Source organism: Indicator indicator, chromosome 7, assembly GCF_027791375.1.
Source record: "Indicator indicator isolate 239-I01 chromosome 7, UM_Iind_1.1, whole genome shotgun sequence".
NCBI lineage: Eukaryota > Metazoa > Chordata > Aves > Piciformes > Indicatoridae > Indicator > Indicator indicator.
In genome coordinates, this window is record NC_072016.1 from 34,773,666 (window position 1) to 34,917,047 (window position 143,382).

The window sequence follows — 143,382 nt, forward strand, 5'->3', positions numbered from 1 at the left end:
ATGGTCCCTCCTGCAGCATCTGGATGCTGAGGCAGAGCATGGTCCCTCCTGCAGCATCTGGATGCTGAGGCAGAGCATGGTTCCTCCTGCAGCATATGGGTACTGAGGCAGAGCATGGTCCCTCCTGCAACATCTGGATGCTGATGCAGAGCATGGTCCCTCCTGCAACATCTGGATGCTGAGGCAGAGCATGGTTCCTCCTGCAGCATCTGGATGCTGAGGCAGAGCATGGTTCCTCCTGCAGCATCTGGATGCTGAGGCAGAGCATGGTCCCTCCTGCAACATCTGGATGCTGATGCAGAGCATGGTCCCTCCTGCAGCATCTGGATGCTGATGCAGAGCCTGGTCCCTCCTGCAGCATCTGGATGCTGAGGCAGAGCATGGTCCCTCCTGCAACATCTGGATGCTGAGGCAGAGCATGGTTCCTCCTGCAGCATCTGGATGCTGATGCAGAGCATGGTCCCTCCTGCAGCATCTGGATGCTGAGGCAGAGCATGGTTCCTCCTGCAGCATCTTGGTACTGAGGCAGAGCATGGTCCCTCCTGCAGCATCTGGATGCTGAGGCAGAGCATGGTTCCTCCTGCAGCATCTTGGTACTGAGGCAGAGCATGGTCCCTCCTGCAGCATCTGGATGCTGAGGCAGAGCATGGTCCCTCCTGCAGCATCTGGATGCTGAGGCAGAGCATGGTCCCTCCTGCAACATCTGGATGCTGAGGCAGAGCATGGTCCCTCCTGCAGCATCTGGATGCTGATGCAGAGCATGGTCCCTCCTGCAGCATCTGGATGCTGAGGCAGAGCATGGTCCCTCCTGCAACATCTGGATGCTGAGGCAGAGCATGGTCCCTCCTGCAACATCTGGATGCTGAGGCAGAGCATGGTCCCTCCTGCAACATCTGGATGCTGAGGCAGAGCATGGTCCCTCCTGCAACATCTGGATGCTGAGACAGAGCATGGTCCCTCCTGCAACATCTGGATGCTGAGGCAGAGCATGGTCCCTCCTGCAGCATCTGGATGCTGAGGCAGAGCATGGTCCCTCCTGCAACATCTGGATGCTGATGCAGAGCATGGTTCCTCCTGCAGCATCTTGGTACTGAGGCAGAGCATGGTCCCTCCTGCAACATCTGGATGCTGAGGCAGAGCATGGTCCCTCCTGCAACATCTGGATGCTGAGGCAGAGCATGGTCCCTCCTGCAGCATCTGGATGCTGAGGCAGAGCATGGTTCCTCCTGCAACATCTGGATGCTGAGGCAGAGCATGGTTCCTCCTGCAGCATCTTGGTACTGATGCAGAGCATGGTCCCTCCTGCAGCATCTGGATGCTGAGGCAGAGCATGGTCCCTCCTGCAACATCTTGGTACTGAGGCAGAGCATGGTCCCTCCTGCAGCATCTTGGTACTGAGGCAGAGCATGGTCCCTCCTGCAACATCTGGATGCTGAGGCAGAGCATGGTCCCTCCTGCAACATCTGGATGCTGATGCAGAGCATGGTTCCTCCTGCAGCATCTTGGTACTGAGGCAGAGCATGGTTCCTCCTGCAGCATCTGGATGCTGAGGCAGAGCATGGTCCCTTCTGCAACATCTGGATGCTGAGGCAGAGCATGGTCCCTCCTGCAACATCTGGATGCTGAGGCAGAGCATGGTCCCTCCTGCAACATCTGGATGCTGATGCAGAGCATGGTCCCTCCTGCAGCATCTTGGTACTGAGGCAGAGCGTGGTCCCTCCTGCAACATCTGGATGCTGATGCAGAGCATGGTCCCTTCTGCAGCATCTGGATACTGAGGCAGAGCAATGTCCCTCCTGCAACATCTGGATGCTGAGGCAGAACTAGAGCCCTCCTGTAGCATTCTCAGTGCCCCAGCAGACCATGGCCCCTCCTGCTCTGTACAGGGACACCTGAGCCTAGACAGATGAGAGGTGCTCACACAGCTGCTCCACAGCTCTCTCACTGAAGATTCTTTGAGAGATAATTAATTTATAATTAGCAGTTTGCAGAGATGCTGTGAGGCTGGAGGAAACCAAACAGCTTAAGTTTTCATCCAGCTCTTTGTTTTGCCTTACGTCTCAGCACAGCTTTTGACCCTCCTTGTACAAACCCTGAGTTCTACCAGCAGGTTTTTGTCATTGGAGGACTTTGGTGGAGCTACTGATATTCATGAACACTTGCAAGCCTGAAGCTTCACCTTCAAACCTCTTTAGTGCAGTTTGGAAGATCAAGACACTAAAATACTTTGATTGAAAACTGTTAATATTTTAAGGACTGACATTAAAATAGATGAACTTTGCACTTGTCTGACTTTCATTCCAAGAGTTATTTTGCCTAGAGTGGTCTCCAATGTATAGAGCTTCTGAGAATTACCCAACATTCCTACCTGCTTTTCTTCTTTGGTCAGTTTTATTGATGTTATGTATGATGCTGCTTCTAATGAATTCATTCATTGGTGATGTTGGAACAAACCCAACCATGAAACAGAAGATAGAGGTTAATTCCCCACTGTGAGGGTGCTGAGACACTGGAACAGGCTGCCCAGGGATGTTGTGGATGTCCCCTCCCTGGAAGTGTTCCAGGCCAGGTTGGATGAGGCTTTGAGCAACCTGGGCTAGTGGGAGGTGTCCCTGCCCATGGCAGGGGGGTTGGAACTGGATGATCTTGAAGGCCCCTTCCAAGCCAAACCATTCTGTGATTCTATGAATACAAGAATTTCAACAAGGAATAGCAGCAGTTCTCCAAACTTCTCATCAAATGAACAGCTTCAGAGTGCTTTGAGGTGGAAAGAGTTTATGTATCAGATATGTGTTGAAAGCCCTTAATTAAACATGAGAAGATGAGCTGATGACTGCCACAAGCAGCCTGACTGTGCAAGAGAACCATCACAAGTCTTCCCTCAAACTACATGAGATGGGATCATAGCTGATGGGAGTTTCATGCATTACCCACAGAGAAGAAAAGCATTTTCCTTCTGAATTAAACCCCAAACTGAACCACAACACCTCAGGGAGCTATTTTTCAATCACCTGGTCTCCCAGCTTCCAACGCAGGAGTAACTCAGCAGCCAACAAACCAACCAATTAATTCTGGCTGTTCAGCAAAAAACACAACCATCAGCCAAGAACCTCGTCCTGGTGACAGCTTTCTGCCATCTCAGTGGTATACAAAAAGGACAGCAGTGCCTATCTTTGCTCTCCAAAGGAACAGGAGGGGCCAACTCATTAAACATCTCCATCTTCATCCAAAGAGCAGCTGCTTGTCCTGCCCGCCCCACTTTCCACCATGGCTAGCACATAAAGCTGGAGCCAATTTGGAACAGATTCTGCTATCTGGTGCCCAAAGGCACATGCAGAACTTGGACTGCCCTTGGAACAAAAGAGCCTGTTGGCACAGGAAGGATGGAAAGGAAAAAAAACCCACATTTGTTACTTTTGCATGGAAGGATTCTGAAAACTTCCCAGCAGCATGGATTAGTCTTCAGAACTTTAAAGTTCAACTCATTATTCATTTTCTTTTATACATTTTGGTGAGGCTCATACATTACTTTTTTCTTCTTCTTCTTCTTCTTTTTTTTTTTTTCAAAGCAGATGAATCTCTGCTCAAGATTTACCCAGAGGCACAATGATCTCTGCCAGCCAGATACAGATGACTGCTCCCAGCATCAATAACACTTAGACGTCAGCGATGCCTACCGAAGACAAAGTGCTGCTTCCAACGTGGAGCACAATAAAAAAAGCAGAGATCATAGAACTTGGTCAAGAAATTTGATCACTGAATAAGGCAATAGCTTTGAAATACATCTGCTCTGCACAGGGCCTGAAAAATCACTCCCAAGACAGTTCAGGTTGCTAAAGTCACTGGAGACACCATAAAGATGGATGTGGTAGAGGATGTTAAATACTACTCTTAAATCATAGAGTCATAGCATTGTTTCATCTGGAAAAGACCTCTAAGACCATCAAGTCCAAATATTGCCCTAAGACCACCATGGCCATTAAACCATGTCCCAGAGTGCTGTGTCCACATATTTCTTTAAATGCCACTCCTAAATGCCATTACAGGTCATGGGTCCTGGTCTGCATCAGAAGAAGCGTGGCCAGCAAATGGAGAAAGGTGATCCTACCACTCTGCTCTGCTCTGGTGAAACCTCACCTGGAGTAGTGTGTTCAGCTCTGGAGCCCTCAATACAAGAGACACATGGACCTGCTGGAGTGGGTCCAGAGGAGGCCACAAAGATGATAAGAGGGCTGGAGCACCTTTCTTAAGAGGACAAGATGGGACAGCTGGGGTTGATCAGCCTGGAGAAGAGAAGGCTCCAGGGAGACCTTATAGCTGCTTTTCAATATCTGAAGAGAAGGCTGGGGATAGAGTGTTTAGAAGGGCTTGTAGTGATAAGATGAGGGGCAATGGTTTGAAACTGGAGCAAGGGAGATTTAGGCTGCACATTAGGAGGAAGTTCTGTACAATGAGAGTGGTAAAATACTGGAACAGGTTGCCCAGAGAGGTGGTGGAGTCCCTGTCTCTGGAGAAATTAAAAACCCACCTGGACACTGTGATCCTGTGTGGCCTTCTCTAGGTGAACCTTCCATGGCTAGGGAGTTGGACTCCATCTCCAGAGGTCCCTCCCAACTCCATCCATTCTGTGGTAGAGACAACTGGTGGAAAAAAAGGCTTTTGAACTCTGAGCAAAGAAAGTCCAACCACTTGAGCCTGGCTGTGTGGTGGGAACCAACTCCTCATGCAATCCCTGTGTGCAGACCTCCAGCACAAACTCCAGCTCCAAATCTCCTTTCCTTAGAAACCTAATTCTGGCTCAGTGCTGGAGTGACAAGTGTAATAAAAATACCACTCTAACTTGCATGAGGAATTTCCTTCCCTAAATATCAGATTTTAAAAGCAAAGTAAACATGAATTCTCCACTGTCCTGCCAGTGACACTGATGTGATTCATGGCTCTTCGGCAGCACAAGGCTGTATTCTTCTCTTGGAGAAGAAGAATATCAATCATCAGATCAGCTATCAAACAGCTCTATGATTAATTCTGTCTTATCCTTGGATTTAATGCCAATGGGTAGGAGGAAAAAGAGGAATATCCCACAGAAGTGGAGTGGAGCATCAAACAAACACAGAAGCTCCCCAAGGTTAGTGTCTTTCTCATTCCTCCCACCACAGATGGTGCTTAAGGGCTGATGTTGGTGGTTCCTCCTCAAGTGCCCCCAGGAACTGAGTCCTGCAGAGGAGGTGGGAAGCCTAGCCCTGAAGAAAAAGACTTGGGTGTGTTGATTGGTAAGAAGCTCACCATGAGCCAGCTGTACACTCATGAAGCCCAGAAGGCAAATTGTGTCCTGGGCTGCATCAAGAGTATGGCCAGCAGGGCAAGAGAGGGGATTCTGCCCCTTTACACTGCTCTTTTGAGTCTCCACCTTGAATACTGCCTCCAGCTCTGGTGTCCCCATGGTAGGAAGGACACAGAGCTGTTGGAGCGAGTCCAGAGGAGGGCCACAAAGATGATCCAAGGGCTGGAGCACCTCTCCTGTGAAGATAGACTGAAGAAACTGGGGTTGCTCAGCCTGGAAGAGACTCTGGGAGGACCTTAGAGCTGCCTTCCAATAACTGAAGGAATCCTACAGGAAGGCTGGAGAGGGACTTTTCATAAGGGTGTCTAGCAATAGGACAAGGGGGAATGGTTTGAAGCTGAGGGAGAGCAGGTTTAGACTGGATCATAGGATAAAGTTCTTCAATATGAAGGTGTTGAGACTCTGGAATAGGTTGCCCAGGGAGATTGTAGATGCCTCCTCCCTAGGGGTGTTCAAGGCTAGGCTGGATGAGACCTTGAGCTGCTGAGTCTGGTTGAGAGATGTCCATGCCCATGGCAGGGAGGTTGGAGTAGATAATCTCTAAGGTCCCTTCCAACTTAAGCCATTCTACAGGGAAAACGCTGGGCTGGTGGCTGCTCCCTTTTTACCTGCTATGCCCAAACACTCAAGAAATGCCCCATTTTGAAAGGCACACCTCTGCTGACACATCCTGCAGGAAGAGTTGTGTGACAGTTGAAGATCTGCTGAGGATCCCTTCAGGTGTTTCACCAAAAAAAAAAAAAAAAAAGAAAGAAAAAAAAAGCTGAACAATTCCCTCTTTCATCCTCTGTGGAAATCTAGTAGGATTTTCCTCATTTCAATTTCAATAGGCGTGGAAAATTCATTTCACTGGAGATGAGTTTAAAATTAAACAAAAGAAATGAAGACATGCCTGAAACAAGCATGGAATTGAACTGGAGGTGGTAACAGGTTTTATATCAGCTCTAACATGCAGAGACCACAAATCAGGCACTGTCTGCTCTGCTCTCAGGAGGTTCCTATTGCTCTGATCACCAGGTTGTACAATGCTAATGAGCACCATGTTAAGCAAGATGGATCAATAGCATGGACAATCTGTGGCTCCCTGCTAACAGCCACCCACAAGTGCTTGTCCTAGCAAAATAAAAAAGAGCCCCAACTAGTGTGGACAGTCATGATTGCAGGAAAAACAGGGCAAAGAGAGACAAAGAACTACTGGGAAAGAGTCCTGTGAAGGCCACTAAGGTGGTGAGGGGCCTGGAGCATCTCTGTGAGGAGGAAAGGCTGAGAGACCTAGAGAAGAGCAGCCTAAGAGGGGATCTGATCAATGCTCAGCAAGAGCTAAAGAACCAGTGGGGGGCAAGAAAATGGGGCCAGACTCTTGTCAGTGGTACTCAGTGACACAACAAGGGGCAGCGGGCACAAAGTGGAACCCAGGAGATTCCATCTGAACAGGAGAAGAAATTTCTTTGGTGTGAGGGTGCTGGAGCCCTGGAGCAGGCTGCCCAGAGCAGATGTGGAGTCTCCTTCTCTGGAAAGATTCCAAACCCAAATCCACCTGGACATTGTGATCCTGGGCAACCTGCTGTTAGTGACCTCCCTTTATCCAGCACCTCTTCTCCTTTTTGCCAGCATCTTTTCAGAATATCCAAACCTATTTTAAAGTTTTTTTTTTTAAAGCTAATTTTATTATTTTCTACCCTGTCTCAAAACAGTTAACTTCAGCTGCTGTGGGAGCCCCTGCTTTTGCAGGGGAGTTTGACTGGATGATCTCCAGAGGTTCCCTGCAACCCCCATCATGCTTGGGATTCTTTAAAGAGCAGCCCTGTCACCCATCCTGCACCCAAGGGGTCTCAAGGTAGGGATCTTCCAGCCATGGATGGGAGATGTTTCTCCTCTGAGCAGCCTGCTGTGGGTTATGACTGCCCCTGGAGGTGTTCAAGGCCAGGCTGGATGGGGCTTTGAGCATCCTGGTCTAGTGGAAGGTGTCCCTGTCCATGGCAGGGGGGTTGGAACTAGATGATCTCTAAGTTGCTTTCCAACCCAAGCCATGAGGATGGGGATTTTGTTTTTTCCATGTTGTCACCTGTGTGTTAGCAGCTGGAGAGCAGCTGCCAACCCCTCCAGCGAGCCAAGAAGCTGTCGGATCCCGTTAAGGAGCTCTGAATGCCACTGACAGGTAGTGAATGAATATTCATGGCCATGATCCAGCAGCTTCTGCACCCCATATAGCCATTATCTGCTAAAAATAATAAATAAACCTGAACTGATCTCTCAAGATCCAGTCACAAAATTCTGTCCAAACAAAATGTGGATAAAAATGCCTGAGGTGGCAGCCTGTGGTGTCCTCGGCACAGGTTGCTGCTTCCTTGGCTGTCTGTGGTCCTCAGCAGTATAAAACACCCAAGCTCCCCAGTGAGAAGCAGTACATGAGTGTTGCAGAGAGAGCTGCTGCTCTAAAAGAAATAATCCCACATTCCTGGATATTCAGAGAAAAGAAGAATGGTGCTCAGGGCTCCTTCTGCTCAGTGTCACAGAAGGAGGAGCAGCCACCCCCACCAGGAGCTACCACCGCAGTTACAGACCTATGACCCCAATGAGTTTTTTAAAGAGGTTCTGGGAATTTCCTCTGAAAGTTCAGGGGGTTCATTGTCATGAGCCAGAAACTACAAACACCAAGGTCAAAGCACTAAGGTCCAAGGCTTTTCCACGGTTTAAATTGGTCTCTTTTACTGTCTGGGCAAAAGAGACAAAGTAATGTACTGGGAAAATTGCTGATGCCACAAGTCCCTTGAAGCTAGTCAAAGGTCAAAAAAGCCCAAGCAACCAAAAAAATCCAGCCCAAACAACTACCAAAACCCAACACAACAACCACCAACCAAAAACCTCCAACCCCAACAACCATCAACCAGAAAAACCCAACCCAAACAACCACTAACCAAAAAAACCCAACCCAAACAACCACCAACCAAAAGCCCCAACCCTAACATCACCTACCACTGGAGTCTCCAAAGGTGCTGAAGGGCCTGGAGCATCTCTGTGAGGAGCAAAGGCTGAGAGCTCTGGGGCTGTTGAGCCTGGAGAAGAGCAGCCTGAGAGGGGATTTGATCAATGCTCAACAAGAGCTAAAGGACCTGTGTGAGGCCAGACTCTTTTCAGTGGTGCCAGTGACAGGACTAGAGGCAGTGGGCACAAACTGGAACGCAGGAGGTTCCATCTGAACAGGAGAAAAATCTTCTTTGGTGTGAGGGTTCTTGGAGGGCATGGCCAGAGACCAGGCATCTCCTTGTGTGCTGGTTTGGGGCCAGACAGATCCTCTCTTGCCCCGAAAGGGACAAAAGAATGAGACTCACACAAACGGATTGGAGAGTGATGGAAAGTTTAAATGGAAAAGCAATTGGTGAAGCTACAGAGAACTACAAGCTACAAAGCATAGTGACAAAGAGTATCCCAAAGCGTACAGAACCCCTCACAGAATTCCCAAAGCTTCCCAATCCTTCCCTTCTTCCCACCTGAGGGTAAACCCAAACCCCCCAGGGCTCTTTCTTCCCCCTCCCGCTGCTAGGCAAGTCTCAGGCTGGCCAGGTCTGAGACTGCCCCCCCCTCCATTCTCCTCCTGGCATTAGGCCTAGACAGGCCTAAGAGGCCTTGAGGATACTCCCCCGGCATTACCCGATAAGAGAGGACATCTCCCGTGGGAGCAGAGAGGGAAGAAAGAGGAAGAGAATGACTTTGCAGATGGCCTTATAGGGTGCAGGACTTATGGGTAGAAATACGTCGTTTCCTGTGTCCACCCCTGTGGGTGGGCACCCAGGACACCAGAGGTGTATCTCATGCGGCAGTGGCAGGGGGCACCCAGCCTAAACTGCCACATTCCACCCCTTATTTCATACCCATAATTCCTGCACCCAAAACATATCATCAAATTAGAAACAACTTTCAGATGACATGTCTGGCAAAGTCCAAGTCTCCATCTGGGCGTCCTTCCAAAGAGTCTCTCCCTCGGGCTCAGGTAACAGTTCAGTCCAGCTCTTCTCCCTCATCCTATGGAACCTCCCAGCGACGCAGAGTTCATTCTTCTGCACGGTGAACTCTTCATGGATCCGATGGAGCATCCTGGCCACCTGGAAACAACCTCATAACTTCTCAACCAAACATTTCTCCATCCACTCAAGCGGCATGTTTCCACCCCTCGGGGCAATCGAGTCTGAGCAATCAGGCTCCTCAACTCGACTCCTTCCACCCCTTGCAGGCAACAGCACGCTGAGACTTTCCAAAGCTGCACGGACCTTTCCCAAGCCCAGTGCTGACCGCTTCCAGCCGCGGCCCGAGGCTAATACGGATGCACACCACGCACAGGCACACCGCTCCCCCTGAGCGTAAGCATGCTGAGGCGTGGAGGCATCCGGCTACACAGCCCTCCCCCGGAGAGGGAGTGGCTGCACTGCAACCCACCGAGAAGAGAGGCGGAGCCAGGTGCTAGGCGCCATTTTCGGAGCGCGTCCGAAAATCAGGGGAGAGATAACAGCGAGAGCCGCCGTCACCTCTGCAGCCGCGGTACAGATCAAAACCGCCGCCACCCCTCGGGCCACAAGAGCGGCTTTTCCAGCCAAAGCTATACTCGCTCCCTGGGTCCTCGGAAGCAGCTTTTGAACTGGAGCCACCGCCCGCCTTCTTGAGTTGCGGGAGCCACCGCTCACCGCCCCGCTGCGGCTAGCCCCCACCGCCGCGGGACAAGCCGACCCTGGTCTGCTTCCGACTGTCCCTCCCCCTTCCTCGGCTCCGCGCCGCTCTGCTCGCCGCTGGCGCCGCGGGGAACAAAAGGGAAAGGGGCAGGCACCGCATTCTTAAGCTTTCCCCCAGTGCCTGAAGCTATAGAATCGCCGCTGCCGCTTCGGAACAGCAGGAGGGATTCCACGCCACGGCTACGCACCAGGGTGTCCCCTCGGAACCCATAAAACGCCCACACGGTCGCCCCAGCACAAAACCTTGAGCCCAGCCACCAAAAACCAACAACGCCCAGATACCATTTTAACTTTTCCACCCCTGCTCTTCTCCAATCCAATTTGCAGAGTTCAGCACAGGAACCATCCTCTGCTACCAAAAATCTGTGCTGGTTTGGGGCCAGACAGATCCTCTCTTGCCCCGAAAGGGACAAAAGAATGAGACTCACACAAACGGATTGGAGAGTGATGGAAAGTTTAAATGGAAAAGCAATTGGTGAAGCTACAGAGAACTACAAGCTACAAAGCATAGTGACAAAGAGTATCCCAAAGCGTACAGAACCCCTCACAGAATTCCCAAAGCTTCCCAATCCTTCCCTTCTTCCCACCTGAGGGTAAACCCAAACCCCCCAGGGCTCTTTCTTCCCCCTCCCGCTGCTAGGCAAGTCTCAGGCTGGCCAGGTCTGAGACTGCCCCCCCCTCCATTCTCCTCCTGGCATTAGGCCTAGACAGGCCTAAGAGGCCTTGAGGATACTCCCCCGGCATTACCCGATAAGAGAGGACATCTCCCGTGGGAGCAGAGAGGGAAGAAAGAGGAAGAGAATGACTTTGCAGATGGCCTTATAGGGTGCAGGATTTATGGGTAGAAATACGTCGTTTCCTGTGTCCACCCCTGTGGGTGGGCACCCAGGACACCAGAGGTGTATCTCATGTGGCAGTGGCAGGGGGCACCCAGCCTAAACTGCCACACCTTGTCTGGAGAGATTCCAGCCCTACCTGAGCATTGATCCTGGACAAGCTGCTGTGGGTGCCCCTGCTTTAGGAGAAGGCTTGGACTAGATCCCCAAAGGTCCCTTCCAACCCTATCATGTTGAGATTTTGTGACCAGCCAGCAGCTGGAAGATCAGTGTGCAGAAGGCACACACATGAGATAGCTGCACTGAGGTGTGAAATCCACACACACTCTTCATTCCCTGGAGGTGTTCAAGATAAACATGTGGATACAGCACTTTGGGACATGGTTTAACAGCCATGGTGGTGCTGGGTTGATGGTTTGACCTCATGATCTTGGAGACCTTTTCCAAACCAACAATTGTAGGATTCTGTTTTCTGTAACTCTTCACTTTTGGAAAGCCTTTAAGAGATTCCAAGGAGAGGTTGGTACAGCTTTGAGAAGCAGGTAAAGAAGCATGAAGGGAAGAGTAAATGACATTCAGCACCAGTGCTGCCTGAAACAGCAAACTGAGGAATTTCACAATTTGTTTGTTTGTTTGTTTGTTTGTTGTGTCTCCTAATCTTTTGAAAAGAATCAAGAATCAAGAATCAAGAATCAAGAATCAAGAATCAAGAATCAAGAATCAAGAATCAAGAATCAAGAAGGTTGGAAGAGACCTCAAGGATCATCGAGTCCAACCTGTCACCCTACACCTCATGCCTATCTAAACCATGGCACCAAGTGCCACGTCCAATCCCCTCCTGAACACCTCCAGGGATGGTGACTCCACCACCTCCCTGGGCAGCACATTCCAATGGCCAACCACTCTCTCTGTGAAGAACTTTCTCCTCACCTCCAGCCTAAACCTCCCCTGGTGCAGCTTGAGACTGTGTCCTCTTGTTCTGGTGCTGGTTGCCTGGCAGAAGAGACCAACCCCCTCCTGGCTACAACCTCCCTTCAGGTAGCTGTAGACAGCAATGAGGTCACCTCTGAGCCTTCTCTTCTCCAGGCTAAACAGTCCCAGCTCCCTCAGCCTCTCCTCATAGGGCTTGTGCTCAAGGCCTCTCACCAGCCTCGTTGCCCTTCTCTGGACATGCTCCAGCAATTCAACATCTTTCCTAAACTGAGGGGCCCAGAACTGGACACAGTACTCAAGGTGTGGCCTAACCAGTGCTGTGTACAGGGGTACAATGACCTCCCTGCTCCTGCTGGCCACACTATTCCTGATGCAGGCCAGGATGCCATTGGCTCTCTTGGCCACCTGGGCACACTGCTGGCTCATGTTCAGGTGGCTGTCAACCAGTACCCCCAGGTCCCTTTCTGTCTGGCTGCTCTCCAGCCACTCTGACCCCAGCCTGTAGCTCTGCATGGGGTTGTTGTGGCCCAAGTGCAGCACCTGGCACTTGGACTTGTTGAATGCCATCCTGTTGGACTCTGCCCATCTATCCAGTCTGTCAAGGTCCCTCTGCAGAGCCCTTCTACCTTCTAACAGATCAACACCTGCTCCCAGCTTGGTGTCATCTGCAAATTTACTGATGATGGACTCAATCCCCTCATCCAGATCATCAATAAAGATATTGAACAGGATGGGGCCCAGCACTGATCCCTGGGGGACACCACTAGTGACAGGCTGCCAGCTGGATGTGGCACCATTCACCACCACTCTCTGGGCTCTGCCCTCCAGCCAGTTCCTAACCCAGCGCAGAGTGCTGCTGTCCAAGCCACAGGCTGCCAGTTTGGCCAAGAGTTTGCTGTGGGGGACAGTGTCAAAGGCCTTGCTGAAGTCCAGGTAGACCACATCCACAGCCTGCCCCACACCCACCAGGTGGGTCACCTGATCATAGAAGGAGATCAGGTTGGTGAGGCAGGAAGGGGAAAAGGGAAGGGGAAAGGGAAGGGGAAAGGGAAGGGGATGGGAAAGGGGAAGAGGAAGGGAAATGGAAAGGGAAAAGGGGAAAGGGAAAGGAAAGGGAAGGGGAAGGAAGGGGAAGGAAGGGGAAGGAAAGGGAAGGAAAGGGAAGGGGAAGGAAGAGGAAGGAAGGGGAAGTGCAAGGGCAAGGGCAAGGGCAAGGGCAAGGGAAAGGGAAAGGGCAAGGGCAAGGGCAAGGGCAAGGGAAAGGGCAAGGGCAAGGGCAAGGGCAAGGGCAAGGGCAAGGGCAAGGGAAAGGGAAAGGGAAAGGGAAAGGGAAAGGGAAAGGGAAAGGGAAAGGGAAAGGGAAAGGGAAAGGGAAAGAGATCTTGAGCAATGTCTTTGTACCACCAGCTTTTTCCTGCTGCTTTGTTCTGGGCTGTTTGTTTGGGTTGGCTCTTTGCTTTGCTATTGATTTTTTTATCTGGGAGGGAAGGGGAGAGTGGTGTGGTGTTTTAAAGCCATCCTGAGCAAATTGTCCTCCTGAGTGAGGCTCTTACTACAGATCTACACTGTACTCTGTGAGCATGGGAGGTTCACACAGACAAATCAACATCACTGCTGAAACAGCTGTGCCTTCCTGGGCCTGTTTTCCCCCACCAGAACTACAGAAGATGATATATTGACTGTAACATCAATGAGTTACAGGCACATGCTCATGGACTATTCACAGCACATCTCATGAAGCTGCTGCCTTTGAAAGACAGCAATTGGGGACTTTTGATCATGTTCACCCTGCTAAATTTCTCCAAGTTCTCTAACTCACAAGAAAAGTCATAGAATCACACAATTCCTTTGGTTGGAAAAGGTCTTCAAGTTCAACAATCACTGCCTCACCACCACATCTATCTGGCTCTAAAACCTTTCCAGGGATGGGGACTTCACCACTGCCCTGGGTAAAGTCAGAGAGCAACCCTCCCCATCTAACATTTATGGCTTAAATTCCACCAGAAAACCAATGATTAATAGCAACATGGAACGCTTTGGGTTGGAAGAGACATTAAAGATCGCCCTGGTCCAGCTGTCCCTGTCATGGGCAGGGATACCTCCTACTAGACCAGCTTGCTTAAGGCCCCACCCAGCTTAGCTTTGAACACATCCAGGCTTGGAGCCTCCACAACATCTCTGGGCAACCTGTTCCAGTGCTTCACCACCCTCATGGGGAAGAATTGCTTCCCATGTCTCATTTCAATCCAGCTCCTTCCAGTTTGAAGCCATCACCCCTTGTCCTGTCTTTGTCAGAAGTCCCTCCCCAGCTCTCCTCTGGCCCCCTTCAATTACCGAAAGGCTGCTCTAAGGTCTCCCTCTGAAGCCTTCTCCAGGCTGATCAACCACAAGGATGGTGACTCTACCATCTCCGTGAGCAGCCTGTTCCAATACCAGACCAAAACCCCCTCCCCTGATCCTCCAGTGCTTGGCTTGCAAATGCCCAGTGTTGTATGTAGGAGGAACATTGTCATGGTCCAGGAACAGGCTTTGTATGGCCTTTAATATTTTCCAAAGACAATGTTAATTATTAATATCTGATTGATTTAGTTAACAATCTAAACACAGGCTCAGGTTGCCTGGAGAGGTGATAGGTGCCCCATCCCTGGAACCATTCCAGGTCAGGTTGTTAAGGGCTCTGATCAACCTGCTCTAGCTGCAGATGTCCCTCCTGCAGGAGAGCTGGAGTAGATGATCTTTAAAGGTCCACTCCAAGCCCAGACCTTCTGTGATTCTATACATTTCTCATCCCTTTTCACCCTTGTAGGTCATTCTCTCAGATGACCCAGATTTGGTTTGGGTTGGAATCACAGAATGCCAGGTAGGAAGGTAGGAACCTTAAAGACCATTTAGAAAATTTAATGGCCTAGCAACTTCATCTGCCCATCCCCTCAGGACCCAGGAGTGCAACTCACCAGATCCTATGGACTTGGGCACCTTCAGGTTCCTTAAATGGTCTCAAACCTGATCTTCTCATCCTGTGGCAGATACTGAGAGATACTTGCAGGTGCTTCTTCTTTCCATGATCCATATTGGCCTCTTCTGGTTTTTCTGTTTCACTGTGCTTCAAGTTTTTAATTCTTCTTGTTCTGAGAAAGCCTCTCAGAGTGGTGCCAGAGCTTCAGGATCTGCCCTGGCATGGGGACATCAAAGCAGCTCTGGGCATCACCTTGCTGCCAGGGGCTGTGGGAGAGTGGGCATCTCACTGTGCCCATGCTCAGCTTTGCTGGATATGGGGTGGCTGTGGAAGGGCTGGCTGGAGGGCACAGAGCTCCTCAAGAGCTGCTGCTTGCAGGAAAACCTTGCATAAAGATCTTAGGAGCAGTTAAACGCTCAATTTGTCAGTGAGGAGACCTCTCCTAACGAGATTTGGATTTACATCAATTTAATCATCTGAGCTTGGCATGCATCATTAGTGACTGGGGGTGAAGTCTGTGTCCATAGAGCCACATTTCATCCTCTGACTGCTTTTAACAACTGGAGATTTTCATAGACTCACAGAACTGTTTTGGTTGGAAGAGACTTTTAAGATCATCCATTCTAACCAACCATTACCTCAGCACTTCCAGATCACCACTCACTTAACCATGTCCCTCAGCAGCACATTTCACAGAATGTTAGGGGCTGGAAGAGACCTCCAGGAATTATCCAGTCCAAACCTGCTGCCAGAGCAGGATCACCTGTACCAAGTCACACAGGAACACATCCAGGCAGGTTTTGAATATCTCCAGAGAGGGAGACTCCACAACTGGCTGGGCAGCCAGTTCCAGTGTTCTGTCATCCTCACTGACCCCTGAGCATCCTGTTCCAGTGTTCTGTCATCCTCACAGTGAAATAATTCTTCCTCCTGTTTCCATGGAACTTTCTATGCCTCAACTTCCACCCACTGCCCCTTGCCCTGTCATTGGGCATCACTGAGCAGAGCCTGACTCCATCCTCCTGGCACTCACCCTGCACATATTTATAAACATTAAGCTCCAGGGGTCCAGGGCTTTGAAACCCCTCCAGGGATGGGGACTCTGCCACTGCCCTGGGCAGCCTGGGCCAGGCATTGACAACCCTTTTGGGGAAGAAAATGTTCCTCATGTGCAACCTAACTTCCACTGGGGCAACTTGATGCCATTTCCTCTTGTCCTATCACTTGTTCCTTGGGAGAAGAGACCGATCCCGACCCAGCTCCAGCCTCCTTTCAGGGAGCTGTAGAGAGCCAGAAGGTCTCCCCTCAGCCTCCTCTTCTCCAGGCTGAACAAGCCCAGGTCTCTCTCAGCTGCTCCTCACCAGACCTGTTCTCCAGACCCTTCTCCAGTTTCATTGCCCTTCTCTGGACACATTCCAGCAAGTTCAGGCTGCTTTCCATACGTTTCCAGGCAGTGTGCTACCAACTTCTCGTAAGAGCTTATGGTTCATGGGCAGATGCCAGAACATGCTGTAAAATGCTTCTGATAGGTCCAAGGATACTTCTAGAAGCGTGGTCTACAGTGAACCTGTATCTGGTGGGTTCTTTACAGCCCTGCTACAATGGAACAGCCTCACCAGAATCTGGCTGTGGTCCACATAGATTGGAATAACTTCACTGCAGCCAGGCTGTGGTCCATATTTCTAATAGCTGACCTCTAATGAAACAGCTCTAGCCCTGAAGATACTTGTTGCAACCAGCAGCAAAGGTAGTGAAGGGTCTGCAGAACAGGTCTGATGAGTAGCAGCTGAGGGACCTGGAGTTGTTTAGCCTGGAGAAGAGGAGGCTGAGGGGAGACCTCATGGCTCTCTACAACTCCCTGGAAGGAGGTTGGAACCAGGTGGGGGTTGGTCTCTTTACCCAAGGAACAAGTGATAAGACGGGAGGGAACGGCCTGAAATTGTGCCAGGGGAGCTTTAGTTTGGACATAGGGAAAAATTTCCTTCCTGCAAGAGTGGTCAGGCATTGGGACAGGCTGCCCAGGGAGGTTGTAGAGTCACTATCCCTGGAGGTGTTCAAGAAATGTGTGGACATAGCACCTGGGGACATGGTCTACTGTCCATGGTGGTGTTGGGCTGATGGTTCCACTTGATGATCTTGGAGGTCTTTTCCAACCCAAACAACCCCATGGTTCTACATCCTGTAAGTGCCGTGCACAGCCACAGGTATCGACAAAGAAGAGCCTCTTCAACATTCTCCTTATAATCTTTCCACAGTCCTTCAGTTATCCAAATCCTTCTCTGATCTCTCTCAATTTCCTTCTTCCCCCCTCCCACTCCAGTAGAATCATAGAATAGAATCATAGAATCAGTCAGGGTTGGAAGGGATCACAAGGATCATCTAGTTTCAGCCCCCCTGCCATGGGCAGGGACACCTCACACCAGATCAGGCTGGCCAGAGCCTCATCCAGCCTGGCCTTAAACACCTCCAAGGATGGGGCCTCAACTACCTCCCTGGGCAGCCCATTCCAGGCTCTCACCACTCTCATGGTGAAGAACTTCTTCCTCACGTCCAGCCTGAATCTCCCCACTTCCAGCTTTGTACTTGCAGGCAATGTCATTGCATGCCAGCTTCTATGGCAGGAGAAATGAAATCCTGACTCTGGATATTGTCAGGGAGCTTTTTTCAGGTTGGATGTAAGCAGATTTGGTACAGAGAAGCTAATCCCTTCAAGACATATTTAGCTGTGTCCAGGAGGAGAGGATCAAGTGGTGCCTGTTTCAGAGCTCACCAATCACATTAAAAACCATTTCACTTCACTGGGGATATCCCTAATGCCTCCCTGCATGACAGGGGAGCCTACTTGGGAATTTTGGGCACCTTCCTCCTCATCACCCATGTCACAGAACTCCAGAGTAGTGGGGGCTGGAAGGAATCTCTGGAGATCATGGAATTGCTTTGGTTGGAAAAGGCTTCTAAGATCATCAAGTACAACCTTCAACCCAACACCACCGTGGCCACTAAACCATGTGCCATGTCAAGTGCCATTTCCACACATTTCTTGAACATCTCCAGGGATGGTGACTCCACCACCTCCCCAGGCAGCCTGTTCCAATGCCTGACCACTCTTGCAGCAAAGACATTTTTCCCACTATCCAACCTAAACCTCCCCTGGCATAGTTTCAGGCCATTTTCTCTTGTTCTATCACCTGATACTGGGGAGAAGAGACCTCCCCCACCTTTCAGGGAGCTGTAGAGAGCAATGAGGTCTCCCCTGAGCCTCCTCTTCTCCAGAGTAAAGAATCCTCATCTCTTCCTCACCAGACCTGTTCTCCAGACCTTTCACCAGCTTCACTGCCCTTCTCTGCTCCAGCACCTCGATGTCCTTCTTGAAGAGAGGTGCCCAAACTGAACCCAGCCCTCAAGGTGTGGCCTCAGCAGTGCAGAGTACAAGGGCATGATCATCCAGTCCAACCACACTGCTAAAGCAGGGGCAACCACAGCAGCTTGCCCAGCGTCACCACATCTAGGTGGGTTTGGAGACTCCACAACCTCTCTGGGCAGCCTGCTCCAGGTATCCAGAACCCTCAAAGTGAAGATGTTCCAATCTGAGATCAATTTTAGGAGGCAAGTGTGTTGAAATACCAAGTGTCTGTATCACAGAATCATAGAATGGTTTGTGTCGGAAGGGAATCTGCCACCATGGGCAGAGACACCTCCCACAACAGCAGATTTGCAGAAAGCAGAAAGGATGAGTTGCTATCCATGAGCCTTGATCTTCATAGTGTGCTCCTCTAGCATACCCCTGGCTTTGGCCTTGTGGGGGAAAAGCTCTCTGTTTCCTGGAAGCCCTTCACCTCTCTATTGCCTTCTCATAGAATCATCTTGGTTGGAAGAGAGCTTTAAGCTTTAAGATCATCAAGCCCATTGTGAGTACACCTAGGCTTGGATGGGAAGATTTTTGTCCAGGAGGAAGGGTTGTGGTCTCATTCTCCTCTTCCCACATGAACTGGAAAGAGATTGAAGTTGTTTTCATGAACTTTCACTTTCACTGAAGCAAAATATCCAACACCATGATCCAAACCTGTGCTTCTTTGCAGGCTTTCACTGCTGCCTGGGCCACCACTGCATAGCATCAAGCACCACTGCTGCTCCTGGAGGTGAAACCAGGCTGAAGAGGTAACCCTCCAGCGCTGCTAGGAAATGAAACTGGATTTTTGGCATAACTAAATGTCCTGGAAAACTTGACAGGGCTCCATGGGTGTTGAGGAACAACAGACAGATTGAGGAGCTCAGGTACATTTGCCTGCACTCAGACAATGATCTACAGGGCTTTGCTGGACAAGACCTCAGAGTCCTTGGTGGACAGAGTTACCCATGGGACAGCAGTGTGCCCTCATGGCCAAGAAGGCCACTGGTCTCCTGGGGTGCATTAAGATGAACATCAAGGGAGGTTCTCCTCCCCCTCTATTCTGCCCTCCTGAGGCCACATCTGGAGTGCTGTGCCCAGTTCTGAGCTTCCCAGTTCAAGAGGGCCTGGGAACTACTGGAGAGAGTCCAGTAGAGGCTCCAAAGATGCTGAGTGGCCTGGAACATCTCTGTGAGGAGGAAAGGTTGAGAGACTTGAGCCTGCAGAAGAGCAGCCTGAGAGGGGATCTGATCAATGATCAGCAAGAGCTAAAGGAGCTGTGGGGGGCAAGAAGGTGTGGCCAGACTCTTGTCAGTGGTGCCCAGTGACAGGAAAAGGGGCAACAGACACAAACTACAACTCAGGAGGTTCCACCTGGAGATGAGGAGAAACTTGTTTGGTGTGAGGGTGCTGGATCCCTGGATCAAGCTGCCCAGAGAGGTTGTGGATTCTCCTTCTCTGAGATGACTCCCAAATGCTCTTCAGTATTCTGGTGCAAAAGAAGTCAGGTCTTGAACTCTGTTCTCATTGAACCACTTTAAAAGAGGACTAAGGAAGATGTGATCTTCAGGAGAAACTCATACAGGATTTCTGCTAAGAATTCTAGAAGCCAGATCAGCAACACCAGTGGTAATAAAGCATCTTTCTGTGATCCTCACAACCTCAACCTTCAATCAGCCCCCAGGATTAAGGAAATTATTCCATAAAGCATAATCTGCTACCCTTCCTGGACTTGTGTTAGCCACACAGTCAATCAGGAGGAATATTTTCTCCTACTAAGCAAAAAAAAATATTCTTACAGTGACACTTCTTTGCAAAACCGAGAGCTTCCAGAGATAACAAAACCCAATTTTCTTTGACCTGGCTACTGGAGGACAGCAACTACCAGCTGGATGTTGTAAACCACTTCTTAACTCTCCCAAGTGCAGGGCTAGCTCAACCCCTGCCTTCTGGTTCCTGTTGCAGGGTGGGGAAGTGAAATCTTCTCCTGATGTCTGTATATCGATGTCCTGCTTGTTCCACTCACATCACATTAGATTGCACCACACTGAGTGTGTGTGAGATCACAAACCCTACACTTTTCATCCAGCTACAGAGAAAAAAAATGGCTTTTCTGGCAAAAAAGCCAACTCCATTTCAATTTAACTGAAAGAGCAAGAAATCTACCCAGAGATTCTTTCAGGAGACATCAGATCAGATCACACTTTCCACCTCTAGCCATGTGTGTTCAAAGTGTCAAAGAGCCTTCTCCAAACCACTATTTTTCACCCAGATGTACCTCTGGGTACAACATGAGTTGAGTGGCCACCACTACCAGAGAACCATGACAGAATAGCCTAGGTTGGAAGGGACCTTAATGATCAGCTACTCCAACCTCCCCACCAAGGGCAGGGACACCTCTCAACTAGACTTGGGTGCTCAAGGCCTCATCCAACCTAGCCTTGAACACTTCCAGGGAGGAGGTATCCACGGCCTTCTTGGGCAACTTATTGCAGAGTCTCACCACCCTCATATGGAAGAACTTCTTTGTAAGATCCAATCTAAATCTACTCTCCCTCAGCTTCAAACCATTCCCCCTTGTCCTGTTGCTAGACACCCTTATAAAAAGTCCCTCCCCAGCCTTCCTGTAGGATTCCTTCAGGTATTGGAAGGCAGCTTTAAAGTCCCCTCAGGGTCTTCTCCAGGCTGAACAACCCCAGTTTCCTCAGCCTATCCTCACAGCAGAGGTGCTCCAGCCCTTGGGTCATCCTTGTGGCCCTCCTCTGGAGTCACTCTAACTGCTCTGTGTCCTTCTTATGATAAGGACACCAGAACTGGAGGCAGTATTCAAGGTGGAGTCTCAGAAGAGCAGAGTAAAGGGGCAGAACCTTTCCAGGGTGTGGGGCAGAAGTGTAGAAAGACAACAAACCAGAAGAGCTCACTCCAACCAAAGATTCACTATGTCTTCTGAAGGTTATTAGAAAGATTAATGTCTGTGCACAACCTGCTGTAATTAGTGCCTGGGTCCGTTAAGAACTGGATAATTGTACAATTTCTATACACACAGGTATAAATCTTCTGGAAATGAACAGTAAGAGAAGAGTATTTCTTCTGTTCCTCAACAGGAAACTCACTCTTAATGCAGTCTGTAAAACACAATTAAACTGCCTTCCTGTCCTCACCAGTCCCCACCAGGAGACCAAGCTGCGCTGGCCTGACCACAGTAGCTCAATCTGCTATGTCCTCAGAATGGTTGTGGTGGGTGAGATACAGAAAGGCAAGAGGAGAGCTTGAGGAGAGCTTAAGGAGAAGAGATTCTGGGGCTGCCACTGGTCAAAATGTAGATATTAAATGGTATTTTCATCCACATCTGGAAATGATTGACTTTAGTCTTGGATTTGGTAGGGCTCCAAAGTTTCCATAGAATTTGGTGGCACAGAGGAGGATTTTCATAGAATCATCAGATGGTTTGGGTTGGAAGGGACCTTAAGGATCATCCAGTTCCACCTCCCCCACCATGGGCAGGAACACCTTCCATTAGACCAGGTTGCTGAAGGCCTCATCCAACCTGGCCTTGCACACTTCCAGGGATGGGGCATCTCCCACCTCTCTGGGCAGCCTGGGACAGGCACTCACCACCCACTGGCACAAACATTTCTTCCTCTCTTCTCTCCACTCTGAATCTCCTTCTTTCGGTTCAAGTCATCAAAAGCCTGTCCCCAGCTTTCTGATTTGCCCCTATAAGCACTGAAAGGCCACCAGAAGGACACCCTGGAGCCTTCTCTTCTCCAGACTGAACAACCCAAACTCTTTCACAGCAGAGATGTTCCAGCCCCCTAATTGTCATCAGAACTGCCATCAGCAGGGTACAGGTACAGGGTCCAGTGTCATCTTGGCTGTGGTTGAAGGAAGGCTCAGGTCAGCCATGGAGACAGGTAGCCATGAGGACCAGGACCCCATTTCCTGCAGAGGAAGTCACAAAGAGCCCTTCATGTGTCATGATGGGGCGATGTCACAATATCAGACAGTGTTTAAGAGACAATGCTTGGGGGTCAAGGTCCAATACACAGTGAGCACCTCTGGAGAGGTTCTGGTTTCAGCATGGGCCACAGCTTGGCACCCAACAAATAGTCTTCTGCAACCATGGAGGGGAGCAAGAGCCCTGCAATTTGCACTACCTTCAGTGAGATTCTTCAGGAAGGGGAGCACTGCGATGTGACCCTCAGAGTGGATGGGGTTGAATTCAATGTTCACAAGGTCGTCCTCTCTAGATGCAGCGACTACTTCAGGTCAGTGGTTGAAACAAGAGGGGATGGAGACAGGACTCACCTGGAGGATTTGGTCTAGATTTGGGACCCTCACACAAGAAGAGGACATGGACCTGATGTCTAGAGAAGGGCCACAAAGATAATCAGAGGGTTGGAGCACCTCTTCTATAGGGACAGGCTGAGAGAGTTGGGATTGTTCAGCCTGGAGAAGGCCCCAGGGAGACCTTAGAGCTGCAGTTCGATATCTGAAGGGGACCTACAGGAAAGCTGGGGAGGGACTGTTCAGAAGGGTCTGTAGTGATAGGATAAGGGGCAATGGTCTGAAACTGGAGCAGGGGAGATTTAGGTTGGACATGAGGATGAAGTTCTTCACAATGAAGGTGGTAGAATAACGGAACAGGTTGCCCAGGGTATCCCTGCTGACTGCAGGGGGGTTGGACAAGATGACCTTTGAGAGTCTCTTCCAACTGAATGTATCCTGTGAATCTGTAAACAGCATGTCCTGGTCTGGCTCACACTCCTGGAGTGGATCTCCAGTGCTCCCATCACTAACACTTTCATCCAGCAGTTCTCCATAGTCCTGGTACCTCCCTGCACACCAGAATCAATCCACAACCTGGTATCATGCTGGAAAACGCCTCACAAACTCAGTAAGCTATGTGGACCCTCTGGCCACCTGGGATTTGCTGTCTCTCTCCAGATCAGGTACTTCTCACCTATTCAAAGCCGCATCTTCTTTCTTCAGTGAAGAAGATCACGTAAGACTTTCTGAAAAGGTCAATGTGGTGCTGAGGGGCATGGTTCAGAACCAGACTTGGTAGAGTTAGAAGTGTTTGAGGCCAGGCTGGACAGGGCCCTGAGCAACCTGATCTAGTGGAAAGTGTCCCTTGCCATGGCAGGGGGATCAGAACTAGATGATCTTTAAGGTCCCTTCCAACCCAAATTATTTGATAATTCTATGAAAATGCCCCTCTATGCCACTAGATTTTATGGAGGCTTTGGGACCTTCATAGACTTTGGAACCCCATCAAATCCAAGCCTATAGTCAAGATAGACTTGGTTGGACTTGATGATCTTGAAGATCTTTTCCAACAAAAAAAAAAAAAAAAAATTATGGTTATATGATGATACATCAGCTCTGGAGGTAGTGTCTGGCAACCAGCCAGATGTGGTGCAGGGCTGGCAACATGGTCAGCCTGGCTGACCCACCTTTGACTGGGAAGGTATCCCTGCTAAGTGGCCAAACCGGTGCCTGGAGAGGAAATCATAGGGGATAGCAGGGTCTGGGATTAACGCACACAAACACCCCCCCCTCCAAAACAAAGGGTTTTCACACAATCCTCCTTTGGTTTATCCAGGACTTTGTTCAGCAGCAGGTGGAATGAGACAAAGAAGAAAGTCTATGAAATCCATGGCTTTTCAGCAGAAATGATGAGGCAAATCATTGAGTACATCTACACCGGGACGATAGCAGTCGCATGGCACAACGTGAAGGACTTGCTCGTCACAGCAGACTACCTCAAAGTCACTGGGCTCCTCAAGCTGTGTGGTGAGTTCCTCAAGTCCCAGCTAAGCTTGGAAAACTGCCTCGACATCTGGAGACTCACAGATACCTACTGCTGCCCTGACCTGCGAGAAGCAGCCTTCGTCTTCATCCTCCACCACTTCAAGCAGATGGCTGAGGTCTCCGCGGGATTTGCAGACCTCTCGGTTAATGACCTCAAAGCCATCATAGAGAAGGATGAACTCAATGTGGGACATGAAGGGATTGTGTTTGAGACTGTTCTGAAATGGGTAGATCATGACCCACAGAACAGGAGGCAGCACCTTGCTGTCCTGCTGAGCCAGGTGAGTGATGTCACAATGTGGACCTGGGTGGTTCTGCACTGTTTGGCATGGAGAAGGCCTTTGCAGTGCTTTTTCTTCATGTTTAGAGTTTAACTGTTCCTCACAGCTAGGGCACGGTGTGGGTTTGACTGGAGCACCTCTTTTACAAAGACGTGCTGGGAGAGTTGGGATTGTTCAGCCTGGAGAAGAGAAGGCTTCAGGGAGACCTTAGAGCAGCCTTCCAGTACCTGAGGGGGGCTACAAGAAAGCCAGGGAGGGACTTTTGACAAGGGCTAATAGACTGGACATCAGGAAGAAGTTCTTTACTGTGAGGGTGGTGGAACAATGAAACAGGTTACCCAGGAAGGTGGTGGAGGTCCCATCCCTAGAGACATTCAAGGTCAGTCTTGATGGGGCCCCAAGCAATCTGCTTTCACTGCAAATTTCTCTGCTGACTGCAAGGTGGTTGGACCAGATGACCTCTAGAGGTCCTTTCCCACCCATTGCATTCTATGATTCTATGATTCTGTGACATTATCTCTCCATACACAATGCTGATGAGCATTTCAGGGTGGTGAGAGCCTGGCCTAGGTTATTCAAAGAGGTGGTAGACCTCCCATCTCTGGAACCACTGCAGATCAGATTGTTTGGGGCTCTGAGCTACAGATGTCCTTGCTGATCACAGTGGGGTTGGACTGGATGAGCTTTAAAAGTCTTTTCCAACCCAAACCAGTCTGTGGCTGTACGATTTGCCCAGATAAGCTGTTCTGTGCCCAGATAAGCTGTTCTGTGCCCACCAGCAGGAGTTAGGGCAGCTTCAGTCTACATGCAGGAAAACATCCACCATTGGAGCCATCCAGAATGAGATGCCTTCCAGCACTGAAGGCGTCCACAGAATCACAGAATCATTCAGGTTGGAAAACACCCTCAGGATCACCAAGTCCAACCAATAGCCTTACTCTACAAAGTTCACCCTAAGCCATATCCCAAAGCACCACATACAAATGACCTTTAAACACATCCAGGGTTGGTGACTCAACCACTTCCCTGGGCAGCACATTCCAATGCCTGACGACTCTTGCTGTGAAAAATTATTTCCTAATGTCCAGTCTAAACCTACCCAGTCATAGCTTGAGTCCATTCCTTCTTGTTCTATCACTAATTATCTGAGAGAAGAGACCAGCACCAGCCTCTCTACAAAGTCCTTTCAGGTAGTTGTAGAGAGCAATGAGGTCTCCCCTCAGCCTCCTCTTTTCCAAACTAACCATCCACAGCTCCCTCAGTTGCTCCTCATAAGATTTATTCTCCAGGCCCTTCACCCAGAACTGGAGCCATCCAGCACTGGAAACATCCAGAACTAGGAGACATCCAGCACTGGAGCCATCCACAACTAGAAGCCATCCAGCACTAGGTGACATCCAGCAGTGGAACCATTCAGAACTAGGGGACATCCAGCACTGGAACCATTCAGAACTAGGGGACATCCAGCACTGGAGGCATCATGCACCAAGGATACCAAGGTGAAAACCATCTACCTGAACATTCTAACCTCCTGTTTGCCCTTTCCAGGTACGCCTGGCACTGATGCCAGCAGAATACTTCCTGGCCAATGTCCAAACTCACCATTACGTGAGGGACAGTGAGGACTGCAAACTTCTCATCATAAATGCCCTGACAGAAATGTACCAGCTCAGCATGAATGGCCCAGCCTCTGACGTGGTCACCCCCCTCAGTCGGCCTCGCCTCCCATACTCCATCCTCTTTGCCATCGGAGGCTGGAGCGGGGAGAGCCCAACCAATGCCATCGAGGTCTATGACCCCCGCGTGGACCAGTGGGTGGACATTACCTGTAAAGACGAAGGTCCCCTTGCCTACCACAATGCTGCCTATTTGAAAGGCTTCATCTACATCATCGGGGGCTTTGACAGCGTGGATTGTTCCAGCAGCGTCAAGAGGTTCGACCTGCTTCAGAAGACGTGGCAGGAGGTGGCCCCCATGCACTTCAAGCGGTGCTACGTCAGCGTGGCCGTCCTCAACAACGTCATCTACGCCATGGGAGGGTTTGATGGGCACGTTCGCCTCAACACGGCGGAGCGCTACGAGGCAGAGACCAACCAGTGGACAATGATCGCCCCCATGCACGAGCAGAGAAGTGACGCCAGCGCAGCCTCGCTGCAGGACAAGGTAAACGGACCATCGGATGCTTGAGGGGGGTCCAGGGTGAAATGCAGTGAGCTGGAGGAGGCAGCACACCGGTGCAGAGAGTGGTCAGGCGTTGAACAGGCTGCCCAGGAAGCTGGTGGAGTCACCGTCCCTGGAGGTGCTCAAGAAACACGTGGACATGGCACTTGGGGGAATGGTTTAATGGCCATGGTGGTGGTGGTGGACTCATGATCTTAGAGATCTTTTCCAACCAAAACAATTCTATAATTCTACAACAAGAAAGTGATTCTGTGAAGAAAGTGCCTGTCCTCTCCTACAGCATGCATTGAGGTGGGCTCTTTCTAGGCTACTTACCCCATAAACACAGCTACCACTCTGAGGTCATCATCTAGGTAGAAAAGAGGAGCTGTGGGACCAGGAAAGCTGTGGAGCATCTGTCTGATGAGGAAAGGCTGAGAGACCTGGGGCTGTTTATTCTGGAAAAGAGCAGCCTGAGAGGGGACCTTATACATGTTTATAAATATCTGATGGGTAGGAGCCAAGAAGAAAGGGCCAGGCTCTTTTCAGTGGTGTCCTGTGATAGGACAAGTTGCTGCTCACCACCAATGGCCCACTTGCTGCTAGCCAGCACTTTTCCTGGCCACAAGCGAAGTACCATGTAGGGCTATCTGCTTCATGCAGTTCTGGAAATAACAGGTCCAAACCCTGCTGCCCTCAACATCTCCCTGCACTTTCACTCCTTCAAACCCAGGATGACAGAATTATTCCCAGCAAAAGCAAACCAAACCTCCCTCAAAAACCCAGCCACACCATTCATGTTGTCTCCAACGCGTCCTCCCGCCATGAGTATAACAGTTGGGTTTTCTCCTGCAACCAGGTGTACATCTGCGGTGGTTTCAATGGGACTGAATGCTTGATCACTGCTGAAGTGTACAACGTTGCCACCAATCAGTGGACCTTCATAGCCCCGATGAGCAGAAGAAGAAGTGGAGTGGGTGTGATCGCTTATGACAACGAAGTGTACGCGGTAAGGGAGAAGTGGCACCTAGGCCACACCACCACCCACCTCTTGGAGCACACACTTAGGCTATAGGCTTGGGGCAGTGTGGCTGGAAAGCTGTCTGGCAGAAAGGGACCTGGGGGTTCTAATGGACAAGCAGCTGAATATGAGCAAGCAGTGTGCCCAGGAGGCCAAGAAAGCCAATGGCATCCTGGCTTGTATCAGAAATGCTGTGTCCAGCAGGAGTAGGGAGGGGATTGTCCCCTTGTACTCAGCTCTGGTGAGGCCACACCTTGAGTATTGTGGACAGTTTTGGGCACCTCAATACAGGAAAGATGTGGAGGTGCTGGAGCCAGCACAGAGGAGGGTAACAAAGCTGGGGAAGGGCCTGGAGAATAAATCTTATGAGGAGCAACTGAAGGAGCTGGGGATGGTTAGTTTGGAAAAGAGGAGGCTGAGGGGAGACCTCATTGCTGTCTACAACTACCTGAAAGGACATTGTAGAGAGGCTGGTGCTGGTCTCTTCTTCCAGGTAATTAGTGATAGAACAAGAGGGAACAGCCTCAGGCTGCAACTGGGAAGATTTAGAGTGGACATTAGGAACAATTTTTTCATTACAAAGGTGGTCAGGCATTGGAATGTGCTGCCCAGGGAGGTGGTGGATCACCAAACCCCGGATGTTTGAAGGTAGTTTGGATGTGGTGCTTGGGGATATGGTTTAGGGGTGAACCTTGCAGAGTAGGGTTCTGGGTTGGACTTGGTGATCCTGAGGGTCTTCTCCAATCTGAATATTTCTGTGTGTCTCTGTGATACTTTTGGTGTTCTGCAGTTCCTAGGCTTTCAGTCTGGCCGTTTCAAAAACTCATAGAATGGTTTGGGTTGGAAACGGTTTTCATCTAGTTCCCTCATCTCACCTGTGTCCCTTTGGCATCCCCCAGGTCGGAGGCTTTAACGGCTTCAGGCGGCTCCACAGCGCGGAGGCGTACAGCCCCGAGGCCAACGCCTGGCGCCCGGTGGCCAGCATGCTCTGCCCTCGCAGCAACTTCGGCATCGAGGTGGTGGACGACCACCTGTTTGCGGTGGGAGGCTTCAACGGCTTCACCACCACTTTCAACGCGGAGTATTACGACAAGGCCACCAACGAGTGGTACGACATCCGCGACATGGGCACGCACCGCAGCGCCCTGAGCTGCACCGTCGTCTCAGGCCTTCCCAACGTCCGCGACTACGTGGCCAGATGAGGGTGCTGCGGGGTCAGCTCTTCTCCAAGCAGCAGCTCAAGCCGTTTGAAAGAGCTCTGCTGAGCTGAGAATGCCTTCTCGATGCCTTCATGTAGGTGAAAATAAGAATGATCAATAAAGGTTGAAGGAATCATTGGTTTGTAAATCGTTGGTTTGTTCACGCTCTGGTATCGTGAAATGTGGTGTTAGCCGTGACCCACACAACAGCTTCCAAAAGAAAAGGTACCACGGAATGCTGGAGAAAGTCAGGAGGTTTCTGGGCTGCCCAGGGAGGTGGTGGGGTCGATGTCCCTGGAAGTGTTTAAGAAAAGCCTGGATGAGGCACTTAGTGCCATGGTCTAGTTGATTAGATAGGGTTGGGTTGTCAGTTGAACTTGATGATCTTGGAGGTCTCTTCCAACCTGGCTGATTCTGTGATTCAGCCTCCTTTTCTCCAGGCTAAACACCTCCAGGTTCCTCAGCTGCTCCTCACCAGATCTGTTCTCCAGACCCTTCACCAGCTTTGCTGCCCTTCTCTGAACACGTTCCAGCCCCTCAGTGTCAGCAACAATGAAACTGAAGTTTCCACCTGGAAAACATAGCCCAACTGAAATAAGAAGCAGCATCTTAAAACCAAAGTGTTTGGTTGTTTGTTTGTTTTTTTTTTTTTTTCCCTGGAAGTTGGCATTTTCCCACCCTGAGTAGCATGGAGAAGAGCATGGGCAGCAGCTGCAGGGAGCCACACGTCCCCATCTCTCCTCACCTCACCTCCTCACTTAATTGGCTGTAACAGCAGCTATTTCGTGTCTGGAATAAATGAGGTGTCACTTTTCTGGGACAGGGCTGTGGCAGCAGCTGTGTGCTCACCCTGCCTCAGCATCAGCCAGAAAATAAACAGCTCTGAAAGTGCTGGGGGAAAGGAGGCTGAAAATGGAATTGAATTTGCCTTGTACCTTCATGGTCAGACATCGGAACAGGATGTTCAGGGAGGTGGTGGAGTCACCATCCCTGGAAGTGTTCAAGAAATGTGTGGACATGGTACTTCAGGACATGGTTTAATGGCCACAGTGGTGCTGGATGGAAGGTTGGGCTTGATGATCTTAGAGGGTTTTTCCAACTGAAACAATTCTATGCTTCCAGTGTCCTCCTCCAAGAGCTGGAAACTTCTACCCCAGCACCCTTTGGTTTGACATTTGACTATTTCCAAGCCCAAGATCCTAGGATCAGGATAAGTGTCTGCAAATATTCCAGAGGCTTTGAGAGAGAGCGTCCTCAGGTTTTGTTGCTGAGTGGAGTTCCTTGGAGCATCCACACACAAATCACAGAATACATCAGGTTTGAAGGAACCCTCAATGGTCATCTTGCCCAACCCCCAAGCAGTGAGCAGGGACACCTGAAACTAGATCAAGGCCACATCAAAGGACAGGCAAAGCCTAACGCCACAGTTTGTCCATGTCTTCTGAAAACCAATTCTCCTTTGCTCACCAGAGAAGTGAAATCTACACCAGTTATGTTTGCAAATGAAATCAATCACTCAGCATGCCATTTCCAAGGCTCTTCAAGCACATGTTAACTATGGCAATGTGAGAGACGTGCTCAGACCTGAACACAGGAGATGGCAGATCCCTGCCCTACATGGTAGGTCCTGGTAAAACATCCTCAGCATCACAGCTGTCTTGCTGTGTAAGAAGGAGCAGAGCTGGCTCTGGTCAGGGCCGGGACTTCCCAGCTCAGGCTCTGCTCAGGGAGCCACTTGATGAAGCTCAGCTGCACAGCCAAGAGGTGCTTCTAGCAGGGAGAAGCTGATGGGGAGAGTTCTGCCAAGGGCTGAGCTGCACAAATGCACAAATGCTCCTGGCCACACCAAGGGCACTGCCACAGCTTGTGCCACACCTTGGGCTGCATCTGTGGGGAGGAGCAGCCAGGACAGGGGATACTCAACTGCCCAATGAGGGATTGCAGCCCATGGATGGCATCTGCAGGAGAAAGCAGGATCACCAAGATCAAGCCTCTTCTCCACTGTCCATTGTCCCAGGAGGACTCTTTCCCTTCTGTCTTCCATTCCCACCCTGTGTTCCTCAATCCAGCTCCAGAATCCAGCTTCTGAATCTGGTTCCCCTCTGCTTCTGAGTCCAGTCTGGGACTTGCCCAGTGCCTGCCTGCAGCATCAGTGGTGCCAACGGTGCCCCCATTGCCATCAGGACTTGGGTTCCATATTGGTTTGTGTTTCTTTGTCTTTGTTCTTCGGGGTTGTTCTTTCAATCCCAGCTGGTTGAGCTTTTCTCCCACCCCATCAGTCTCTTTCCTTTCTTCCCTTTGGGAATGCAGGGGGGTTCATGGCAAGCACCTAGTGCTTGTCTGGCAGCCAACCCATCTCTGACCTGTGACAGTGGCAAAGAGGATGCTGCCCTGCAGTGGGTCTCCCAAGGCATTGGCACATTCCTAGGGGCAACGAAATTGTGCTGGGAGACCAAAACTCAGAAGGACACCACAAGGGCTGCTGATCTGCACATGGGCAAAGCAGACCTGACTAGGTCACAGAGCAGTGAGAAGTTTCTTGGCTGAAGCTCCTGCTCTCTTTACAAAAGTAGCTTTAATGGCAAGTCTAGAAAGACCTTCCTCATTAACTGGGGTTATTATTTCCTGAGCTCTGTTTAATCACCCTTTTAAAGCCTCTGTTTGCTAATTGAATGCTTCCCCTTTTATCAGGAGATAAAAGGAACGAGGAGTTGTTGGAAATGGTTGATTATACAAATGTCTAACTTTGCTGGGGTGATTAATGAGTTCTGTAGAGGAGAGGTTTTTATCTCCCATGAACCAATCAGCTGTTGTTATTCCTGTTTTCTGAGTACTTCACAGAATCCCAGCATGGTGGGGATGGAAGAGACCTCTGGAGATCATCCACTCCAACCCCACCTGCTAAAGCAAGGGCACCCACAGCAGCTTGCCCAGGATCATAATGGCCAGGTGGGGTTGGAATCTCTCCAGAGAAGGAGACTCCATAACCTCTCTGGGCAGTCTGCTCCAGGGCTCCAGCACCCTCACACCAAACAAATTTCTCCTCCTGTTCAGGTGGAACCTCCTAATTTGTGCCTGTTGCCCCTTTGTCCTGTCACTGGGTGCCACTGACAAGAGTCCAGCCCCATGGCCTTTAAAATCATGGAATCATTAAGACTTTAAAAGATCTTTAAGATCACCAAACCCAACAGTGGCCCAACACCACTATGGCCATTAGACCATGTCCCCAAGTGCCATGTCAACATGTTTTCTGACCACCTCCAGGGATGGTGAATCCACCACCTCCCTGGGCAGCCTGTTCTAATGCCTGACAACACTAACAGGTAATTTTTTAATTCCTGATACCCAACCTAACCCTAATATCCAATGTTATTAACTAACTCCCTCAGCACACAAGCCCCTGTGATACCCCAGGCCCATCCTCCTTGAACAGATCTTGCCTTGAACAGGAATCTTGCCTTGAACATCACCAAAGGTATATTAACTAAAGCATATCTCAAACCTTCACCCTATAGCAGTTTCCCATTCAAGCCCAGAGAGAATTAAACAGTATGGACATGGCACTTTGGGACATGGTTTAATGGCCATGGTGGTCTTAGGTTGACAGCTGGACTGGATGATTTGTAGAGCCATAGATGGTTTGGGTTGGAAGGGACCTTTAAGATCATCCAGTTCCAAACAACCTGCCCATGGGCAGGGACACCTGCCACTAGCCCAGGTTGCTCAAGGCCTCATCCAACCTGGCCTTGAACACCTCCAGGGAGGGGGCAACCACAACCTCCCTGAGCAACCTGTTCCAGTGTATTATCTCCCTCACTATAAAGAATGATCTTAGAGTTTTTTTTTTTTTAAAAAAAACAAAACAAAACAAAACAAAAAAAAACCAAACAACAAAACCAAACAATTCTATGATTCTATAAAAAACATTATTTCTTTAATGAGAAAGGATGCTCCAGATCTGGGCTGCAGATGCCAACCCAACCCAGGGACATCTGAAGGATTTTTAGTGGTGGAGAAGGCTTTGCAAAGAACAGGCTTTGCTAAAGAGCCCAGCAGTTTAGGAACAAAAATATCCTTTTCTCTATTCCCCAAGCATAAATTATCAGTTATAACACCAAGCTGTGGCCAGAGAGAGGAGAACACAACAGTGCAATGAGCTGAAGTGTAAAGACAGCGAATTTCTGAAGAAGATAAGTGTGAAGTAAGTGAAGCAAAACTGGCTTAAACACAGGGGAGAGCAGATAATGGAGTCCAGGAATTAAAGTGAAAAACCAGGAGATGGAGTTGAGAAGGATGTCCATGGAGCAGCATACCAAAGGATCAGGAAAGTCAAGTCAAGGATAATCTGATCCCAGCAGGATTTGTGCAAACTGCTGTTCTCTGACTGCAAACACTCTGCTCCAGCCTATGCATGCCTCAGACTGCGGTTTTGGCTTGCTGATAAATGCTGTCACAACTTTCCTGCCTGGTGATGGCTTTCAGGTGAGCTGTGGAACAATAGCAACTTCTGATGGATTTTGATGGACCAGCCTGACACTTTTCATAGAACTGTTTTGGTTGGAAAGGGCCTTTGAGATCACCAAGTCCAACCATTCACCCAGCACTGCCAGGTCACACCAAACCATGTCCCTCAGCACCACATCTCCACGGCTTTGAAACCCCTCCAGAGATGGGGATTTCACCACTGCCCTGGGCAGCCTCTTTCAGGCCTTGACAAGCATTTCTGGGAAGAAATTGTTCCTCATGTCCAATTTAAACTTCCCCTGGGGCAACTTGGGGCCAATTCCTCTTGCCTTATCACTTGTTCCTTGGGAGAAGAGACTGACCCTCACCTGGCTCCAACCTCCTTTCTGTGAGTTGTAGAGAGCCAGAAAGTCTCCCTTCAGCCTCCTTTTTTTCTAGGATGAACATCCCCAGTTCCCTCAGCTGCTCCTCACAGGACTTGCTCTCCCTCTCAATCAAGGTTCCCTTCCAACCCAACACATTTTATGGTTAGCTAATTTTCTGTGGCTGGATGGAAGGGAAGAGCATCTCATTTAAATAAAACCCTCAGCTGCTAGGAAGAGGCAGGGCTGAGGTCTGAAGTTCTGGTCTGCATTTTCTTATTACAAGCATCATGTCAGAGAGGAGAACAGAACCAGAGCTGCTGCATGTCTCATATCAGAATACCCTTAACAGCTCACAAGACAGCCACGAAGATTGCTTCAGAAATTATTCTGGCTGTGGAGCATCAACTAAAGGTAGCTCAGGTTGTTTTTTATTTATTTTTAATTTGGAATGCTGTCACTACAGTCATCTATAAAGATGAAATATCTCTCCTCTATTCACTGGGAGTAAAGTAGGTGTCAGATTTGACCTATAAACCCAACACATGGGTTGGGTAATCACCATGACTCACAGGAGCAGCCAGAACCATCTCATCCAGTCCATACATCTAACACAGCAGTCAGAAGAAAGGTTTGTTTATAGAAACAGAAATAAAACCCATGTGCAAACCCATCTGCTCCTCTCATTACTGTCAGAAGGAAGTGAGTTACTACCAGCCACCCAACCATCCACTTCACCATGGGTTTGCATCACTGGGATTGAAACTATCAGGGGCATCAGCACCAGTAGGTTCCCCAGCTCCACAGAGAAGGACCTGGGAATGCTGGTGGACAAGGAGCTCCCCATGAGCCAGCAATGTGCTTTCATGGACAAGAAGGTCAATTGTCTCCTTGAGGTGCATGAAGAAGAGTGTGGGCAGCACATCAAGGGAGATTCTCCTCTCTGCTCTGCATTGGTGAGGCCACATTCAGAATCCTGGATCTAGTTCTGGGCTTGCCAGTTCAAGAGAGATAGAGAAATACTGGAGAGAGTCCAGCAGAGGCTACAAAGATGCTGAGGGGACTGGAACATCTCTGTGAGGAGGAAAGGCTGAGAGACCTGGGGATGCTGAGTCTGGAGAAGAGCAGCCTGGGAGGGGATCTGATCAATGCTCAGCAGGACAAGAGGCAACAGGCATAAATTGGAACCCAGGAGGTTCCACCTGAACAGAAGTAGAAAGTTCTTTGCTGTGAAGGTGCTGGAGCCTTGGAGCAGGCTGCCCAGAGGTTGTGGGGTTTCCTTCTCTGGAGAGATTCCAAACCCACCTGGACATTGTGATGCTGGGCAAGCTGCTGTGGGTGCCCCTGCTTTAGCTCAGGGGTTGGACTGGATGATGCCCAGAGGTCCCATCCAATACCACCAAGCTGGGATTCTGTGATATTATTTGTTTCCTGCTTTGAAGAGGAAAGCTTCTCCCTGGCATCAGAAAGAAGCCGTGCCTCTGCTTGGAACAAGCACTGCATGAAAACCAAGAAAATACCTCATTTTAAAGAGCATTTTAAATAAAGACCTTCTAGATCTGAGAGGCTGTGTTTGCAGGCAGGGCAGGCTGAGACTTTCAATGCCTGGTTTGTTTGTATTAAAAATAATTTTGCAGAAGATGTGATTATCTCTCCCCCCAAAGGAATAAATTCTTGATTTAATAATTCAAACATAGTCAACTGTAGGCTGATACATCTGCCCTGCCCAGATCTTCTTACAAGCTGCAACAGCATGGTTTGGTTTTGTTTTGAAAACAAAAGATGCTGATATTTCCTCAGAGAGGCTTTAATGTCCCAAAGTGGGGGAAATCCTCTTCCCTGCAGCACCTGATGGTGCTTCTTGGAATGAAGAGCATGGTTAGTGCTGGGTGATAGAGCACAAGAAATTGGTCTCAGGTTGCACCAGGGAAGGTTTAAGCTGGACAAGAGGAACAATTTCTTCCCCAAAAGGGTTGTCAAGGCCTGACCCAGGCTGCTCAGGGCAGTGGTGGAGTCCCTATCCCTAGAGGGGTTTCAGGTCTATGTGGATGTGGTGATGAGGAACATGGTTTAGGAGGGAGTTGTGCCAAAGCAGAAAAGCCATCAGGTTGCATATTTTCTGTGCTGGGAACTGCAACACAAACCATGCAGAACACCAAGAGTAAGCTGGAGTGTGTTGAGAAGGAACATCCAAGTGCTGGCTTATTCATCCCAGCACCAGTGATTGCTGTTCCCATCAGTCAGTTCAAACCCAGGCTCTGCTGAGGAAGGATCCCATCACTCCTCCTGACCCTGACATGGGTCTGGAATCTCTCCAAAGAGACTCCATAACCTCTTTGGGCAGCCTGCTCTGGGGCTCCAGCACCCACACACCAAGTAAGTTTCTCCTTATCTTCAGACTGAACCTCATGGCTTCAATTTTGTGCCCATTGCCCCTCCTGTCACTGGGCACCACTGACTCACTCTCCTCTGCCCCCTCACAGGTCCTTCAGCTCTTGCTGAGCATCGATCAGATCCCCTCTCAGGCTACTGTATTGCAGGCTCAACACCCCCAGGTCTCTCAGCCTTTCCTCCTCCCATTGTTGCTCAATTCCACTATAAAATACCTTTTTCACTTGATCACCTAAAACCTGATGTTAGAAGATAGCAGTGCAATGACTGCAGGCTGACTTCCAGACCAGTCTTCCCCACAGCTGCAGCCCAAGGTGGGGCAAAAGCTGTGGCAGTGTCCTTGGTGTGGCCAGGAGCAAGTCTCAGGCAGAGCCTTTGTGCAGCTCAGCCCTTGGCAGGAACTCTCCTCAGCAGCTTCTCCCTGCTTGAAGCAGCCCTGCCCTGAACTTCATCAAGTGGCTCCCTGAGCAGAGTCTGAGCTGGGAAGTCCCAGCCCTGACCAGAGGCAGCCCTGCTCCAGCTCACACCAGAGCAATTTGCTTGTAGGTGACCATGCTGCAGAGGCAGATACCTGTTGATCCATGCCAACAGAAGAACAGATTGCTCTTTATTGCTGCACAGCTGGCTCAAGGGACACCACAGCAGAGAGTATCTGCATACGACCTCACAAATTTGCACACTTCCTTTCTACACTGTTTACAAGGGCTTGTAGTGATAGGATGAGGGAGGATGGATTTAAGCTTGAGGAGGGGAGATTTAGAATGGAGATTAGCAAGAATTTTTTTACAGTAATGGTGGTGAGACACTGGAATAGGTTGCCCAGGGAGGTTGTGGATGTCTCCTTCCTGGAGGTGTTCAAGGCCAGACTGGATGAGGTGTTGAGCAACCTGGGCTAGTGGAAGGTGTCTGAGCCCATGGCAAGGGGGTTGGAACTGGATAATCTTCAAGGTCCCCTCCAACCCAAACCATTCTTGCTTCCTTGCAGCAGGACCTCAGCTGAAGTTCTGCCTTATCTCAGCTCCATCTTCACCAGTTGTGGTCTAGCTCAGAGCAGGACAGATGGAAGCCCCAGGTGAGATGATTTCAGAAGTGAGCTGCTGTAGCTGAACATGTCATATCAATGTTCCTCACACAGAAGAGGTCACATGTGATAAACTCTTTAAAACTGCATTTTAAAAAAATGTTTATGTAAAAATAATTAAAAAATATTTTTTGTTGATGAATCCTGAAGTGGTTTGATTCACAGAATGCCAGGTTGGAAGGGACCCAAAGGATCATCTGCTCCAACCTTGATCCAATGTCAACAATGGGTAAAAAAAAAAAAAAAAAAAAAAATCAGATTCCAACAGGTGAATGGGGACCAGTGCTCAGAGCACAGCAAATTGTATGTAGGGAAAACTTCAGCTCTTGAAGAGCATCCAACTGTTCAGTTCAGTTCAAAAGCTGCCTGGAATTTGCATTTCAAGGCAGAACAAGAACTTACAAGGACAGAAGCTCACAAAAAAAGAGCATTGTTTAGAGCCTGCAAACAACAAAAAAAGAGGCTGACTTGGCAAAGCAAGCTGTGCCTTTATTGTCAAGCAGAAGTCAACTGAAAATGCATCAGCTACAGAAGATTTTGTGAGATGTAACTTGGAAGTTGTCTTCAGAGGTGAATACTTAACAAATTATTCAGTTATATCAACAGAAGGGGAAGGAGGGGCTGTGCTGTGGACTTTAGTGAAGATCAGAGGACAGGAACAGTCATCAAAACTAAATTTAAACTCAAAGAGGGAGATTGAGAGTGAAGAGAAGGGAGAAATGTTTGATACTGAGGGTGGTGAGAACCTGGCCTAGGTTGCCCAGGGAGGTGGGAGATGTTCCATCCCTGGAACCATTGCAGGTTCTTTGGGGCTTTGAGGAACCTGGTGTAATTGCAGATGTCCCTGCTGACTGCAGGGGTCTTGGACTGGATGACCTTGAATTTTCCCTTCCCACCCAAACCAGTCTGGTATTCTATGATAAGAAGAAGAAAACCTTTGCTATGTGTTAAAGTACCAAAAAATGGAGTGCAGCCAGCAGTCCCTTCCCAAAAACCACTCTGTGACTCTATGGAACACACCAGGCACGAGAAGCAAGAGGAGCAGCTCCCAGCCCCATGACTGGAGCAGAGCAAATAGTAGGCAAATAGTCCATGTGATGCATCAGGAGTTCAGAAGAGCTTTTGAGAATCACAGAATTGTTTGGGTTGGAGAAGACCTCTAAGATCATCAAGTCCAACCTTCAACCAACACCACCACAGCCAAAGTGCCATGTCCACTCATTTCTTGAACACCTCCAGGGATGGTGACTCCACCACCTCCCTGGGCAGCCTGTTCCAGTGCCTGACCACTCTTGCAGGAAAGAAATAGATCCTATTCTCACACCTAAACCTCCTCTATTGCAATTTCAGGCTATGGGAGGAGGAGCATGAGAGGAAGTTGTTGGGGGTTAGTGCATGAGTGGTGGGAAGGGATGAGGAGAAGCTTTACAGGACAGAAGCACCATGATGAGCTGCAGGAGAAACTGGAAGGCTGCATGGCATCAGGGTCAAGGCTTTGAATGTTCTCCATCACTGCTGATGTTCTAAAGAACCTGACACTGACTTTGGAGGCTTGGATGGTAGCAGCTGATACATGGCAGGTAGTATGAAGAGTAATGGGAAATGTTTAACAACAAAAAATGTGAGAGCAGGCACCTGGGGCTTAATTCCTGCTAAACCAAAGGCGACCAGCAAGCAGAAACATGAAATATTTACATTTCCCTCAGACCTCTGTGGTAGCTGCATCTAATTTATCCTGCTCTGCTGTGATCACTGAGAAAGCCTCCTCAGACAGGAACTGTGGTGAGTAAAATGAAAACACAACAGACAACTACACAGAAGTGTCTAAGCAGAGAGGTTGGAAGAAGTCTGCCTTGCCCAAGGTGACTGATGACCTTCTACCAACACCTCACCAGTAAAGGAGGGAAAGGACAATTGTTGTCTGTTTTCTGTGGTTGTATGAGAGCTGGAAATGAGATAGAAATAAATATTGTTATCAAGAAAGCATCAAAATCCACAAAGGCCTCAAACATCTGATAACTCTTGAGAGCAGGAAAGAGCTGAGAAGTGAAGATGAGGAGCAGCTGAGGGAACTGGGGTTGTTCAGGCTGGAGAAAAGGAGGCTAAAGGAAGACCTCATTGCTCTTTACAACTCCCTGAAAGGAGGTTGGAGCCAGGTGGGGGTTGGTCTCTTCTCCCAAGAAACAAGTGAACAGATCAGAGGAAATGGCCCCAGGTTGCCCCACAGGACGTTGAGGGTGGGCACGAGGAACACTTTCTTCCCCACAACTGTTGTCAAGCCCTCGAACAGGCTGTTTAGCCTGGAGAGAAGCAGCCTGAGAGGGGATCTTCTCAATGCTCAGCAAGAGATAAAGGACCTGTGGGGGGTAACAGGATGGGGCCAGACTCTTGTCAGTGCTGCCCAGTGACAGGACAAAAGTCAACAGGCACAAACTGGAACCCAGGAGGTTCCACCTGAACAGGAGGAGAATCTTGTTTGGTGTGAGGGTGCTGGAGCCCTGGAGCAGGCTGCCCAGAGAGGTTCATAGAATGGTCTGGGTTGGAAGGGACCTCCAAAGGCCATCCAGTCCAACCCCTTCTGCAGTAATGTTGTGGAGCCTCCTTTTCTGGAGAGATTTCAAAACCACCTGGACATTGTGATCCTGGGTAAGCTGCTGTGGGCGACCCTCCTTTAGCAGGGAGGTTGGACTGGATGTTCTCCAGAGGTTCCCTTCCAACGCCCACCATTCCATGACTCTTTCTTTCAGGGGGAGAGTATCCAGTTTATTATCTAAGATAACTTTTCCAAACTCTGTAGAAGGTACATGCTGAACATCAGCCTCAATTCTCCTCCCAAAGCAGGGTGCAAAACTGGGACCATTTTGAGAAGAAGCATTTTTGACGTGTTTCTAGTTGTTGCTTTGTTTTCCTTCCCCATGAAGGAAATAGACATGAAATGAAGACATGAAATAAAAAAAAACCTCAGGACAAATAAATGGAAGAAAGCCCCCACACAAAAAAAAAAAACAAAACAACAACAAAACCAAACCAAAAAAACAAACAACCCCAACCCTGTCTGGACACAAAACTGCTCTGACAGAAGCAAACTTGCCAGGAGTGTGCTCAGTATGAGAAGCATGCAGAGAGGCAACGATTCTGGATGTCAGAGCCACTGGTGAGGAACTACAGCAGACAGAGATTTCATTGATGGTTGCAAGGATAAATCAAGTGAAATTGCTAGCAGAAGCAAACCCAAAAGCATCTCACTGTGAATCTAGAGAAGTAAATTCCTGGTCCCTTGGGACCATCACCATCATTTGCTTTCATTTCAGTGACTTCTCCTCATTTATGCTAGAGATGAGCTCTCCCAACAATGATCACAGCAATATAAAGATGTTATCCCAGAGGAACAGGATGAAAGCCAGATGTACTCAAGGAAACCCAAGTGGAGAAGGCAGAATGGGAAGACCTAAGTTTAATAATAATAAAATAAAACCAGCAAAAAAACCAAAAAACACCAAACAAAACAAAACAAACAAAAACCAAAACAAAACCCCTAAACTAGTTAGGAAAAGGGAAACAAAATTACTTTAACTGTTGATGAGACATTAAATGTCTACCCAAAAATCTGTGGCCTTCTTAGGAGGACAAAAGGTAGAGTCAAACCCCAAGGCAAACCCACAAACCCCTGCCATGACAGAATGGTGACATCCTCACAAGGGAGCAAATCCTTCACCTACCTTCTCTCCAACAAGAAACATTGAGTAGCTTCAAACTGAACATCCTTCTTGCTTCCTTCCACCAAGATCACAGAATGCTAGGGGTTGGAAGGAACCTCTGGAGATCATCCAGTCCACCTTCCATGCCAAGGCAGTTTGGCTGGAATCTTTCCAGGGATGAAGACTCCACCACCTCTCCGGGCAGTCTGCTCCAGGGCTCCACCACCCTTAGACTAAAGTAGTTCCTCCTCAAGTTTAGATAGACCTTCTTTATGTTCAAGCCATTACCAGACCTTAGTGTTTTCACACATTGGTCAGAATGCATTCACTAAGTATTTTTCATTTCTCCTAAATTAAAAAAACCAAAGCAGATAACAAACAAACAAAACCCAAACATAACCTGCTCTAATTGGAGATGTCCCTGATCACTGCAGGGAGGTTGGACAAGATGACCTTTAGGGGTTCCTTACAACCTGATTCATTCTATGATTCTATCAGTTTGAGGGGTTTGGGGTGTTGGTTTGTTTTCTTATTTATTTCATTTTTAGACAAATCTAATCTTGCTAAGGACGTAAACAAATCACTCATGAAACAGCACCACTCAGCCTAATGATTGGAACAGGCTGCCCAGGGAGCAGGTGGAGTTACCATCCCTCGAAGTGTTCAAAACGTGAGTAGATTGTGGCACTTCCAAACATAGTCTAATAGTCAGGAAGGTAGACTTGATTATAGAACTGTTTGGATTGGAAAAGACCTCTAAAATCATAGAGTCCACCCACCAACCCAACACCACCATGGCCGTTAAAAAACAGGTCCCCAAGTGCCATGCCCACAGGCTTCTTGAACACCTCTAGGGATGGTGACTCCACCACCTCCCTGGGCAGCCTGTTCCATTGCCTGACCACTCTTGCAGGAAAGAAACTTTTCCTAATCTCCAACCTAACCCTCCTCTGGCACAATTTCAGGCCATTGCTTCTCAATCCATCACCTTCCAACCTGAACAATTCATCACCATGTGAAGCTGATAGTCAACAAGCTCAAGCCCCTGCTGAGCTCAACTCAGCTTTAGATTACAACTTTTTTTGGTGGAGGCACAATTAGATCTCCACCTGGATATAGTCACCTCAAATTCCTTCTCCTCCCTCGAGTGGTTTCCCAAGGACCAAACCAACCTACAAATTTGTCTCTCTGCCATACACAGCCCAGTTTGGGTGGAGTTTTAGAGATTTCAGGGCTGTTCTCTCTACACTGTTGGTTAAACTGGGAGCCATTTGATGCTCTCTAATGGGCTTGGGATTTTGGGTGGGGTTTTTTTTTGGGTTTCTTTTTTTTTTTTGCAGCTTGAAAATTGAGAAAGAGCAGGTACCCAAAACCCCCAAAGGACTTACCTCAGCAAAGGAGCACCAAGTCCAGCAGAGATGTGAAACCCTGTAGCAGCTGAAGACAGGCACAGATGAATGTGAGACTCCAGTGTGGAAACTGGGATGTAGGAAACCAGTCTGTGGATCAATGTGGCCATGTGAGCACACAGCAGGCACTGTCTGTGCTCAGCACATGTGGCTGAGCAGCTCCAAGCCATGATGAAGTCCACTTCCTTGTCTCATGCCAAGACTGAGTGTTGCTAGTACCCAGAACCAACTAGTTCAAATACGTGATGGAATCATAGAAGGGTTGTGGTTGGAAGAGACAAAGCTTTAAGATCAGCAAGTCCAACCATTCACCCAGCACTGCCAGATCACACCAAACCATGTCCCTCAGCACCACATCCCCATGGCTTTGAAACCCCTCCAGAGATGGGGACTCCACCACTGTCCTGGACAGCCTCTTCCAGGCCTTGACAACCCTTTCCATGAAGAAACTGTTCCTCATGTCCAACCTAAACCTCCCCTGGAGCAACTTGAGGCCATTTCCTCCTGTCCTGTGACTTGTTCCTGGGGAAAAGGGACCAAGTCCCACCTGGCTCCAACCTCCTTTCAGGGTGTTATAGAAAGCCAGAAGGTCTCCCCCTCAGCCTCCTTTTCTCCAGACCAACCAACCCCAGTTACCTCAGCTGCTCCCTGCCAGACCTGTGCTCCAGAGCCTTCATCAGCTTCATTGCCCTTCTCTACTCTGGCGTCTCAATGTCCTTCTTGGAGTGAGGTTCCCAAACTGAACCCACTCCTCAAGTTGTGGCCTCAGATGTGCCTAGTACAGGTGGACAATCCATGCCCTGGTCCTGCTGGTCCCACATTATTTCCCTAAATATTCCATAAAGTTTAGAAACTTCAAAGCTCCCCAAAAATTGGCTTAAAATATTTATTGATTAAAAAAGTTAAATATTTATTTGTACAAATATGATGAGAAAAAAAATCTCATGCAGACTTTCCACACACAGCAACAGAACTCAGATCATACTGGGATTTTTTTTTTTTTTCCACCAAGTAGCTGGGGTTTTTGGGGATGTTGAGGGAGAAGTGCTGCTGGCAGCTGTGTATGCTCCCCCCTACCAAAGAACCACTCATGGCAAGAAGGAGAGGACTCCTGAAAGGTTGGGTTTTCCTGTGGAAAATATGGCAAGATTTTCACACTCTGCACTAAGATTAACAATTAATACCTTGTTACTACTACTGAGAACTGGACAGAGACATATGGACACCAGGTGATGGATTCCTACCACCTTACCTCATAGATTCATAGAACGGGGTTGGGTTGGAAGGGATCTTCAAGATCATCTTGTTCCAAACCCCCCTGCCATGGGCAGGGACACCTCCCACGAGCCCAGGTTGCTCAAGGCCTTATCCAATCTGGCCTTGAACACCTCCAGGGAGGGGGCATCCACAACCTCTCTGGGCAACTGGGTGTTAACGCCGAGAGGTGCCAAAAAAAAGATTGCTTTAGGTAATTCCCCTAAACGAAGAGAAGATCTTGAGATGGTTATGGATGGCATCTGCCTCTGCTTAATTACAAACCTGCACTGGATTCATCATCTGTGTACATTATAAGTCATTTGCATAATTAAAACAATTAAGGGATTGACACATGATGGCAATTAGAAATGCATCAAACTCTGGATGTTGTACAAAAAAGAGCTTCAATATGAAACATTAATTCTTGGAGAACAAAATATCCTTCAGCTTCCTGCAGAACAACCTTCACCAGCTGCGTTTAGGGAAAGCTCTCCTCAGGGATGTCCGCTTCCTCCTCAAGCTGTTGCAAGTTCAAGCCCCGACTCTTCAGCCTTCATTGGAATTTCTTGGTCACAGCATGGATTCTAACGCCAGTTCCAGGAGTTTTTATCTCATTTTCCGTAGCCTTATCCTGTTTTCTTTGTCCCTCTTTTTAAGAATAAGGATGAACTGATTGAAAAAATGCTCCTGGTCCTTCTTCTTCTGGACCAGGCGGAACCGCTGATCCCTTCCGTACTTCTCTGCAAATTCCTTGAAGGTTGTCCTGCAGAAATACAGAAACATCTGAAAGCTGTGACATCACCAATGCCTTCTGAGGCCTTCAGCAACATGGGTATCAGGAAGAAATTCTTTACAGTGAGGGTGGGGAGACACTGGATCAGATTGCCCAGGGAGGTTGTGGATGCCCCCTCCCTGGAAGTGTTCGAGGCCAGGTAGGATGAGGCCTTGATCAACATGGGCTAGTGGGAGCTGTCCCTGCCCATGGCAGGGGGGTTGGAACTGAATGATCTTTAAAGTCCTTTCCAACCCAAACCACTCTCTGATTCTATGTTTTTCAGACACTTTGAGCTAGATCTCAGTGATCTTTTCATGCAGAGACTAAAAATGAGGAGTTGTCCTGGGGAATGCTGGACAGGAACATGATGCTAAACCTGTGGTAAAGGAGGTGGTCCCCAGTGACAAGAGGTAAGGGGCACAAACTTGAACATAAGAGGTTCCATCTCTACATGACAAGGACCTTCTTTATTCTGAGGGTGGGAGAGCCCTGGCACTGGCTGCCAGTGGATTCTCCATTTACAGAGGCATTCAAAACCTGCCTGGACACTCTCCTGTGCAACCTGATCTAGGAGAACCTGCTCTGGCAGGTGCTTGGACTCAATGATCTCTAGAGGCCCTTTCCAACCCTTACCATTCTATGTGAGGTGAGACTGTGCCAGACCTGGATTCACACATCAGCCTGCAATTGTTCAGGTCTATGTTTAGATTTAGAACAACTTAGTTGATTGTTGACAGGACAATTTTCAACCAGTTTGCTGCAGGACAGGTCACTGTGGCTTTCATCCATGCCCAAATCATGGCCAGGACTTCAATAATTAGCCCATAACAGAGCAGTTCATCTGGTTACCACTAAACAACATTCCTCAGCACCACATCCACGTGTCTCTTAAATACTTCCAGAGATGGTGACTCCACCACCTCCTTGGGCAGCCTGTCCAAATGCCTGAGAACCCTCTGGACATCAGATCCAGAATTTTCCAGTGCAAACACTGGAGCACAGAAATGTTCACTGGTATTCTTGGCTTGATTGCTGTTGCTCTTTCCAGTACAGGTCCATAGGTCCTATGGACCTAGTTCTAATAAGGGCATTTAAGGGGCTGGATTATGCCCAGAGAAGGACAATAAAGCTGGTGAAGGGTCTAGAGAACAGGAGCAGCTGAGAAGCCTGGGGCTGTTCAGCCTGAAGAAAAGGAGGCTGAGAGGAGACCTTCCAGCTCTCTGCAACTCCCTGACAGGAGGCTGTATTGAGGTGTGGGCCCAACAAGTGACAGGACAAGAGGAAACAAATTTGAGTTGCCCCAGGGGAGATTTAGGTTGGGCATGAGGAACAATTTCTTCCCCAAAAGGGTTGTCAAGGCCTGTTCCAGGCTGCCCAGGGTAGTGGTCAAGTCCCCATCTCTGGAGGGATGGAAAAGCCATGGTTATGTAGTAATTTAACAGGGAGGTTGGAGTAGATGATCCCCAGAGGTCCCTTCCAATTCCCAAAACATGGCACATTCTGAATGTGAGAGAGAGAGAAAAATGAGAAAAAGAGAGAGATGGAATCTCCCCTTTCCCAGTAATACAACAAAATACTGGAAAATATGAGAGCAGAAATGTCCCAGCATCCTCACACTGGGTGTGGAACTCACTCTGCAGAGCACACTCAGTGTACACAGCAATTTGGAACAGGGTATAATGGCCATGGTGGTGCTGGGTTGATGGTTGGACTTGGTGATCTTAGAGGTCTTTTCCAACCAAAACAATTCTATGATTCTATGTTCTGAGGCTGATAAGCACAGGGGAAATGAGGAAGTTGATCTTACCAGGCCTTCCTCAGGTAATGCCATACCTTGGTGATAACTTGGATTCTTCAAGGAGCTTTTTGAACTCTTCTTTGGCTAGCAACAATTTATTCTTCCTCTCTTTGTACTCTTCTCTGATCCTGGTCTTGACAAACTGCTCGAATATCTTTGCCAGCAAAGGAGACAAGAAATATTTATTAGCAAAGCCTATGTGGTCTTTAAGGTCCATCAGTGGGCTGTGAATCCCAAAAGTGCAGTCCTTATTTCCCCTCACCATGGGCTTGATTTGCCTGTGGCTGAACCTGCTTGGTGCAGCACTTGTTTTGTGTCCTCCAAAATAAATAGCTAGAAAAAAGGTATAATATAGACAGAAAATATCTTCATTTCCAGGGAAGTGGTGAAGTCACCACCCCAGGAGGTGTTAAAAAAAAAAAGAGTAGATATCTCTCTTCAGGGCATGGTTGGTGTAGTGGTCATAGAGGCACTGGGTAGAATGTTGGAATTAATGATCATAGAATTCTTTGGGTTAGAAAAGACCTCTAAGATCATTGGGTCCAGCCATCAACCTAAGACCACCATGGCCATTAAACCCTATCACAAATCACAGAATGTTAGGGGTTGGAAGGGACCTCCAGTGATCATCAAATCCAACCTCACTGCCAGAGCAGGATCAAGAAATGTGTGGACATGTCCCTTTGGGACATGGTTTAATGGTCTTGGTGGTGTTGGGTTGATGGTTGGCCTCGACGATCTCAGAGACCTTTTCCAACCCAAACAATTCTACAAGTCTATGATTCTATCTTCCTCAACTTCCTGGTATTCCTCAAACTGTCTATAGTGCTAAACAGCAATATTCTGCATTTTATCCATAAAAAAGCCTGAAGACCTTTCAAATCAGCTGTCAAAATCCAGGAGCTCACATATTGGCCTCAGCACACATATACCCAAAAGCCTTAATGTGTTTGGAAAGGTCAAAACTCTTCCTCTAACAACATTTGGCAGCTCAATATGCACCAGTGAGCCCAGCATCATCATTTTGGATGCCTCCAAGACAACTTTAGGAGTTCACTATGTCACAAAACTCTGCTTTAAATCATGTTTTTACCACCCCCCAAAATTGGCCCTGCTTGGCTTCCAGCTCTAAAAAGTCTGGGAGACAAAGGAGCTGCACCTCAAAATTCTCCTGGTTTTCCACATTCATAGATTCACATCTATGGGTTTGGGTTGGAAGGGACCTTGAAGATCATCTACTTCCAACCCACTCTCCTTGGGCCACTAGAGCAGGTTGCTCAAGGCCGCATCCAGCCTGGCCTTGAACACCTCCAAGGGATGGGGCATCCATGACCTCCCTGGGCAACCTGTTCCAGTGTCTCCCCACCCTCACTGTAAAGAATTTATGGATGCTACCACAGATGCCTTCCCAGCAGCCATGAGGATGCAAATCCAAATTTCCCAAGTGCTAAAGGAACCCAGTTGCAACTGGTAGTTAGTCTGGGATGTGGAGGAGGGAAGAAATAGCACTGGAATAGCATCAAAAAGTGACTATGGAAGAAGCATCATGGAAAAAAAAATTAAGGAAGATAAATAGATTAGACTGCAAGAAATAAGTTGAGTGCAAGAGGAGATGGAAAAATATGGAACAAAATCAAGAAGGTGACACTGTGATATCCACAGTTCCTGAAAGGGGCCTACAAGAAAGCTGGGGAGCTACTTTTGACAAGGGCAAAGGATGAGGGGCAATGGCTTTGAGCTGGAAGAGGGCAGATTCAGACTGGAGATTAGGAAGAAATTCCTTACAGTGAGGGTGGGGAGACACTGGAACAGGTATCCCAGGGAGGTTGTGGAGGTGTTAAAGGCCAGGCTGAGCAACCTGATCTAGTGAAAGGTGTCCCTGCCCATGTCAGGGGTTGGAACTAGATGATCTTTAAGGTCCCTTACAAGCCAAACCGTTCTGTGATTCTACGATGATTGCTTGCCTGTGATGATTCCATTCCTTCCAGAAGCTCTTCTGAAGGTAATATATCCAAATTAACAGCTCATTATTTTAATGCAGCTGTTCTTTTACCCTTCACTGTTGCTTGCTCAAACAAAAGAGCATCTTTCAGTTGTTAACAACCCCTTGGAAAATATTGGTCAGCAAGCAGAGCCAGTGGCAGATGTTCAATAACAGATCGTTACGGTCCTCAGTCAAACCCACTCAAGTTGGAGACAAGAAGGAGTTCCCTCAGACCCCTGCAGATCACAAGCAAAACATTTTCAGCGTCTTTACCATCCTATGTGCCTGGCCATGGCAAGAAGAAAGCTGCATAACAGCCAATCAATCACCATGAGCCAGCAATGTGCCCTCATGACCAAAAAGGCCAATAGGTTCATGGGGTGCATTAGAGTGTGACCAGCAGGTCCAGGGAGGTTCTCCTCCCCCTCTACTCCACCCTAGTGAGGGTATATCTGGAGTGCTGGGTCCAGTTCTGGGCTCCACTGCTCAAGGGGGGACAGGAAACTACTGGACAGAGTCCAGTGAAGGCTCTGAAGATGATGAGGGGCCCTGGAGAATCTCTGTGAGGAAGAAAGGGTGAGGAAGAAAGACCTGGGGCTGTTGAGCCTGGAGAAGAGCAGCCTGAGAGGGAATCTGATCAACGCTCAGACAGACCTAAAGGACCTGTGTGGAACATTGATCAGATCTCCTCTCAGGATGCTATCTTCCAGGCTCAACACCCCCAGGTCTCTCAGCCTTTCCTCCTCACAGAGATGCTCCAGGCCCCTAGGCATCTTCAGAGCCTTCACTGGACTCTCTCCAGTAGTTCCCTGCCTTGGTTGGTGTTCCCTTCCTGCCACAATTTGGACACTTTTGAACTGGGGAGCCCAGCACAGGACACAGAGCAGTAAAAGCTGCCAAACTCCTAGAAAATATTCTAAGCAATACAATTGAAACAGTTTCTCTACAACATTTAAATAATTTAGAGTAGAAAATTTGCCTTAAGGCCAGGCCCCTGTCTACAGCCAAGCTCCCCAAATTCACTGGAAGTTGTTCTCCCTACCCAGGAGCCTCATCTCCCTGTGCAAACCACTTGAAGGAGACAGCTCTGAGCAGAGCCTAAATCTGAGCCTGACAGAAAAAAAACCAAACCAAACCAAACAAAAAAATACACAAAAAAGAAACTTTCATCTTCTGCCATTCTTTTTCATGCTGCCAAGACAATGACTCTGTGCTGAGGGTGGATCTGGGAGATGTTTGCTGGAGGTCACACTCACCTGCTTACGTTCTTCTGAGTTGAGCAGAAGGTAGCGTGGATCAAAGACTATTTTGTGCAGCTCTTTCTCCCACGTAGAAAATGCTGAAACCTGGGTAGAAGACAAACAGAGCTGCATGAAGGAATGTTAATAAGGAGGTGAAGGAAGAAACTGTTCCAAGGTGAAGCAAAAGCTCAGCACAGCAAGCTAATGAACCCTCTGAAAGATGCCCTGGAGCACCCAGGAGCTGAATTTTAATCTCTTTCTGGTGGTGCTCTGGTCACCCCCACACCATTAGTATTGATGTGCTCTAGGACATCTCAGTGAGGATCTGGGAGATGTGTACTCCATGCTTTTGATGAAAACACTCCAGAGCAGGAAGGAAAATGCCCATTTTATTATTCCCTTTGTGTAGCACAAGCATCAATTTCCATTTAAGCCATTATCTCAGCCTGAGCTCCCTTCCTCTCTCAAACCTAAATTGCCCTGAAGAACTGGTGGTGAACATCTTGTCCTGGTGTGAGCTGGAGCAGGGCTGCCTCTGGTCAGGGCTGGGACTTCCCAGCTCAGACTCTGCTCAGGGAGCCACTTGTTGAAGTTCAGGGCAGGGCTGCACAGCCAGGGGCTGCTTCTAGCAGGGAGAAGCTGATGGGGAGAGTTCCTGCCAAGGGCTGAGCTGCACAAAGGCTCTGCCTGAGACTTGCTCCTGGCCACACCAAGGACACTTCCACAGCTTGTGCCACACCTTGGGCTGCAGCTGTGGGGAAGACTGGTCTGGAAGTCAACCTGCAGTCATTGCACTGCTATCTTCTAACATCAGGTTTTAGGTGATCAAGTGAAAAAAAGTTATAGTGGACTTTTAGTGGATTTTAGAGGAGGAAAGGCTGAGAGACCTGGGGGTGTTGAGCCTGGAGTAGAGCAGCCTGAGAGGAGATCTGCTCGATGCTCAGCCTGAGACTTGCTCCTGAGCACACCAAGGACACTGCTACAGCTTGTGCCCCATCCTACAGATGTTCTTCCATCTTCTCTGACAGCTCTGTGTGGGCTGTAAGGACCACCACAAGTCAGATCAGGTCCCTCACTAGCCAAGTCTCCTTTGCCTAGGGCTTTATGTAGGTGTTCAAGGCCAGGCTGGATGAGGCCTTGAGCAACCTGGTCTAGTGGAAGGTGTCCCTGCCCATGGTAGGGGGGTTGGAACTGGATGATCTTTAGGGTCCCTTCCAACCCAAACCATTCTGTGATTCTATGAAACGTTCTGGAAGAATAGGACTGAATTCTCCAGCTTGATTTCAGTGCCTCACACACCATCACTGTTAATTGGTTCATTACAGCAAACTCTGGAGTAACATAAAATATTCTAATCACTCCATCTAATTACAAAGAAGAGTAAATTCACTACAAAAATTAAGTATGTGAAGTATCATTAAAACAGAGCAATTAGCACTCAGGCAGGGAAGCTCTGCTGAAGCCAAGCGGTTTAAGTGGATTGGTTTTCCTCTTAGTGTTGCTAGAAATGGGGAAATTTGACACCCAGGCTAAATTTTTCAGATGCACAGTGATTTCTGGGCTGCCTCCTCCCAAAGTCATCTCCTCTCATCTTGCAGCTCACCCACACAGAATCATAGAATTGCTCTGGTTGGAAAATGCCTCCAAGATCATCCAGTCCAACCATCAACCCACCACCACCAGGGCCATTAAACTACATACCCAGGTGCCATGGCCACACATTTCTTGAGCACCTCCAGGGATGGTGACTCCACCACCTCCCTGGGCAGCCTGTTCCACTGCCTGACCACTCTTGCAGGAAAGAAATTGTTTCTAATGTCCAACCTCAGCCTCTCAGCACAATTTCAGGCCGTTTTCTCTCATTCTTACACCTGGAACTAGGGAGAAGAGACCAAGCCCTACCTCATTCCAGCCTCCTTTCAGGAAGTTCTAGACAGCAATGAGGTCTCCCCTCAGCCTCCCTTTCTCCAGGCTAGACAACCCCAGATCCCTCAGCTGCTCCTCACCAGACCTGTTCTCCAAACCCTTCTCCAGCTTTGTTGCCCTTCCTTAGACCTGCTCCAGCTCCTCGATGTCCTTTTTGCAGTGAGGGTCCCAAAACTGAACCCAGAATCTGAAGTGTGGCCTCACCAGTGCCCAGTACAGAGGGGCAATTCCTGCCCTGGTCCTGCTGGCCACACCATTGCTGATCCAAGCCAGGCTGCTGTTGACCTTCTTGGCCACCTGAGCACACTGCTGGCTCATCTTCAGCTGTTGCCAACCAGCATCCCCTGGTCCTTTTCTGCCAGGCAGTTTCCAGCCACTCCACTGCCTGGAGCATTCCTGGGGTTGCTGTGACCCACATGCAGCACCCTGCACTTGGCCTTCTTGATCCTCATCCTGCTGAGCTTGGTCCATCAATCCAGCCTGGCCAGATCCCTCTGCAGAGCTTTCCTACCCTCCAGCAGATCAACATTCCCTCCAATTTAGTATCATCTGCAAACTGACAGAGGGTGCCCTCAATTCCCTTGTCCAGACCACACCCCTAATGCCTTCAAATTTTGACTTATTGCCCCCCTCTGACTTAAAAGAGAGCAGCAGAAGGCTTCCCAACAGGTTTCATTTACAGCCCTTCTGCATTTCTTAAGCACAAATAACAAATATATATTAATGGAGCAGCTCTGGCGTGGAGATAATTTACTGTTGAGCTTCTGAAGCTCTAATTATCTACCTTTAGAGTCTGCTGATTACCAGTGATGAATTTTACAGGCATTACTGCCTAACAGCAGACACCTTGGATGGTTTTTTTATTTTTTTTTCCTCCCTCCCAGAAATTGCAGGAACCTCTCCAGAATATATATTTGCAGAGACATGGAGAGAGGGAGACAATCTGCATACATTGCTCCATTATCCACCTATTTACATTCACAGCATTGAGGACCTCACCCTGGAAGGCTTCTCAATTCCAGTCACGCTCACAATGATCAGTTCTCTGGAAAAAGGGACCCTCTGAGATGAACTTTTGAGGAGGTGGCTTTATGTTTATAAATAAGAGGATCCAAAATTCCTCATACTGATGGTCATATTTATGTGGTTGCTTCAAAGCAGGTGTCTTAAGTGCAACCACAGACAACAAAACAAAACCAGGCTGAAGCTCACTACAAAATCAGTCACCAGATGTTATTAAATCATCTGTAGCTTACAGAATCATAGAATGGCTTGGGTTGGAAGGGACCTTAAAGATCATTCAGTCCAACCCCCTACCGTGGGCAGAGACACCTTCAACTATACCAGGTTGCTCAAACCTCCATTCAACTTGACTTTGAACACTTCCAGGGATGGGGCTTCCACAGCTTCTCTGAGCCACAAGAAGTGACTTTGGCTTCCCACTGCTGGAATCATTGGAGCTTGCAGTGATGAAATCTCCCCCATGTCAAGGAAAAACAAAAAAAAAAATCAAACAAAGAACATGCCAGGAACATTTCGTGCCTTGGTGCTTTCAGGTGATAAACACAACACTTCTTCCATCCTCTGTTCATCATGTGATGAACACCTCTGGGGTCCATGCAGGACCCCCATGATGATGTGTAGTGATGGTTCCCCTGCCCTGCTGAGCTTATGTCAAAGGAATTCAGCCCATTCCTTACCCCTCTCTCCAGAAGCATGTCTCGGAAGTGAGTGATGCGCTCTTCTAGGGGAGGTGTGACCTGAGGTGCTGATGTTTCCTCAGTTTTCTCCTCCATTTCAGCCTCCCCCTGGTCAGCAGCTTGGGAATCTTCTGTTCTTTAACAAGTTAAGACAGAAAACAATTCAGTAACTGTCAATTCACAGCATCCCAGCATGGTGGGACTCGGAACGGACCTCTGGAGCTCATCCAGTCCAACCCCCTTGCTACACCAGAGTCACCCCCAGCAGGTTGTCCAGGATCATGCTTGGGTGGGTTTTGAAAGTCTCCACAGAAGGAGATTCTACAACCTGGGGTTTGATTTTTAACCCTCTCCAGAAATCCACCCCACCTAGGCCAGCAGGACATCCTTTTGTGCATGGAATGGAGTCTGGCAGCCGAGAAGTGCCCCATATCTGCAGTTCATTGGTAAACTGCAGGGCTTGAGGGCCCTACCAAGGGATCTCTGACATCTCCTTTTGTGGAAGGATGGGCTGGAGGTGAGACTAAAGCAAGGAAGCACAATGCTGTATTTCAAGCTACAGTAAAAGTGACAGCTTCATATAAAATTTGTTCGAGAGGAGACTTTACAGCAGTGACTGAAGAGAATCATCTGGTTTTATTTTCCCTTCCTCTGTTTCAGTGCCCTCTGACTGAAAAGCCAACCTGAAGTGGGGTTTTTGTCCCCACGGACACCAAGAGCTCGCTCCTAAGGGCCGCCATCTGGCAACACATCGCATGGACAGCCTTGCGGTAAGGCATGGGTGAGGACTCTGCCCTCTGCCAAGTGCCAGAAGGTCTGGTTTTATCTGACAGCCTGCTCCCAAGAGTGCACCTGATCAGAATAAATTGGTGCTCCTGAGAAAACACCACATACCTCCTGGCTCTCTCTGCCTGCAAGACCCCTAGAACTTTAGGAAAGGACACTTCAGTGCAAGCGGCCACCATGAAGGGGCAGCAGCACAGGCTTGGGGCAGAGTGGCTGGAAATTTGCCTGGTGGAAAAGGGCCTGAGGATGTTGTTTGACAGCAGCTGAAGATGAGCCAGTGTGTGCTCAGGTGGCCAAGAATGTCACCAGCATCCTGGCCTGGATCAGCAATAGTGTGGCCAGCAGGACCAGGGCAGGGATTGTCCCCCTGTACTGGGCACTGGTGAGGCCACACCTCAGATTCTGGGTTCAGGTTTGGTGTCCCTCACTCCAAGACACCAAACTCCTGACTTCAGAAAGGCTGGCCAACTCACACCTCAAAACCAGGCTTCAGTTTAAGACTGAACTTGACTAAGGCTCACTTTGATTTTTCCCTTGTGCTAGTATCTTTCAAAAACAGTGTACAGAAGGGAAAAGTCAGGAAGTGATTAGCATGGAGAAACAGGCAAGAGAGAAGTACTGACAGTGATTGAATTACGTTGATCCTATCAGGCCCAGGGTCCATCCTTAATGCTTTGAGTAACAACAGGTCCATCTTAACATGAGGTCTATCTTAGTGCTCTGAGTAATGAGTAAGGTCAGCACAAACTGTGGCTTTTTTTTTTTCTGGAAAGATCAGGAGCCTTTAAATGCTGACAAGGTTGAAGTGAGGAAAATGAAAGCAGGGCTGTTGGATTTTTAGCCTTCAAGCAGGCACGACCATGTTTTCTCCTGATGGAATATTCACCAATGTGGAATAAAACTCAGTTTGAAATTTCCAGAGGAAAACACATTAACATTTCCAAGCCAATGGATGAGATGAGTAGGCAATGTGAGCTCTAGCAGATCATCTTCCTTCTACAAATAATTACATTACTCTTACATTTATCCTCCAACGAGGCTGCATTACTGCTGATTTGAGAGGTATCAAACTGGTGTTCCTCACAGAATGACAATGACTTTCAGATTGCAAGAGCAAATTTTTGTGCTGTGACATGATCCATGAAAGGCCCAATCCAATTTCCTACTGCACACAAAGAGCTTTTTGAAGCCAACACTGAAAGAAAAACAGCACACGACTCCACCAGCCAAGCACCAGAAGGGTTCCTCTTCCCTTCAGACCTCCTGAAGCCACCAAAATTGATGCTGGAATCACATGGATTGCTTTTTCTCTCGTGCCATGAAACAACAAAGAACACGATTTTCTGTGGCAAATAATCACACAATCATTAAGGTTGGAACAGCCCTCTAAGATCATCCAGTCCAGCCATCAACCCAACACCACCACAGCCATTAAGCCATGTCCCCAAGTGCCATGGCCACACTTTTCTCGAACACCTCCAGGGGTGGTGATTTCACCAGCTCCCTGGGCAGCCTGTTCCAGCATTTCAACAGCCTCATTGTGAAGAGCTTCCTCCCAATGTCCAGCCTGCTCTAGTTTCAAACCATTGTCCCTCATCCTATCACCACTAGCCCTTATAAAAAGTCCCTCCCCAGTTCTCCTGTAGCTCCCTTCAGAACAGTGAGGCTGTTCTAAGGTCTCCCCAGAGCCTTCTTTTCCCCAGGCTGAACAAGCTCTCCCTGCCTGTGTCTCACAGGGCAGGTGCTCAAGCCCTGTGATCATCTTCATGGCCCTCCTCTGGACCCTCTCCAACAGATCCATGTTCTTCTTGTGCTGGGGGAAGCAAGCATGGAATAGGATACCTTTAGATCTAAAGAAAATGGAATGAAATACCTTTAAGCTAATCCTTCAACTAGGACCACAGAATGGTTTAGGTTGGAAGGGACCTTAAAGATCACCTAGTTCCAAACCCCGTGCCATGGGCAGGGACACCTTCTACTAGATGACATTTCTTGAGGTTTTATCCAACCTGGCCTTGAACACTTTCAAGGATGGGGCTTCCACAACTTCCCTGGGCAACCTGTTCAAGTGTCTCACCACCCTTATAGCAAAGAACTTCTTCTTAATGTCATTTCTGGGCCATGAGAAGTAAATCTGGCTTCTCACTGGTGGGATCATTGGAGTTTGCAGTGACGAAACCCAATGGTTTGACTTAATTTCTGGCTGTTTTGGGAAAGGCTGAGGGAGCTGCTTCTTTGGAACTTGGTTTTGGTTTTGTTGGGGTTTTTTTTTGCCTGTTATTTCAGGAGAGTTTGACAGACACATGGTGATAAAGGTCAAAGAAAAGCACAATAACAGAACAACCACTGGATATTTCTGAGCTCGTAGCCTGGCTGCAGCATCCCACAAGTTGACTGAAACCTTGGAAACCGTGATGGAAAATAATTCCCCTCCTGCTTCACTTCAATGGAGATGAATCTTTCATCCACTGCCTTTGAAACAACTGCACATCCTTGGATACTTTTCTCTTTTAATCATTTCAAAGAAGGGGGGAGTTGCTCAGACAAAAAGTGGATGATGTTTGAGGGAAACAGAGATGCACAGATTGCATTGGGTTGGAAGGGGTCCTCAAAGGTCATCTTGTCCAACCCTCCTGAGGTCTGCAGGGACACCTCCAACTAGATCAGGCTGCCCAGGGCCACATCCAGTCCGATTTTGAATGTTTCCAGGGCTAGGGCCTCAACCACATCCCTGGACAACCTACCTTATTTCACTGCCCTAGTTGTAAAGAACTTCCTCCTCATGTCCAACCTAACATCCACCCTGCTCCAGTTTCAAAGCATTGCCTCTTGTCCTATCACAGGCCCTTCTAAACAGTCCCTCTGCAGTTTTCCTGTATGTTCCCTTCAGATATTGAAATTCTGCTCTAAGGTATCCCCCAGAGTCTTCTCTTCTCCAGGCTGAACACCCCCAACTCTCTCAAGTCTGTCCCTACAGAAGAGGTGCCCCAGCCCTCTGATCATCTTTGTGGCCTCCTCTGGACCCACTTCAGCAGGTCCATGTCCTTCTTGTGTTGAGGGCTCCAGAGCTAGATGCAGTACTCCAGGTGAGGTCTCACCAGAGCAGAGCAGAGCGGCAGAATCCCCTCTCTCTATCTGCTGGCCAGGCTGCTTTTGGTGCAGCCCAGGATGCCACTGGCCTTCTGGGCTGCAGGTGCCCATTGCTGGCTCATGTCCTGCTTCTCATCCACCAGCACCCCCAAGTCCTTTTCTGCAGGGCTGCTCTCAATCTCATCATTCCCCTAAGCCTGTACTGATACTGAGGATTGCCCTGACCTAGGTGCAGAACCTTGCACTTTGCCTCATGGGATTCTCCTCAGCCCAGCTCTCCAGGTCCCACTGGATGGCACACATCCCAGCTTTCAGTCTTATCAACCACACCACTCAAACCTGCTGACAGTGCCCTCATTCTCACTGTCTATAGCACTGATGAGGGTATTGACCAGTACTGGTCCCAGCACAGATCCTTGAGAAGCTTGGTGAAGGTGGAACACTTTGGGAATGACTCATTATTTATCCCCACCCCGGGCAGAAGAAAAAAAAAATTGTATTTAATTGCACCAGACATTAGCTTCCCAACATAAATAATAAATATACTCCACAACTTACTTATTTCTCTTAGTTTTGATGCTCAGATCATCACCTTCATCCCCTGGACCAGAACTAAGACATTTATCTGCTAAAAAACAAACAAACAAACAAAATAAATGGAAAGGAGTCATTAGATTGGAACTAGAGAAATGAGAACACAAATTCCTCAGCCTAACCTTGTATTTCTCAACTTTCAGATGACAGTTTTCATTCCTCCTCTATTTTTCACAGAGTGTTTTAAGTCTAACACATATTTCACCAGATCCTCACTACCACCTTCAGCGAAATGACAGAGTGAGCAACAATTCCCAACCATTTTCCTCCTTCTTATTCATCTGGAGAAGAAAACTGCTCATGGTTCATTTGTGCCATCATTTTAAGCCTTGTTATCATTTCCATCCTTCCTCCCCTCAAAAACACAACTACAAAGACATTCCTGGAGGTGTTCAAGGCCAGGTTGGACAAAGACTTGAGCAACCTGGTCCAACCCATAGCAGGGGGTTGGAACTGGGTAATCTTTAAGGTCCCTTCCAACCCAAACCATTCTCTGATGCTATGCACTGGCAGCCTGAAGGACTCAATAATGTCAACTCACACCAGAACTTCCCTGCTTCAGCCATTTCTCTCTCTTTTATAGAATTATAGAATTGTTTCAGTTGGAAAAGACTTCCAGGACCATCAAGTTCAACCATGAACCCAACACCACCATGGCCATTAAAAACCATGTGCCCAAGTGCCATGTCCACAGGCTTCTTGAACACCTCCAGGGATGGTGACTTTACCACCTCCCTGGGCAGCCTGTTCCAATGCCTGACCACTCCTGCAGGAAAGAAATGCTTCCTAATCTCCAACCTAAACCTCCCCTGGCACAATTTCAGGACATGTTATGAAGCTTGGCCATATGTGGCCATGTAAGTCTATTTAACACTACTTTTCCAGACATTCAACCACCAGTAGAGCAAAGCTGTGGAGATACAACCACCTCTTCACTCCTGATGTTGCAGAGTAACTCCAAGGCAAGGTTACACTCTGAGTCTGGCCACAAAACTCATCCTGGAAGGACTCTAAGGCTGCTTCATCAGGCATAACAAACACCAGGCAGATATTTATTTCTGGAATGTAAAGTTCTTTTTCCATGTGTAGGAACTACAGTTTCCATCACCATGCAAATGGACAGACCATCAGAAGTCATGTCCAGTGCTTGGAAGACCATAGTGTCCAACCATTAACCCAGCACTGCCAGGTCACCATTAACCATGTCCATCAGCACCACCTTTGTAAATCTTTGGAACCCCTCCAGGGATGGGAACTCCACCACTGTCCTGAGCAGCCTGGGCCAAGCCTGGACAACTCTTTTGAGGAAGACATTTTTCCTCATGTCCAAACTAAACATCCCCTGGTGCAACTTGAGGCCATTTCCTCTTGTCCTATCACTTGTTCCTTGGGAGAAGAGACCAACCTGTTGTATGTGGAGATGTCCCTGCTCTCTGCATGGGGGTTAGAAAGGATTTCTAAGATCACTGAGTCCAGCCATCAACCTAAGACAAGCATGGCCATGAAACCATGTCTCAAAGTGCCATGTCCACATTTCTAGAAGACCTCCAGGGTCTTCAAAATCAATAACCAAAACATTCTATCCTCCAGCCCAATATTTGAGTGGAAATCAGGATTTTGCACTAAATATCAACTTTAATGTAATGCTTGATTTAAAACCGAAAGGAAAACCCACTCTGGTGACACTGATCAGACTTCTCCTGAAGGGATGAAACCTCCAAGGGAAGCCCACTCTGGGGACACTGATCAGACTTCTCCTGAAGGGGTGAAACCTCCAAGGGAAGCCCACTCTGGGGACACTGATCAGACTTCTCCTGAAGGGATGAAACCTCCAAGGGAAGCCCACTCTGGTGACACTGATCAGACTTCTCCTGAAGGGATGAAACCTCCAAGGGAAGCCCACTCTGGGGACACTGATCAGACTTCTCCTGAAGGGATGAAACCTCCAAGGGAAGCCCACTCTGGGGACACTGATCAGACTTCTCCTGAAGGGATGAAACCTCCAAGGGAAGCCCACTCTGGGGACACTGATCAGACTTCTCCTGAAGGCATGAAACCTCCAAGGGAAGCCCACTCTGGGGACACTGATCAGACTTCTCCTGAAGGCATGAAACCTCCAAGGGAAGCCCACTCTGGGGACACTGATCAGACTTCTCCTGAAGGCATGAAACCTCCAAGGGAAGCCCACTCTGGGGACACTGATCAGACTTCTGCTGCAGGTTTGCAGTGACCAGATGTGCTTTGCAGTTTGGAGTTTGAGGAGAGGCCAGCACTCCCAGGGCTGCTCCCAGGTACCTGCTGCCGGCTCCAGCTTGCGCTTGTGCGGGGGGTCCTCGATGATGCGGTTGATGTCCCCGCGGTGCCTCAGGTCCGTCGGCTTCTCCCAGACCGACAGCTGCATTGTAGGGTTGAAGAAGAAGACCCGGTCATCTCCAGTCCAGACTACACACCTATGCCAAGTGATAAACTAGGCTTAGAGAATGTCAGGTACACCCAGGAACAAGACATTCACCTCCCCTGGCACGATTTCAGGACACGGTATGAAGCTTGCCCATACCTGGCCATGTAAGTCTATTTAACACTACTTTTCCAGACATTCAACCACCAGTAGAGCAAAGCTGTGGAGGTACAACCACCTCCCCACTCCTGATGTTGCAGAGTAACTCCAAGGCAAGGTTACACTCTGAGTCTGGCCACAAAACTCATCCTTGAAGGACTCTAAGGTTGCATCATCAGGCATAGCAAACACCAGGCAGGTATTTGTTTTGGGTGAGACTCCTCTGCCCCAGGCCCTGTCAAGTCCACACCAGTCACCTCAGGTAGGGAAACTCTCTCCATATCAACAAAATGTCAGGGAAGTGGTCTAAACACCCCCCTCCCCCCAAAAAAAAAGGCAGTAGATGAAATGTTCTGTCACTGAAGGGATAAAGAACAAGGTGAGGAAGAGCGTTGTAGTGCTCACAGCAAGAGAAGCCACAGGAAAATACATTTACCATTGGAATCACAGAATGGCTTAGGTTGGAAGAGATCTCCAAGAATATCAGTTCAACCATTAACCCAGCACTGACAGATCACCACTAATCTATGCCCCTCAGCACTGCATCTACATGGCTTTGAAACCCTTCCAGGGATGGGCACTCCAACACTGCCCTAGGCAACCTGGGCTAGACCTTGACAACATTTTTGAGGAAGAAATTGTTCCTCATGTCCAACCTGAACCTCACCTGGAGCAACTTTAGGCCATTTTCCCCTGCCTTATCACTTGTTCCTTGGGAGAAGAGACCAACCTGGCTGGAACCTCCTTTCAGGGAGCTGTAGAGAGCCAGAAGGTCTCCCCTCAGGCTCCTTTTCTCCAGACTGAACAACCCCAGGTACCTCAGCTGCTCCTCACCAGACCTGTACTTATGCTTTCGTCTTTTGAAGTCATGGATCAGAGCAGCAAGTGGCAGAAGCCTCAGCAGTGGGGCTTGGTGGCCATGGCCTCAGTGCCCACTGGCTGCTGCTGGGCAGCCATGGTCTTGATGTCCATGAATCAGAGCTGTGTCTGGTGCTGGCAGGTAGCCTCCAGAGCCCACTTATCCAGCTGAACTGGAAGCATGGCATCCCCACAGCACCCTAGCCTGCTCCCACTACACTCTGCACTGGACAGGTACAACATAGAGGTTGTGGATGCTCCCTCCCTGGAGGTGTTTGAGGCCAGGTTGGATGAGGCCTTGAGCAATCTTCTCTAGTGGGAGGTGTCCCTGCTCATGGCAGGGGGTTTGGATCCACATGACCTTTAAGGTCCCCTCCAACCCAAACCATTCTATAAGCATCTATCAATCTATGAATCACCAACCTCATAAGTCTCTCACAAAGGTTTTGGTTGATCTGTATGGGCTCTGCTTGCCATTTGACAAATATGACCAAGTTGTAGCTGCAGAAACCACACTTTCTTGACTTGCTCAGTTAAAATATGCATGAGAGCAGCTCAGAGTTTTGTCCTGACATTCATTTCAAATCAGCTAAAATCACATGAAAATGAGCATGGCACCATCCAGGAGAGACATTCAAAGCTTCAAGTTGTGCTTCACTAGGTCTGTGTGTAATAAACAAACAGAGCATCAATCTCAGACCTGCACCTCCTGAATCATAATAAAAACCAACAAACACCACATCCCAGAATCCCAGCATGGTGGGGGTTGGAAGGGACCTCTGGAGATCATCCAGTCCATACCTCCTGCTAAAGCAGGGCACCCACAGCAGCTTGCCCAGGATCACAATGGCCGGGCAGGGTTGGAATCTTTCCAGAAATGGAGACTCCACAACCTCTCTGGGCAGCCTGCACCAGGGCTCCAGCACCCTACCACCAAGCAAGTTTCTCCTCATCCTCAGCTGGAATCTCCTGGGTTCCAGTTTGTATCTATTGCACCTTGTCCTTTCATATCCAGACCAAGCCCTCTGCAGTCAGCAGGGACATCTACAACCAGATTAGGTTGCTGAGAGTCCCAACCAACCTGACCTGCAATGGTTTCAGGGAGGGGGCATCTCCTACCTCTCTGGACAAACTGGCACAGGTCCTCACCACCCTCAGGGTCAAACATTTTTTCCTTCTCTCCAGTCTGAATCTCCCTCTTTGAGTTCAAAACATCATCCCTTGTCCTATCACAACAGGCCCTGCTCAAAAGTCTGTCCCCAGCTTTCTGATCTGCCCCTTGAAGTCCTGAAAGGCCACCCAAAGGTCTCTGTAATGCTACAGCTGGGAAAGAAAAAGGATCTGGCCCTAAAATACAGGAACATTTCTGATAGATCTCACATTTCCTCTTGGATCCATCCAAGCATGATCCAAGCTGGGTCCTCCAGCCATGTAAGACAGAGCCCAAACATCACAGTTGCCTGCTGCCAGACCTGGTCTTAGTTCAGCTGGAGCTCAGCACCACACTGTCCTTATCTCATAGATTGTTCATGGCTGGATTGGGCCTTGAGCAACCTGGGTTAGTGGGAGGTGACCCTGCCCATGGCCCAGGGCTGGACCTAGATGACCATTAAGGTCCCTTCCAACCTAAATCATTCTGTGATTCTGTGATCTCAGGGAGCTGGCTTACATCACATTTGTGGCCACCTCCTACAGACATGATTAATGAGGAAAAGCTCCAGCAGAAGCTGGAATGGGAAACCACCACTGATACTTAACTCCCAGGGCAGGGCATTTTTCCCATGCAGCAGACCACTAATGGATGGTTGGCAAGAGAAATGGCACTGATGGATAGCTTCTAGAAGGAATGATGGCATTGGCTTACCATGGTGATCCTGGCACTGGGGTGGATGCCACGGGCTTGTTGACATTTGACATGCTGTCATCTTCAGTTACCAGCTTAAAAGAGTGCTCCTGGAAAGAGATTAGCCAACAAACAAGGTGCAGAAGGCTGCTACTGTCATACAAACTAATGTGAAGTGAACCATCCTTCTTCTGCTCTTCTGGAGGTGCCTTTAGAAACCACCAGAGACCTTCAGAGAAGCCCAGAGAAATGGGAAACAATGAAACCTCCACCCCACTTTCAGCAATACAAATGTAAACCCAGCAGACCAGCTGCTGTCCATGCCAATAGTTCACTAGGGACACTGGAGATCTACCTCAGCACAAATGAAGGGTTGGGAGGGACATCCATCCTAAGGAGGGGCAGGGGCAGGTGAGAGGATGCTCCCAACATCACTACACCTGAGCCTGCACAGAAAGCATCAGGGACACTGGGGAAATGATCAAGGAAGCCTTGTGGATGGCACAGGTGGCAAGAAAGCACTTCATGGAATCCCAGCATCCCAGCATTGTCAGGGTTGGAAGGGACCTCTGGAGATCATCCACTCCAACCCCCCTGCTAAAGCAGGAGCACCCACAGCAGCTTGCCCAGGATCACAATGGTCAGGTGGGGTTGGAATCTCTCCAGAAAAGGAGACTCCACAACCTCTCTGGGCAGCCTGCTCCAGGGCTCCAGCACCCTCACACCAAACAAGTTTCTCCTCCTGGTCAGATGGAACCTCCTGGGTTCCAGCTTGTGCCCATTGCCCCTTGTCCTGTCACTGAGCACCACTGCCAAGAGTCTGGCCCCATCTTCTTGCCCCCCAGAGGTCCCTTAGCTCTTGCTGAGCATTGGTCAGATCTCCTCTCAGGCTGCTCTTTTCCAGGCTCAAAAGCCCCAGGTCTCTCAGTTGTTCTTCCCCACAGAGATGCTCCAGGCCCCTCAGCATCTTCAGAGCCTCCACTGGACTCTCTGCAGTCATTCTCTGTCTCTCTTGAGCTGGAGAGCATGTACATGGAGCATAAGTGGGGGATACAGGCCATAGCTGCTCCAAGATGGCTTCAAGCATCTCCTTTACTGCTGCTTTCCAAGCCTGAGATGTTCCTCCACATCTCTAGACTTAGATGAAAGCTTACTCCCTTGAGAAGGGGATAAAAATTCCCTGTTTTAGCTTTAGCCATTTTCACACTGTCTGCATGAGTGGAGCTGGAAGCAAAATATCTCCATTTAGTCCACAGAAGCTGGAGGTACCATTTAGGTTGTTCTCCTTCACACAACAATGAAGGCTTTTTGGTAAAAGCTAATGAAGTTACTCAGAATATTGCTCTATGTGTAGGTTGCACCTACTCTTTCCTGTCCATTGATGTGTACCTGTCAGTTTTAGTCAAGGGTTGTACAACCACCTGTAGAGGAGGGCAACAGAAGTTTCCAGGAACACTGAAATGCCAGGGCCATGAAAACCTTCTCCTTGAACATGGGACTGAGGCTGTGGTAAGTGGCAGGAGCTGACCCTGCTAGGAGCAGGGGCTGACCCAGCTCCAGAGAGAAGTGGAAGAGTTCAGAGATACCCTGGGACACATACTTCAGCTTCTCAATGGGTTCATCTCATCACTTGTGGTGTCACAGGCACCTCACAACCTTGCTTCTCCTCCAGCAGGAGGAGAAACCCACATGGGACCATCCCTCCTTTGCTGCTCTGGTGCTACAGAGATAAAACTCCTGCAAAGCTCTGAAATTAATTCATAGAATGGTTTGAGTTGGAAGTGACCTTAAAGATCATCCATTTCCAAACCCCCTGCCATGGGCAGGGACACCAGATTGCTCAAGGCCTCATCCAATCTGGCCTTGAACATCTCCAGGGATGGGGCATTCACAACCTCCCTGGGCAACCTGTTCCAGTGTCTCATCACCCTCACTGTAAAATTCAGTAGCTCTTCAAAACAGACTGTGGGAACCAACCCTGTGTGGCCAGCACAGCTCCAGCCAGAGGCCAGCTCTTTATCCTGCCTCCAATTTGAGCAGTTTCAAGAGGTTTATAAAAGAAGAAACTCCACCACAGACCTTCTCTCCATTGCTCTCCATGGGGGTGCTCTTCCTCTCCCTGTGTAAAATCAAGGTGGGTGGGCAGGAGGATCTACTGGGTTCTTTGCTGGCATCTAGGAAGGGAAAGGATTTAATTTTAATATCCAGTAAATACATTCATAGAATCATGGAATGGTTTGGGATGGAAGGGACCTTGAGGATCATCTAGTTCCAACCCCCCGCCATGAGCAGGGATACCTTCCACTACACCAGCTGGCTCAAGGCCTCTAGTCTAGTGGAATGAGAAGAAAAACTAGTGAAGAAAAACCAAACCACTCCTTGTGGGTCCCAATTTCCTCTCCTCACTCAAACCTTAGTTCAGCTGCTGCTGGAAGATCCACAGATAAATTGCTGCTCAGCTTCTGTCACTTGGGCATGGAGCAGCTCGGGAAGTGGTGCTCAAGGGACCTGGGATTTATTTTCACTTTCAATAAAAAAAAAAAACAACAACCAAACACAGCAGCCCCTTTGCCTGCTCTGAAATACACCCACAGCAGCCCCTTGCCCTGCTCTGAAATAAACCCACAGCAGCCCCTTTGCCTGCTCTGAAATAAACCCACAGCAGCCCTGTTCCCTGCTCTGACATAAACCCACAGCAGCCCCTTTGCCTGCTCTGACATAAACCCACAGCAGCCCTGTTCCCTGCTCTGAAATAAACCCACAGCAGCCCCTTGCCTGCTCTGAAATAAACCCACAGCAGCCCCTTTGCCTGCTCTGAAATAAACCCACAGCAGCCCTGTTCCCTGCTCTGAAATAAACCCACAGCAGCCCCTTGCCTGCTCTGAAATAAACCCACAGCAGCCCCTTGCCCTGCTCTGACATAAACCCACAGCAGCCCCTTTGCCTGCTCTGACATAAACCCACAGCAGCCCTGTTCCCTGCTCTGAAATAAACCCACAGCAGCCCCTTTGCCTGCTCTGAAATAAACCCACAGCAGCCCCTTTGCCTGCTCTGAAATAAACCCACAGCAGCCCCTTTGCCTGCTCTGACATAAACCCACAGCAGCCCCTTTGCCTGCTCTGACATAAACCCACAGCAGCCCTGTTCCCTGCTCTGAAATAAACCCACAGCAGCCCTGTTCCCTGCTCTGACATAAACCCACAGCAGCCCCTTGCCTGCTCTGAAATAAACCCACAGCAGCCCTGTTCCCTGCTCTGAAATAAACCCACAGCAGCCCCTTTGCCTGCTCTGACATAAACCCACAGCAGCCCTGTTCCCTGCTCTGAAATAAACCCACAGCAGCCCTTTTGCCTGCTCTGACATAAACCCACAGCAGCTCCTTTGCCTGCTCTGCTTTATCTTCTTTTTAATTTATTTAATCCTAGGGAAAAAAAAAAAAAGCTTTTTGTATTATTATTAGGAATTTGGTTCTTTTAGAGTCTTCATTATCAGGTTGGCTTAAGAAGGAGTCTTCACTGGGTTCCTCCTGGGTTCAGAAGGAGACAAGTTCTTTCACTCATCAATATGCCTATGCATGAAGAACAAGCAAACACCTTAACCTTGCTGGTGTCAATGTTCAGTTAATCATTAAAGCATTAACAAAAATACAGAACTGGCAGCTGGCAGATGTAAACAAACCATTGCACAGGAGAATTTCAGTGAGGAGTTGCCCACAGCTGGTGATAAAGAAATTAAACAGGAGACAAAACCTGGGAACATCAAGAGAGAACCCAAACCACACTTGCAGAGCTCCAGGAGCTCTGACTGGATGCCAAGGATGGTACAACATGCCCCAGAATGCCAGCATGGTGTAACAGTGTGAGGGCTGAAATCCCCCTCCCACACTGACAATGACCAGGTTAGCTCAGTCTGGAAGCAAATGAAAGCTGTATTGACAAGCAAAACTATAACCTATGATGAAATGCAATGAATCTGTGCAAATAGACACTATTTACAGCATTTACAAACAGATACCATCAACAGAAAAGCACAACCCAGCTCCCTTTGCTTCCCCCAAGGGGCCTTCCCCAAGGAGCCTCCCCCCCAGACCCCCTGGCAGAAGGCAGATAGTCAAGAAGCAGAGAGGCTGTTAGACTTAGCTTGTCAAGGTCAGTGTGCTATCTTCAGCCAGAAAAGAGGCAGCAGACAGACAGAAGCCCAGCAAGCAAGCTGAGAACCAGACTGCCCAACTCCCCAACCTTGAGTAGAGATTCTTCAACATTTCTATCTCCCCAAGGGAAGTGTTTAGAATAATCATTATTTTGCCTTCTTACACCCAATAGTGATTTGTTTACATTCTTTCACTTTCTCTGCTTGAACTTTGTGAAGAAAAATTAAAAAGACAGTCTTAAAACCATCACACATGGTGGCATTAGAAGGGACCCCTGGAGATCATTTAGTCTAAGCCCCCTGCTAAAGCAGGGTCACCCACAGCATGTCACCCAGATCCATGTCTCCTGTGTTGAGGGCTCCAGAGATGGACACCACACTCCAAACAAATCAAACCACTGTCAGGGCTTTTTAGATAATTAAAGATTTCTCATTTTTGGGTTGGACTAGAGGACCTTTAAAGGACTCTTCTAACCCAAACCATTCAATGATTGATCCTCCTCTGCCCACACAGGCAAAGGTCAACCAGCCAGACCTTATCACATCATATGGTTTGGGTTGGAAGGGACCTTAAAGATCATCCCATTCCAACACCCCTGCCACAGGCAGTGAAACCTTCCAGCAGATCAGGTTGCTCAAGGCCCCATCCAAACTGGCCTTGAACACCTCCAGGGAGGGGGAATCCATGTCCCTCCTTGGGCAACCTGCTCCAGTGCCTCCACCTCTACCTCCACCATGAGCAGGCACAGGTCTTTGCTCAGGTTTAGTCTTTCCTCATTCCTTTTTGTTCTTTCCTCCTCTTTAACTTAAATGCATTAAATAAACTGCAGCCTGATAATCAAAGCACCATGAGATATCTCCAGCACCATCAGACACCTTTTTTTCCCCTCTCTAAACTTAGCAGAGTGATTCCAAGGCCGTGCTCCTGCGTGGGCTGCTCCGCTGCCGAGGATGCGCTGGGCTGGGAGGATGAAGGCACCTGATCAAAGAGGCTTCTTGGAGGCTCCACAGCAGGTGGAGGGACATGAATAATTCACGGGATGAAAGGGAAAGGGGAAGCAGCAAAACTGGCTGGGGGGGGTCTCAGAGGATGTTCTGTGTGATCACCAATGGCTTAGTAAGTGCTGGATTAGAGAGGGAGAGAGAGGAGAGAGGGATGAAGGAGGAGGGAGAAGGGATGAGAGAAGAGAAAGAGGAGAGAGGGAGGGGGGAGGAGGGGAGGGGGGAGGAGGGGAGGGGGGAGGAGGGGAGGGGGGAGGAGGGGAGGGGGGAGGAGGGGAGGGGGGAGGAGGGGAGGGGGGAGGAGGGGAGGGGGGAGGAGGGGAGGGGGGAGGAGGGGAGGGGGGAGGAGGGGAGGGGGGAGGAGGGGAGGGGGGAGGAGGGGAGGGGGAGCTCCATGCCCATCAGCTGGATATTTCCACCTGCTTTTGTGTTTCCTCATTGTTCAAGTCACTCAACTGTTTCTCAGCTTCTCTCTCCATTTTCTTCTGCACCTCTGGGAGGCTGGTCCAGACTAATCTGGGCTCTGAGTCCAAGCCCTTTGCTGACTTGCTGACCTTCCTTCTTCTGCTCTTTACTTGTGATTCTTTTTAAATATCAAATTCCAGATCTCAACCCTGACCTTGACAGCACTTAATGGGCTGAGCTCTGCATATCTATGAAGTGATGGAGAGCTTTGTGAGGGTGACAGCCACAGCTCCACCTCACTTGTATCTATGCAAAAAAAAAAAATGGATTTGAAATCAAGACTGGACTTTTCCAGCTTCCAACACAAAAATCAATGCCTGCTAGAAGGCAGGACCATTACAAAATTTACTCCTTCTGCTCCACAAGTACAGAAAATTTTGATTTGCCTTCAGAGAGAGACAGATCTTGTGTTGTCATCAGCAGAATCCAACTGTGCCAAGCCTCACTGAACACCCAATTCTCTTTTTAGGAAGAAAGTCAAAGAAAAGCTAATCTGTGTTGAAAAATGAAAGCCATCAAATGCCTTACAAAGCCTGCACCATGGCTTAATGCTGCTGCTGCTACTGCTACAGGCACTGCCAGCAAGATGTGGTGGCACAGGTCCACATGGGTATGTTCAAGTGCTCCATATACCAGATGTAGGATTCATGGCTTCATGTCTTGGTGTTCCAGTTGTCTGTCTGAGAATCCCAGCGTGGTGGGGGTTGGAAGCAACCCTTGGACATCATCCAGTCCAACACACCTGATAAAGAAGGGGCAGCCACAGCACCTTGTCCAGGATCACAATGGCCAGGTGGGGTTGGAATCTCTCCAGAGAAGGAGACTCCACAACCTCTCTGGGCAGCTTGCTCCAGGGCTCCAGCACCCTCACACCAAACAAGTTTATCCTCCTCTTAAGATGGAACTTCCTGGTTTCCAGTTTGTGCCCATCACCCCTTGTCCTGTCACTGAGCACCACTGCCAAGAGTCTGGCCACATCCTCTTGCCCCCCACAGGTCCCTTAGCTCTTGCTGAGCATTGGTCAGATGCCCTCTCAGGCTGCTCTTCTCCAGGCTCAACAGCCCCAGGTCTCTCAGCCTTCCTTTTTCCATGGAACATGGCTGGGAATGTGTGTTCAGGACCCCGTGATGCCATGAAGCTGGCAACAGCTGGCTGGTACCTCCTCGGTGGCTGCAGGACCAGCTCCATCACAGCATCTCACCTTCATGAAGAGAGCTGCTGGCTTACCAATGACACTATTGCACAAAGAATTTCATGGTCATGTGAAAGCTCTTCCCAATTTCTTGCCCAAATCTGACCATTTTTTGATCATGATTTGAAACATTTAGATGTGAATCTGAGGGTCGCAGGGCTACAAAGATGAAGGGACTGTAACGTCTCTCCGATGAGGAAAGGCTGAGAGAATTGGGGCTTTTTAGTCTGGAAAAGAGCAGCCTGAGGGGGGAGCTCATCAATCCTGATCAATATTGAAAGGGTGGGTGTCAGGAGGATGGGATCAGGCTGTGTTCAGTGGTGCCCAGTGACAGAACAAGGGGCAATGGCACAAACCTGAACATACAAAGTTCCACCTAAACATGAGGAGGAACTTCTTTAATTTAAGGGTGGTGGAGTACTAAAGCAGACTGCCCAGGGAGATTCTGAAGTCTCCATCTCTGGAGAGATTCCAAACCCATCTGGTTGCATTCCTATGTGACCTTCTCTAGGTGAACCTGCCTTGGCAGAGGGGTTGGACTGGATAACCTCCAGAGGTCCCTTCCAACCCCTAGCATTCTGTGACTCTGTGATGTCCTTTTGGAAGAGTGTCCTCTCCCCACAACAGAGAGCCATTTACAGGACAATGAATGAAGCAGTTTTATCACACAGTACAGCAGGAAGCTTCCTGGGAGGCTTCAGCCAACGAGGCTGCATGGAGCAACTATCCAAAAGACAACCACATTATCTCTGTCATGCTGCTGAATACCACTGCCATGGGACACAGACAGCCCAAGGACATTGCAGCAACTTGCCTTTTCTGTCATCAAATGCAAAGCTGCTGCCAACTGCCAGAGTAAACAGGATCCAAACCACTCCAAACACACTAAAGGAAAAGTCCTAAAATCCCAGCCTGTGCTGTAAGGGTCTCCCATTGTGTGGGAAGTGTTTTTTGGTTGGAAGAATGGAAACACATGAGGTGTGCTTCAGAAATATGAGGAGTTTAGGAAACATCAACTTGCCTGTTAATGCCTGGTCCATCAGATTGGTTGCCATGAAGGTCACAGCTGGTGCAGACACAGCAGTCACCCTGGTGACTTGTGTTGGCATCAAGGGACCCATATGAGTGTCCAGCCTGGAGGCAGAACCTGTAGTCAGACCAGAAGGAAAACTTTTATTTTGTCACCAGTTAAAACAAAAATGCCTTTAAAAACCTCACAGAATGGTAGTGGTTGGAAGGGACTTGTGGAGATCCAACCTGGCTTTCAACACTTTCAGTGTTGGAGCCTCTACAATTTCCCTGGGCAACTTCTTCTAGTGCCTCACCACTCTCCTGGGAAAGAACTTAGGGTAGATTTAGACAGGAGATCAGGAAGACATTCTTTACAGTGAGGGTGGTAAGACACTGGAACAGGTTGTCCAGGAAGGTTGTGGATGCCTCCTCCCTGAGGGTGTTCAAGGCCAGGCTGGATGAGTCCTCGGACAGCCTGGTCTAGTGGGAGGTGTCCTTGCCCTGGCAGGGGGTTGGAGCTGGATGATCTTTGAGGTGCCTCCCAACCAAACCATTCTATGAATCTATGACTCATCTCAATCCAGGCTGAAGCCATCCCCTCTCATTCTGTCTCTGCATGTCTTTCTAAGAGATGAATCAGAAGCAGCTGCAGGACAAACACCAGAATATTAAAAGTTTTATTATTTGTCTTTTTCTTTTTTCTTTTTTTTTTGGGGGGGGGGCCATGAAGCCAGGATAAGAGAAATTCCTGCAAGACACAATCAGCAGCCTGATAAAGAAACCACCCTGCAAGGGACTCTGATCAATGTTAGCCATCCTTGCTCTGAAGAGAGGATGATGAATAAAGCATTCCTGAGGAGGAACAGGTCAGCCTGATGTTTGTTGTGCTACCTGCAGCAAAATCATCTGACTGGAGGCACTTGTACCTTGGCCACCTCTAACAAGACACTGAACCATTTTCCATCTCCCAGACGATGCTGGGACCTCAGGCAATGAGTTTCCTTTTCATGCTTCTGTCAAAGCCCCTGGCAAAACTATTAACTTTGATGAGCTCTCTGGATATAAAGAGACACTGAGGAACCATCAGTTCCAACGCTGGAGTCAAAGGTGTCTCTGATCATAGAGCCATCCATGGAACAGCACACTCACAGCAGCCCAACAGAGATGCCAGCAGGAGTAGGGCAGTGACTGTCCCACTGTACTCAGCACTGGTGAGGCCACACCTCAAATCCTGGGTTCAGCTCTGGGCCCCTCACCCCAAGAAGGACATTGAGTTGCTGGAGCGTGTCCAGAGAAGGGCAACAAAGCTGGTGAAGGGCCTGAGGACCAGGTCTGGTGAGGAGCAGCTGAGGGAACTGGGGGTGTTAAGACTGGAGAAGAGGAAGCTGAGGGAAGATCTTCTGGGTCTCTACATCTCCCAGACAGGAGGCTGGAGTGAGGTGGGGTTGGTCTCTTTTCCCTAGTATCAGGTGATAGGATGAGAACAAATGGCCTGAAACTGAGATCACTAGGGCCAAGCCTCTCCTCCACTGGCTGCTGTCACAGGAGGACTCTGTCCCATCTGCCTTCCATCCCCATCCCTGTGTTCCTCAACCCATCTCCAGAATCCAGCTCCTGAATCTGTTTCCCATCTGCTGCTGAGTCCAGGCTGGGACTTGCCCAGTGCCTGCCCCCAGCACCAGTGGTGCCAACGGTGCCATCACTGCCATCAGGGCTTGGGTTCCATGTTGCTTTGTGTCTCTGTGTCTCTATTCCATGACATTATTGTTCTTTCCATCCCAGCTGGCTGAATTTCTTTCCCACCCCATCGGTCTCCCTTGCTCCCTTCTTCTCTTTGGGAAGGAGAGGGGTTGCTGGAGAGCCTCTGGCACTCCTCTGGTGGCCAGCAAGAACAGGATCTCTTCTCATTTTGGTAAGGGATGTGCAGATGGCTGCCTTGCTATCTGGGTTCCATTTATCTACATCACAGTCAGAGAAGCCCACACAGCTATTTTGAATGCATCCCAAATGTCCACCTTTGATGCTAACAACATCTCAGAAACCCCAGAGAAGAGTATGACTGCCTTGTCCTCTTCCACCTTTCAATTTGCAAGGGATGGGGGAAATGTTTCCCTCCACAGCCTGTACCACAAAATGGGCTCAGCCCAGGACCTCTTCTGCTGCTGAAGTTCTCCCTGGGGAACAGTCTTGTCTCAGGTAACTTCAAACTTTCTGGACAATCTCTTTGAGAAACACTGAGCTGATCCATAACTGCTCCTCACACATGGCCATTCATCACAGCTCACACCACCACCATTTACCAGGAGCTGCAATAGATAGAATCACATCCAGCTCCAGAAATGCCACCAGTCCCTTCCTACTGCTGCCTCCCAAGTGTTAGGACTGTGGCCATGCAGCATGTGGACCACATGTTAGCTCCATCTGGAGACTCCTGAAGGTTCACATGCAAGTTCTGAGGCTTATAGGGGCTCCAGGGAGATGTAAGTTCAGACTGAGCACATGAATTTCAGTAGGCAAGCAATCCTCTGCACCCCAAATTGGAGTCATTTTCACACCATGCTTAATTATCTCCCTCTAGTTAGACATGGAGATGAGCTCTGCTCATTTTGCCACCACGTGTGACTTGCCACCACATCGTTTCAGCTGCTCCTTTATGCTGATTGAGGATCATATCCAGGAGCAAGAAAATTATCACTCTCTCTTTTAAAATCATAGAAACATTAAAATCAGAGAAGACAGCCCAAGATCATCAAGTCCTGCCATTGACCTAACACTGCCAGGTCACCACCAAACCACAGAATCACAGAATCGCTTGGGTTGGAAGAAGGCTTTCAGATCATCAATTCCAACTTAAAAGCCAAAGCCACCATGGCCACTAAAACACCTCCTGAAGTGCCATGTCCAGACAATTCTCCAGGGACAGTGACTCCATCACACCCTCGGGCAACTTATTCCAGTGCCTGACTGTGTCCCTCAGCATCACATCTACATTTTTTTAGAACACTTTCAGGGATGGGGACACCACCACCTCCTTTGGCAACCTGTTCCAAGGCTTAACCAATTTTTCAGTGAAGAAATTCTTCAGGTCCCACCTAAACCTTCTCTGGTGCAACTTGAGGCCATTTCCTCTTATCCTTTTGATGCCATAGAAGCAATTAACCCATAGAACTGAAAGGAAATGGGAGTGAGGAGGAGTTTGGTCTCTTCTCCCTAGTATCAGGTGATAGAATTGAGAGGAAATGGCCTGAAATTGTGCCGGGGAAGGTTTAGGTGGGAAATTAGGAACAATTTCTTGGCTGCAAGAGTGGACAGGCACTGGAAAAGGCTGCCCAGGGAGGTGGTGGAGTCACCATCCCTGGAGGTGTTCAAGATACATGTGGACATGGCACTTGGGGACATGGATTAATGGCCATGGTGGTGTTGGGTTGATGCTTGGACTCAAGGATCTTGGAGGTCTTTTCCAACTGAAACAATTCTCTGACTCTAACCGTTGGAGGAGATCTTTGAGCTCATCAAGTGCAACTGTTCACTTAGCACTCACAATCCCACCACTGCTGCTGAGCCACTGCCGCGTCCCTCACACCCTCCCTCAGCACCATGTCCACACAGCTTTTAAATCCCTCCAGGGATGGTGACTCCACCACCTCCCTGGGCAAGGGAGAATTCAAAGCTTCCACTCCTGCTGGAGTCAAGCAGACAGATAGACACATGGAGATATAATTTCTTACACGCAGATGGAGCTCAACTGCTCAGCTTAATTATAGCTGCGACTCAGCAAGGAAACTGAGATGATTTAAGGCAATCACAACCTTGAAGGAATAAATATTGATGCTTTCCAGCTCTTTGTGCTCTCAGGCTTTGCAAGAGATGGATCTGGAATGCAAATAACCTCCAGAGACTGAGTGTCCTGTCACAATGCAAGATGAGCTTTTGGTGTGTACTGAGCATAACCTGGGCTGGAACAAGTCCTAGAATCATAAATTCACACAATGGTTTGGGTTGGAAGGGACCTTAAGGATCATCTAGTTCCAACCCCCCTGCCATGGGCAGGGACAACTTCCACTAGACCAGGTTGCTTGAAGTCTCATCCAGCCTTGCCTTGAACGACTCCAGGGAAGGGGTGAATAAGAAAATTAAAGAACCTCACCTTCACCCACCCAGAGTCTCTGCTATTTATGATTAGGTTTAGGCAAATTTTCAAGCAATTGTAGAATTATGGAATGGTTTAGGTTGGAAGAGACCTCTAAAGACCATTTAGTCCAACCCCACTGCGGTCAGCAGGGATATCTGCAACTGCAGCAGGTTGCTCAGAGCCCCAGGCTGGAAACCAGGAGGTTCCATCTGAAGATGAGGAAAACCTCCTTCAGTGTTAGGGTGCTGGAGCCCTGGAACAGGCTGCCCAGAGATCTTGTGGAGCCTCCTTCTCTAGAGACTTTCGAGACACATCTGGATGTGTTCCTATGTGACCCACCCTAGGTGACCCTGCTTTGGCAGGGGGGTTGGATTCAATAATCTTCAGAGGTCCATTCCAACCCCTACTATTTTATGATTCTACATAACTGACTGATGGTGCCTCACCTCCAGTAGAAGCCACCATCTTCAGGTGTGCACCAGGAGCCAAACGAAATGGGACAGCAGGTATTTCCTGAGAGAGCCAGCTAACTTCTGCACCTTTGTTATTTCTAGCAGACATCACTGAAAGGCTGTTTCTGTACCACACAGACACATCACTGTTGGTAGTTCCTTCCTCTACTTGCTCGTGGCCAAAACAGACCTCCAGAGAGGGAGCAGGGAGGTTCCTGATGCTCCTGACCCCGTTGAGAGAGACGTGACAGATGTTCAGGAGAAAGCTGTTCTAGACAAGTGCTTCCTCTCTGCCTCAGCAGAGCCAAGGGCTCTCATCACTCCATTACACAGCACAGAGATGTTAACAACCTGGTAAGAGGAGTCACACTGCCCATGGCAAAATGAGGTGACATCAGTCCTGGACCTTAGCCCAGCTGTTATGGCAGCAGAGGTCTCCTGTTCCCACTGTTGAGGGTCAATTCTCACCTTTTCCAATTAAACCATGACACTTCCAACTGTACCTTCAAGCTGGGTTAGCAATTTGAAAAGGGTTTAAGCCTAGTTTTCTTCAGAGTGATTCAAAGAGCCTTTAACAGCTCTGCAACCAAAAAAGCAAGGGACATGGAGTTGATTTTCATAGAGCCAGGTAATCATAGAAAAGTTTTGGTTGGAAGAGACCTTTAAGATCACCAAGTCCAACCATGAAGCCAGCACTGCCAGCTCACCACTAAACCATGTCCCCCAGAAGCAGATCTCCATACCTTCAAAGCCCCTCCAGGGATGAGGACTCCACCACTGCACTAGGCACCAGGGGCCAGGCCTTTAAAAACCTTTTGAGGAAGAAATTGTTCCTCATGTCCAAGCTAAACCTCCCCTGGTGCAACTTGAGTCCATTTCCTTGTCAAATGGACGTCTCCAGCACAACTGACACTGCCCAGCTGTGAAGAGGCTTAGCAAAGCCTGCCCTGTCCTCCCCCCTCCCAAACTTAAACCAGCAAAATGCCACCTGTGTGGGCTCCCAGTTCAAGAGAGACAAGGAACTACTGAAGACAGTCCAGAGGAGGCTCCAAAGATGCTGAGGGGCCTGGAACATCTCTGTGAGGAGGAAAGGCTGAGAGACCTGGAGAAGAGCAGCCTAAGAGGGGATCTGATCAATGCTCAGCAAGAGCTAAAGAACCAGTGGAGGGCAAGAAAATGGGGCAAGTGGTACTCAGTGACACAACAAGGGGCAGCGGGCACAAAGTGGAACCCAGGAGATTCCATCTGAACAGGAGAAGAAATTTCTTTGGTGTGAGGGTGCTGGAGCCCTGGAGCAGGCTGCCCAGAGAGGTTGTGGAGTCTCCTCCTCTGGAATCTCTGGAAAGATTCCAAACCCACCTGGACATTGTGATCCTGGTTGAGCTGCTGTGTGTGCCCCTTCTTTAGCAGGAGATTTGGGCTGGATGATCTCCAGAGGTCCCTTGCAGCCCCCACTGTGCAGGGATTCTGTGGTTGCAGTATGCTGGCCATGCACAGCAGGAGGGGAGTCTCCTCCTGAGCTCAGCACAGACATGGAGATTATCCTGTTTATTCTTCAGGGCTCAGGAGGTTAGATCTTTGCTCTCCATGAAAGCTTTGGGGTCTCCACTCCTGCTGTTTCCCAGCTTAACCTTTTGACTGATGGCCAAGACCAAGAGGATTTCTATCACTTACCCATTTCTAGCCTGCTGCTCCTGTGCTGACCCCACCAGAGGCCAAAATCCCTGCAAATACAAGTTTCATCTGGATGGAGGTTTCCTGCCAGTGCAGCTGCTCTCAGCCAGGAGAAAATGGGAATTTTGCTCCCTTCCTGCAATGTCTGAGTTTATTCCAGGACCTTGTTTTTTCCTAGAACCCAAAAATGGTGTTTTAACTCCTCTGCTCTGTCAGATGTTGTATTGTTTGGTTTTATGTCTGTTCCTCAATCCTCATTGAATTGTTTGGGTTGGAAAAGGCCTCTAAGGTCATTGACTCCGACCTTCTACCCAACACCACCATGGCCACACATTTCTTGGACATCTGCAGGGATGGTCACTCCACCATCTCCCTGAGCAGCCTGTTCCAACGCCTGACCACTCTTGCAGCAAAGAAGTTGTTCCTGATATCCAACCTAGCCCTCCCCTAGCACAATTTCAGGCCACTTCCTCTGTTTTTATCATCAGATATGAGGGAGAAGAAATCAACCCCCACCTGGCTCCAACATCCTTTCAGAGAGTTGCAGAGAGCCAGAAGATCTCCCCTCAGCCTCCTTTTCTTCAGGCTCAACAATCCCATTTCCCTTCAGCTGCTCCTCAACAGATTTTGTTGCCCTTCTCTGGACCTACTCCAGCCCCTCAAAATCCTTCTTGGAGGACCCCAAAACTGAACCCAGGATTCAAGGTGTGGCCTCACCAGTGCCAAGTCCAGGGGCAGTGTTTATAACTCTTTATAATTTCCCCTGTTAGCTGTCAAGAAAGGAGCTCCACAGGGTAATGATTATTTATGGTGTGGAGCTCTGCAGGACTGCTGCATGCTCCCTCACCTGGAGCATGGTCATGGCCCCTTGAGTTTTCAGGTAGAAACAAGAAACTGGAGGAAATGGAACAGTGAGGTGTTAATAGGAGTTTTGTGGTTGCTGACAGAGAAGGACAGACCAGACAGGAACAGATTCAGAGCAGGAGTGTCCCAGCACATTGTCCCCAGAGCCTCTGGATGTCACAGCCAGAGTTACTGGGTGAAATGGTGCAGGATTCACCTTCTTCCTCATGCAGTGCAAGTCTAAGGGGGCTGATCTCCAAGGAGACTTTCCTTGTTCCAGCCCACTGGGACTGAACTGGCAGCCAAAGCACAGCCAGACATGCACTGCTTCCTACCAACCAACCTAGACCTCCCCTGACACAACCTGAAGCCATTTCTTGTTGTCCTGTTCCTTGGGAGAAGACACTGACCCCCACCTTACTCCAACCTCCTTTCAGGGAGTTGTAGAGAGCCAGAAGGTCTTCACTCAGCCTCCTTTCTTCCAGGCTGACTGACCTCAGTTCCCCAAGGGCAGAGCAGAGGTGGAAAGGAACCTCCCTTGACCTTCTTAATGCAGCCCAGGAGACTGTTTGCCTTCTTAGCCATGAGGGGATATTGAAGGCTCATGGGAGGTCAGTAATGAGCTGTTCAGTGATGAGTTCTCCTCTGTGGGGAGCTGCCCCAGCACAGATCCAGGCTTCCACAGAAGCCAGGTTGTTTCTTCATAGCTTCTTTTTTGTTAGGGATATTTTCCCAAGGGTATCTGTGTTCCTCCATAAACACAGTTCTGGTGCCCCCAAAACAAGGAGGACATGGAACTGTTGGAGAGCGTCCACAGGAGGCCATGAAGATGATCAGAGGGCTGGAGCAACTGCCCTGTGGAGACAGGCTGAGGGTGCTGGGGCTGTTCATCCTGGAGAAGAGAAGGCTCCAGGGAGACTTCAGAGCAGCCTTTCAGTACCTGAATGAGCCTACAGGAAAGCTAGGGGAGGACTTTTGACAAAGGGACTTGTGGTGACAGGACAAGGGGAAAGGACTGAAGCTTGAGGAGGGGAGACTTAGACTGGAGATTAAGAAGAAATTCTTTCCTGTGAGGGTGGTGAGACACTGGAACAGGTTGCCCAGGGAGGTCATGAATGTCCCCTCTCTGGAGGTGTTCAAGGCCAGGTTGGATGAGGGCTTGAGCAACCTGGGCTAGTGGAAGATGTTCCTACATATGGTAGGGGGTTGGAACGAGGTCATCTTTAGGGCCCTCTCCAACCCAAATCATTCTGTAATTCTGTGATTTAAAAGCACACAGGCAGGTTTTGTACAGATGTGAGAAGAAAGGTTGACCTTTCAAAGACTGGAGAAATACCTCAGTACTGATGAACAGCAGAACAGGGAGGAGGAGAGCAATGCTCTAAGTGATTGGATTGAAAGAAGGAGACAGTAAAGCTTCATCTTCCCAGAAGTGCCTGAGCAACCAGAAGGAAGGGAAGTGCTCTGACTGCCAAAAGAGCTTCAGCTGAAGTCTGCAATTATTTAAATACCAGGGGGCATAAATCCAGAGGAAATCATCCCTCGTTAGGTCAGAGAATTACTTAAGGAAGGTAATTGCCCATCTCCTTGAAGGCTTAAAGGCCAGCAGGCAAGGCTGCTTCAGCAATCAAGTGCAAGTCATCTCCTCCAACTGCTACTGAGCTACCAGGCTTTCAAAGCCTGGTTTTATCATCCTTCATCATCAAGGAATTAAGGGCTGGTTGAGTTCCAACTGGGACGACTTTGCTGAGATTTCTCTCATAGCATCACAGAGTGGGTTTGGGTTGAAAGGGGCCTTTAAAGCTCACCCAGCTGAGAACAAATCAGAACTTCCGGGCTGCAAGTCAAAACTTTTTAGGTGTCAGAAGCCAAAGGAGGACGGAAAAGTCTGGATGAGTTGTCTGGGCTGAGTAGCTGTGTAGGGGAATGAGATCTTAATAGAATCATGGAAGGGACCTTTAAAGGTCCTTCAGTCCAACCCCCTGCAGGCAGCAGGGACATCTGCAACTAGAGCAGGTTGCTTACAGCCCCAAACAACCTGACCTGCAGTGGTTCCAGGGATGGGACATCTCCCAGGTCCCTCTCCACAGAGCTGTGTTCCAGCAGGTCAGCTCCTCACCTGTAGTGGTACTGAGGGTTGCTGGCCCTGCTCCCCCTGTGCATTTGCCCTTGTCAACCTTCACGAGGTTCACCTCTGCCCAACTCTCCAGCCTGTCCAGGTCTCACTGAATGGCAGCACAGCCTGAAGGCCTGTCAGCCACTCCTCCCACTTTGCTATCATCAGCAAACTGATTGCAGGGCTAGTCTGACCATTCAACCAGGTCATTGATTAGGATCACAGAACCATAGAATTTCATTTGGAAGAGACCTCCAAGATCCTCAAGTCCAACTGTCAACCTAAGACCACCATGGCCTAATTGCCAGGTGACCAGATACTGAATAAGACTGGACTCACTTGTGATCCCTGCTGAACTCCACAATCAACAGGCTACATCCCCTTTCATCACTGCTGCGGGTTCAGGAGTGGCTGCAGATGGAGCCTCCTGAGGGTTTGCAGCTCAGAAGTCCTTTGCTCAATTCCACAAATTTGGTCACCTGCACAGGGCAAGGGTCAGCGTGGTGCCAGCCCCAGCCCCTCCTCAGGGGCTGCCAGACCTCCTGACTGGGCTGCAGAAACATCATCATCACACCTAGCATGTGGTAAAGAAAAGTAAATTTGCACTGAAATCGATGAAATTCTCTTTAGCTACTCTAGGGAGGCAACCATGGAATGCTTCAAAATGTGGAATTTAATTAATTTGCCTTGTTTACATTCTGGCCAACCAGCCAAGACTCATTTTACATCCTTAAATGTATTTACTCTTCTGGAGTGGGACCTGACTGATAAACACAGAATCACAGAACTGTTTGGCTTGGAAAAGGCCTCTAAGATCATTGAGGCCAAACATCGACCTAAGACCATCATGGTCATTAAACCATGTCCCCAACTGCCATGTCCCCACATTTCTTGAACACCTCCAGGGATGGTGACTCCACCACCTCCCCAGGCAGCCTGTTCCAATGCCTCACTGAATGTCAATCAGACATGGGAAGTCAACCACAAAAAATTCTAATTGTAACAGTCTAAAAACACCATGAAAACTGCAGTAAGTTTGTTCTCCACCACTTCAGACATTGAACAGGCAACACTGTTTTACTGCCCCTTGTTCTGTCACTGGGCACCACTGACAAGAGTCTGGCCCCATCCTCTTGTCCCCCACAGCCCTTTAGCTCTTGCTGAGCACTGAGACCACCCCCTCTAAGGCTGCTCTTCTCCAGGCTCAACAGTCTCAGCATTTTTGGAGCCTCCATTGGGCTCCCTCCAGATTCTCCTGCTTCATGATTTTTCTGCTTCAGACTCAAATCCCACCGGGCTGAGATTCTGTAATCCCTCATAGAAAACTCTTCCAAGGGGGATATGATGCCTCTGGTAGCTAATGAGGAGGAGCTAAACCAATCTGAAATGAAATGGTTGAGCAAGGGTTTCAAACACACAGACTGGCACATGAAAGGAGGGTCATGGATGCCCTCTCCCTGGAGGTGTTCACAGCCAGGTCAGAAGAGATCTTGGACAGCCTGGTCTAGTAGAAGTCACCATTGCCCATACAAGGGGAGTTGAAACTAGATGATCTTTAAGGTCCCTTCCAACCCAAATCATTCTGTCATTCTATGGAAGAGCCTCCAGCCTAGGGATCAATCCTCAGGAACATTGGTGAGCAGGTTAGCATCTGAGAAGCCACATGGAAAAAGAGACCCTATGGATCCCCAGAGATTCAGTTTGCCACAGGAATTCAGCTCACAAAGCAGAGAGGAAGATTTTCAGAGAACCCCTCAGTCCTGCCCCCATTGCAACACCTCATCAAGGCATGAGATCAAGAGAGAGTCAAGGGCACCCGCATGCCTCCCAGGCAGCTCCCAAGGTTTCGGGTGGAGATCAGGAACAATTTCTTTCCTGCAAGAGTGGTCAGGCATTGGAACAGGCTGCCCAGGGAGGTGGTGGAGTCACTGTTCCTGGAAGCTTTCAAGAAATGTGTGGACGCAGCACCGTGGGACACGGTTTAAAGGTTATGGTGGTGTTGGGTTGAAGCTTGGACTTGATGATCTTGAAGGGCTTTTCCAACCCAAACAATTCTATGATTCTAAGACAAAGACTAAAACATTCTGAAACTGGCCAAATAATCATGAAGCAGAAAAGAGGAAGAAAAGTGCTACCTCGTGTGCTTGTGTGCTTTAGGTGACTTGCCACGTGCTGTGGCAAGCGGTTGTGGCAGTACAGTGACCCACCAGAGCCCAGCACCAACTGAGCTGGCAGGAAAGAGCACAACATGAGCAAATCAGACCAAGTTCCTCAAAGTGCCTCTGCTTTCCAGAGGGTAAATTGCTAAGTGCTGTCTTAGTATTAATCTTGCAAGCATCAGCAGCAGGAGCTGCTTGGATCTGCACCACTTGCTAGTCTCCTGGACAGAGAAAAGCCACTCCACAGGTATTTGATCAGTGTAACTGCTGCTGCTAACCTGTGAAACCTGATTTAAACTCTCTCTACAGCACTGCACTGTAGAGGGAAAGAAAAAAAAAAAAAAAGAGAGAGAGAGAGGAAAAAAAAGGAACAGCAAAACCCTTACTCCTTGTTTTACCAAGCAGTTAAACACAGAGTAAATTAAGCCTGACTTCCATGACATTTACCAAGCAAACAGTTGGGCATGAATGAGAAGGCTTTGGGTTGTTTGTCTTCTTTAACTGCTACGTGAAATATTTAATTAAGTGGGTTGTTTTGCTATTGTCAATAACTTGATATTACATTCAAGACACTGAACCTGTTCCTTCCGGTCCACCCTGGAGAAAAGAGCTGTTTACCCTAGAAGACAGCAGAAATGAAGCAGGACTAATTTGTAACTGATAGCAGCCTGGCCGTGGGATCCTTACAGGAGATAAGATGAAGTGCCACAGCAGGACAATCCCTCTGAGAGGGTATTTTTATCCTGCCAGAAAATCTTGCCTTCCACTTCCACTTAGTCATATCTGCAGTAAAAAGGAGGATTAGAGATGTCTTTTCCTAAGGATAGATAAGATAGGCCCAGAAAAACATCCTCTTAATGCCTTGGAAATCACCCTCTGTATGTACAGACTGACTGCAGCATGACCCACAAAGCCACTTCAGTCCATCCAGGTCTTTGCATCAATAAATGCTCCATTATTGATGGTATTTTTTTCAATAAAGATGGAACCAAAACCCTACAATATTAGAAAGTTCTGCCCCAGACCACTCTGCCTCTCCTTCTCACGCAGGATGCTTGTCTTAAAGACTCAAAGAAAAAGCTGAATTTTCACACAAACAACAGGAACCACCTTCAGAAACAGAATACCAGCATAATGGGAGTTGAAAGAGATGTCTGGAGATTATCCAGCCCAATGCCCCTGATAAAGCAGGGCACCCACAGCAGCTTGCCCAGCATCACAATGGACAGGTTGGGTTGGAAGCTCACCAGAGAAGGAGACTCCACAACCTCTCTGGGCAGCCTGCTCCAGGGCTCCAGCACCCTCACACCAAATAACTTTCTCCTCCTCTTCAAGTGGAACCTCCTAGGTGCCAGTTTGTGCCCATTGCCCATGTCTGGTTGCTGGGCACCACTGACAAAAGTCTGGCCCCATGCCCTTGCCCCTGCACAGGTCCTTTAGTTCTTGCTGAGCATTGATCAGATCCCCTCTCAGGCTGCTCTTCTCCAGGCTCAACAGCCCCAGGTCTCTCAGCCTTTCCTCCTCACAGAGATGCTTCAGGCCCCTCAGCATCTTTGGAGTCTCTCCTGGACTCTCTCCAGTCCCCTGTCTCACCTGTGCTGGGGAGCCCAAAACTGGACCCAGGACTGCAGCTGTGCCCTCACTAGGGCAGAGGAGGAGGAGAACCTCCCTTGACCCTCTGGCCCCACTCAATACACAGCAGGAGACCCCTGGCCACCTCGAGAGCACATTGTTGGCTCATGGAGTCCTTGTTGAACAACCACTCCAGTTCTTAGAGACTCTTAACTGGGCAGCTGAGCAGTTGCAGTTTCCAGCAGATATTTACTGTCCAACAGGAGGAGAAAACTGATGCTTATTCAACTGTGATCTCTGCCACTTGGAGCTTCAAAACCCACCCCACAGTGGTGCCTCCTCTTGCATGTGCCAACAGAGATATGACACAGAGAAGTCATTTTCTGCTGGATATTAGCTGGAGTAGGAAGTGATCACTTTAATAACTATAAACATTCATTTGCTTGCTTCGTTACACAGCATTAAAGCTGGGCAGATCATTTACAACAAGCTTGTTAGAACTGCTCAGTATTCAAAGTCAAGCTGCTTCTGCTGAGAGACAGGCAGGACACCCAGAGAGGAATGGAGTAGCTTCCAAAATGGATGGACATCACATTTACAGAGTCAAAGGTTGCACTGGGTTGGAAAAGATCCTCAAAGTTGCAGATGCCCCTTCTGACTGCAGGGGGTTGGACTGCACGACCTTTAAAGGTCCTTTTCTACCCAAACCAGTCTGTGATTCCATGTCACCTAGAATGGTGTCAAGAAATCAGTGAGGGAAGATTTTAGGCTGAGCTTAAAGGTTCCACAGGAGTAACTCTGCTGTCACTCTACCTTCCCTCAACCTGGCCTGAGACCTCGCTAGTATCAGGTGATGGAAGGAAAGGAAATGGCCTGAAATTGTGCCAGGAAACGTTTAGGCTGAAGATTAGGAACAATTTCTTTCCTGCATGAGTGGTCAGGCATTGGAAAAGGCTGCCCAGGGAGGTGGTGGAGTCACCATCCCTGGAAGCATTCAAGAAACCTGTGGATATGGCACCAGCAGACATGGTTTAGGGGCCATGGTGGTCTTGAGTTCACTGTTGGACTCTTAGAGGGCTTTTCCAACCCAAACAATTCTATGGTTCTAAGTGCTGTGACCACTCTGAGACAGCCATCACACTTTAGTTTGCTTTGGAGGAGAAGGAGTTTCTTGCAGACAGCACCATCAAAATAATTGAGTGTAGTTACAAAACAGTGGTTTCCATCAGCAGAACTTGCTCAAGAAGCAAGCTGAGAGGCAGAGGGAAGAGCACATTGAAAATGGCTGGCATTAAGAGCTGGTTTTAACTCAGAGTGTTGCTGGGCTGTTAAAGGTATAGAGAGGAAAAACACTTAGTCACTTCCCAGCTGTTCTGTGGCAGCCTCAAACCTTAACTGGAAACTATTAGCTAGATCTGAAAGCAGGGGAACAGGTGGCAAATGGGTTCCATGGCAGATGGTGCCTCTTTTAATATTTGTCCTCACTCCTAATTTGCAGAGTCCATCTCCACAGGCTCAGCCCTTACCTTTCTCCCTCCAATAATTAAGAAATTGTAAGTGAGGGTAACAAAATAAATACCCCAATTAGCCATAAAAGTGGTAGCAGAAGCCAAGGAGCCATCCCATACCTCAATTTCTCCACAAAGCTGTTTGCAGTCCCAAAGTTTATTGCATTTTAGGTAGGTTGTTTGGTTTGGGACTTTTTTTTTTTTTTTTTGGTTTGGTTTGGTTTGGGTTTTTTTAAGATAAAGTCATCCTCAAAGACCTGGAAAATTCAGTTTTCTCTTTACCAGCAGAGCAAATAATAAACATGAAGATGGAGCCCAGACCACCAAGTAGTTGCATGTCTGCAAGCTCCAGTTGAGGTTTGATGTTAACACTGGCACTAAAACTCAGTTAACAGCAAGTCTAGCATTAAATATTTAAGGGAACATTTTGCCCAGTACATGGATGAGCAGAACCACTGGTGGGTGAGAGAAGATGGAAAGAGAAAAGGAATAAAAACCCCAAAACATCTCCAGCAGCACTGCTGGAACCAGTTCAAATTAAGGGTTGACCTTCCAGAAAACAGCTCTTCAGAGAAGGACCTTGGAGTGTGGGTGGACAATAAGTTATCCATGGGACAGCAACATGCCCTTGTGGTCAAGAAGGCAAATGGTCTCCTAGGGTGCATGAAGAGTGTAGCCAGCAGGTCAAGGGAGGTTTTCCTCCTCTGCCCTGGTGAGGACATATCTGGAGTCCTGTGTCCAGTTCTGGGCTCCCCAGTTCAAGACAGATGGAACTACTGGAGAGGGTCCAGGGCAGGCTGCAAAGATGCTGAGAGGTCTGAAGCATCTCTGTGATGAGGAAAGGCTGAGAGACCTGAGGCTGTTTTGCCTGGAGAAGATTCATCCAGAGGGGGGAATCTTCTCAATGCTCAGCAAGAGCTAAAGGACCTGTGCAGGGCAAGAGGATGTGGCCAGACTCTTGTCAGTGGTACCCAGTGACAGGACAAGGGGCAATGGGCACAAACTGGAACCCAGAAGGTTCCATCTGAACAAGAGAAGAAATTTGTTTGGTGTGATGGTGCTGGAGCCCTGGAGCAGGCTGCCCAGAGAGGTTGTGGAGTCTCCTCAGGATTGATTCCAAACCCAGCTGGCCATTTTAACCCTGGTTGAGCTGCTGTGGGTGCCCCTGCTTTAAGGTCATGGCACTTTGGTACACAGTTTAATGGCCATGGTGGTCTTAGGTTGAAGTTTGGAAGTTTAGGCTCAAGGTGAAGAGAAAGTTCTTCACAGAAAGAGTAATTGGCCAGTGGAATGTGCTGCCCAGGGAGGTGGTGGAGTCACCATCCCTGAAAGTGTTCAAAAAAAGATTGGATGTGGCACTTGGAGCCATGGTTTAGCTGTCAGGAGGTGTTAGGTAATAGGTTGGACTTGATAATCTCTGAGGTCTTTTCCAACCTGGTTGACTGTGTGATTCTGAGATCTTTTCCAGCCAAAGCAATTCTATGATTCTGTTGTAGTGGTGGTGGCTTAGCAGTAATGGTGGGATTGTGAGCTCTAGGCAAGCCCTTGGACTTGATGATCTTGACAGTTCTTATATTGAGGATATTCATCATTAGAAGATGGCTAAATCAGCATTTTCTCTCATTTCTCTATGGACTGTATGGAAGACACCACAGTGTTCCTATGTCTCAGCAGCTTCCTACAAGGAAGCTCTCACAAGGGAGTTCTTCAAGGGACTGCTGGATTTTAACAAGTGAGAAGCAGAGTTCAAGGTGAGGGAATGACAACAGATAGCATGAGAAACCCAATGAAAACTCAGTGAAAAAGAAGCAGAACATCACAGACCCAGGCAGCCAAGGAAAATGGAAATGTTTAGCTTGGTTTAAAAAACATCAAGAAAAAAAGGGATTTTTGTATGCAAAAAATGGCATCAAGTGCAGTGTGCTGAGAGCTCCTGTGCTGGGCAGGCAGGGAATGGAGTAAAGGATCTGGAAACAGTACAAAAACCTCACAGCTGCATGGCAAAGCTGATAGCCACAAGACCTGGCTTATCACAGAAACCCAGACTGCTTTGGGTGGGAAGGGACCTATAAAGGCCACCTACTCCAACCCCCCTGCAGTCAGCAGGGACATCTGCAACCAGAGCAGGCTGCTCACAGCCCCACACGACCTGACCTGTGATAGTTCCAGGGATGGGGCATCTCCCACCTCTCTGGGCAACCTGGCCCAGGCCCTCACCACCCTCAAATATTCCTTCCTTCTCTCCAGTCTCTCTCCCTCTGAGTTCAAACCTTCACCCCTTATCCTGTCACAACAGCCTCTGCTCAAAGTCTCTCCCCAGCTTTCTGATCAGCCCCTTGAAGCACTGCAAGGCCACATAGGAGCCTTCTTTTCTGCAGGCTGAACAACCCCAACTCTCTCAGCCTGGCCTCACAGCAGAGGGGCTTCCAGCCCTGCCATCATTGCTGTGACCTCCTCTGGCCTCACTCCAGAATGTCCATGTCTCTCCTGTGCTGAGGACATTTGTTTCTTTCTAAGCTCACTGCAGTTCCAAGCAAATACCCAGCAGCAAACATGGTTACAGGAACTTCCACCATAACAGAGGCAAGAGCACAAGCCTGCACCATCCTCTCTAGACCAGAATATCCCACCCTCATCTGTGTAGCCTCAGGGCCAAAGACCCAATTGGGTTTCTCCCCAGCATCCCACAGAAGTTGATTTAGGCAAACCTAATTTATCAGGAGGGCTGGACTAGATGATCTGCAGCAGTCCCTTCCAACACTCATCAAACTGAAATTGAATAGGTTCAAGTTGGAGACCAGGAATAATTTCTTTCCTTCAAGAGTGGTCAGACATTGGAACAGGCTGCCCAGGGAGGTGGTGGTGAAGTCATCATCCCTGGAGGTGTTCAAGAAACGTATGGACATGGTACTTTGGGGCATGGTTTAATAACTGTGGTGGCCTTGGGTTCGTTGTTGGACTCAATGATCTTAAAAGTAATTTCTGGCCCAAACAATTCTATAATTCCTAAACCCATGGGACCTGGCAATTTGCTTCAAGGAGCCCCCCAAAAAATTCCTTCTAAAAGGAAGCCATACCTCACTAACTTGGCATTTCTTTACTAACTCCCCGGATTTACTAATGAGATGGCAGAAATTAACAGAGCCAAACTGTAAAGCTGCAAAACCAATCATACTAAAGGTCTCCTTTAGGAGTAAATAGCCCATTAAAAGTTTATTGATCAAACAAACTGCTGTGATTAGTTCAGCACGAGGTAGTGTTAGAACCCTGATCTCCAGGACAATCAATTAACAGTGGATAATTAAGCACACAATGCTCAATAAACACCAACCTAGACGTAGATTTTAGTTAGAAATAATCTGATTTTCTGTTTCCTAATTCCAACTGCATGAACATTGTCTTGTGTAATCTGGGTTAGGCTCTCACCACCCTCCGTGTCAAACATTTCTCCCTTCTCTCCAGCCTGAATCTCCTTTGAGTTCAAACCATCACCCCTTGTCCTATCACAGGCCCTGTTCAAAAGTCTGCCCCAGCTTTCTAATTATAGAAACATAGAATTTCTTGGGTTGGAAAAGGTCTCCAAGATCATCTAGGCCAACCATCAGCCCAACATCACAATGACCATTAAACCATGACCCCAAGTGCCATGTCCATACATTTCTGGAACATCTCCAGGGATGGTGACTCCACCACCACCTCCCTGGGCAGCCTGTTCCAATGCCTGACCACTCTTGCAGCAAAGAAATTGTTCCTAATGTCCAACCTAAACCTTCCCTGGCACAATTTCAGGCCATTTCCTCTCATTCTATCACTTGATACTAGAAAAAAAAAAGAGACCAACTCCCACCTGGCTCCAACCTTCTCTTAGGGAGTTGTAGAGAGCCAGAAGCTCTCCCCTCAGCCTCCTTTTTTCCAGGCTGAGCAACCCCAGTTCCCTCAGCTACTCCTCACCCTGTTCTCCAGACCTTTCACCAGCGTCATTGCCCTTCTCTGGACATGCTCCAGCATCTCAATGTCCTTCTTGCAGTGGCCTCACTTGTCCCCAGCAGAGGGGGACAATCACTTCCCTACCCCTGCTGGCCCCACCATTCCTGATCCATGCCCAGATGATGTTGACCTTCTCGGTGACCAGAGAACAGTGCACAGTCTAAGCACTGGAAGGCCACCAGGTGGTCTCCCTGGAGCCTTCTCTTCTCCAGGCTGAACAACCCCAACTCCCTCAGCCTGGCTTCACAGCAAAAGGGAACAAGGAGAACATGGCAAGTTCATTAATTTCCACATTCATTTACAACTCAAACACAGCCTCCCCTGAGGGTTCACAGACTACACTCTCTCCAAGATGTATTTCTCCTGGAGCACAATGAGTCATCCTCCACACACACACCAGCACATGGATGTCTCTGCCAACAGCAGCACAAACCATGCTCCACGCTGGGACTACTCTACATGAGATGACACATTCTTGATGCTTCCCCAGCCATCAGCTTCTCTGGCAGCAGAGAGGTTTGTTATGGACAGCAGGGAGTCGCCCTTGGCCAGCTGACCATTTGCTCCTCTACATTAACTTAAACCCAACTTAGAATCATACAAATGTTTTGGAAAAAAAGACCTCTAAGGTCATTGAGTCCAAGCATCAGCCTAAGACCACCATGGCCATTAAACATGGCTATTAACTTCAGAAGCTCACCTGCTGCATCTTGGCAGAGGGTGAAAGTACATCCTGGGTTTAAAGCTTCTGAAAGTGCTTCTCCATTTTCAATCCCAGCATGGTGGAAGTTGGAAGGAAGCTCTAGAGATCACACAGTCCAACGCCCCTGTTAAAGCAGGGCACCCACAGCAGCTTGCCCAGGATCACAATGGCCAGGGGGGTTTGGAAGCTCTTCATAGAAGGAAACTCCACAACCTCTCTGTGCAGCCTGATTCAGGGCTCCAGCACCCTCACACCAAAGAATTTTCTCCTCCTCTTCAAGTGGAACTTCCTTGGTTCCAGTTTGTGCCCATTGCCCCTTGTCCTGTCACTCAGCACCACTGACAAGAGTCTGGCCACATCCTCTCACCCCACAGAGGTCCTTCAGCTCTTGCTGAGCTTTGATCAGATGCCCTCTCAGGCTGCTCTCCTCCAGGCTCTCCACAACCTGAGGGCTCTCAGCCTTTCCTCCTCACAGAGATGCTCCAGGCCCCTCAGCATCTCCAGAGCCACCACTGGACCCTCTTCAGTAGCTCCTTGTCACCTGTGCCTATCAATGGCTTGGCTCCTTCAGTTCAGATGGACAAACCCTCACCCCTCTTGTATCAGGCAGCTCTGAGTGTACCTTCCTGGACTCAGCCAGAGGATGACAGAATGGTAGGGGTTGGAAGGGACCTCTGAAGATCAAGTCCAACCCTCCTGCCAGTAGAGGATCACCCAAACCTAATCACACAGGAACACATCCAGACATGCCCTGAACATCTCCAGAGATGGAGACTCCACCACCTCTCCAGCCAGCCTGCTCTAGGGCTCTGCCACCCTCAAAATAAAAAGGTTCCTTCACATGTTCATATGGAACCTCCTATGTCCAGGTCTATGCCCCTCAGAGGATGCCAGCCTTGTCACTGTCCCAAGGGCACCTGAATACTAGTTGTGGAAGTTGTCCATCAAGCTGATGTTGACAACACCTTCAAGTTGCCAGCACAATAAAAAGGAATTTCATAAAAGTGTTTTATGGAAGGCTTGGTGAAGGGACCAGCCTCCCCTCCAGAGATGGTGATTAATAGAGAGGAACAGGCAGCTGGAGCTCCACCATGTCACTGCACAAGGACCAGGCATGTCCAAGCTTTTCTTCTCTACAAAGCTACTCTATATTCTGGAGGAACAAGCAGGCAGCAGCCCGTGGTTTCCCATGAAGGATTGATAACAGGGTGATTGCTCAGGCACTCACACTGATATTTGATAGCCTCTCACCCACCCATTCCAGGAGAAGGCAACAATTACCATGGCCTGACATGTTTATCACTGCAGAGCTGAGCCACTCAGCCACACAGCACAGCCTCCCCTCAACAGAACATCCCATTGTGGACAACGCTTCATACAGGGCTCACCTCTGCAGCTGCAAACCCAAAGTCTTCCCTCCCAGACTACCCCAGAAGCTCAACTTGGGGCAGAGCAAATAGATTCCACAGATTCATGGAATGGTTTGGGTTGGAAGGGACCTTAGCAGTCATCTAGTTCCTTAAAGATCATCCAGTTCCTTAAAGATTGTTCAAGTTCCAATCCTGCTGCCATTGGCAGGGACATCTCACACCAGACCAGGCTGCTCAAGGCCTCATCCAACCTTGCCTTCAACATCTCCAGGGTGGGGGCATCCACAACCTCCCTAATTCTGCTTTTCTGCACAGATGGCAAATAGATTTTTTTTTTCCTTTTGGATTCTCTTCTCATGGTTTCTGTGGTTCAAATATCCCATGGGAAGCATCACCAACTCCCTGCCCCACAGCAGTGATTCACTGAAGGTTGGGTTGGAAGGGACCTCTTGAGCTCAGTGAGTACAATCCCCCTGCAGTCATCAGGGACATCCCCAACTAAATCAGGTTGCTCAGAGCCCCATCAAGTCTGAACTTGAGTATCTCCAGGGATGGGGCATCTAACACTTCCCTGGACAACCTGTTCCAGTATTCCACTATTCCAACTGCCTCACAGTAAAGAGCTTCTTTGCAATCATAGAATGGCTTGAATTGGAGTAAACCTTAAAGATCACCTAGTTCCAACCACATGTCATGGGCAGGGACTCCTTCCACTAGGCCAGGTTGCTCCAGGCCACATCCAGCCTGGTCTAAAACACTTCCAGGGATGAGGCATCCACAATTTCTCTGGGCAACCCATTCCAGTGTCTTACCATCCTTGCAGTAAAGAACTACTTCTTAATGTTAAGTCTAAATCTATCCTTTTCAGTCAGCTTCTGGTTCTTAGGTCATTACCAACCTTCTCTCAAAGTCTAAAAGATCTGAACCTTTATTCCCTTCCTCTTCAGCCTTTCTGAACAGAAAACCACTGCCCTGGGTCCTCGGCAGGCATTTCTCCAGGTGATCTAAGGGCTGCCCCACAGGACCAATAACTCACAGATTCATAGAATGGTCTGTGTTGGGAAGGGACCTTGAAGATCATCTATTTCCACCCCCCCTGCCCTGAGCAGGGACACCTTCCTCATCTGAGATGTATTTCTCAAATTTCATCTGCACACCAAAAACCATCACTGCATCTCCTCGCTGAAATTCAATCTCATCATGCTGTGTTACACTTCAAGGACCAAAAAAGATGGAACATGCACCCATAATTTAAATTTTCAACTTAATTGCTACATAGCATTTCTAAAGGCAGCCTGAAACATTGGAAGTGCAGTTTCAAAAATCACCCTGAAGGCTTGAAATGAGCCAGGCTTCAACAGAGAGTCAGGGCTGCCATTCCTCAATTGCCACCTTCAGAAAGTTGTTACACCAAGACATGTTAAGAAAATTAAGGTTTTTCCAGTAAGCAACCACATCTCACAGAATCCCAGAATGGAGGGGGTTGGAAGACACCTCTGGAGATCATCCAATCCAACCCCCCTGCTAACACAGGGGTACCCACAGGAGTGGACCCAGGAGCCTGACCAGGATCACAATGGTGGGGTTGGAATCTCTCCAGAGAAGGAGACTCCACAACCTCCCTGGGCAGCCTGCTCCAGGGCTCCAGCACCCCCACACCAAAAAAGTTTCTCTTCCTGTTCAGGTAGAATCTCCTGGGTTCAAGTTTATGCCCATTGCCCCTTGTCAGGTCACTGGGCACAACCAATAAGAGTCTGGCCCCATTCTCCTGGCCATCCCCAACCCCAGGTCCTTTATCTCTTGCTGAGCACTGATCAGATCCCCTCTCAGGCTGCTCTTCTCCAGGCTCAACAGCCCCAGGTCACTCAGCCTTTCCTCCTAACACAGATGGCTCCAGGCCCCTCAGCATCTCCACTGGACTCTCTTGAACTGGGGAGAGCCCAGAGCTGGACACATTATGACCAGATATGGCCTCACAAGGCAGAGTAGATGGGGAGGAGAACCTGCATTTACCTGCTGGCCACACTCTTCTTCATGCACCAAAAAAATCTTCTGTGAAAAATACCCAACCATGTCTACATCCTTCCAGCATATTTTATAAACATCCAAACATTCTACTGAAGTCTACTGCAGTTCCCTTTCAGCTGCCAGCATTGCAACCTACTGCAAAAATCTGGTGCCACATTTTCCATACAGAAGTTCCTAAGGTGATGGAGGACATGGCTCAAACACCACAGCAACATAAACACAACAAATGTAGATGCAGCTTTCAACTCCAGACAATACCTCACAACTGCTCCAAAAACCACCACTTTCTTTCCAGGTTACCCTGTTCCCAGATATTTCTCCTGGGTATTTCCCAAAACGCACCAAACCCCACACTCAGAAGCCTCTCAACACAAAAAGCCACTCATGAGTGCCACCAGCAGTGACCTTACCTTGAAAAGGCGAAGCTAAGAGTGGAATTTTGATAGGTGAGAAGGTCAGCAAGTGGCAGGGCTGGAAGCTTGGTGCTGAAGGTCCTTGAGGGGCTTCAGGGTCCACTGACAGCATCGCGGTGGTGGCCGTGGTGGCCAGCGCCAGGGCTTGATTGCTGCTGACTGGTTTAAGGCTGTTCTGGCAGCCACCTGGAGAATGGGGAGATAAAAGAGATTTCAGTTTTAACTGGAAATCAGAGGATTTAGGGAAGATGATCTTTCAGCATTCTGCATTTCAATCCAAGACGGACAAGCATCTGCAGCATTTTCCACATGGCCTCCGCCTTTTACAGGTCCTCGTTCATGAGGCACGAGAAACTGAGGTGCTGGAGTGGGTCCAGGGAAAGGCAACAAAGCTGCTGAAGGGTCTGGAGAAAGGTGTGGTGAGGAGCAGCTGAGGGGCCTGGGGTTGCTCAGCTTGGAGAAAAGGAGGCTGAGGGGAGACCTTCTGGCTCTCTACAACTTTGTGAAAGGAGGCTGGAGCCAGGTGGGGGTCAGCCTCCCCTCCCTAATATCAGGTGAGAGGAGAGGAAATGGCCTGAAATTGTGCCAGGGGAGGTTTAGGTTGGAGATTAGGAATAATTTCTTTCATGCAAGAGTGGCCAGGCATTGGAACAGGCTGCCCAGGGAGGTGGTGGAGTCCCCATTCCAGGAAGTGTTCAAGAAATCTGTGGACACAGCACTTGGGGACATGGTTTAATGGCCATGGTGGTGTTAGGTAGGAGGTTGGACTCGATGAGCTCAGAGATTGTTTCCAGTGTTTATGATTCTATGATTTGAATATATCATATTAGAAACATGCTAAGGACTCTCCATCCCCATTTCCTAATCATTCTCCCTAAAGTCCTGTCTTGTAGTGGGTGCATTTTTAGACATTAAATCCCCATATATGTGAGCAAATCATCATAACCTGGAGGGACAAGACAGGGCTGAGTCACATAAAAACCCTGCAGAGTTATTAAAGTTAAATGAAAAATAACCAATTAAAAAAGTCAAATATTTGAACATATTGGTTGGCCTTCAGCTCCCACAGCTTCAGAACAGTGAATGACTGCCCTCAGTATGAGTCCTACTAAATACAAATTTACCTGATTTCACAGAATCCATGAATCCCAGCATGGTGGGGGTTGGAAGGGACCTCTAGAGATCATCCAGTCCAACCCCATTGCTAAAGCAGAGCCACACACAGCAACTTGTTCAAGATCACAGTGGCCAGGTGGGTTTGGAATCTCTCCAAAGGAAGAGACTCCACAACCTCTCTGGGCAGCCTGCTCCAAGCCTCCAGCACCCTACCACCAAAGAAGTTTCTCCTGTTCAGGTGGAACCTCCTGGGTTCCAGTTTGTTGCCCCTTATCTGATTGCTGGGCACCACTGACAAGAGTCTGACCACATCCTCTTGCCCCGCACAGGTCCTTTAGCTCTTGCTGAGTATTGAGCACATTCCCTCTCAGGCTGCTCTTCTCCAGCCTCAATGGCTCCAGGTCTCTCAGCCTTTCCTCCTCACAGATTTGCTCATGGCCCCTCCAGCAGCTTTGTAGCCTCCACTGGACTCTCTGCAGTAGTTCCCTGTCTCTCTTGACCTGGGGAGCCCAGAACTGGACACAGCACTCCAGATGTTGCCTCACTAGAGCAGAGTAGATAGGGAGGAAATCCTTCCTCCACCTGCTGGCCACATTCTTCATGTACTCTAGGAGACCATTGGCCTTCTTGGTGACAGTGGCACATTGCTAGCTCATGGGGAACTTCTCCACCAGCAGTCCCAGGTCCTTCTTTGCTAGACCTGCTCTCCAGCAGACCAGTCCCTTGTGCTTCAGATCCCAGATGGGAATTGCTCTGGTACCTACTGAATCGAGCATCCAACATTCCTGGGATATTGGGAAGTGAGACACTGAACAGGTTGATCAAGGAGGTTGTGGATACCCCCTCTCTGGAGGCGTTCAAGGCCAGGTTGGACAGGGCCTTGAGCAACCTGGTCAAGTGGAAGGTGTCTCTGCCTATGGCAGGGGGTTGGAACTGGATGATTTTCAAGTTCCCTTCCAACCCAAACTATTCAACAAATTATAGACAGAAGTATCTGAGATGTCTCAGCTCTGCACAGCAGTAGCCTGCAGTTTGAAAAAACAAAAACATGCAGGGAACTTTGGTTTCACAGAAGAACCCACAAGTCCCCTAATTGAGACGCTTTAGACTATGTAAGATCCACCTTTCAGTCTAACAAGCTTAGGGGGGAAGACCTTCTGAGCTCAATCTTGGCTAAATATGTTAAATAAACAAGAAAATGAGTAGTAAAAATCCTAAGGAGAAAACCTAATTTGACAAATACCAGCTGTTCCTCTCTCTACATGGAGCTGTGTGTTCAAAAATTAAGCCATCATTAGCTGATTATGTCATTCAGCGAATGTTCTCAGCTCACACAGAAATCCTTCAGGCAACAAAAGCCAACTGTAGCTCTGCAACAAAAAAAAAAATAATCACTGTTTGATCAGACTCCTCACTTCAGGACTCTCTGAGCTTGCAGTGCTGGGGCCAGCTCTGGACTCCTCAGCACAGCAGAGACCTGTTGGAGCTGGGCCAGAGGAGGTCACAGCAATGATGGCAGGGCTGGAAGCCCTCTGCTGTGAGGCCAGGCTGAGAGAGTTGGGGTTATTCAAACTGGAGAAGAGAAGGCTCCAGAGAGATCTTCTGGTGGCCTTGCAGTGCTTAAAGGGGCAGATCAGAAAGCTGGGAACAGACTTTTGAGCAGGGCTTGTTGTGAGAGGACATGGGGAGATGGTTTGAACTCGGAGGGAAATTCAGACTGGAGAAAGGGGAGAAATGTTGCACACTCTGGTGAGAGTCTGGCTCAGGTTGCCCAGAGGTGAGAGATGTCCCATCCCTGGAACCATTGCAGGTCAGGCCGTTTGGGGCTCTGAGCAACCTGCTCTAGAATCATAGAATCATTAAGGTTGGAAAAGACCTTTAAGATCTAGTTGCAGATGTCTTTGCATCTGGACTAGATGACCTTTACAAGCTCCTTTTCAATCCAACCTAGGCTGTGATTCTAAAAAGATCTTATTTCCCCTACACAGCTGTCCAGCCTGGACACCTCATCCAGACTTTTCCATCCTACTCTGGCTTCAGCCACCTAAGAAGTTGGGGGCTGAAAATCAAAAGTGCTGGTTTGCTCTGTGGTGGTGTTTGGGACAGAGTAGTTCCATGGTGTTTGGAAAGGAACCTGCTCAGCTTGCAGCTAATTGGAGCTCCTGAGCCTATTAGACCAAATTTTGGCAGCTTTACTCCTAACTCTTTGTATCCAATTATTTGCCAACAAAATAAGCTCTGCGTCAGGAAAACAGAAGAATAAACATTTTGGGTAAGCTTCACCACAAAACCTTTCCATTATTTCTTGTCAGGGCCAAGAGTTCACTTCAAGACACCTGCAGATACAATAATTAAGAGAGAAAACAAAAAAAAAAAAAAAAAAAAAACAAGGAGGAAAAAAGAAGCCCAAACAGATATTTCAGTTTTGATCATTCAACCACTGACAGACAAAAAAAAACCTCCCAGATTTTTTTGCCACAGTCACAATGGAAATGAAACCAAACATCATCAGTGTCCAACTAATCCAACTGTTTAATGCTGATTCGCCTGAGGACCAACATAAACATCAGGCTGGGTTAAACACTTGTGCCTCCCAGAGCTTGCTCTTATCCCTCCCTCATTCAAGCTGTCTGCAGATGGGGAAAAAAAATCCACAAAACCACTCCTGTGTCTCTGATGAAAACGCTGTCTGGAAACAAATGACTTTTCTACTGGCTTCCTACAGGGGACATAAGCAGGAAGGTTGTTTACTTCTGCTTTTATTTCTTTGTATTTTGGAGGAGCTGCAGCAATTTCCCCAAGAGCCCAGGAAAACAGCAAAAGAACGTAAGCCTGAGTTGCTTGGATGGCTCTTCCTCCAGCACAGATGAGCATAGCTCCTGAAGCAGGGCTTCCTCATTAAAGTTTCATCAATCCCCTCATTAAAGTTTCATCAGTCAGTTGAAAGAGAAGTTTTGGTGATTTCCCTTGCCTTTGATGAAGTTCTCTCTGCCTTCCCCTGCTCAATAATTCCAGAAGAAAGGATGGCCCTTATAATTGTTAATACTTGAGAGGAGTGCTGGGACAATGCGTCTGGGGTCATCAAGCCTTCTCCTTTACTCTGCAAGCAGATGAATACTCGTCTCAGAAAGTTGTCAACCTCTAAGATAACATCCGATTTATCTGATTTACAGTGAGGGTGGTGAGGCACTGCAACAGGTTGCCTGGGGAAGTTGTGGCTGTCCCCTCCCTGGAGGTGTTCAAGGTCAGGCTGGGTGAGGCTTTGAGCAGCCTGCTCTAGCAGAAGGCGTCCTTGCCCATGGCAGGGGGGCTGGAACTAGATGACCTTTAAGGTACCTTCCAACCCAAACCATTCTGTGATTCTATGAACAGCTCCTCTTCTTCACCTGTGCCTGTAGAACGCTTTTGCACACGGTTGGTAGCAGGTAGATATTTGGGGATCGTGCATTGCCCTTTGTGATGGGTTTCCCACCCACCTCCAGTGTCCTCATCTCATTTCCCCACTGTCGATGAATTATCTCTGAATAATCTTCCAGGACTTAAATGGGGCCTGTAAGAAAGCTGGGGACAGACTTCTGAGCAGGGCACATAGTGACAGGACAAGGGGTGATGGTCCTAATCTCCAGTCTAAATCTCTGCTCCTCAAGCTGCTTCTGCTGAGCTTCTCTTCTAGCACAGCATCATAGAATCACAGAATGGTCTGGGTTGGATGGCCCTCTGAAGGTCATCTAGTCTAAGCCCCCCTGCAGTCAGCAGGGGCATCCTCAACTAGATCAGGATGCCCAGAGCATTGTCGAGCTCTACTTTGAATATCTCCAGGGATGGGGCCCCAATCACCTCCCTGGGCAGCCTGTTAGTGTTCCACCACTCTCATGGTAAAGAATCTGCTCCTAACATCCAATCTAAATCTGCTCTTTTCTAGTTAGAAGCCATTGCCCCTCGTCCTGTCTCTACATACCGTTGTAAGCAGTCTCTCTCCATCCTTCTTGTAGCCTCCTTCAGGTACTGGCAGGCTGCTATTAGGTCTCCCTGGAGCCTCCTCTTCTCCAGGCTGAACAACCCCAGCTCCCTCAGCCTGTGCTCATAGTAGAGGCGCTCCCACCCCCTGATCTGGAACACCCATATTCACACCTGTACCTACTAGCTACAACACTGCACCATCAGGTACCATTCCTGGTGTGGGAGAAACCAGCCTGGGCCACACTGCTGTGTCTGACCAGCACATCTTTGATAAAAGTCCACAATCTCCACTGCCCAAAGTGAGAGTTTCCTTACAGAGCTTTTCAGGACACCAAGAGCTGGTTGTGAACCTTCTCTATAGAGATATGCAAACCTGACAGACAGACATGATGGTTGTGTGGCACATGCTAGATCTCATGTTGCCTGTTAGGACTAGCAGCCCCAAGGTCCTTTCCACCAGGCAGTTTCCAGTCACTCATCCCCAGGTCTGTCAGTCTAACAAGTCAAAAGTCAAGGCTGCTAAGGTTTGTGAGACATGAGGATCAACTCTTACCCCAAAAAGGGGAATTCCATATTTTCTCTTTCAGATTAAAAAGTTATTGGTATTGGGAGAACTTTCTCTGCAATGGAATGAACTTTAAATTGCATTTGATTATTACAGTCTTCAGTCTTTGTCTTCACCTTTGCCTACAGGAAAACTTCTGGACCAAAGGCTTATGCATGTCTTTCCCAAAAGACCCACGTTAAAAAAAAAAAAGGCAAGAGGAAAAAGTTTCAGGCAGGTTAAAGACCTTTTGAATTTTTCACCTCTCTAAAAGAAAAAAAAAATAAATGAAACCAAGTAAGTATGAACACAGATGAGCAGAACATTCCTGGGAACTTGAGTTTTGCTTATCCACCCAGACCACGAGCTAGTCCTCCTCTGCTCTGCCCTAGTGAGACCTGAGCTGGAGTATTGTGTCCAGTTCCAGGCTGCCCAGTTCAAGAGGGACAGGGATATACAGGAGAGAGTCCAGTGGAAGCTACAAGGATGATGAAGGGACTGGAACATCTGTCTGATAAGGAAAGGCTGAGAGACCTGGGGGTGTTGAGCCTGGAGAAGAGTAGCCTGAGAGAGGATCTTATTAATGTTTATAAATATGTGTGGGGCAAGAAGAAGGGGGCAGGCTCTTTTCAATGGTATCCTGTGATAGGACAAGAGGCAATGGATGCAAACTAGAACCCAGGAGTTTCCATCTGAAGATGAGGAGAAACTTCTTTGGTGGTAGGGTGCTGGAGGCCTGGAGCAGGGTCCCCAGGGAGGTTGTGGAGTCTCCTTCCTGTGACAGGACAAGGGGTGATGGTTTGTACTCAAAGAGGGAGATTCAGACTGGAGAGAAGGGAGAAATATTTGACACTGAGGGTGGTGAGAGCCTGGCCCAGGTTGCCCAGAGAGGTGGGAAATGCCCCATCTCTGGAACCATTGCAGATCAAGTCGGGGCTCTCAGCAACCTGCTCTAGTTACAGCTGTCCCTCCAGGGGCTTGGACTGGATGAGCTTTAAAGGTCCTTTGCCATCCAAACCAGTCTGTGACTCTATGAAGATGCCATCTCTCAGAGGTCTTTTCCAACTAAAACAATTCTCTGTTTTTATGATTCTGTGATTCAATACATTTTGACAAGGGTTACACTTGTCACTGGATGTTTCCCCTGTTTCTGCCAGAGGAGTCAAGAGCAGGGAGTGATAATGAAGAGCTGACATGGCAGCTCCATCACACCTGCACCCCCATCCACACCAGCCCCAGGAGACAGAGATCATCACCCAGTCTGGTAAAGAAGTCATCCTAGCACCACAGCCAGTTTAGCTCTAAGGCAGCAGCCGTCATAAAATACTTATCAGTGCTTCCAGGTCTGTGTGAGAAACCAACTCCACAGCAAAGATAAAAAACCCTGAAACCTGGACTATTGTTTATGATCCCTTGTTCCCTTCCCCTTCATCCACAGAGTCTGTAAACTGATGTCTGCTAGACGACAGCACTTTATTAGGCTGCTACCAGAATTAAAGCTGACAACAACTGACTGTACACAGAGAGGGAAGACAAAAAAGAGATTTTTGAAACAGGCTACAGTGACTCTTGGTGCTTGATCCTCCCTCCCTGAAGACAAATAAAAGAGTGAATACCCAAGCAAAAGTTGGGTAGAGAGGGGTGATTCATAGAATGGTTTGGCTTGGAAGGGACCTTAAAGATCACTCAGTTCCAACCCCCTTGCCATGAACAGGGACACCTTCCACTAGACCAGGCTGCTCAAGGCCTCACTTAGCCTGGCCTTGAACACCTCCAGGGAGGAGGCATCCACAACCTCCCTGAGCAACCTGTTCCAATGTGTCACCACCCTCACTGTAAATAATTTTCTCCTAAGGATCTGAGCCATCAGAATCTGATATTTCTAATAACCTAACGTTTTGGATCATTTGCTAAGCTGATTAAAACAAAAAGGTATCATTTCTGTATAAAAAAAGTGATAGCTATAACTAAAAAGAGATCGATAATAAAAATGGGGAGCCTGAAGATACAAGGAGTAGAAAAATAAGATATTTATGCTACATAGAGATCATAGGGTTTGGGTTGGAATGGACCTTAAAGCTTGTCTAGTTCTAACACCCTGCCATGGTCCGGGACATCTTCAACTAGATGAGGCTGCTCCAAGCCCTGACCAACCTCATCCTGAACACTTCCAGGAATGGGGTATCCACCAGTTTCTGCCCTGATGCAATTCCTCACTAACCCATGCAATGTTCTCCACACAGACATCAGGACTTGGTGCCACTCATGACTTCCAATGACTCTTGCAAGGAACTTGGTCTTACTACCAAGCACAGGCACTTGGCAGACCTACAGCACAGACATTCCAGGACAAGTATGGACACCAGAAGACGGCAGATGGCTGAGGACCTGCTGCCCCTCCTGCCTACCTTGCATGGGGCTGATCTGTTGGAGGGCAGTTCTAGAGGAAAGGTCCTGGGAATCCTGGTGGACAAGACAATGACAGTGAGACAGAAATGTGCCCTCGTGGCCAAGAAGGCCCATGGCATCCTGGGCTGCATCAAGAAGAATGGAGCCAGCAGGTAAAAGGAGGTTCTTCTCCCACTCTACTCTGCCCTGATGGGATCACATTTGGAGTCCTGGATCCAGTTCTGGGCTCTCCAGTTCAAGAAGGACAGGGATGTGCTGGTGAGGGTAGAGTAAAGGGCTACAAAGACCCTGAGGGGTCTGCAACACCTCTATGATGAGGAAAGTCTGAGGGAATTGGGGCTTTTTAGGCTGGAAGAGAGCAGACTGAGAGGGATCTCATCAATGCTGGTCAGCAGTTCAAGGGTGGGAGTCAGGAGGATGGAACCAGGCTTAAGTGGTGCCCAGCAACACAACAAGGGGTAGTGGGCACAAACTGGAACATAAGTAGTTTCATCTAAATGTGAGGAGGAGTGATAGAACCTTGGAGCAGGCTGCCCAGAGAGGTGGCTGAGTCTCCATCTCTGGAGAGATTCCAAAACCATTTGAACATTGAGATCCTGGGCAAGCTGCTGTGGGTGCCTGTGCTTTAGCAAGGGGTTTGGACTGGATGATCTCCAGAGGTCCCTTCCAAGTGTTACCATTCTGTAATTCTGTGTGATTCTGTGTAAATTCAGCTGCTGAGCAACTCAACCAGCAGCTATCAATCAATAAAATGATGCAATGGATTGGTTTAAATAGCATCTTTATCCCAAAACACATCAATATTCCTGTTGTCTGTAGCCCAAAGGGAGGAAATCAAAAACAAAACCCAACAACTTATTGCCTTTTTTTGTTTCTAAACTCCAGCTCCTCCTGCACGAGTCTGCCAGCAACAGCAGCACTAACAGCCCATTCTTTCCCTCACATGCAATAAAGAAGAATACCTGGCTCCTTATGAGAAAAGAACAGCCTCTGAAACCACTGCAAGATTCCTGGAGCCAGGTAGGACAGTATTATGGAAAGGTCAGAGCTACCAAGCCTCTCCCATAAACACAAAGCACCAGCATGGTGAGGAGTTGGAAAGGGCCTCTGGAGATCACCCAGTCCAACTCCCCCTGCTAAAGCAGGACCACCCAGAGCAGCTTGTGCAGGATCACAACATTCAAATGTTTTTGGAATCTCTCCAGAGAAGGAGACTCCACAACCTCTCTGGCAGCCTGCTCCAGGGCTCAGCACCTTCATACCAAACAAGTTTCTCCTCATCTTCATGTAGAGCCTCCTGACTTGCAGTTGCTCCTTGTTGTGTCACTGAGCACCACTGAGAAGAGTCTGGCTCCATCCTCTTGCCCCCCACAGGTCCTTTAGCTCTTGCTGAGCATTGATCAGATCCCCTCTCAGGCTGCTCTTCTCTGGGCTCAACAGCCCCAGGTCTCTCAGCCTTTCCTCCTCACAGATTTGCTCATGGCCCCTCAGCAGCTTTGTAGCCTCCACTGGACTCTCTCCAGCAGTTCCCTGTCTCTCTTGAACTGGGGAGCCCACAACTGGATACAGCATTCCAGATGCAGCCTCACCAAGGCAGAGTAGAAGGGGAGGAGAACCTCCCTTGACCCACTGGCCACACTCTTCTTCATGCACCCCAGGAGACCATTGGCTTTCTTGGTCACAAGGGCACATTGCTGGCTGATGGGGAACTTCTTGTCCCCCAGCACTCCCAGGTCCTTCTCCTCAGAACTGCTTTGCAGCAGGTCACCCCTCACCTGTACTGGTGCAGGGGGTTGTCCCACCCAGGGGCAGGACCCTACAGTAGTCCTTGTGGAACATCATGAGGTTCCTCTCTGCCCAGCTGTCCAAGCCTGTCCTTGACATTGGATGCAACTTCAAACACTGTCACTAGAATTTCTCTTTGAATATTTTGATCTTATTTTAACTAGTAAAAACATACCACAGGCTACAGCTTTCATCTAACAGAGATCCACAGAGTACTCTTCACCCCACATCCAGCAGCCACCAACCACATGGGGAAGTGTAGAATCCACAAACACCACATGGGCACAGCTGGTCCAAACCAACCTTGGGTTCATCTACGTGGCAGAGAGCACAATGATACAGAAGACACAAATACTCCTCCTTCCTCTGCAAAAACATCTCAGGACTGCCTTCTTCACACAAAAATGCCATTGCCAGCAGCAATAAACCAAGAGAGGGTTCTGAGGTGGGAAAACACGATGTCAGTGCTGGCTTTAGATCAGCCAAAGGGTAAGCACATCCTATGAAGACAACCTATGCTCAGCCTGGAGAAGAGGAGGCTATGGGGAGACCTTGAAGCAGAATTTCAGTATCTGAAGAAGATCCACAGGAAGGCTGGGGAGGGATTGTTTAGAAGGGCCTGTGGTGATAGGATGAGGGGCAATGGTTTGAAGCTGGAGCAGGGGAGATTTAGGTTGGACATTAGGAGGAAGCTCTTCGCAATGAGTGGTGAAAGACTGGAACAGGTTGCCCAGAGATGTGGTTGAGGCCCCATCCCTGAAGACATTCAAGATCAGACTTAGTGTGGCCCTGGGCAGCCTGCTCCAGTTGGAGGTGTTCCCACTGACTGCAGGAGGTTTGGACAAGATGACCTTTGAGGTTCCTTTCCAACCCAATGCAATCTGTGAGCCTGTGAAATATGAGCGAGGACAACAGCTGCCTCCTTCCCCAGTGGAAAACAACACCTCCTAGCAGGTACACATTGAGCAGGACGACTTGCCCAGCTCCTCTGCCTTACCCCTTTACCTCCATAACGTGGCTGCTGCCTTGAGAAGACAACAATACCATGGCTGACACCCATGGAAGGCCACACTGCCCTCAGATGGGCTTCCCCAACCAGCACAGCCACACAGCCTGCAGCAAGCTTCTGAACTCCTCGGCTTCAACCACTTAACGAAGCAATTTGCTCTCAGGGTTTTTATTACTCTTCATATTAAGTGTAAAGATTATGTAGGAAATGATTCAAGCACGGCCATAAGGCTCCCCAGGAGCAGCTTCTCATTATGGCTGAAGGACACCAGTGCTGCTGGCCTGCAGAAACGTCACTGCCATGCCTACAGATCTGCCAGGCTTTGGGGTACAGGCCCAGCTTGGGGGTGTCCCTGGGCTAGAATCACACACTGGTTTGCATGGGAAGGGGCCATTGAAGGTCACCTAGTCCAAACCTCCTGCAGTCAGCAGGGACATCTGCAACTAGAGCAGGTTGCTCACAGCCCCAAACCTCTCTGGGCAACCTGGGCCAAACTCTCGCTGCCCTCAGTGTCAAACATTTCTTTGTCTGCAGTCTGAATCTCCCTCTTTGACTTCAAACCATCACCCCTCGTCCTTTCACAACAAGTCCTGCTCAAAAGTCTGACCCCAGCTTTCTTCTCGGCCTCTTTAAGCACTGCAAGGTCACCAGGAAGTCTCCCTGGAGCCTTCTCTTCTCCAGTCTGAGCAACCCCCTCTCTCTCAGCCTGGCCTCATGGCAGAGGGCTTCCAGCCCTGCCAACACTGCTGTGGCCTCCTCTGGCCCTACTCCAACAGGTCCATGTCTATTCTGCTGTGCTGAGGACTCCAGAGCTGGCCCCAGGTGGGGTCTCAGCAGAGCAGAGGGGCAGAATCCCTACTCTCCACCTGCTGTGGACATGGCTGGGGCTAGGCTGTGGGTGCACAGTGCCAGATCATGTCCAACTTTTCACCCGCTAGCATCCCAAGTCCTTCTCCTCAGGGCTGCTCTCCAGCCCTTCATCCCCAGCCTGAGTTGATTCCAAGACCTGGAGCAGGCTGCCCAGAGAGGTTGTGGAGTCTCCTTCTCTGGAGAGATTCCAAACCCACCTGGACATTGTGATCCTGGGCAAGCTGCTGTGGGTGCCCCTGCTGTAGGGCTGGACTGGATTATCTCCAGAGATCCCTTCCAACCCCCACCAGCCTGGGATTCTGGGATACATTAACAAATGCTGGGCTTGGGCTTCCCTGCACAGGACACTTCCCACATCATCATGCCTGTCCCTAAAACCACATCTGGTCAAGGCATCCCTGTCCAGGAGCAGAACTCAGCTGCTCCTCACAACATCCCTGAAGGAAGACACGGATACCATGGGATTGTGCCAGGGGCACCCCATGTTTGATGCTGCAGCTCAGCAGCTGTCCATCAGGCCATCCTTGCAGGGGGAGAAAGCAGCTCACAGCCATGGCTTGCTGCAACATCACAACACACAACCACCTCGAGTGGTTCGATACAGAGCAATATTCATTGCTAATTAACCTGGCTGGCAAACAAAGCCAGGCAGGCAAGAGCTCCTCCAGCTCACACTCTCCATCTCTGCATCAACAGCGAGACAAAGGAAAAGCTTTACAGCTGCAAAACAAGAGGCACTTCAGAGGGGAAAAGAAAAGGTAAGAGGGGCTCTGCTGTCAACCAAACAGATCTTCAATCCAAGAGAGAAAGAAACAGTTGACAGCAAACCATTAAGAATATTCCACTTCTGAATGGAAAAGCAGAAATTATCGTCCTCAGCATCAGCACTGTTTTATTTCTTACCCTTTTCCCTGACACAACCTGTCTTTTAAACCACTGCTGCAGCAGCAGCAGCATCAAAACAAGAGAGCCCCAGCTTCACTGCCACGGATTTTTCTGCTCTTTTTTCAAGTCCAAGGCTCAGCCCTGCTGAAAGCTGCTGTGACAGAGCCGAGCTGTGCAGATTAATGGAATTTATTTCACAAATATCACTGTGCATAACTGAGCCTTAATGAGATCAGAGAATCGGAGAATCATATAGGCTGGAAAACACTTAAAGATCATCGAGTCTAACTGTTAGCCCAGCACTGTCAGGTCACCACTAAACCATGGCCCTCAGCACCACATCTACACAGCTTTGAAACTCTTTGAGGGATGGGGACCCCACTTCTGCCCTGGGCAGCCTCCCCCATGCTCCAACCTCCTTTCAGGAAGTTGTAGAGAGCCAGAAGGTCTCCCCTCAGTCTCTGTTTCTCCAGGCTGAACAACCGCAGTTCCCTCAGCTGTTCCTCACCAGACCTGTTCTCCAGACCCTTCACCAGCTTTGTTGCCCTTCTCTGGACCTGCTCCAGCACCTCGATGTCCTTCCTGGAGTGAGAGGCCCAACCCTGAACCCAGGGTTCAAGGTGCAGCCTCACCATGCCCAGCAGAGGGGGCAACCTCTGCCCTGGTCCTGTAGGCCACACTATTGCTGATCCAAGTCAGGATGCTGGTGGCCTTCTGGTGACCTGGGCACATACTGGCTTATATTTATCTACTGTTGACCAACACCCCCAGGTCCTTTTCTGCCAGACAGTTTCCAGCCACTCCACCCCAAGCCTGGAGCATTGCACGGGGGTGTTGTGACCCAAATGCAGGACCCAGCACGCAGCCTTGGTGAACCCAGCACTTGGCCCATCAATCCAGCCTGGCCAGATCCTTCTGCAGAGCCTTCCTACCCTCCAGCAGATGAACACCCCCACTCAATTTAGTGTCATCTGCAGACTGACGGATGGTGCCCTCAATTCCCTCATCCAGATCATTGATAAAGATATTAAAGAGAACTGCGCCCAGCACTGAGCTGTGTAGTTTAGAGGATGAAACACGCTCTGCCATCAAGGTTCAGATCAAGCAAGACTATTTCCAACTGAAAGGAAAAACCCCTTACTTTAGAGAAAGGCTTAGGCATCCCTAGGAAACAGACTTAAAAAAACAAAGTACTTCATTATTCATGTCCTACTGACCTGGTATCAGCTGAGGTGCCAACACCACGGTGGGAAGAGGCCTGGAGGCAGCAGCTGGCCTGGCTATAGCCATGGCTACATGGTTTGTCATTAAGAGAGGCTTCTCACTGCCCTGGAAGAGCCTTGATTCCTCAGGATGTATCCACACTGAGTCCAGAGCAAAGGCATTATTCAAGTATATCTGTCCAACAGCAAGAAAGAAAAAGAAGGTCAAGGTTGGAGACACAAAACTCAGAAATGAGAGAGAGAATTAAGCCTCTGAATTGAGCAATAGAGGTAAATATCTCAATTTGAGGATAAACTTACAACATTAGATTGATTTCTGCTCCATCAGTGCTGTAGGCTGAGTCTAGCTGACTATTTAAAAATTAATTAGCTTTTAACACAACTAATCAGCTGATGCAGCATCACAAAATGAGAAGAATAGCTGAAGGCCACCATATCCCAGACACAGCGACTCCAGAGCAAGCCCAGCTGTCCTTTAGACTTTGGGATGGGAGAGATGGAGAGGAGGGAGGGGAAGGGATACAGTCACAAAGCTGTGGTTAATTATTCAGCTACTCAAACAAAGGGCGCAGGACCACGGGGGACACCCTGGACTGCAGATGTGGCAGTACCCACAGTGATGCCACCACGACACTGCTTCCTAGGGAAAAACAGTGGGAGAATCAAAAAGAAAGGGAAACTAGAAACTCATCACAGCCCAGAGGCAAAATTAAAGCTTTTAATGCAACATAACCAAGGCCAGTATTAAAGATATTTTAAAACTTCAGAGAAGTGAAGATGTCTGAGCTTTGAAGAAGCCTCCTCCTTGCACTACCTCTTCCAACACCCCATCCCTGCAAGGTTCTGCCTGACAAACCCCTCCACAACTCCAAGCCCAGGACATTTACACACTGCAGCCTTAAAAACACCCCAGCACACCAAGCCCAGACTCACTTTGCAGCTCGGCAGCCTCTTATCAATCCAGTTTTTCCCAGCGTGGGGTGGAACTGTGGAGGCATACACAGGTGGCAAGACTGGAACGAACTCCACGTTCGAGGAAGGTGAAAATCCAATGACTGGAGAGTGAGCCCCAAATAGCCACTGGCAGGAAAGAAAACAGGATTTTAACCTCACTGAAATGATGCTTTTCATCAGTTCCTAAATATGTGGAAGATGAAGAAGAACAATTTCAAGCACATTGCCTCACTCCAACAGCCATGTAGGGTTTCTTCAAGCATCACACAGTGAGGGACAGACATAAAATCATAGAATACATTAGGTTGGGAGAGACAAAGTTCCAAACCCCTCCCATAGGCAGGGACACCTTCCACTATCCCAGATTGCTCAATGCTTCATCCAACCTGGCTTTCAACACCTCCAGGGAGGGGGCATCTACAGCCTCCCTAGGCAACCTGCTCCAGTCTCTCACCACCCTCACTGTAAAGAATTTCTTCCTAGTCTCCAGTCTGAATTTCCCCTCTTCCAGCTCAAAGCCATTGTCCCTAATCCTGTCACTACAAACCTTTGTTAAACATCCCTCCCCAGCTCTCCTGTAGCCCCCTTCAGATATTGGAAGGCTGCTCTAAGGTCTCCCTGGAACCCTCTCTTCTCCAGGCTGAACAGCCCCAAACCTCTCAGCCTGCCTACAAAGGGGAGGTGCACCAGCCCTCTGGTCATCTTCGTGGCCACCTCTGGACCAGCTCCAGTGGTTTCATATCCTTCTTATGCTGGGTGTACCAGAACTGGAGACAGTGCTCTGGATGGGGTCTCACCAGAGCAGAGAGACATGACAAACTACTTCAGAAAGCCACAAATCGGGGGCTGGGCTACAAAAACCAGCACTTGGCTGATGACCACTAGTGGCCAGAAACGGTGTTGGGTTTTGGGTTTTGTTATTTTGGTTTTTTTCTTTTCCCTCTGCTTACTCAGAATCTCACGTACAAAACACAAACATCACTAGAACGTGGTTTTCAAAGCACTCAAGGTGAGCAAAAACTAAAGAAAGCATGGGAAGGGGAATTTCTCTTGGTTGAAATTCACTCAGCAGGTGGGCTCCCACAGGAAACCCACTTCTGCAGCTTAGTTAAGCGGCCTGACACCAGGGGATAACTGATGGCAGGGTTTCATTAGACCCAGAGCTACCCGTTTTCTCTCTCCCATACTGCTCCCAAGCCACCAGAGATGCTTGTACTGGAAAAAGCTGGAAATATTCACATGAAGCCCAGCAGCTACTACAGCTCACATCTCAGCGGTGTTTTATATAGGAACGAAGAGAAAATATGAAGACAAGACCAAAACTAGGGAGTGCAGCTCCTGATAGTCCCCCTCGAACAGGACAAACACCACCAAAACCTGCTGTGTCCTGCAGCCACGGATAATGAACACAGGCATTAAGGGAAGCCAGCCCGGTTCCGTTGACACGACTCTAAACTTCAGCCTGGATGAAAATTCAGCCCAACCCCCCGGCTGCTACACAGGGCTGGAGCACTACAGGAGCATTTCTCCTTTTCTGGACCCTTCTCCTGCAGCAAACGCACCCCGTGGCTGCCGGGTGATGGAGCCTGGCAGACCCTCTCACAGCCTTTCTTTTCCCGGGAAAGAAAAACCTAACCTCTGCAGGTGGCTAAAACGGGTGGAAGCTTCAGGGTCCGTTGTACGCGACTGCAGCGGGGAGCGGGGCTGCGTCCAACGCGCTTCGCACAGGGCCGGCGGGGGGAATCGCCCGGTAGGTCCCGAAGGGGCTGAACTCCTCCGGCACCCCCGCCTCGGAGACCCATTCAGCCTCTGCCCACCACTTCGTACTGTACAGCAGCGGGGAGCGGGGCTGCATCCATCACACACTGCACCGGGCCGGCGGCTGGAACCTCCGGGTAGCTGCCAACGGGGCTGAGCCCGCCGGTAACCCTACCTCACGGAGCTGACCCTCTCCGGTACTCTCCCCCTCGCACAGGGCTGAACCCCTCAGATACCGCTCCTCCCACATCACGGGCACCCATCCAGCCGCTGCCCCCCGCCTCGTACCGTACAGCAGCAAGGAGCAAGGCTGCATCCGACACACTCCGCACCGGGTCAGCAACAAGAGCCCTCCGGTAGCTTCCAACAGGGCTGAAACCCCGGAACCCTACCTCTCGGAGTTGATCCCCTACGCTGCTCCCTTCACAGAGCCGAATCCCTCCAGCATTCTCCACGGGTACCCATCTAGCAAGTGCCCTCCTCCTCGTACCGCACAGCAGCAAGGAGCGGGGCTGCATCCACCACACTGCCCACGGGGTCAGCAAGAAGAGCCCTCCGGTAGCTCCAAACGGGGCTGACCGCACTGATACCCTCCTCGGGGACCCCTCTAGCCGGTGCCCTCTGTCCGTACCATACAGCAGCGGGGAGCAGGTCTGCGCACCGGCGCCCACCGAGCCCCGCACCGGGCAGAGCTCCCCAGTAACCGATCATGAGGAACCGTTCTGCCGTTCCCCCACCATCAGTCCCGCCGTGCTCGGTGAGATGCTTCACCCCTGGGGCTGGCGATGATGTCCGGGCAACGGAAAACTTCTCCCACCGCCCCCCCAACCCGAAAAACAAAACAAAAACAAGCAACCGAATTCCACCGAGACCCCCGGTAGGGTGGGAGCCGCCGTTACCTGCCCGTGCAGGAGAGCTGCCGGGTGCTGTTCGGCGGCCGCGAGTAGCGGCAGCAGCGGCTCGCAGGGGACGCGCCAGCCCGGGGCTGCCCGCAGCAAGGCGGCGGCGGGCGGGGGGGGCGCGGGAGGCGGCGGGAGCAGCAGCGGCGGCGGCGGCGGGGGGGGGGGAGCCCCAGCGGTGCCGCCGACCCTCAGCAGCCCCGCGGCTGCCGGCAGCACCCAGGCCCAAGGTGGAGGCGGGGGCTCGGCCGCGGGGGGTGTCCAGAGAAGGGGGTGCGGGCGCTGGGCTGGGGGAGCCGGCAGCATCCTACATGGCAAGAGGGTGGCCCGGCGGGGCCCGGTGGCTCCCAACCCGCTCCGCCACCGCCACCGCCACCGAGTGAAACTCGCGGTTCCCCGCCGGTAAAGCTCCGCCCGCTGCGGGGAGGTGGGAAGAGGAAGGGCGGGGAACGCGCTTGGGCCGCCCCCTTCCCCGGGTGGGGCCGTCTGGTAAAGCAGCTAGGGAAGCCCTGGGGTCAAGGGCAGCGCTGGGGGGAGAAAAAGGGGGTTTGGGGGCATCGTTTGGATTGGAAATGAGCCTAGACATAGGGTCTGGAAGGAACCTCTGGAGAGGATCCAGTCCCAGCCCCCTGCTAAAGCAAGGCATCCACAGCAGCTTGCCCAGTATCACAATGGCCCGGTGGGGTTGGAATCTCTCCAAAGCAGACGACTCCACAACCTCTCTGAGCAACCATTACCTGTGACCAAGTGTCTGATCCTAGGCTGATCCCCAGCAGCATGGGCAGCAGGTGGAAGGGGCAGGCTCTGCCCCTCTGCTCTGTTCTGCTGAGACCCCACCTGCAAAGCTGGGGCCAGCTCTAGACTCCTCAGCACAACAGACATAGACCTGTTTGAGGAGGGCCAGAGGCCACAGCAGCAGGTTCAGATATCCCGTGGCCACCCCCTCAAATAAAAATCTTCTCCCGTTTTCCATAGAAATAGCCAAAATCCACTCACAGACCAAAGGAGACAAGCCCATGACCATTGCTGCTGCCAGAGAAATGCGTTTTGGGAAGCAGGTCTTCAGCACAGCACTGACCTTGGTGGGTGCTGCCGCTGAGAACAAGAGCAGAGTCCCACTGCCAGGACACCACCAGTACCTCAACCACACACCCAAGCCTGCCCTCTGCTCCTGCCAGGCCACAGAAGAAGCCATTGGTGGCTCCTCATTAAAAATTAATCTATAACGGAATCACAGAATGGTAGAGGTTGGACTGGAGCTCTAAAGATCATAGAGTCCTATTCCCCTGCCAGAGCAGGATCACCTAGAGCAGGTCACACAGGAACACATCCAGACAGGTCTTGGGAGTCTCCAAAGAAGGGAACTCCATCACATCTCGGGGCAGCCAGCTCCAAGCTTCCAGCATCCTCACATTAAAGTTTCTCCTCCTGTTGAGTTAGAATTTCCTGTGCTCCATTTTGTGTCCATTGTCCCTTATCACAGGACACCACTGAACAGAGCCTGTCCCTTTCCTACTGCCCTCCACCCTTCAGATATTTATAGACATTGAGATGCCCTCTCAGGCTGCTTTTTTCCATGCTCAGCATCCCAGGTCTCTCAGTCTTTCCTCCTCAGACATATGTTCCAGTCCCTTCATCATCTTCATAGCTTCCACTAGACCCTCTCCAATAGTTCCTTATCCCTCTTGAACTGGGGAGCCCTGAAATGGACACAATTCTCCAGACACAGTCTCACCAGGGCAGAGTAGAGAGGGAGGAAACTCCTGCTCACAGGTAAGCTGTAGCAATTAGGAGTGGGTCATCATACTTGGTGTAATGATTTGAGGGAAACAAGCACCACCCTCCTCTGCAGATGCTCAAGAGCAGCTCTGTGCTCCAGCCCAGCTCAGGTGGTCCTGGTTTCAGCCGTCTTGACAGGGCAAGCAGCTTATAGAATCACAGAATTGTTTTGGTTGAAAAAGGTCATCGAGTCCAACCATCGGCCTAAGACCACCACAGCCATTAAACCATGTCCTAGAGTCCTATGTCCACACATTTCTTGAACAGCTCCAGGGATGGTGACTCCACCACCTCCCTGGGCAGCCTGCTCCAATGCCTAACCACTCTTTTAGTGAAGAATATAACCTGTGGGCTTGTTTCTCCTGCCTTCTCCCTGTTCTCCACAGCTGAGAGAAGAGAGGAGCTGAGCAAAGCCTTGTGTAGCTGCTGACAGTACTGCAGCTTCTCCAGCAAAAAATGAAAGGCCTGAAAAATGGTGAAAAGGTCTGAGCCTGAGTTCAGGGAACATGTGAATGCTGCAGCTTGATGACTTCAAATCACTGCTTGTGTTTCCCTGCCAACCCACCAGCTCCAGCTCTCCATCAGAGCATGGCAAACATTGAATGGTGAGAAAAGGCAAATCTCCTGCTGAGTTTGTAAATCATCACCTCCCAGAGTGTCAAAGGACTATGGATCATGGATTCCCACAGAAAAGGGCCACAAAGATGATCAGAGGGCTGGGGCACTTCTCCTACAAGGACAGGCTGAAAGACATGGGACTGTTCAGCCTGGAGAAGAAAATGCTCCAGGGAGACTTTAGAGCAGCCTTCCAGTACCTGAAGGGAGCTAGAGGAGACCTGGAGAGGGACTTTTTATAAGTTTGTGGTGATAGGATGAGGAACAATGGCTTGAAACTAGAGCAATGTAGATTTAGATTGGACATTAAGAAGTTATTATGAGGGTAGTGGAACACTGAAACAGGTTGCCTAGGGAGGTTGTGGATGCCCCATCCCTGGAAATATTTAAGACCAGGCTGGATGAGACTTTGAGCTGCCTGGTCTAGTGGAAGGTGTCCCTGCCCATGGCAGAGGGTTGGAACTAGATGACCTTTAAGGTCCCTTCCAACTCAAGCCAAAAACAGTCCCAGGTCTCTCAGCCTATCCTCCTCCCAGAGATACTCCAGTCCTCTCAGCATTTTTGCAGTCTCCACTCTCTGGAAGTTGCCTGTCGCTCTTGAACTGGGGAGCCCAGAACTGGACCCAACACTCCATATGCAGTGTCACTGCAGCAGAGTAGAGGGTGAGAACATCTACATGTGAAATCCCACCACTCTTTGGAGCTCAGCATGTTTTCTCATACCAATACTGACTAATAGTCTGTCCCTTGGGTCACTCCTTATCTGCTGCATTAGTCACTGGTTTTCAGCAGCAATCAACAACAGATCTCAGAACATATCAAAGAGACCCACTCTGCACCTCACTGCACAACACCATCTATAGAACTTCGGAGTCCAGCCAGCCACCAGCTCACAGCCTGTGCCATGGGGATTGATGGTCCCCACTTCTTTCATTCAAGCCAGCAGAATTCCAGGTGCTAATCTGATTCTCCTGTGCAGCTCATCTGATGCTTTGACAAATATTCTCTTATGGAGGTGATGACATACATCAATCCATCTCCCTTCTAATTCCAGACAAAGAGGGTGGGAATGCTTAAAAGCCACCAGAGATGAAGCCGCCATCATCTAATCTACTTTCTGATACAGGGTCAGGGCAGAGATGCTGCCCTCACAAACCATGTGTGTGTCTGTGACATTTGGAAGTGCTTTTGACAAAGCCTTCAACGAAGTGAAGCGAGAGTCTCCCTCATGTCATAGAGCAGATCCAAGGGAGATGCCTCCTCCCAGCCACATAAGGTCATCCCCTTTTGAGCAAAAGCATTGCTGATGCAAACATCTTGACCCAGTGCTGGTTCACATGCTCTAGAAGGACTCTAGGGACTTTCCATAACAGATACTCCTGCTAGGTATTACTGACTGGCTCTGATGAGAGGACCATGTCTCTCCTCCAGAGCTGGTCCCAGCACTGCAGGTGGGGTCTCAGCAGAGCACAGCAGAGGGGCAGATTCCCCTCCCTCCACTTGCTACCCACACTGCTGGGGATCAACCCAGCATACGGTTGGGTCTGGGTCTAGGCTCTCATGTTGCCAGCTCATGTCCAGCTTTCCACCCACCAGCACATCCAAGTCCTTTTCCAGAGGGCTGCAGCAAAGAAGTGGAGGTAACATTGAGAACAAGTGTGGTCAGCTTGGCAGTGGGCTGGAAACATTCATCATGCCTCATTGAAAGACCTCACATGGGCTGTAAGCATTCTTGTAGAACACTTTCCAAACTGCCATCAGGACACGGGTTTGGGGTTGTTGTTTTTGGGTTTTTTTTGGGTTGGTTTTTGGTTTTTTTGGCCTTGAAGCTGCTGTTTCCAGCACACAGTGTGACCACTGGTCCTCAAAGGATGACCATGTCACCCACTGGACAAGGAGAAGGCTTCTGTTTGCAGACATGATGCCCCACAGCAACGTTCTGGGTGCTGAGTGGGTGCATTTGAGAGGTGCTGTGCCCACCCACCACTCTCCTGTTGTACACAACACACACCACAGCCGGTGGTGGAGAGGAGGCAATGCTTCATGCCAAGGACAGACGTTTCCTGAGGCACCTAATTATCATCAGCCCACACGTTATCTTCACCAGTTGCTTGGCAGGCCTGGGTGCAAAGGCAGCTTCTGAGACAGTTGGTTGAGCTGAACTTGGGTTCTTTCAAATACAAGAGTGGAAGGAGTGTGACTTGGAGGCACTTGGGTCTCCTCATGACTACCTTTACTCTCACACATCATCCCAAGGTACAACACATGGGTCTGGCTTCTTATGGAATGAACTCATAGAAGGGTGTGGTTTGGAAGGTGCATTAAAGATCATCTAGTTCCAACCCCCTGCCATGGGCAGGGACACATTCCAGTAGACCAGATTGATCAAGGCCTCATCCAATCTGGCCTTGAACATCATCTTAATGAGGTATTTTACCTCCCCATGGTGTCAAAGCTCATTGCAAGTGTAAAATATCTCCTTATCAGCCCAGCAATTACTCTTTTATGAGATCCATCCTCTTTGTAGCAACTTCAAGACACTTTTGGTACCTAATTATTTCCCTTCCTAGATTATTGCTCTTCAATAACATCACTGCTATTCTTGATTCAGCAGTGGGGACAGCATACAAAAAATCACACACCTCCCAAACCATTTCAGGAACCAAACATGGAAATCAGAAAATCATAGAATTGTTTCACTTGGAAAAGACCTCTAAGATCATGAAGTCCAACAATCAACCTAACACCACCATGACCATTAAACCATGTCCCATGGCACCATGCCCACAGATTTCTGTAACATCTCCAGGGATGGCAATTCCACCACTTCCCTGAGCATCCTGTTCCAGTGCCTGACCACTCTTTCAGGAGAGAATTTTTTTCTTCAAGTCCAGCCTAAACCTCTCCTGGGCACAATTGCAGGGAATCTCCTCCTGTCACTTGTTCCTTGGGGAGAAGAGGCCAACCCTCACCTGGCTCCAATCTCCTTTCAGGGAGCTGTAGAGAACCAGAAGATCTCCCCTCAGCCTCCTTTTCCCCAGGCTGAACAACCCCAAGTCCCTCAGCCTCACCTCCAAACACCTGTTGTCCAGACCCATCACCAGCTTCAGTGCCCTTCTCTGGACCTCCTGCAGCCCCTTGAGATCCTTCTTCTGGTGAGGGGCCTGAAACTGAACCAAAGACTCAAGGTGCTGCCTCACCAGTGCCAGTACAGGGGAACAATCCCTGCCCTACTCCTGCCAGCCACCATATCCCTGATCCAGGCCAGGGCACTGGTGGCATTCTTGGCCACCTGGACACATGCTGGCTCATCTTCAGCCAGCTGTCAACCAGCACCACAGGTCCTTTTATACTGTGCAGTAAAGGACCCAAGCCTGGAGTCTTCCTGGATTCAGCACTTGGCCTTGTTGAACCTCATTCCATTGGCCTTGACCCATTAATCCAGCCTGGCCAGATCCCTCTGCAGAGCCTTCCTACCCTCCAGCAGAGCAACACTGCAAATTTAGTGTCATCTGCAAACTGTCTGAGGGTGCCCTCAATTCCCTCATCCAGGTCATTGATACTAAAAAGAACTAGCCCCAGCACCAAGCCCTGGGAAATACCACCAGTGACCACTCCAGACCAGCCTGTAGGAGACCATCCCACACCCCAGAGCTAATGTTTCTCTTAATGCCTCTCCTTTCCTTCCCAGCCTCAGTGGTTTGGTCAGGCTGCTTTGAACTTCAGGTTTCAAGTCTGTTTTCCCTCCTCTGAGGTGGTTTGGCCAATTCCACTGATTTCAAAACTTTCAAAGACATTTGTGGGTTGGGTTTTTGTTGCTGTTGCTAAGCCAGCCTTTGGAGTTCATCCTCCCTCTTTATTGCCCTGACAATGTGGTCAATAAAATAACACACAAAGAAAAAAAAATCAAGCAAAAAAAAAAAAAAAAAACCCTCAAGGGCTGATATTTCACCACTGTCTGCAGTAGGTAAATCCATGCTCTGGTCTCTCTAGAGACCTCTCTAAGATGTGAAGTTCTGTCAGTAGGTTGAGCATTAGCAGCATCATGACTTATTTATGTCCTCCTCTGCTGAAGAGGACAACACCTCTGGTGTTAAAAGGAACTAGCAGGGGACAGAGGCAAGCATTATTTTCTCTCTTGCTTTCTTCCCATCATCACAGCTGGAGATTTCCCTCTGCTCCTGCTTTCTCCTCTCTATGCCATGCTGCAAGGAAGGAGAGCTCCACAAAGGGCCACCCTGCTGCGGTCAGGGATGGATGCACTTGCTGCTTTAAGGCTATATTCCCAACTGATGCTTCTTCACCATGTGCCATTCATATCACAGGCCTGACTCATGTTTTGTTTGCTGCTTGAGGAAATCATTTTGTTGAGTAACAACCTCGCTTGCGCGAGAACTTCTGTTTTGAAAGGGGCCCGTGGAGCGGCTCATCTCTTAATGAGTTTTACTACGGGCTGTGAGCTGACATCAAGAACCTGCTTCACTTGGCTTCCTTTACAGATGGGTTCATTGCAGATGCCAAAGTCAGCTGTCAGGTGCAGAAAGCAGCAAAACTGCTCCAGAGATGGAGCCCTGCGAGATGAACCAAACACCAGCATGGTTGAGATCGCCAGAGAGATCTTCCTGATGAGATCCAGCTCCGGGTTTGGAGGGGCTCACAAGGTGACATTTTAACACAGCTCTTTCAGTGAGCTCAGAGTGAATGAACTGCACAGGGTCCAAGCATGGTGGGGGTGGAAAGGCCCTCTGGGAATCATTCAGTCCAAGTCTGCTGCTAAAGCAGGGTCACCTGCAAGCAGGCTTCCCAGGACCACAATGCCCAGGTGCATTTGGAATCCCTCCAGAGAACGAGACTCACCAACCTCTCTGGCAGACTGGGTCACAGCAGTAGCTGCCTGCTTATTTTCTTCTACTCTGTTCATTCTTCCTTATCTCTCTTAAAACAGGTGCATGGAGAAGAGGTTCTCCTTTCTCTCTACTCTGCCCTGGTGAGGCCACAGCTGCAGACCACAGCTCTGGGCTCCACAGTTCAAGAGAGACAGGGAACTACTGAAGAGAGTCCAGGGGAGGCTACGAAGAGGCTGAGGGGCCTGGAGCACCTCTGTGAGGAGGAAAGGCTGAGAGACCTGGGACTGTTGAGCCTGGAGAAGAAAGGATAAGAGGGGATCTGATCCAATGATTAGCAACAGCTAAAAGGCCTGCGGGAGGGCAAAGGATTGGGACCAAACTCTTGTCAGTGGTGCCCAGTGACAGGACAAAGGGCAACAGGCACAAAATGGAAACCCAGGAGGTTCCATCTGAAGAGGAAGAAGAACTTGTTTGGTGTAAGGGTGCTGGAGCCCTGGAGTAGGCTGCCCAGAGAGGTTGTGCAGTCTCCTTCTCTGGAGAGATTCCAACCCCACCTGTCCATTGGGATGCTGGGCTGTGGGTGCCTCTGCTTTACTAGAAGCTTTGGACTGGATGATTTCCAGAGGTCTCTTCCAACCCCCACAACCATGCTGGAACACTGTCATTCTGTGATTCTTCTGCAAAAGGGCAGCTGGAGGTGGTGAGAACTTTCTGCTTCAGGCTTAGGCTTTAGAGGAGCCTAATAATGACTGAATTCCTCTTTTTTTATTAGAGAATTGCTCTGCTCTGTTTAGTTTAAAAATAGCCCAAGCAACTGCTGGTTGGTCTGCTAGAGATGGGGAAAAAAAAGGAAGGAAAAAAAAAACACCACACAAAAACCCCAACTCTAAATTTCTTTTTAGGATATTTTTGAGCAGATGAAAATGGAAAAAGAAGCACATTAATGAAAGCAAAGCTCCACTACCAAGCAAGCTCCTAAAGGGACAAAGTAATCAATTCAAGAGGGTCCTGCTGGTAGATGGCAATTACATCTTCCATGGCATTGCTTCTTGGTAATTGAGTTCTGTGTGTCTCTTCTCATGACTCCTCCTAAAAGTAGAGGGGGGAAAGGTCCCTAAGCTCATCACAGGCTTTTTGGATTCTTTTGGGGGGAGGAGGGAAGGGTGTTTCTGGTGGTTTTTGAAGTCATTCCCAAGTTCTTCATGGGGTCTTCAAGGGGAAACCAATTGCTGGTGGTGATAGGATGAGGGGGAATAGCTTTGAGCTGTAAGAGGGGAGATTAGGAAGAAATTCAGGGGCAGGAGCACTTGCACAGCTATTTATAAAGTGATAGAACTGTTGAAGTTGGAAGAAACCTCCAAAATCATGATAGGATGAGGAGCAGTGATTGAGCTGGAAGAGGGGAGGTTTAGACTGGAGATTAGGAAGAAATTCTCAGTGAGGATGTGAGACATGGAACAGGTTGCCCAGGGAGGTTGTGGATGTCCCCTCCCTAGAGGTGTTCAAGGCCAGGTTGGATGAGGTCTTGAGCAGTCTGGTCTAGTGGATGATGTCCCTGCCCATGGCAGTGGGGTTGGAACTGGATGATCAGGCACTGGAGCAGGCTGCGCAGGAAGGAGGTGAAGTCACCATCCCTGGAGGTGCTCAAAAAACGTGTGGACATTACACTTGGGGGATGTGGTTTAAAGGCCATGGTGGTCTTAAGTTGATAGTTGGACTCAATGATCTTACAGGTATTTTCTAACCAAAACAATTCTATGATTCCCTGAAGAAAAAAAAAAAAAAAAACAGACAAATATTTCTATGCTTAGCTGATGATGCTACACTGCTGGGAGCATTCAAGAGTTCCACTATGTTAGAGTTGAGCCTGATCATGGGAAAATGGGGAAGAAACCCCTCATAATCTCAAACAAGAAGAAGAAGAAATCCCACCCATGGAGTGGCAGGGAATGTAGCATTCCACACAGCTCCACTTCAAACCAGTAGCATTAATGTGTTATCAAACTCGCCAGTTTGTTCCATTTCTGTAGCAAAATCTGCCAGAAGCAGAGAACATTTCATGCTTTCATCTCCCAGAAATAATTTGACAGTACTTGAAGCTCTGATTGCTCTGATTATTGTTTGTTGAACACCCATAAAAGCAAGCTTAAAAAAAAAAAAAAATCTGTATTCTCTCTTCACTGATGGCTTTGGAACAGCAAGATGTGCTGTGATGGGCCACCATGGGGGAGAGCACAGCACCACAGACTGGTGTCTGTGGGAAGAGACCATTCAAGGTCATCTAGTCCCCTTCTACTGCAGTCAGCAGGGACATCTGTAACTAGATCTGATTGCTCACAACCCCAAACAACCTGAACTGCAACACTTCCAGGGATGGGACATCTCCAGCCTCTCTGGGCAACTTGAGCCAGACTCTCACTACCCTCACTGCCAAACATTTCTTCCTTCTCTCCAGTCTGAATCTCCCTCTTTGAGTTCAAACCATCACCCCTTGTCCTGTCAAAAGCCTGTCCCCAGATTTCTGATCAGCCCCTTGAAAGGCCACCAGAAGGTCTCCCTGGAGCCTTGTCTTCTCTAGTTTGAATAACCCCAACTCTCTCAGCCTGGCCTCACAGCAGAGGGCTTCCAGCCCTCCCATCATTGCTGTGGCCTCCTCCGGTGCTGCTCCAATAGATCCATACTCCCCTGAGAAACCAGTTTTCCTCTGCCCACCATAGATAACAGCAACATGGAGGCAGCATCCTTCCATGGAACAAGGGCTGATGTCTCCCATTGAATCACAGAACTGTTTTGGTTGGAAAAGGCCTCTAAGATCATTGAGTCCAACCACTGACTTGACTCCACCCCTCCAAGCTTGGCTCTATGCACTTCACACACCAAGCCAATCTGCCAAGCTTTGTGGCTGGGTTGTTTTCTCCCCTAGGAAGTCTTCCAAGCTGTTGATTTTCAAGAAGTTCCCTTTTTCCTGCAGAACACAGCAGTCTGCTTGATTAATCTCCAGATCCCTCTCACCATTGTCATTAGGCAGCTTTCTTTCCCATGCACCACTTCCTCCAGCAATCACAGCAAATTGCCCAGCCCTGGTGCTGAGTGCTCCTCTTCCATTGCAGAGCTGATGTCCAAATGAAGGCTGCTGATGGGTCTAATGGTGCTTGGAGTGTTAGCAGCAGCATCAATGTAGCTCCATGATTGTGCTGCTGCTTCAGGGGGCTCTGCATATGGAAGGATGGCTGGGAAAGGGCCACAGAGATGATCTGAGGGCTGGAGCACCTCTCCTCCTGTGGGGACAGGCTGAGAGAATCTGGGGTCTTCAGAAGGATCCAGGTTGATCTTGGAGCAGAATTCCAATACTCAAAGGGGACCTTCAGGAAGGCCGGGGAGAAACTGTTGAGAAGAGCCTTTGGTCATAGGACAAGGGATGAGGGTTTGAACCTGGAGCAGGGTAGATTTAGTTTGGACATCAGGAGGAAGTTCTTCACAACGGGACTGGTGAGACACTGGAGCAGGTTTCCCAGAGATGTGGTTGAAGCCTCACCCCTGGAGACATTCAAGATCATGCTTGATGTGGCCCTGGGCAGCTTGCTGTAATTGGAGAGGTCCCTGCTGACTGCAGGGTGGGTTGGACAAGATGACCTTTGAGGGTCCCTTCCAACCCAATGGATTCTGTGAATCTGGGAAATCATCTTGGCCTTCTCTCTCTCTCCAATTATGAGGCTTTTATCTATGATCCTCAAACAACAAACTGGGCTGCTACCAAGCCCAGACCTCAGAGACATGACAGAGATTTCAAAGGCAAGGAAGGAGTCTGAGACGATGTAGGATGACAGCAAGGGAAGAAGTGAGTGCATGCTATGAGAGCATCCAAACTTCTCCAGGAGCTTGATGTTCCTCCTAATTGAAAGTCATCTACTGCCTTTGAAGCAGCACAGATCTTCCCCCTCTTCCCAGGCTCTCTACCCATTTTCTGTGTTGTCTCTTCATTAGTGGTAACATCTTTGCTGCCCTACAGCTACAGATGACAACCTCAGCTCTCCAATCACAGCTAAAGCCCCAAATCAAGCAGACCCTGATGCAGTTTGAGTTCCAGCTTGCAGCTGACACATGCTACAGCCCTACAAACTGACCCAGCATGACTAAGCCTCCTTTGAAGCTTCTCTGCTAGCACTAAGGGGTGATTCACTGAGACAAGGCACATGTGCCTCCAGCCAGGGCTGCACGATGAGACAACCCACAGCTCCCCAGAGGCACCAGACACATCACCCACATGGCCCCAGTGTGAGACAGACCTCCTAGCACTGCTTCTTCCCTCAGCAGTTCTTGGAGACAGCCAGCCCCTGAGGGAATCTTTGTTTTCCTAGAAATGTCCTACTTTCTACAGCAAACCCCAGGATGGTGTGGGGCTGGAAAGAACCTCTGGAGATCATCCAGTCCAACTCTCCTGCTACAGCAGGGACACCCACAGCAGATTAGCCACCATCACAATGTCCAGGTAAGGCTGCAATCTCTCCAGAGAAGCAGACTCCACAGCCTCTCTGGGCAGCCTGCTCCAGGGCTCCAGCACCCTCACACCAAACAAGTTTCTCCTCATGTTCAGATGGAACCTCCTGGGCTCCAGTTTATGCTCATTGCCCCTTGTCCTGTCACTGGACACCACTAAAAGTCTGTCCCCACCCTTTAGCTCTTCATCAGAATTGAGAAGGTCCCCATAAGAATGCTTCTCAGGGATTGGAATTGATTATTTTGCTCCCTGTCAAGTGGTTCTGGGGCTGTTCCATCTCCTTTCTTGGTCAAGTACATGCAGTTTGTGCTTGCCCCACCTTCTGTACCAGGCAGGTCTCAGGTTTGCCTCAGGAACAGTCACACAAACTGCTCTTGAAGGATTTCCTGCCTGGTTACAGATGCACATCTGGATGACTTCAAATCCTGGGCTCAGTCCTGGGCCTTCTCTCCAAGAAGGACATTGAGGGGCTGGAGCAGGTCCAGAGAAAGGCAATAAAGCTTGTGAAGGGTTTGGAGCACAGGTCTGGAGAGGAGCAGCTGAGGGACCTGGGATTGTTCAGAGAAAAGGAGGCCAAGGGGAGACCTGGTTCCCTGAAAGGAGGCTGGAGACAGTTGGAGGTCGGTCTTCTTCTGGGTAACAAGCAATAGGACAAGAGGAAATGGCCTCATGTTGCACCAGGGGAAGTTTAGGTTGAACATGAACAACAGTTTCTTCCCCCAAAGGGTTGTTAAGACCTGGCCCAGGCTGCCCTGGGCAGTGGTGGAGTCTCCATAGCCAGAGATATCAGCAATTAATCTCTAGAAAACAAAACCCTGCCTTCAGAAACCACTCTGCTCCAGAAGGCAGCTTGCAAACACGGATCACTACTCTTGCCTGAGTCTGTAACAGGTCTTCTCAGGCTGGCAAGTTGAGTTCAGAAGTGGAGAAGTTATTAGTAAGAGATTCCTACAAGTGGTTTCTCTCTGAGCCTTTCCTCTCTCTGCTGAGAGCAGGAGAACTGCTCCACTAAACCAGAATGACAACGACAGCCACCAAACCCAAACGTTGCTCTCATTTCCACCCTAAACAGCTTAGACTTCTGTTGGGATCTTCCCAGGAAGATTTGCCAAATCATCAGATCCCATCAAGCTGCTAGTCATAACAGATGACAACAAGCCTGTGCTGGGAGCTGCTGCCAGGTTTGGGTTGGAGCTGGCTGTGAATCCCAGGGAAGCAGCTCCAGTGAGAGCCCAGCTCTGCCCCATGCAGTGACACCACAGCCACAGGTTGCTCCTCTAGATGCATGTGTGTGCAGGGTGCACATGGGGGGAGCCATGGGGAGTGGTTCCAGATTAAGAGAGCATTTAATCACAGAATCATTTAGAGACCTTTAGATCATCAAACCCAACCAGCACTACCAGGGCACCACTAAACCATGTCCCCCAGCACCACATCTCCACAGCTTTGAAATCCTTCTGGGGATGGCGAATCCACCACTGCCCTGGGCAGCCTGAGCCATGCCTTAACAACTCTATGGGGGAAGAAATTTGTCCTCATGTCCAACCTAAACCTCCCCTGGTGCATCTTGAGGCTCTTTTCTCTCCTCCTATCACTTGTTCCTTGGGAGAAGAGACCAACCCCACATAACTCAAACCTTTCAGGGAGTTGTAGTGAGCCAGAAGGTCTCCTCTCAGCCCTTTTTTCTCCAAGCTAAGCCCCAGCTCCCTCAGCTGCTCATCACCAGACCTGTTCTCCAGACCCTTCGCCAGCTTTGTTGCCCTCTGGACCTGCTTCAGCTCCTCAATGACCTTCTTGGAATGAGAGCACAAAACTGAACCCAGGATTCAAGGTGCAGCCTCAGCAGTGCCCAGTCCTGTGGGACAATCCCTGCCCTGGTCCTGCTGGCCACACTATTGTTGATCCCAGCCAGAAATGCACCTCTGGTGGCAGAACACAAAGAAATTGTTTGTATTAGCTAACTTTTGAAGTGAGGTCTGGAAGTGGAACCCATCCCTGTCCCAATCCTCCCATTCCAGGCAGAAGGACCTTCCTTCCACCATGCCCACAGGACTAATGGGTGGCATCATAGGATGAGAACTGCAGCCCATACAGGAACCAGAGGCACCAAAGTGTTGCTTGACCAGAGCTGCAACTACAAATGACCAACTTCTGCATAAGCTGAGTAGCTTAGCCAACCTTTCCTGTTCTACATGATCTTCAGAAGAAACCAGGAGTGCCCAGTTTATCTAGTCCCACGCAGACAACAGATTTTTGTGATGGGTCTGAAGTCAGAGGAGCGAGCTGCAGGATTAGGCTCATTATGTCCTTCCTCATAGCCTTAATTCTCCTCCTTCACCCAAGCAGATCGTTCTGCATCTATTAAAGCAGCTTTAATCCAATCAAACATGAACAGCATGGATCAAAGAACATCCTGGAGGCACCACACACTCACAGAAAGTTCACCCACACAAAACCCAAAGCTGATTTGCTGCACATGGAGAACACCCAGAGGTGGGAGCTGTTCCCTATGCCACACCACCATCAAGCCAATTAAACTATGCTTGGCTAATCACCACTTAGCACACTGCAATTAATTTAATTAAGGTGTAATAACACCACAGTTTTATCTTTGCATGATGGAATTTACACTGGGATTAAATTCTGAGTGACTGCAGAATGTGACCATAAAGAGACCTTCAAGCTGTGCCAAGGGAGGTTCAGGTTGGACATGAAGGACAATTTCTTCCCAGAATGGGTTCTCAGGCACTGGGACAGGCTGCCCAGGGAGGTGGAGTCACCAAGTCCTGGACATGTCTAAAAGACTTATGGATGGAGTGCTGAGAGATGTGGCTCAGTAGCAGTGGCCTAGCAGTAGTGGTGGGACTGTGAGTGGTTGGAGTTGATCTCAAAGGTCTCTTCCAACCCTCAGCAGTTCATAAAATGGTTTAGGTTGGAAGGGATCTTTGGCAGAGACACCTTCAACTAGCCCAGGTTGCTCAAAGCCTCATCCAACCTGACCTTGAACACCTCCAAGGAAGGGACATCCATGACTTTCCTGAGCACCCTGTTCCAGTGCCTCACCACTCTCACCGTGTAGAATTTCTTTTCTATGATTGGGAAGAAGCACAAAAGCTTCTCTTCTCCTTTACACCTTTTCTCTACAGGCAGACAGAGGAGATCAGGAAAAACTGATTTCAGTAAATGACAGAAACCCAAAGGTGAAGTCCATAGGTGTCACCTCATCCAAGAGCATTTACATGTCTTTTAAACCATAAATGGCAGATACCAGCATTCAGAATTTGACCTGAGAACACTTCTCACACTGTTACAGTTCTGGTCAGCCCATCTCCCCAGCTCATACCTATTGGTTGACCAAACCCAACTTAGATGTCCCTTCTAGTAGGTGTCCCTTCCCATATTGGACTTGATGATTGTTGAGGTCACTTCCAACCCTAAAATCCTTCTCTGATTCTGAGATTTAAGTCAAGTGGTTCACCAGCTTTCATGAAGGGCAACCAAATCAGCAGCTGGCTGGCACTTCTTACACTGCTCCTGGTATTTCAGCTCTTCTTCAGATCCTCAACTGCCCAACAAGGAATTGCAGCCCACAGATGGTGGGAGAAAGCTGAGGGATCACCAGAGCCAAGCTGCTTCTCCACTGGCTGCTGTCCGTTCTGCCTTCCGTCCACATTCCTGTGTTCCTGAATCCAATTCCAGCATGCAGTTCCTGAATCTGGTTCCCCCCTGCTGCTGAGTCCAAGCTGGGACTTGCCCAGTGCCTGCCCCCAGCATCAGTGGTGCTAATGGTGCCATCAGGGCTTGGATTCCACATTGGTTTGTGTCTCTTTGTTCCATGGCATTGTTCTTCTTTCCAGGCTGAGTTTCTTTCCCACCCCATCAGTCTTTCTCCCTTGTTCCCTTTGGGAAGCAGAGTGCTTCCTGGAGAGCCTCTGGCACTCTTCTGGTGCCCAGCACATACTACATACTACTACTTGAGCAGCTCCTGCAGAGAACTTAAAACCTTGCATTTCCTTCATTGTCATGCAGGTGTGGTGCTGAAGGATGAAAGCAGCACAAGTGTCAATGTGATTTATCTCACTGCACATAGAGAAAGATGATTTAGAGCTGTCTGAGTAATAGGCAAGTGGACATTATCTGCCCTGAACAGACCCCATGCTTTCTAAGTTAAAAAAAACCAGTTAATTTTCAAGAGAAATCCCAACTCAGGCAAATGAAATCTTCCCTTCTGATCTGTGAACAGTAACATTTCTGAAAGTGGCCTAACTGGAGGTTTCTCTGCACCAATTGGAAAGTAATTCCCATAAAAGCCATGTCAGATATTTTCTCAGCCTTCCAGTTGATGAAAGGACAAATAAAATACCAGCAGCATTTCCAACCTTTGAAAGTTTCCTTGCTGAAGAGTTGGGTTTTTTTTAAGTGCTAATTAATCAAATCAGTGATATTTTTCTAGGGTCAGTGATTCATCCCTGCTGTATTGGGTGCAACTGAAAAAGTCTGAAACATGAAGCTAAATAGATCATATTTCTTCCATAGATGGTCAAGTTGCACTTGCAGGCAGAATAAACATTATCTTGAGTCAAATACATCCTGAACCACACTATTTTCCCTATTCTTTTGATAGTAGGGATGAAATTACCCAAAAACTTCTCATCAACATTGAAATAGCTCTTAACTAGTGGAGATAAGCATCACCAGTTCACCATTCCCTCTTGTAACCAACCCAACTAGACCCTGAACAGGCTGAAAAGTCACCACATCCCCAGAAGGTGATTAGAATTTAGCCATATTCTTCATACTGGGCCACAGGCTGGGTTTGATTGCACCAGAGACTGAGTGAACTACTGGACAGATCCCAGTGGAGGCCACAGAGATGCTGAGGGGCCTGGAGCATCTCTGTGGGGAGAAAAGGCTGAGAGACCTGGGGCTGTTGAGCCTGGAGAAAAACAGCCTGAGAGGGGATCTGATCAATGCTCAGCAAGAGCTAAAGGATCTGTGGGGGGCAAGAGGATGTGGCCAGACTCTTGTCAGTGGTGACAGTGACAGGGCAAGGGGTGATGGGCACAAACTGGAACCCAGGAGGTTCCATCTGACCAGGAGGAGAAACTTGTTTGGTGTGAGGGTGCTGAGCCCTGGAGCAGGCTGCCCAGAGAGGTTGTGGAGTCTCCTTTTCAGAGAGATTCCATCCCCAGCTGGCCATTGTGATCCTGGGCAAGCTGCTGTGGGTGCCCTGCTTTAGCAGGGGGTTGGACTGCATGGTCTCCAGAGGTCCCTTCCAGCTCCTACCATGCCGGGATTCTGTAATTCGACCCTGAAGCAGAGAAATACTCAAAACATGATGGAATAGTTTTTCTGTTGCTGTCAACAAACACTCTGGAAGCAGCACAAGGCAGAATAATCCTGTCCTATAATCTCCAACAGACTGCTGGGTAGAAGAGGCTTTATTATCTCTCATGTTGTGTAGTCTGTGTCTCAAACTTCAAATGTCACAGAGATGGTTAAAAATGGAGATTTTGAGCAGCACTTTCTGCCCTTCCCCCTTATCCCAAATAAAAACCATCAATTTTTTTCCTCTTGTGACCATCTTTTAGCTGGTGTAGGTGCAGATGGAAGTTTCTGCACACAGCTTTTCTTCTGAGCACAGGCTTTAGTTAACAAAAGAAAGAGAAAAATATCTAATAGCTTGTAATAACTCATCATGTCAACCCCTAAATAGCCTTTCTGTGGCATTGAGATTGCAGAAATGTTTCCTTCCAAGAGAGGATCTCAAACCTGCTTATTTTATTCTGTTGATGAAGACAAATCCTTCCGCTGCTCCCTTGCATTAGGTTAATGTCTGACTGTTTGCTCAGAAATATGATGATAAATTAAATCTGTTGCTGTTGGGCACATGCCTATGGAGTTGAACAGCTCAAGAGAAGAGAAGACCTCATTGGTCTCTACAATGCCCTGAAAGGAGGTTGGAGTGAGGTGGGGGCTGGTTTCTTCTCCCTGGTATCAGGTGGGAGAAAGAGAGGGAATGGCCTGAAATTTTACCAGGGGGGGTTTGGGTTGGAGGTTAGGGCAAATTTCTTTGCTGCAAGAGTGGTCAGGCATTGGAACAGGGAGGTGGTGGAGTCACCATCCCTGGAGGTGTCCAAGAAACATGTGGACACAGCCCTTGGGGACACTGTTTAGTGGCCATGCTGGTGTTAGGTTGATGGTTGGACTCAGTGATTTTAGAGGGCTTTTTCCAACTGAAACAATGCTACGAGTCCAAAACCAGAGCTGCTTTGTTGAGGTAATTATTCAACTTTGTTCTTCTGTAGAGAATTAATGAGGAGAACATCAGGGGCTGAGCAGCAGCAGGTTGCCATGTGCTTCTGCTGTGTGTGGGTGGAGTCCTGAAGGTTTCTCTGAAGCTATTAATTACAAGGCATGAGCCTAGCAAAGCCATGTGGAGACAAATGCCTTTGGAGGAAAATATTAATTCTCTCAGGATGGAGGCTAGGGGATATATTTCCAGCAAGGTGCTTCAAACCATCTCTGGAAGAAATTAAATCAGAGTGAAGGATTCCATGGGTTTGAATCAACATCCCAACAGTGGTGTGGATATGTACATTGGGCTTCTAATTTTAGCACTCCTATCAAATCTGGCTACCCCAGAGCCTTTAGTATTGTCAATATTTTTTTTCCCCCCTAATAAAATGTCCTTTCATGTGTTCCCATCTGAAAACAAAACAAAACAACATCTTCCTGTTTTCCCTTGGCTTGAACACCTCCACCAGGGACTCCACCTTCTCTCTGGACAACCTATTCCTGACCACTCTCCCAAGCACTGAATTCCTCCAGTAAGATGTGACCATCTTACCTTCAAGTACAGACTGGTGTGGGTCTTCCCAGAGAGTCAAAGAATAGCTTCAGTTGGAAAGGACCTTAAAGTTCATCTAGTTCCAATCCCTCTGCCATGGGCAGGCACAGCTTGCATGAGGTCCTCATGCAATTTAACTGAGCACCTGAAGCTGGACATGCAGCATGAAGGAAATAAGCTGCAAAGACCAGAGCTATGAATCACCAGATGCAAAATGGAGAGGGCAGCATCTTCAGTCTGCAACTCCCCAAATCCACACTGACTGAGCACACAGACAGGAGCCATCCAGTGCATCACTCACCACATCGACAGAGAGCTCTGTCCTCAGCACCATCACCCCTCAAGATGAAAGACCCCCAAGTCAGGACCTGTTGAAACAGGGCCAGGAAACCACAGCAATGATGGGAGGGCTGGAAGTTGTTGGGGTTGTTCAGCCTTTAAGAAGAGAAGGCTCCAGGGAGAAGTTCTGGTGGCCTTGCAGTGTTTAAAGGGGCTGATCAGAAAGCTGGGGACAGACTTTTGACCAGGGCCTGTCAATCAGTGGGGGAATTGGAAGAGTTATGAAGATACTGGAGACCTTAGAGCAGCCTTCCAGCACCTTCCAGGGGCCACAAGAAAGCTGCAGAGTGACTTTTGACAAGGGCTTGTAGTGATAGAACGAGGGGCAATGGCTGTGAGCTAGAAGAGGGGAGATGTAGACTGGAGATTAGGGAGGTTATGGATGCCCCCTCCTGAAGGTTTTGAAGGCCAGGCTGGATGGGGCCTTCAGCAACCTGGTCTAGTGGAAGGTGTCCCTGCCCATGGCCGGGGGTTGGAACTAGATGATCTTTAAGGTCCTTTCCAACCCAAACCATGCTGTGATTTTAAGAGAATGAATCTGTATTCTAAAATCAGAAAAAACCCCAGCAGCTCTAAAAGATTTAAATAGAGTCCAAGTGTTTAATATGCTTTAAATCAGACATTAAATAGCATCATAGAATTGTTTTAGTTGGAAAAGCTCTCCAAGATCACAGAGTCCAACCGTCAGCTCAATTCCACTATGACCATTAAACCTGTCCTCAAGTGCCATGTCCACACATTTCTTGAACACCACCAGGGATGGGGACTCCACCACCTCCCTGAGCAGCCTGTTCCAATGCTGACCACTCTTGCAGCAAACAAATTGTTCCTAATGTCCAACCCAAACCTCCCCTGGCAACATTTCAGAACATTTCTTCTCCTTCTATCACCTGATACTAGGGAGAAGAGACCAACCCCCACACCTCACTTTTCAGGGAGCTATAAGAGAGCAATGTTTGTTTTCCTCTCAGGCTCCTTTTCTCCAAGCTAAACAAGCCCAGTTCCCTCAGCTGCTCTTCACCAGCCCTGTTCTCCAAGTTTGTTTGCCTTTCTCTGGACCTGCTACAGCCCCTCAACATCCTTCTTGAAGTATGGGGCCCAAAACTGAACCCAGGACTCAAGGTGCCACTGTCATTCTGACCCTGTCTACTTGCAATTTTTGCACAGTTTTTTGACAACTGCTTCCAAAAAGCCAAGCTGAGAGCAGTTTCTGGGGGATAAATCATTTAACTGCTAGAAATATTTTCTGTCAAATTGCTTTTTTTTCCACACTTGGCTGGACCTTTTATTTTGAAGGCAGCAGTTGGAGGAATTTCTCACTGCAGTTGCTGTGATTAATTGTGAAGCTCACGTGTTTGAAATGGTTTTTGTTTGTGATTTCCAAAGGCAGATCTTCACCTTGCCCATCTGAGGCTCACCTACAGAAGTGAGTTACTCATGGTTCAAACCCAGAGAAAAATGGAAAAATAACACTTTAAGATAACAGTGATTTGTTTACAATAGAAGGATAGAAACGTAGAATTGCTGGGGTTGGAAGACACCTTTGAGCTCATCAAGTCCAAGCACCCTCCTAGAGCTCACAAACCCACCAGTACTGCTAAGCTACTGCTGCTAGGTCATGTCCCTCAGCACCACATCCACACATCTCAAAGACCTCTGGGGATGGTGACTCCACCACCTCCCTGGGGCAGCCTGTTCCAATGCCTGAGAAAATTTATGGGGAAGAAATTGTTCCTCATGTCCTCCCTCATGGCAACTTAAGACCATTTCCTTTTGTCCTGGCCTGTGAGAAGAGACCAACACTCACCTGGCTCCAGCCTCCTTTCAGGGGGTCGTAGAGAACCAGAAAGTCTCCCCTTAGCCTCCTTTCCTCCTGGCTGTATAACCCCAGGTCCCTCATCTGCTCCTCACCACACCTATTCTCCAGACCCTTCACCAGCTTTATTGCACTTCTTTGGACCTGGCTCCAGCCTCTCAACATCCTTCTTGGAGTGAGGAGCCCAAAGCTGAACCAAATATATGAGGTGTGGCCTCACAGACTCATTAAGGTTGGGAAAAAACCCTCAAAGACAGAATCCAACCATCAACCCAACATCACCATACCCACTAAATCACATCTCAAAGTAGCTACAGGTGTTTTTTAGGCACCTCCAGGGATGGTGTTTTAAAATTAGACAATTCCCCTGAAAACCTCAGTAGACTGATGTCCTCCTTGGCTTTGGATGAAGGCTGCTTCCTCATCAGGGCAGAAAAGGCTACTGAGACAGGAGCCACACCAGTGTCTTGCTGAGACCTCCAGCAGTTCACAGCACTCAAGGGGAAGGATGCAAATGCCCCATTGAAGAAGGGCTCTTGAGATGGACTGGCATTGTTCAGCCTGGAGAATAGACAACTGTGGGGAGAGCTTCTGGCTCTCTGTAACTCCCTGCAAATAGGTTGGAGCCAGGTGGAGATTGGTCTGTCCTCCCAAGGAGCAAGGGATAGGACAAGAGGAAGTGGTCTCAAGTTGTCCCAAGGGAGGTTTAGGTTGGGCATGAGGAACAATTTCTTCCACAAAAGGGATGTCAAATCCTGGCTCAGGTTACCTATGGCAGTGGTGGAGTCCCCATCCCTGGAGGGGTTTTAAAGGTGTGAAGATGTGGTGCTGAGGAAGATGGTTTAGCAGTGACCTGGCAGTGCTGGGGTCATGGTTGGACTTCACCACCTTCAAGGTCTCTTCCAACCAAAACAATTCTGTGATTCGTCACTCTGGGGAGATCCCTGCACTCCTTTCCTTCCAATCTCTCCCTCAATCCCTTGGGTTCCTGGGAATTCCCCATCCACACCCAGTTGTGGATTGCTCAGCTACTTGGTCTGCTGAGATTTATATATTTGTAGCTGTAAAAACCCAACTATTTCTTGAAGATACCTCTTGGCATGCTACTGATTGGCTGCCTTCAGGTGATATTTGCTACCACACTATTCAAATGAGGCTCCATGGAGGCAGAGACCTCTCAGAAATCACCAATGAACTCATATATGGTTAAGTAACCATGAAGATCCTGTGAGTCTGGGGCTCTCCTCTCCATCCCCAGCCACTTTTTTGGAGTGTCCTGAAGCTTCATGGAAATGACAATTGATGGCACCCCACAGGATGAGGGCAGGAACACAAAGCAGCTCCATTTCCTGTAACCCATCAAGACATTTATTTCTATACTGCTCTGCTGTGCATTATTTATCTCTCATGTCCTCTTTCTCCCTGTGCATGGCTCCAGCTGCTGATGGGAATCACATGGAAAATGAGACAGTCTCATTGCTCAACCCATCACATGCCAGGAGCAGCTTCTGGAGCCATGTTAACCATCACAACAGGGATTGGAGGGAGAGCAGGTATAAAACTGTCAACTAGAGAAAGAGACTGCAGCAGGACTCTGCTTGTGAAACAGCAGGGAAGGAGGAAAACATGTCTTGGATCAATAAAGCAACATTTGAGCTTCTAGAACTTGTCTGGTTCAGAAATCTCTGAAATTACAAACATTGCCTGATGAGTGCCACTGACTGCTGCTATCTCCTCTAACTAATGGGTTCTCTTCAAGCTTTCCACTATTTCATGCCTTTTTTTTTTTAAACTAACTCAACAGCATCATTTCACCCCTAAACAAGCATTTTCTGTCATTGAGTTTTGCTCCATGATGAAGACAGAACATTCCCAGGCAGTTAAAGCTTCTCACAGCATGTCCTCTTTCATTACAGCCTGAAAAAGGTTTAACCATCAAATCCATTCCTCCTCCAACTATCATAGAAGGGTTTGGGTTGGAAGAGGCCTTAAAGATCACCCAGTTCCACCCCCCTGCAATGGGCAGGGACACCAGGTTGCACCAGGTTGCTCAAGGCCTTGAACACCTCCAGGGAGGGGACATCCACAACCTCCCTGGAAAACCTGTTTCATTGTCTCACCACCCTCACTGTAAAGAATTTCTGCCTCAACTCCAGTATAAGTCTCCCCTCTTCCAGCTCAAAGCCATTGCCCCTCATCCTATCACTACAAGCCCCTGTCAAAAGTCCTTCCCCAGCTCTCTTGTAGTCCCCTTCAGGTAGTGGAAGTCCTCCCTGGAGCCTTCTCCAGGCTGAACAGCCCAAACTCTCTCAGCCTGTCCCCACAGGGGAGGTTCTCCAGTCCTCAGGTCATCTTTGTGACTTCCTCTGGACCTGCCCCAACAGCTCCATGTCCTTCTTATGCTGGGGGCACCAGAACTGGAAGCAGTTCTCTAGATGGGGTCTCTCCAGAGTAGAGTAGAGGGGCAGAATCACCTCCTTCTTCCTGCTGCTCAAACTTCTCCTGATGCTACCCAGCACACAGCTGCCTTCTGGGCTGCCAGTGACCATTGCTGGTTCATGCTGAGTTTATCATCAGCTGAAATCTCTAAGTCATTCTCCTTGAGACTGCTCTCAAGCCACTCCTCAACCAGCCTGGATTTGTGATCCTCAATAAAGCTCGATGTCAGGGCTCTTCTCAGTGATGCATTTGATGCAGCCTGTCACAGCTGTCTGGGTAACTCACACTGGGTAAAGCCACCTGAGAGCTTCTTATTAACCACGACAGCTCCAAATGAGCACTGCTTGCACCGCTGATGAGGTCGCTCAGGAAAAATCAGATCTGATTCCAGCTTCATTTGGAGAAAAATGGGTTGGGATACACCAGCCAGAGATGCACTGCATCATAGAGTCAAAATAACGTAGGTTAGAAAGACCTTTGAGATCATGGAGCCCAGCCATTAACACAGCACTGCCAGGTCACCATCAAACCTCATCTCCACAGATTTGAAACGCCTTCAGTGATGAGAACTCCACCACTGCCCTGGGCAGCCAGGGCCTGACCTTGACAGCCCTCAAGGGGAAGAAATTGTTCCTCATGTCCAACCTAAACCTCCCCCTGGGACAACTTGAGGCCATTTCCTCTTGTCCTGTCACTTGTTTTTGAGAGACAAAACCAACCCACTTCTGGCTCCTAAGTTGTCCCACCTCAGGTTGTCCCAAGGCAGGTTCAGACTGAGCATGAGGAGCAGCTTCTCCTCATGGTTGCCAAACCCTGAAACAGACTGCCCAGGGCAGTGGTGGAGTCCCCATCCCAGGAGGGGTTTCAAAGCCTTGGAGATGTGGTGCTGGGGGACAGGGTTTAGTGGTGACCTGGCAGTGCTGGGTTAAGGGTTGGACTCTACCTCAGAGGCATTTTCCAGCCTTAATGATTCTGTGGTTCTAAAGTTAGAAAGGCTTGAAGAGTGAGGAGAAAGTCACAGTGCAACAGAAAGTGAGATCAAACTACAACCTCATTTGCAGGTAAATTAGCACCTAATTACCTGGTCAGAGATTGGAACAGGCTGCCCAGGGAGGTGGTGGAGTCACCATCCCTGCAGGTGTTCAAGAAACATGTGGACATGGCACTAGGAGACATGGTTTAGTGGCCATGGTGGTGTTCAAGGTTAGACTTGATGACCTGGGAAGTCTCTTCCAACTAAAACAATTCTAAAATTCTGTAGGCCCCACAAAATCAGCAACACAGAAGAACTTTAATAAGTCAAACGTGGAGGTTTTTTGCCTCCATCACCACTAATGTCAGTCTAACCACATGCATCGTGTTCTTCCACAGGATTCCTTGAAGCCAGGTAATAAATGGAGATGCACAATCAAACCACATTTGAATTTCCTAATGAGCACAGAGCTTTCCTAATGAGCCTATTTCGGGGGCAGGTATTTATAACCATCCCAAACTCAGTTGAGAAGAAGTAACAGTTTATGAATTCATTTAGAAATTCCTCCAGTATTTGCATAAAATGTCTGTCTAGAACCAATGTTAATGAGTCCATAACATCATTGCACCCAAAAGTCTATCTCCTTAGCTAAGGAGAAGGAAACAGCAGCTGTTTACTGGCCTGTTTACACCCTGTGTGTGAGGAATGGCTTTCTTCACTGTTTCCACCCAAAAACCTGCTTGTACACTGATTCCACCAGCAGTGCACCAGAGACTCCCTCCCAGTGCTTCAATGTAGCATCAAAGTGGTTTGAGTGGGAAGGGACCTTTAAAGGACATCAGGTCCAAATACCCTGCAGTCAACAGGCACATCTGCAATTAGAGCAGGTTGCTCACAGCCCCAAACAACCTGACCTGCAATGCTTCCAGGCATGGAACATCTCCCTACTCCTCTCTGGGCAACCTGGGCCAGGCTCTCACCACCTTCAGGGGCAAACATTTCTTCCTTCTCTCCAGTCTGAATCTCCCTCATCAAGTTCAAACCATCACCCCTTGTTCTGTCACAACAAGCCCTGCTCAGAATCTGTCCCCAGCTTTCTGATCCACCCCTTTAAGCACTGAAATGCCACCAGAAGACCTCCTCCACCAAGTGGAGTTGGAAAAGCCCTTGTGAGTAGACACCACAGCCAAACACTCTTTGACAGCTCAGAAGGATTGCAGGTGGAATGTTACATGTCCATCATCTATTTTTAAAGCCATACTCAGATTAAGTGCTAACATGACCCATCTCACCATGGTGGGGGAAAAAAGGACTTCTCTTTGCCTTCATAAGAAAGGTCCAAAGCCACCCTGATACCACACCTCAACCAGACCACTTTCAGTCACATCACTATTTCAGCCTTCACATGACACACTGTCAAGAAGGCTGCAAGAGAAGACAGACCATGGCTGGGTGATAATAAGCTACTGCAACCCAAACAGCAATGGAATGATCAAGAAGAACCAATCTCAGATCCCAGCTGCTAGAGAAACTATGAAACCCACCACAACTTCAGAGCTACTCACCAGGACAGCAGAGCAACTCCTCCAGCCACCACCTTGCAAACAGCCTCATGCTCTCTCCACCCCTTTTATCCTCTCTGGCTGCTGCTTTCCTCCCCTCCCCTCCAAGGGGTGGGGTTGCCACCAGGTGTGGGCAGTGAAGACATTGACCCCATTGACCCATCCTGTCCTCACCCTCCTGTTTTTCCATGAGTGGGAGTGAGGGGCAGAACCTGCCCTAAATTAGAGTTAAACAATCACAGAATTTTTGGTTGGAAGAGACTTTCAAGCTCATTGAGTCCAAGTCTTTATCCACTACTAAACCTTGTCTCTCAGCACCACATCCCCACAGCTTTGAAATCCCTCCAGGGATGGGGACTCCACCACTGCCCTGGACAGCCTGGGTGAGGCCTTGACATCCCTTTTGGGGAAGAAGTTGTTCCTCATATCCAGCCTAAACCTCCCCTGGTGCAACTTGAGGCCATTTCCTCTTGTTCTATCCCTGCTTGGGAGAAGAGACCAACCCCCACCTGGCTCCCACCTCCTTTCAGGGAGTCGTGGAGAACCAGAAGGTCTCCCCTCAGCCTCCTCTTCTGCACACTGAACAACCCCAGTTCCCTCAGCTGCTCCTCAGCAGATCTGTTCTCCAGGCCCCTCACCAGTTTCACTGCTCTTCTCTGGACTTGCTCCAGCATCTCAATGTCTTCTTGGAGTGAGGGCCCCAAAACTGAACCTAGAATTCAAGGTGAGACCTCACTAAGTCTAACAGTGCTAAGTTGGGGGTGAAAATCACTGCCCCACCTTGTCAGACCATTGCTGATCCAAGTCAGGAACCTTCTTGATCCCAAAGCTCTTTCATCCCCAAAACCTTTAAAACTTTGCTATCTTGTCTCAGGTGAACACTGCCCAGGTGTCCTCTGGTCCTAGCTGCTGACCTCCATCTGTTAGGCTCAGAAGTGGTTGGACAAGCAACAGCAGCTCCTCACCAACCAGCACGCCTGCATCTGCCCTGCACATCACACATTCTCCCCTTCCTGAGGAGAAACTGGTGGAAAAAGTTGTTTTTCCTAGCAGATTGAAAGCTGTTTGGGAGAGATGCTGAGATTATCCATGACCTTAATATTTCCCACTTGAGGAGCAACATCATTTTCTGCACTGCCAGACTGTGCTGGCAGCGTGATGAGAATGAAAGATGCCAATTTGCTGGGGAACACCAACATTTGTCTTTGGAAAGAAGAGAAAGAGAAGGAGAAAAATCAAGTCTTTGCACTTGATAGCTGCAGTGTTGGGCAATATGGGAACGGTGAGGCTGGGCACAGAAGTCATTGCTCTTGACTAAGTTCAAGAAAAGCTGAATTGACCTGAGTTATTCTGCACCCCCAAAACCTGCCATAACCTCTTGTGTTGGAGGAAGTTGAGAAAATTAAGGTAAAGATGCAGAAAAGCCACAGCCTGGCTGTGAAATACACATGAGGGTTTCTAGAGGAGACATTCAAAGGTTCAGTGTCCCCATTTCCTGATCCTTATCTCATGCAGGTTGCACACAGAGCCTGTGCATGGCTTTGAAGCAGGAATACTGCTACGTGTTCTTTCCCACAGGATCCCAGCATGGTGGGAGTGGAAGCAGCCTCTGGAGATCACTGAGTTCAAACCCTCTGACACAGCAGCTTGCCCAGCATCACAGTGGCCAGGTAGGTTTGGAATCTCCCCAGAGAAGGAGACTCTACAACCTCTCTGGGCAGCCTGCTCCAGGGCTCCAGCACCCTCACACCAAACAAGTTTCTCCTCCTGTTCAGATGGAACCTCCTGGGTTTCAGTTTGTATCCATTGCCCCTTGTCCTGTCACTGAGCACCACTGACAAGAGTCTGGCCACATCCTCTTGCCCCCCCACAGGTCCTTCAGCTCTTGCTGAGTATTGATCAGATCCCCTCTCTTCTCGAGGCTCAACAGCCCCAGGTCTCTCAGCCTGGCCTCATTTTGGGTGAGATGTTTGCAGAAACCTGAGTCTCCACTCAGATGTCTTACAAATGAGGTTGCTGTCACCAAGAGGAAAGATTTCCTTTGAGAAAGATGAAGTTAGGTGAGAAGAAACCCAGCTTGGAAGGGATGACAGGGAAAGGGATGAGGTTTCCAAGAGGATCTGAAATTGCCTCTGTAATTGCCATCAGCATGGCTGTGCTTATTGCACGTGAAAGCCAAGCCCCAAAACGTGCTGCTCTGGTGGCATTCCTGCTGCTGCCTCCAACTCCATCTTCCACCCACGTGAAGCTCAGGGGAAAAGATGTAGGAGATGGGGAAGCACAAAGTCTGAGATGCTGCAGAGCCCATCAACACCTCTGCAGGGGGGGAGAAATAATTAGGCAATCTTCAGTTCCCCAGGCATGCACTGGGTTTGCAGGCAAAGTGCTGCAGAAGCCACCTCAGCAGTGTGGGAGGGGATTTTTGCTCTACATTCTGTTCTCTCTCACAGCATCTGCTCGGCTCTGAGGGCTGCATGCTGCAGGGCTGGTGTTGGGAGAGGCAGGTGGTCAGGCATTGGAATAGGTTGTTGAGGGAGGTAGTGGAGTTACCAACCCTGGAGGTGTTCAAGAAATGTGTGGACATGGCACTTTGGGACACAGTTTAGTGGCCAAGGCGGTGTTGGGTTGGTGGTTGGACTCAATGATCTTAGAGGTCTTTTCCAACCAAAATGATTCTGTGATTCTGCCCAACACAGGCAAAGGCTCTGCTGCTACTCCACAATGTACTGATGGTGCCACATTGGCAGCAGAAGTCTTTTATTTGTTGGAACAAGTTCACCAGAAGCCTACAATATGCCCTTATAGCCAAGAAGGCAAATGGTCTCCTGGGGTGCATGAAGAAAAGTGTGGCCAGCAGATCAAGGGAGTTTGTCCTCCCCCTCTAATCTGCCCTGACAAGGCCACATCTGTAGTCCTGGCTCCAGTTCTGGGCTCAAGAGAGACAGGGAAATACTGGAGAGAGTCCACTGTACTGATGGCCTGCAGATGTTAAGGGGCCTGTAGCATCTGTGAGGAGGAAAGGCTGAGAGTCCTGGAGCTGCCGAGCCTGGAGAAGAGCAGCCTGAGAGGGAAGCCTCTTAATGCTCAGCAAGAGCTAAAGGACCTGTTGGGGGTGAGGGGATGTGGCCAAACTCTTGTCAGTGGTGCCCAGTGACAGGACAAGGGGCACTGAGCCCAAACTGGAACCCAGGAGGTTCCACCTGAACAGGAGGAGAAAATTCTTTCATGTGAGGGTGCTGGAGCCCTGGAGCAGGCTGCCCAGAGAAGTTGTGGAGTCTCTTTCTCAGGGGAGCTTCCAACCCAGATGGCCATTGTGATGCTGGGCAAGCTGCTGTGGGTGCCCTGCTTTAGCAGCGGGGTTGGACTGGATGATTTCCAGAGGTCTCTTCCAACCCCCACCACTCTGTCTGAGTCTCTGATATATACATGTATATATATATATATATATGTGTGTGTGTGTGTGTGTGTGATACTATTCATGCTTGATAGAACCCAACTGCTGCTGCTGCTGCTTCAAAACTTTGCCCCAGGGAATAGCTCAAAAATATCAAACCTCCTGAAATGAAACTCACTTCATTGATGTTCCATTTCTGAAAATAGAAGTCTTTACAAAGCCTTAACTCTTTTCTCCCTTTTAAGAATTAAAAAGGGAACATTTGACATGTTTATGAGGTCACTGAGAATCACAGAACGGTAGGGAGGTGGAAGGCACCTCTGGAGATCATAGAGTCCAACCCTAGGTAGGTAGGTAGATAGGTAGATAGATAGATAGATAGATAGATAGATAGATAGATAGATAGATAGATAGATAGATAGATAGGCAGGCAGGGAGACAGGATGGATGGATCTTGGTTGGATACTACGAAAACTTTATTTCCTGCAAGAGTGGTCAGGGTTTGGAACAGGCTGCCCAGGGAGGTGATGGATCAACATCCCTGGAGGTGTTCAAGACCAGGTTGGAGGAGGCCTTGAGCAACCTGGTCTAGTGGAAGGTGTCCCTGGGGTTGGAACTAATGATCTTCAAGATCTCTTCCAACCTAAACCATTCTGTGATTCTAGTAATCTCCAGGGAGGAGGTATCCACAGCCTCCCTGGGCAGCCTGTTCCAGTGTCTCACCACCCTCACTGTAAAGAATTTCTTCCTAACCTCCGGTCTAAATCTGCCCTCCTCAAGCTTCAGCCTGGTGTAGCTCACCCACAGTGCCTGATGCCATGCAGTTTGGCCCAGAGTCCTTCTTCTTCCTCTCCCAATTCACCCCTTCCTCCCAGTGGGTGCCTTTCATCCTGCCTGACGTTAATAGTGAATGAAGCAACAGCTGCTGCTGGCTACTGAGCCACAGCAAAATGAGACCTCTCTCAGCAGCTGCACTTTGGAGCTTGGCAGTTTGCCTGCTGAAATCTCTTTGAAGAAACCTGGCTGGCTAGAAGCAGGAGTCTAACATGTTTGGAGCTTTCTGTTGAGTTGCAGCGATGTTTTGTGCACTGACAGAGCGTTTCTGAGGGGGAAAAGCAGGAATTTGTGTTTGTTTAATGTTCTTTCCCTGCTTTGCAAGGTCACTAGAGTGCAACATCTCTACGTCATAGTGGCAGGAGTATGCCAGTGCCTGAAAGTCTCCCCCCAAACTCCTGTGTGTGATGCTCTAACACAACAAAGAACCAGCAGATGAAGAAAAAGAGCATTTTATCCACTGAAGAAACATTGACTCCTAGAATTGTTTCAGTTGGAAAAGACTTTCAAGATCATCCTGTCAAACACTTAACACACCCCTCCCAGGTCACCACTAAAGCATGTCCCTCAGCACCACATCTACACAACACTGGTGAGGCCACACCTTGAATGCTGGGACCACATTTGGGACCCTCACTCCAAGAAGGTCATTGAGGTGCTGGAGGAGGTCCAGAGAAGGGCAACAAAGCTGCTGGGGGGTCTGGAGAACAGGACTGGTGAGGAGCAGCTGAGGGAACTGGGGTTGTTCAGTTTGGAGAAAAGGAGGCTGAGGACAGAACTTCTGGCTCTCTACACCTCCCTGAAAGGAAACTGGAGCCATGTGGGGTTTGGTCTCTTCTGCCAAGGCACAAGCAATAGAAGGACAGAAAAGAGTGTCAAATTGTCCCAGGGGAGGTTTAGGTTGGACATGAGAAAAAATTTCTTGCCCCCAAAGGGTGGTAAAGACCTGGGCCAGGCTGCCCAGGGCAGTAGTGGAGTCTCCATCCCTGGAGGGATTTCAAAGCTGTGGAAATGTGGTGCTGAGGAACATGGTTTAGTGGTGACCTGGCAGTGCTGGGTTAAGGGTTGAACCTGATGATATTAAAGATATCTTCCAACCAAAACGATTCCATGATTCTCTCAGTCCATTACCAGGGCACACAGAGCCAGGTAAGATCAGATCAGAGAGCTTTGCAGCTCCCAAGAGCTTTACCCCTACTCTGCCATTCTTAGGAAGTTTCATTGACTAAGGAAGAGCAGGTTTTTAATGGCTTCATTAAGATAAGCAGTGTCTGTAGGAAGTCTCTCCAGCCAAGAGAGATTTTTTGCTTTGGAATTCTGGTTAGCAGCAGCAGGTTGAATCATGACTGTTCTCAGAAGACAAGGTTAAGGTCATAGCTATCCACTTTTATGTGGACAACTGAAATTGGAACCTGATGAAAGATTGACTTGGTTATTTTGAATAAACAAAGGCTCTAAAGGAGGCTCCCACAGCTGATCACATTCAGCTGAATCTTCACAATGCCATTAGTAGGACATCCAAACTGAAAGCAAGGGGATGAAGACCCTGGAATCTGAGACAACCTGAGCAGAGAGTGGTCTCAAAGCAGGCTCACCACCATTAAATAGTCCCTCCAGACACTGCTGGGAAGTATCAGAGAGAAGCCCAGGCAACATTTTCCTTTTTCAAGAGCACAACTTGGAAGGTTCTGACAAGTTCAGTGTTTTTTGCTGCAGAACAATTTTTCCTTCAACTAGAGAAACGCTTCCCCAGGAACATTTTCTTGTCTGAAGTAAAGTGAAGATGTCAAGTGAAGCTCAGAAAATTTCTTCTGGAGGACTGGAGTAGTTGAATTTCTGACTTGTTTTCATGATTTTCATGACTATTCAACAACTAAGAGAGGCCTGGAGTTTAACTTAGCTTTGCTTCAAATCCATTTGACAATATTCCTTAACAAGAGGTTCTGACATTCAAGAACTACTGGAGAGAGTACAGTGGGGGCTACAAAGATGCTGAGGGGCCTGGAGCATCTCTGTGAGGAGGAAAGGCTGAGGGATCTGGGGATGTTGAGCCTGGAGAAGAGCAGCCTGGGAGGGCATCTGATCAATGCTCAGCAGGAGCTAAAGGACCTGTGAGGGGCAAGAGGATGGGGCCAGACTCTTGTCAGTGGTGCCCAGTGACAGGATAAGGGGCAAGAGGCACAAACTGGAACCCAGGAGGTTCCACCCGACCAGGAGGAGAAAATTCTTCAGCATGAGGGTGCTGGAGCCCTGGAGCAGGCTATCCAGAGAGGTTATTGAGTTTCCTTCTCTGGAGAGATTCCAACCCCACCTGGACATTGTGCTGCTGGGCAAGCTGCTGTGGGTCCTCCTGCTTTAGGAGGGGGGTTGGACTGGATGATCTCCAGAGGTCTCTTCCAAACCCTACCATGATGGGATTTGGGGATTGAAGTGAGGATTTTTTGGAGGACAATGGAAGAGTTTGGTGAAAGACATTTTTCACTAATAAATAGAATTCTAAATGTGAAGGACCCAGTTCCTCTGCTGCAGAAGATCTTTGAAACGTCTCCGGTTTAAATTGAGAGCTTTATAACATTTGTCAGATAACTTTGAAATGCAAAGCATAGCAGGTTTGCTTTCTCCGTTTTTTTGGGTGAAAGAAAGCATCGTGGAATCAGTTTTTCTTCTTCAAATGCCAGGGGGCAATGTGAGCTGGCTCACTCTGAATGCCAAGTAAGGAAACCCTTAGATTAGAACAATTAGTGCTGCAAACATCTGCACCCGGTGTTAACCACAGGGACT

The 143,382-nt window shown here is 48.9% G+C and overlaps 2 protein-coding genes across 2 annotated transcripts; one reads left to right on the top strand and one right to left on the bottom strand.

Annotated features, from left to right (window-relative positions):
- The first annotated feature begins 22,333 nt into the window (after positions 1-22,333).
- On the top strand, positions 22,334-28,656 carry KLHL10 (kelch like family member 10). The gene is made up of 5 exons (XM_054382532.1): positions 22,334-22,446; positions 23,784-24,273; positions 25,822-26,436; positions 27,293-27,442; positions 28,354-28,656. The coding sequence occupies exons 2-5, from the start codon at positions 23,854-23,856 to the stop codon at positions 28,654-28,656; spliced, it is 1,488 nt and encodes a 495-aa protein (XP_054238507.1). The 5' UTR covers positions 22,334-22,446; positions 23,784-23,853.
- Positions 28,657-43,921: 15,265 nt separating this feature from the next.
- Positions 43,922-110,961, bottom strand: TCERG1L (transcription elongation regulator 1 like). The gene is made up of 13 exons (XM_054382540.1): positions 110,656-110,961; positions 107,978-108,124; positions 107,039-107,219; positions 93,241-93,429; positions 70,297-70,422; positions 64,547-64,641; positions 62,489-62,577; positions 59,505-59,659; positions 57,174-57,243; positions 52,740-52,875; positions 49,129-49,218; positions 45,924-46,042; positions 43,922-44,078 (listed from the first exon to the last, which is right to left on the bottom strand). Exons 1-13 carry the CDS (start codon positions 110,959-110,961, stop codon positions 43,922-43,924), a joined length of 1,860 nt encoding a protein of 619 aa, XP_054238515.1.
- Between the last annotated feature and the right edge of the window lie 32,421 nt (positions 110,962-143,382).

Bases quoted from the DNA above. Each gene is read 5' to 3' on its own strand.
- KLHL10 (XM_054382532.1), top strand. From the start codon at position 23,854: ATGATGAGGCAAATCATTGAGTACATCTACACCGGGACGATAGCAGTC. The intron at 24,274-25,821 runs GTGAGTGATGTC...TGCCCTTTCCAG, and splicing joins TTGCTGTCCTGCTGAGCCAG to GTACGCCTGGCACTGATGCC. The intron at 27,443-28,353 runs GTAAGGGAGAAG...GGCATCCCCCAG, and splicing joins ATGACAACGAAGTGTACGCG to GTCGGAGGCTTTAACGGCTT.
- TCERG1L (XM_054382540.1), bottom strand. From the start codon at position 110,961: ATGCTGCCGGCTCCCCCAGCCCAGCGCCCGCACCCCCTTCTCTGGACA. The intron at 62,578-64,546 runs GTCTGTGGTGGA...ATCTCTTTCCAG, and splicing joins TGGAGAGCAATGGAGAGAAG to GAGCACTCTTTTAAGCTGGT. The intron at 49,219-52,739 runs GTAAGGAATGGG...TCTTCTACCCAG, and splicing joins ACATGCTTCTGGAGAGAGGG to GTTTCAGCATTTTCTACGTG.